The sequence below is a fragment of the Taudactylus pleione genome, unplaced genomic scaffold, assembly GCF_031769625.1.
Source record: "Taudactylus pleione unplaced genomic scaffold, aTauple2 ptg000139l, whole genome shotgun sequence".
NCBI lineage: Eukaryota > Metazoa > Chordata > Amphibia > Anura > Myobatrachidae > Taudactylus > Taudactylus pleione.
The window spans coordinates 3583299-3688816 of record NW_028284541.1 but is presented as its reverse complement, the minus strand read 5'-3'; the positions used below and the strand labels follow the sequence as shown (position 1 = coordinate 3688816).

General features: G+C 45.1%; 4 protein-coding genes across 4 annotated transcripts; 3 read left to right on the top strand and 1 right to left on the bottom strand.

Annotated features, from left to right (window-relative positions):
• Window positions 1–18972: 18972 nt before the first annotated feature.
• Window positions 18973–61756, top strand: CCDC175 (coiled-coil domain containing 175). The gene is made up of 19 exons (XM_088473762.1): window positions 18973–19062; window positions 20763–20848; window positions 25021–25132; window positions 26905–27040; window positions 30473–30701; window positions 32335–32457; window positions 33764–33873; window positions 34562–34643; window positions 37623–37759; window positions 39157–39267; window positions 39356–39427; window positions 41831–41966; window positions 45000–45131; window positions 45947–46085; window positions 49853–49932; window positions 52716–52868; window positions 55983–56085; window positions 59022–59065; window positions 60666–61756. The coding sequence occupies exons 1-19, from the start codon at window positions 18993–18995 to the stop codon at window positions 60813–60815; spliced, it is 2205 nt and encodes a 734-aa protein (XP_088329888.1). The 5' UTR covers window positions 18973–18992; the 3' UTR covers window positions 60816–61756.
• Window positions 61757–66308: 4552 nt separating this feature from the next.
• JKAMP (JNK1/MAPK8 associated membrane protein) lies at window positions 66309–90514 on the bottom strand. The gene is made up of 7 exons (XM_088473716.1): window positions 90371–90514; window positions 87065–87156; window positions 85521–85675; window positions 83316–83522; window positions 82286–82467; window positions 72561–72637; window positions 66309–68550 (listed from the first exon to the last, which is right to left on the bottom strand). Exons 1-7 carry the CDS (start codon window positions 90372–90374, stop codon window positions 68332–68334), a joined length of 936 nt encoding a protein of 311 aa, XP_088329842.1. The 5' UTR covers window positions 90375–90514; the 3' UTR covers window positions 66309–68331.
• A 96-nt stretch (window positions 90515–90610) lies between these two features.
• On the top strand, window positions 90611–99244 carry L3HYPDH (trans-L-3-hydroxyproline dehydratase). Its single transcript, XM_088473715.1, has 5 exons — window positions 90611–91213; window positions 93393–93562; window positions 93734–93856; window positions 97340–97477; window positions 97991–99244. Exons 1-5 carry the CDS (start codon window positions 90730–90732, stop codon window positions 98114–98116), a joined length of 1041 nt encoding a protein of 346 aa, XP_088329841.1. The 5' UTR covers window positions 90611–90729; the 3' UTR covers window positions 98117–99244.
• Window positions 99245–101307: 2063 nt separating this feature from the next.
• Window positions 101308–105167, top strand: GPR135 (G protein-coupled receptor 135). Its single transcript, XM_088473761.1, has one exon. It carries the CDS (start codon window positions 101437–101439, stop codon window positions 102712–102714), a length of 1278 nt encoding a protein of 425 aa, XP_088329887.1. The 5' UTR covers window positions 101308–101436; the 3' UTR covers window positions 102715–105167.
• Window positions 105168–105518: the final 351 nt, after the last annotated feature.

Genomic DNA, 105518 nt, shown 5'->3' with positions numbered 1-105518 from the left:
ATTTCTTTGGTGGAACTTAATGTATACCGTTACCTAAAGTGTCTTCCATTAGATCTAATTGAGCGTAACAGATCATGATTCATAGACTCATTATCAGCTCTTTGTGAGAAGGTTATCGTCTGATTATTCCCCGTCACTTCCCAACTCCATGGTTTATTGGGGTTGGTTATGTTTAAACACAAAAGTGATCTATCTACTTGGAATTGATAGAGTTTGAAATGAGGCGGTTTGGATGAGAGGAATTTTCCATCCAATGTTTTCCCTTTTTGCAATTCTAAAATTTCCGTAATATTCAGCGGAAATGGCACCAACCCTACATTATGCTGTCCCTGTGGCACATGTGAGCACACCCAACAATCAGTCCTTTGCCTACCATGCTATGATAATCCTCTAAAGGATACCCACCCCAGTACGGGTTATATTTAGGCTGGCACCGTTGGATACAGTTCTCATCAACTAGGTACCCACAAAGCTCACAAATACAGGAATCTTCAGACGATAAACTTCCACACCGTCCCCGAGTATCCGGAATAGCAGCTCTCTTAACAATTACAGTACTAAGATTGGTCAGACACTCCCCTGATTGGCATAGCACTCCTCCTCCTGACTCCACTCCATCAGCACTGCCATCAGCTCCCATTTCCTCTATCGGTCCCCCGTCACAGAAACCGGAAATTCCCGAACCAACCAGAATGATTGAAAACTCTGGAAGAGAATATGAAAATTAGCACAGCAGACCAGTCCATCGCCACAACAAGGACCTGCAAATTTCTTTTAGCTCAGGTATCTCACTACAACCTTTTAATCCCCCGGAACAAGCTCGCGATTGACAGGTCCAAGTTATCAGCCTTGTCTCCGCCTTGTTTCTCCACCGGTTGGTTGACCTTTTTGCAGTGAGTGGAATGGACCCAGGTCTCTCTCTCAGCCTCTTTCAAAATTGTGGTACTCGTCAGCAACACCTGGTACGGACCTTCCCACCGATCAGTCAAACAACCTGAACGCAAGAAATTTCTAATCATAACATATTCTCGAGGTTCAACATCATGAAAGTTTCCGGCATATCATGTGACAACAATTTCAGTTTCTGCTGTTGCTGTTTTAACTGTTTACTCATTGATATAAGATACCTTAGAGTTACCTCGTTGTTACCCTTCAAGTCTTCCTGTGGACTTATAATCAAATGAGGTTGTCTACCTAACAGTATTTCAAAGGGGGACAGATTTAGAGGGGGTCTAGGAGTGGTCCTTATGCTATGTAGGACCAACGGTAATGCTTCTGGCCATCCTAGTCCAGTCTCTGCCATGATTTTACTTAATTTTTTATTTTTAATAGTCCCGTTCATCCTCTCCACCTTAGCGCTGGCCTGCGGTCGGTAAGGGGTGTGAAGTCGACTATTAATACCCATCAGTTTACATATATTTTGAAAAACATCACCTGTGAAATGAGTACCCCTGTCACTCTCGATAATTTTAGGGATACCGTATCTGCATACAAACTCCTGTACAATTTTCTTGGCAGTAAATGCAGCAGTATTAGTGGCTGCTGGGTAGGCCTCAACCCAATTGGAAAACACGTCAGTGCACACCAATACATACTTGAGATTCCTGCAGGTTGGTAATTGGATGAAATCAATTTGTATTACCTGGAAAGGTCTGTCAGTTGGTGGAATGTGGGATGGTTCGGTAGGGATCGCTTTCCCTATGTTCTTCCTCAAGCAGGTCAGACAGGACATTGCTCTCTTTTCTGCTTGTGAAGAGAAACCCGGTGCACACCAGTATGCTCTCACCAATTTGCACATACCTTGCTTTCCCAGATGAGTCAGACCATGTGCTGCCTCAGCCAGGCTGGGGTAATATGCCTTGGGGGCTACTGGCTTACCTTGTCCGTCCCTCCAGAGCCCGGAGGACGCTTGCCCACATCCCTTGGACTTCCAGACTGACCTTTCCTGGATTGAACAGAAATTTTGCATCTCAATTAATTTCAGCATATCAATTGTTTGAAAAGACATAATCTGTTCCGTTGGTATATTCATTTTTAACCCTGCTGCCCATTTTGCAGCTTCATCTGCTCTGTTGTTGCCCAGTGACATCAGATCATCTTCACATGTATGGGCTTAACACTTAATTACTGCCACCATATGAATTGCTTTTAGTAATTGTTTTATATGTCTGGAATGTGTAACTGGTGTGCCTGCTGCTGTCATAAAATTTCTCAGACGCCATAGAGCTCCGAAATCGTGTACCACTCCGAACGCATACCTAGAGTCAGTGTAAATGTTAGCAGATTTGCCTGCTGCCCATTCACATGCTCTTTTTAGTGCTACTAACTCCGCCACCTGGGCTGAGTGAGGAGGACCAAGAGGTTCAGCTTCTATGATGTCTGTGTCATTTACAACAGCATAACCTGTACATAATTCACTTGTGTCTGTTTGTCTATGACAACTCCCGTCCGTGTAAAATGTCACATCCACGTTCTCTAAAGGTGTGTCACGTATGTTAGATCTTGCAGTAAAGGTCTGGTTCAGATATTCCATACAATCATGTGCATCATTATGTCCGCTCAACTCACTTCCCGCCAGCAACTTGTCTCCTTCCACCCTTTGTACATCATGTTGTACATATGGTAAATACGTTGCTGGGTTCAGCGTATTGCATCGTTTAACAGTGATGTTTGCAGGTGCTGTTAGAGCTAGTTCCCATTTGGTAAATCTAGCTGAAGAAATGTGTCTGGTTTGGGCAGATTCAGCAGAGCAGATACAGCGTGGGGTGTATAGACAATCATATCATGGCCCAATACTACGTCCTCACTTTTACTCACCAATAGAGCCGTTGCTGCTACACTTCTTAAACACGTTGGGAGTGATCTTGCCACAGTGTCCAATTGGGCACTGTAGTATGCTACGGGCCTACTGGCATCACCATGTTTTTGTGTGAGGACACCTGCAGCACAACCATCGGCTTCCGTACAATACAAATCAAAAGGTTTTTCATAATCAGGTATTCCCAATGCAGGTGCTTTTGACAGACTATCCTTAAGATTAAGGAAAGACTGCTCTGATTCCTCTGTGTGTATGACACGGTCGGGTTTTGAGGAAGAAACTAAGTCCTGTAATGGCAAGGCCAAAATAGAAAAACCTGTGATCCACATTCAGTATCCACACATTCCCAAGAAGGTACGAATTTGCTGTTGGTTCTGCAGCAGTGTCATGTTCTGTATGGCCTAGATTCTGTAATTTGTGAGATGTTGTAACCCCTGAGTTAGGCAGTGTCCCAAATATTTTACTCTGGATTGGCATGGCTGTAGTTTGTCCTTGTGTCCTGTGTGCGAGAGGTGAAGCAACAAAAGTTTAGTATCATTTAAACATGACATAAATGAATCAGAACAGAGCAATAAATCGTCTACATATTGTATTAGAACAGACCCATTTGTAGGTTGAAAAGATTGTAAACAGTCGTGCAAGGCCTGGGAGAAGATACTGGGGCTGTTTATGAAACCTTGGGGCAGTCGTGTCCATGTGTATTGTACACCCCTGTATGTGAAAGCGAATAGGTACTGACAGTCAGGATGGAGAGGCACAGAGAAGAAAGCAGAACAGAGGTCAATGACAGTGAAATATGTTGCATTTGGTGGGATCTGCATGAGAATGACAGCTGGATTTGGCACTAAGGGAAATTGGCTCTCTACCACCTTATTAACACCTCTAAGGTATTGTACCAGCCGATAACCCCTCCCACCACTCTTCTTTACCGGAAAGATGGGACTGTTGGCTATACTGGCTGTACGAACTAAAATTCCCTGTTGTAACAACCGCTCAATTATGGGATAAACCCCTAATTCTACCTCCTGTTTTAGTGGGTACTGGGTAATTTTTGGAGCTTGCTTGCCGCCTTTTAATTTTACCATTACGGGGCTTACGTTTGCCATTAATCCAGTGTCCTGTCCATCCTTGGTCCAAAGTGAATCTGGAATTTGGGATAACATTTGATCTACCTGGGATGGATTTACACTTAAACTGGTAGAGTGATACATTATCCTTTGGGGTGTGTCCAACATATCCCTCACCTCGTGCGCAACTCTCTCTGGGATATCTAAAAATACACCATCAGGGGTACAATATATGACACATCCCATCTTACTTAACAAATCCCTTCCCAGTAGGTTAGTATGAGCTGCTGCTGCCAGGAGGAAAGAATGCATGGTATGCAACGGGCCGATAGTAACCTCTGTGGATTTTGTTAAAGGATAATGTTGCACTTTACCCAGTACTGTCTCGTTGGTTACCTGTAAATTAACGGGAGATTTTATCACTGACCTGGTCGCCCCTGTGTCTACAAGAAAGGGATATTTAGTACCAGCTACATCAACCATCATTACCGGTTCTCCCCTAGTACTTCCCGTTAACCTGACTATCTGTAGACTACAGGTATGACCTGACCCCTAGCATTGACCCCCACTCTCCAATAAAGCATTAACGGTCACAATTGGAGCTGGTGCCTGTTGGACATTTGCTGGTTTCTGCGTATATCCTTTATGGGGATATCCAGGTACTCCCTGGTTAGGGGGTCCTACCCTTTTTGCCGTACAGTTCTTACTTAGATGTCCTGGCTGGTTGCAATTAAAACACTTTCGTGGGTTGGATGAATGAAAGGATTGTTGTGTAGGCTGAGCAGGAAAGAAAGGTGGTGGGTATGGGTAAGGATATTGAGGGAAAGGATATTGTGGAAGATATGGGGTTTGTGGGTAGTATGGGACCTGTGGCTGTGTGTGATAAGTGGGGTAGGGCTGTGTTTGTAGTGGTGTGGGATTAGTGAGGACGTGTAACTGTTCAGGTGTGGATGCAGGTGTAGATGTGGGTGCAGGTGTGTCTGCTGTCTGTGATGTTACCGTCATTCCTTCTAGGGCTTGAATACTGACTGCCATTCGTTTCTCGCTCTGGGTCTCTCTCTTTTTAGAGATTTTTTTGTCATGTTCAATGGCAGATTCTATGAGGGTATCTATTGTGACTCTCCTCCAGCCAGACTGTGAGGTCTGAACCCGGGTCTTTAGGTTCTCTTTAAGACCATCCATGAGGATAGTGACAATCATTCCCCTATGGTGAGTTCTATCTTTAATATCCTCTAACCCAGTGTACTGAGTGATAGCCTGCAGAGCCCGGTCGCAATAATCTTCTGCAGATTCACTCTCTTTTTGTTTTATGGTGAAGATTTTGTTCCAGTTAACTACTACTGAAAAATATACACCCAATTGAGTTACAATATGGGAAATGTTACCTTGGTTAATTTCGTCTGTTAAGGGAACATCTCCATTCAATACACAATCTGTGATAAATTTTGTCACGTCGATATTGTGTGGTAGACAGACCCTTAACACCACTCGCCAATCTTTGTTGGTTGGTTCATGAGAACTACCCAAATTTCTCAAAAATATTTGACCTTTGGCTAATTCCTTTTTGGGATCGGGGAAATCATTCATGATGGAATTTAGCTCCGCTCTTGCCAATTTAGCGTTGCGGGTATACTTTCTGGCAATGCGTTCGCAACACTAGTTTGCGTCGCTTGCACATTTTTAAGCCACGCATCCCCTTCATGCTGCCACAATTTTAAACATTTGTTGTATTTTGCCTTTTTCACTCGAGAACGCACCAGGCTGATGTGATCTCGGACATTGTTCAATACATCCTTATCAAAACTACCAATTCTGGGAAACGGCCTTACACTCTTTATCGTCATCTTAAACCATATGTCACAGTGCCTAATTGCATAAGCACCATACTTAGTATGCATAATACGATGTGCCGATCCAAGTGGCGCTTCCATTAGCAGCACATCATTGTCTAACATCTCTACTGTTTGCGTGGCTCCCATCCTGGGATAACTCCTATGTTTTTCAATAAAGATTTAAACTGGTGAAAGACAGTCAAGATACTTTCACTTACCTGCGGACGCCTTGGAAAAAGGGTGTAACCACGAACCCTATGGAAGACCTCTAGATGCTTCCACTCACCTATGGAAGAAAAGCTGCTCCCACGCAGAATCCCTTTTTGACTACGTTTCAACTGCTAGGTGGCAATAAATACCCTTTGTTTTCCAGTTGATTTCCTCCACCCTCTCACCAGTTCACAATCACAGTTTATCCCAAAACCATGCGATTCAGTTATAGTACTCAAATAAGCCTAACAGATTATCACACACTGATTACTGAATACTATAATCACACTGGGAGCCGAACCCTAACAAAAATAACAACCCATACACCTGCCTTGTGTAAACGGTAAGCTGCTACCGAGTCACTAGACCATTCGTTACGCCTAGCACTTAAGGGTCCTACGATACCCTTAACATTTAGGTCCCGTGTTACACCCTAAACAAATACAGTTACACACTTTTTTTTCCTGCACAGAAAAATACACGTTAACCCAGTTATTGGCAACAGTTGATAATGTAATCTCAACGGCTTTGTTTAAAACACATGGCAGCACAACCGGAAATACGTACACGCTATTGTGCGACTAGTCGCATACACAATAATGCGACTACTACACAACCGTATTATGACTTTTACACTTAGCTGCATACGCAACAGATGCGTCTCAGCTGCGTACGCAAAAATGCGACCCAGCCGTGTACGCAATACTGCGGCACCCCTTTTAGCATGCAATTCTATCAACAAAGGAAAACAAACTTTTTACTTTCTTGTCCCTGGATTCTAGTCAGCGTACCTTGACTCACCCGATAACAGATAGTGATCTCTCAGCATCAAGTGGTTGCAGGTAAACCCTGCGTGTGGCCACTACTCCACCCTTTGGTGAGAGATCGATAACCATATGTTTATCGTGTGAATTGGCAAGTGACCTCACTCGACGAGCCCCCAACTAAGGATACTGAGGTTAAACCTCTATACGCTCCTGCCTATACCTTCTAAAACCTGCCTATACCTTTTAAATCCTGCCTATACCTTCTAGACTTGTCGCTATTTGCGTACGCAGTCATACAGTAAATAAATGCCTTCAGACTTTGAACTGTTTTTCCAACGCACAAAGGTTATTATTCAGAAAAAAGTACAGATAGTTACACGCTGTGATCTAAATACAATTTAGCACAAAGAAATTATACAGACCCAAGGTACAGTTATACATACGCACGCACTCTGGGACCAGTTACCGGCATCAACAAGAAACCTCCATCTACAGCATCAGCAAGAAGACTCCAGATTGGGGTCAGAACACACATATATATGTACCCTTACAGACATAAACAATACAATAGGGAGGTTTGTTGTGATCCCATTGGTTCTCCATCAGAGTGTTTCTGTTACAGGACATTTAACAGGTCGATTCAAATGGACACAGACCAGCCTCCGACAGCCTTTTGTCTCCTTTTTCCCGCCGCATGCAAATCTAAACTGTTAACTTTACAAAGTACATTTTAGTGTTTTAACTCTCTACAGTCCATAAGTTGAGAATGCATGTTGCGATCTGTTGAGAAAGAGTAGATCAGCACAACACCAAACACGGTTTGCTTATCATGTACTAAACCTTAGATACCAAATAGTCTTTATTTCACAGCCTTAGTAATGAATAATGAATGAATAAACCTTGAATATTACACTTTGGAACTAGGGAACCTTTTATGTAAGTGTGCAGTGTGTAAGTATGAGGGGTTTGGGGAAAGACGCTAGTTAGATTTATGTAGTGGGACTTTTAACTTGGGGCAGATATGTACGCATGATGCTAATAAACAGCGTTCGTATCTGGGGTTTCATGCATTCGCTAATGTGCATCTTAAATGTGTTTGAGATATGCGATCGCACAATGCTAATAATAGCATCGCCGTATGTACTTAAGTGTGAGGTTAGCTAAAATGGCGCTGGGCGGCCATTCACAAAATGGCGTCTTGTTGCCATTCGCAAAATGGCGACGTGCAGATCTCATTTTCCAGATGGTGTCTTGTGGCCATCCGCAAGATGGCGTCGCTTCAATCTAATTTTAAACTGATCTTGTCTCAGCCAATTATCCAGCTTCGACACTACTCTCCTAGATTGTCCGGGAGGCCCACGAAAATCGATGGCGCTCCCAGCCGCCTGGAAGAATGGGCAAGTCTCCTGGTGCCACCCACCATCCAGCTGCCCACTTCACTTGGTACGGGCGTACGATGACATGGTTCGTGTTGAACTGTGTCATTGTACCTCTGCCCCCACTTCACAATGCTGGTAATCGTGGCATTGTATAGTGACGGGCAAGGCCATGATGATACTGGAGGAGGCAGCACAAAGGTTGGCAAGTATGGCATGTTTGCCTGTACAATACGTAAGTCAGGGCTGGACTGGCCATCTGGCAATTTTAGCAAATGTCAGAAGGGCTGATGGGCCGGTCCGGCTGCTTGAAAGTCTGGCCAAGCAGCTCCACATCCTGGCACTCTGCTTGGCCAGCATGCAGAGAGATGGGGTGTGCCACGAGGCCACGCCCCAGTGACTCCTGAAATGCCCGTGAGGCATGGCTAGTTACAATGCCGAGGTCACTTAGGGCCGTATTCAGTTTGAGCCGAGCTGCGATACTTTTTCGCGGCCCGGACTTTCCGCCTACTTCGCCTGTTCTGCAGGCAGAAAAGTATCACGGCCGTCCCTGCTTTACCCCGTATTCAATATGGAAGTACGCAAAAACGGGAACCGGCAAAACTGAAACAGGCGGAAAGTACTGTAATTTTTTGGGGAAATCAGCCTGAAACCCCTCAAATGATGCTCTGACATGGGGTTTAGCTATGATACCTTCAGCAAGCCAAATTGGGGGGTATTTGGTGATTTTAAACGGGCTCAATAGCTGTTAAATAGTGTTTTTCTATACGTGATGCAGAATAGTATTCAGAAGTATTTTTTTCAGAAAATAACTTATCCCAGCAAATTTGGGGTACTTGAAAATGGGGGTCAGCATATTTTAAAAGTTGCTAAAGTGAAGTTGAAAAATCCACCTGCAGCAAGCAGCTGCAATCCTTAAAACACTTGAGGCATACTTGGGGACCCCCCAGAGTCAAGTTCGCTAGTTTTTAAGTTTGTACCCCAACATTTTTTTTTTCGTCCCCCTTTTTCAAAGTCATTTTTTGGGGTGTCTAAGTATTTTTTTTTTTTAAATTTGACACAGATTACCTTTGGGGGACTGTCTGAAGGTTGCACAAGGGTTCCCGCAACGTTGCACCCCAAAACCCCAATTCTGCACTTTTTACCGCCTCCCATTCACAGGCGAAACTTTTTCGCCTATTACATTGCATTGACTTTCCGCCTAGGTGGAAAGTCTTTCAAATTGAATACGAGGTAAAAGTCAAACAGGCGAAAATTACGTCATCGGCGAAAAGTTTCCGCCAAAAACATGCGAAAACTGACTTTTCACCTCAAATTGAATACGGCCCTTAATCAGAGGAGAAAATCATAGAAGAACTATTAATGACAGCACCATTTTATTTGAACTCGCATGCCTCCCTGATGACAGGCTTTCCCCTCACATTCCCCCTGACCACTAGCTTTTCCCTCAAATGCCATCCTGCCCATCTGGTCTTCTTTTCACATGCTCCCATGCCCAACAGATTTCTTCTCACATTCACCTTGCCCGCCAGCTGTTCCCTCACATCCGATTTTGCCAGCAGTTTGGCTATTTTCTTCTTGGATAAATATGCCCATACATTTTTAAGTTGTATTTACTAAATTTGCCAGGTTGAACATGTTCTGTTCTGTCATCTTGAAATAAAAATAAAGTTGCAAAAAATATTGTATGAAATAAAACCAAAAATATGCATACCATTGCATGGGGATCTGCACACCGTTCTGACTCGCAGGGCCTGATTCATCGCGGATCGCAACTGCAACAGCATACGCAGATAGGTCGATGGTGCGTACTGCGATCACTCTAGCAGAAAGAAACCCATCGCAGAGTGAGTGACGGGAGGTCAGCGTTTGCGGGTGGTGACGTGGGAGTGGTGGGAGAAACGCAGGCTTGTCTGTCCGTTTGAACGCCGTTGCTTGGGCGTGCATAAATTAGCCACTCCAATGGCATACGCAGTTTGAGTACTCACTGCATGCAACGAGTTTAGCAATTTCTGCGTAAGGTCAGACCTGCTGTAACTCTGTTTGAGGGGCCGATGTTACTCGATGTTACCAATGTGTACGCAGGAGTGCAAAGTATTACGTATATGAGATATCGGTAGTGGACGTCTCTATGCTGGCTGTGCGACGGCTTTGCGATTGCACTCATTAGCATATTTTCGCAGCAGACCTCCGTGCGTAATCGCAGCTGCGATCGCCATAGCGATCTATAGTGAATCAGGCCGCCAGTTCAAAAGAGCAACGGTTTCCCTGAAGCAAGTGGAACCCCTTCATCACTGGACCCAATTCCATGTGCACGGGCTTCTCTTGCAGAAGTTATGCCACTGGTACAAAGCACTTAGGATTTAAATTTATAACATTGCTCAGCAAATGTCTGCCTGTGGTAGCTTTGCTGCCAGACTGCAATTCATTATTAATGATGCAGCTTAGGCAATATAAATGTGATTATGCAGTTTTCCTGGAATAAACACAATCATGTTTTACATTGCTTCAGGACAATTACAATATAACAGCAGGGCCGAAACTAGGATATCTGTCACCCGGTGCAAGGCAGTAATTTTGCGCCCCCCCTCCCTTCCCGTACCTGGATTTTGTCCTTGCTCCTCCATAAGGCAGTGCACTAGTCAGACTTCCCTGGTATAGTGACTTACATTATTCCACACACCATAATGCCCATTACCCATTATGCCACCCACTGTAATGCCTATTACCAAAGTGCCACTTACATATTTGCTCAACACCATTTTATGCCCCACAGTAAGGCTTCTAATTACTTTAAAATTACCTGCTAGTTGTCAGGGGTTTTATGCTCATTACCAGAGGTTCCATGCTTGTTGTTGGGGGTTTCATGCTCGGTGCCACGGGGTTTCATGCTCGTTGCCAGGGGTATTCATGCTCGTTGCCATGGGGTTTATGCTCATTGCCAAGGGGTTTCATGCTCGTTGCCAGGGGATTTCATGCTCATTGACAGGAGGTTTCATGCTCGTTTCCAGGGCGTTTCATGCTAGTTGCCAGGGGGTTTATGCTCATTGCCAGAGGTTCCATGCTTGTTGTCGGGGGTTTCATGCTCGGCCAGGGGGTTTCATGCTCGTTGCCAGTGGGTTTCATGCTCATTGCCATGGGGTTTATGCTCATTGCCAGGAGGTTTCATGCTCGTTTCCAGGGCGTTTCATGCTAGTTGCCAGGGGGTTTATGCTCATTGCCAGAAGTTCCATGCTTGTTGTCGGGGGTTTCATGCTCGGCCAGGGGGTTTCATGCTCGTTGCCAGTGGGTTTCATGCTCATTGCCATGGGGTTTATGCTCATTGCCAGGAGATTTCATGCTCGTTTCCAGGGCGTTTCATGCTAGTTGCCAGGGGGCTTATGCTCATTGCCAGGGGTTTCATGCTCGTTGCCAGGGGATTTCATGCTCATTGCCAGGGGGTTTCATGCTTGTTGTCATGGGTTTTATGCTCATTGCCATGGGGTTTATGCTCGTTGCCAGGAGGTTTCACGGGAGAAGATGCAGCTTTCTTCTCCCGGTAGCGCCAGCGTTCCCGGGAACGCTATGTGCATTGCGCTGGCCTAATAGACACTAGAGGTCCAGTAGGACCTCTAGCATCTGTCTCCTCCTTGGCGGAGGCCATTTTTGGGTGGCCATTTTCAGCAGAGCCCATGCGGACGGCTGGTCTGCATGGAATCTGCAGCCCCAAGACTACAAGACTGCGTGGGGTGTGCAGGGGCTGAGTCAGCCCTTTTTCACCCCCTGCATTCCGGCACCCGATGCATGTGCACCTCTAGCCCCCCTCCCCCCTAGTTGCGACCCTGATAACAGCATCGAGATATATATCTACATACCTCCCAACTGTCCCGCTTTTCTGGGACTGCCTCGCTGTCCCGCCCGCGGGCCACAGTGTCCCGAGGTTGGGGGGAAGTTGGGGAGAGCACAAACTCTAGGCAGAGCAGCGGGTGTGCAGGAAGAGAACAGAAGCATCTGTTCACTCGTGTAGAGAGAGCCTGGGGGCTGCCCAGCATCTCGGAGAGTGCTGGGCACGCCTCAAAGTGACGAAAACGGGGGAAGCTGCGAGGCTCCGCCCCATTTTCAGTTGACTACGCCCCTTTCCCGGAAGCCACGCCCCTTTTTCGGGCGCGCGCGCCCTGTCCCTCTTTTCATTCTTGAAATGTTGGGAGGTATATGTCTATATCTACAGTATATGTGTGTGTGTTCCTTAGAACATTGCAAATTGTGTAGATGTTCATTGAGTAAGTGTAATACCCCTCTATGCGAGGTATTACATCTGACATTGTGCATTGCTCCGGTGCAAAGTTTCTCCCGATGCGAGTTGGATACTTCATCATCGAAGGCCGTGCAGCCTTCGATGATGAATAGATCCCCTGTGTTATTAAAATGTTTTTAGTAAAGTCGGCTCAGTATGTAGTGAGAGGTACTGAGTTGACTGCTGTGAGGGGTGCTGGCACTGTGTGCTAGCTGGGTGAGGGGTGATGGATGTTGGGTGTGGCTGTGATCTGTGCTGCGGGGTGAGGGGTGCTGTGCTGGGAGAGGGCAGCGGGGTTCTGTATGAGGGGTCCTGTGCTGGATGAGGGGTGCTAGATGAGCATTGTTGTGTGGGAGAGGGGTGATGAGTGCTGTTGGCTGCCTCTTGGATCTGTGCTGCTGGGTGATGGGTGCTATGAAACAGGGAGAGGGGTTCTAGGTCACTAGTGGCAGTACAGACAGTACATTGCACCGACCTGGGCCCACCGCAAAGAAGAGGCCCGCAGCAGGTCTGACCGACTAATTTTACCTCTAATTCACCTCTGCGCTGCGGGCGACAACCAGAGCCGGATTTACCCTTCATGGGGCCCTAGGCAAGTTACTGCTCTGGGGCCCCCCTCGTCCGTCCCTACAAGAAAAAAAAAAACAATTCTACATAAACTAAAAATATTCTGCATGGAATAGAGCATTTTTTAAAGGATTTTAATCTGCTGAAAGAACAGGTACTGTGGCGATATAAGTTCCGCCATAATATCTGTGCTGTTCATATGGGGTAGCTTCACTGTCGAAAACTGCCATATTTTACTGCCGACAGGGTTTTCGACCAAAGAGACAGGAAGGAAGCCTCCAGAGAGAGAGGGAGCCCCCCCAGAGAAAGCAGATAGGGAGGGAGCCCCCCAGAGACAGGCAGCTAGGGACAATTGTTTAGTAAACACTGATGGTTTGCTGCAGATTGTCAATGTTTTGCCAATGAGTTTCAATGGTAATGCAGTAAGCTTTCCTTACCCATCTCTTAGCCCCACCCTCCTTCTCTGATTAGCCCTCCAAGGTTAAGTGCCCCCACCGTTGATAAATCACTCGAAGTCCATCCCTACCTTCGAAGGAGAGCTAAGCAGGGTGTTTTGTGGATTCAGACAGCAAGGAAGTGAGCCCCAATAGAGAAAGCTCAAAAGAAGGCAGCCCCCAACTCCCAATCATCGCTGGTAGCTCCGCCCACACCACATCCCCCCCCTGTCTGAAGGCAGCAAATACAGCTTGCTCCAGCAGGGGGTTTCCTCCCACAGAATGACGTGAGTTAGAGAGCCGGCAGCTGCCCAATCTATGTGCTGGCAGCCTGCCAGTGTTAGAAGTATGTAACAAGCCCAGCTCAAGTATTTAGCAAGCCCAGTGCTGTCTATTATATGGCCCTGTCAGTAGGCCCCCCGGGTCCCGCCTGGCCCAAGGCGACTGCTTGTGTTGGCTAGCGGTAAATCCGCCACTGGCTGTAACAAAGGAGGATGCCTGGATAGGAGTATATTTTGTGCGTGTAGCACGTGTTTCTTTAACAATAAAAAATAAGCCATAATCCAGTGTGTTATTTTTGGTGTCTATCTATAAACACTAAGGGACATATTCAATTGGGTGCGAGAATAGCAAAAAAAAACGCACCTGCAAAGTTTTTCCTGCAGGTGCGGGATTTTTGATATTCAATTAGGTGTTGACAGCATGCCAGGGCGAATTGCAGAGGACTTGAAAAAGAAGGGTCAACACTGCAAATATTGACTCTTTGCATAAAGTTAATGTAATTGTCAATAAAAGCCTTTGACACTTATGAAATGCTGTAATTTTACTTTAGTATACCATAGTAACCTCTGCCAAAAAGGTCTAAAAATACTGAAGCAGAAAACTTTGTGAAAACCAATACTTGTGTCATTCTCAAAACTTTTGGCCATGGCTGTAAATGCTCATGGTGTTAGTGGATGAAAACTGCAGTTATCACAGATGTTTCTTAATAACAAAATTATTAACTCTGCCCTAAGTGAGAACTATTGTAAATGTTGTTAGCAATTTTTACATATTGTTGTGTAACTGTTAATTCCATGTTGGCTATCCGAACTCATATGAAGAACTACTATATATTTTTTAATAAATTGTAACTTAAATTGGAATCAACTGTGATAACTTTCTGTGTCTGGACAATCCTCCTTACTGTACCTCTCTGATCTACCCAGAGGAATCCAGAGAACTTGGAACCTTATTCAGAGGCAGCCGTACGGTCTCCGACCGCATGGCCGCCTCGATGTTTGGCCAGTGCGCATGCGCACGAGGGACCTCGCTCCCTCGTGCGCATGCGTGAGACCCGCTACGACCGACAGCGCCGGTCGTAGCGGGTCTCCTTCCAAAGGGGGCGAGCTGTCGATGTTGATTGACAGCTCGCCCCGTTTGGAAGGCGGGCCGGGGGGTGGCAGCCCAAACGGAGGCGTTCCCATGGGAACGCCTACCGTTTGGGGGAGGCCCCACTGTCATCACTAGTGATGTCAGTGGAGAGCTTCCGGCTCTGACAGAGCCAGAAGCTCTCCGGGGCTTACGACAAGTGAGACCCTACCCTAGGGTCTCGTCGTAAGCCCCGATGGTCGCGATGGTCTATGACCATCGCGACCATCACCGGAGCGGTCGTTAGAGCTGTGGGTGTTAACCCACAGCCTAACGACCAAAACAGAGGCGGCCAGTCAGGATACAAGTGGCCGCCCAGTTTCTGAGCGACCGATTGCATCCTCCGACCGCCTCTGAATGAAGCCCTTAGTGCTTGATTCATCATGGAGCACAATTGCAACCTCATATGCAGATCAGCCGATGGTGCGTACTGCACATGTGTATGCACTGCAGTGCTCATGCGCAGCGACAACATTGCGATTGCACTGCGATCACGAACACACATAATAAGCCATCACAGAGTGAATGACAGGACGTCAGGGTTTGGGGGTGGTGACGGGGGAGTGGTTGGAGAAACGCAGGCGTGCCTGTCTGTTTGAACGCCGTTACATGGGCGTGCATAAATTAGCCACTGCGACGCCATACGCAGCTTGTGTACTCACTGCGTGCGACGAGACTTGCAATTTCTGAGACAGGTCAGAGCTGCTGTAATTGTGCATGACGGGCCGATGTTACTCGATGTTACTGACGTGTACGCAGGACTGCAAGGTCTTACGGATGCGCGAAAGTGGTAGTGGGCGTCTCTATGCTGGCTGAGTGGTGGCGGTCACTAGCATATTTTTGCAGCTGAATTGCATGCGATTACAAAGCTGCAATCGCAATAGCGATTCATACTGAATCAGGCCCTTGAACAAGAGTAGCAGTAATTTGTGACTCAGGCTTTTAAACATCGCAACACACTTGTACAACATCCTGCAGGGTATTACAGTACAAGCTTGTGCAAAAATAATAATAATAATCTAAGCACCTGAGTGACCTCACCAGGGAAATTCATTTTTTTCTTTCATTAATCACTGGTTAGAAATTGTATTCATAATTGTGAGGTGGACACTAGATGAACACATTACTAATGATGGCGGAGTTCAGCAAGTATTTGCTACTGCATATGTATGGAAAATATTGAAAACCCCTACGGCGGTATTGTGTACAGGATCGCTGGAATTAGGAAGACGAGGCAAAACCATAGGCATTCCTGGGTGGTGACCGGGAACTGGCCTAAAGTGTGCCCTGGCCATCTCAGTGGCCAGGGCCGGCTCCATTGTTAGCCGCGCCCTGTGCGGGACCGGGACCTGTCGCCCCCTAGCTGCCCGTGACCGAACATGGGGGGTCTGACCTAACTGCCATAGGTCATGCCCCTAAATGATGTTATTTGGGGGCGTGCCCATACGGCACGCCTCCCGTTAACGACAGGCTGAGGGCAAGCCCAGCACTACGTCAGTAGCTGGGCTGCCCCTAGCCCTCTTCCTGCAGTGAATGGATGCGCATCCATTCCTCTTTTCCGAGGCCGGCACCGCCGCACGGCTGCGGTGGTGGAGGTGCCATCCGCCCGACCACCCACGGGACACTTTGCCCCGCGGGTGGAACAGTGGGGTAGTGCCCAAAAAACGGGACTGCCCCGCTGAAATCGGGAATGGTTGAGAAGGGTGCACTCTCTATTGGGTGGCACCACTGTTCGACTGCACTGGTCGAACATGCCTCGAGCCGGCCCTGTCAGTGGCATGTTATGGGAGTGTCCCAGGCGTGTCAGTGAACACGACTGCATTCTCCGAGGCAGAGCCGCAGCCACAGAGGCCATGTTTATGGGGAGTTCAAAAGGAGACCCTGCATCTGCCATAGGCTGGTGTAAGGGTCGATGGTGCACGCAATGGTGCGCGGAATGTGGTGTGTTCAGAACCACCGGCGAAGTTGCAACGTCCATGGGCACTGAAAGTGGGTGTCTGAGTGCTTGTACTCTCCGGCGCTCACTAGTACACAAGGGGGAGGATGAAACTAGCATTTGAATATTACCATTGATGCGACTCCGCAAAAAGTCACAGCTGCGGCTGCAATAACGCGCATCTCTGAATCCGGCCCTGTGTTGTGTCCCCTTTTTGCTAAAATTAACATGAAATACAATGTGCTAACTAGTATTATTTGTAACTCATTGGGGGGAATTCAAGAGCTCGGCAATTTGATCGTATGACAAGGCATTAGCACGCCTACTATGTCTTGGCGTGCGATCACTTAGTGTGTGCAGATGCCCACCAGCCATTCATAAGACTCCCACTTGCACACGTCATCTCCTGGAAGTGCATGAAACCATTGGTACATCAAGCACCATCGGATGCGATCGCAGCGCTTGACGTTTACTATACCCTGCCACAAGCACTGCGATCACTTTGGTGTGAGATACAACCAGGTGACGTGTACTATGACGCTGCCTGTTAATTATGCACGCCTCTGAAACAGCGTTGAGACACTCAGGCACGCCTGCGTTTGCACCTCCACTCACCCGTTTCTAGTGGCCAGCCCCTTTCACCACCCACAAACGGCTTCTCCTGTCACTCACTATGCTGGGCTGTCTATGCTGGTTCGCGCACGCGCATTGCGATGCATACGCATGCGCAGATCACGACTATCGGCCAGCTACGAGCGATCACATCCTAGCGAGCGGGTCTGAATCAGCTCCTCAGTTCCTTGGCATCGACATGATGTGCCATTCCGGAACAGAACGTAGTGGTGCAAGGAAAAACATACAATGTTGTCAGTCGCATAACTGGCTGATATGTGCCCAGCGATGCCCTGTGGCACATTACACAGAATTGGGCTAGTGGCTAGTGCACTCCTAGACCACACATACAGTAGCCTTTATGGGCCTCAGATGAAAAAGCGCAATTTAGGGGTGAACACAATTCGCCCCAAATTGAATTGACCCAGAGAGTGAAGTTTAAGTTATAAACGAAGGGCCTGATTCAGCTGTGCACTGCTGATCGCAGATTCCCGATTATCAGGAATCTGCGAGTGCACAGGACCCGGGTGTGCAGAATGGGTCCTGCATAGTCGCACACAGACCTTTGAATGCCTCTGTCTGATTGACAGGCAGAGGAATTTAAGGGATGGTGTGTGTGCAGGATCGGCTGAGTAAGCTGAGGCTGGCCGGAGGCTCGGCATTGTCTACTATCGCGATCATCAACCACCGATGATCGTGATGGGGATCCCAGCCGCGACCTCCATCATACACCTCCTGCTGCATTTGCTTAATAGCAAGGATCGCAATTGCAAAGCTGCCTGTGTGCGCTACACACTACAGTATATACACTACAGTATACACACTACAGTATATGCCTGCGTGCAGCTTTGCAATTGCGATCCTTGCTGAATCAGGCCCTAGGTTATATAATGATACGTCTTTTTTATTGTTGTAGACACGTCATACAAGTGTTTTCATTTTTACTTTAGAATAATTTGTATATGTAAGGCAGGGGTGGGGATGCTTTTTTCTGCCAAGGGTCATTTTGATATATATAACATTATTTGCAGGCCTGGTGCAGGCCACGCACCCTCCATGTGATGTCACACAGGGGCAGGGCCACAATCGCCGGTGATTACAGCAATGCCCGGAGCATTGTAAGGGCAGCAGTGTGACCATCTCAAGCGTCCTAAGGATGCTCCTGGCGGCCCTGCTGCATAGATTCTGGCTGCAGGGTGCTATTCTAGGCACCCTCCTAGCCAGATGAGGCTAGTAGAGAAAAGCTCCTAGGGCCAGACCAAATGACTCCGCAGGCCTTATACGGCCCCCGGGCCTGAGGTTCCCCATCCCTGATTTAAGGGATACAGGGGGATGGGTATCAAACCTTGGGGAGAGATAGAGATATAAAGTACCAACCAATCATCTTCTTGTCATTTTACTGGCTGTGTTTGAAAAATGATAGGAACCGATTGGTTGGTACTTTATCTCTCTCTTCAAGGTTTAATACATCTCCCAGTGCGACTTCAACTTAAGATCGAATTTGTGTATGAAACGGTCTACCCTCCAAACATCGTTGGTATACGCTACTCTCATTGACATTGCCGGGCGGCGGGCTGTTCCATTATGTGCTAGCAGGGGTGTTCATTGATAGAGGCATCTGGTTACCGTAGTAACCTGCCCGTGTGTAAGCAAGGCAGGCCTGCCGGTACAAACGTCCGGAGACGGTACCATGACCTCGGCTGGCCAGGTGCTGGACTGCAAGGCAGTGTCCTTGGTCCTGGACCACGTCCTGGAAGTAGGTGAGTGTGCAGGCTGGGTGTCCATGCAAAGAGATATCACCCGCAGAGAGACAGCTGTGATTTATCAGGAGGCATTCATGGTGTAACTACTACAGCCTGTGTCACTGCAATGTGTTTGTTATACATGTGTGCTATACTTGTTACATGTATTATGTTATATTTGTGTTATATTCGTGTTATATATGTGTGTTACATTTGTATGTTATATTTGTGTTACATTTGTATGTTATATATGTGTGTTATATTCGTGTTATATATATATATATGTGTTACATTTGTGTTATAGTTGTGTGTTATGTGTTACATTTGTATGTTATATTTGTGTGTTATATTTGTGTTACAATTGTGTTACATTTGTGTTAAATTCGTGTTATAGTTGTGTGTTATGTGTTATATTTGTGTTACATTTGTATGTTATATTTGTGTTACATTTATATGTTATATTTGTGTTATGTTTGTATATGTGTGTTATATTTGTGTTATAGTTGTGTGTATGTGCTATATTTGCGCTATATTTGTGTTACATTTGCATGTTATATATTTGTGTTACGTTTGTATGTTATCTATGAGTGTTATATTTGTATTAATATGGCAGTGTTGCACGGAATTGGTATGAAATACCGCCGGCCGCATAGCCCGACATCAGCAGAGTTCCAAGCAGCGGAAGCCCGACAGCGCTGGAAATCCCGATCGTGGATAGGTGAGTATCTACTAACCTAAACCCCCTAACCCTCGTTAGAGGTGCCTAACCCTAACTTCCCCCCAAGTGCCTAACCCTAATCCCCCCTCTAAGTGCCTAACCCTAACCACCCCCTTCCCCGCTGCCTAAACCTAAGTCCCCCGGGGGGGGGGGTGCCTAACCCTAAGTCCCCCCCGGGGGTGCCTAACCCTCCCTTCCCCTAGCCTAACCCTAAGTCCCTCCCGGGGGGGTGCCTAACCCTAAGTCCCCCCAGGGAGCCCTAAACCTAACCCTTCCCCCCCCTCGGCGCTCAGCATCACTACGATTGGGATGCCGGTCTCCCGGCGTCGGGGAAATGCGGGCGTCTACATCTAGACGCCCGGCATTTCACCCTTGCCGGGATATGACAGTCGGGAAGCCGGCTGCCGGTATTTAGGCAGTCGGCTTCCCGATTGCATACCTGTTGCACATGTGGCATATATCTATAGAAATTTGATGATGATAATAATAATAACACATTTGTATTATTATTAGATATACTAACAAAGCAAAGAACTGTAATTTAACAGACTACTGTATTTAAAATAATAACATTATTATTATTATTATTACTATTATAATAATAATAATAATAATAATAATTCCTTTGATTGTACCCATGTGACTGCTGCCAATCTATCTACTTGGTTCCATGAACCTTTCCACAAATACGAAAGTGGCTGGAAATGTTTTTAATGCTTTGAAGATTATTTTTCGCAGTTATATGACTTGGTAACTTAAATTATACTTTCTGTTTAGATCCAGATAAGTATTGTTTTATTTTTTTTTCCTAAGAGGGTAACTATATCTGTCCCATAAAGTACATGTGGGATACCTGCCATGTCCATCAGATTCATAGAATTGAGGGATTAAATGATAGCCAAATTCCTAGGCACACAACTGTCAGCAGTGGAGAATGGGACACACAGTAAAACATGTTAGAGATATGTTGATTGGTTCAGTTCCTCCTCCTTTACTTTAGAGAAACAACTGAGGGAAAAAGAGCCGAAGTTCGATGAAGAGACCCTGCAGCATTTGGCGGCTCTGGCTGAGGAAGTGAGAGAGCTGGTAAGGATGTATAGAGAGTGAGAGGGCAGAAAAAGAGATGTGAAATGACATACTGTATGCCACGTCAAGACGCACTAGGACCAATTCATCTACCAGTATGTTTTCGGACTGTGGAAAGAGACTGTGAAGGAGACCTGGAGTAAAGCCACGCAAATACAGTGAGAATATACAGACTCCACACAGAGAGGGCCCTGGCCTGAATCAAATCCATAACGCCAGCACTGTGTGGTTGCAGTATTAGCCATTGTGAAAATGTTGATATATTCATAAAGCCGACATTTTACATGTCGACACCAGAATGCCGACATGCCATTAGTTGCATATTTTAGCCTAACCCTAAACCTATACCCTAACTGTAAACATAACCCTAACCCTAAAAATAACACTAAAATGTACTGTCGACATGGAAAATGTAGACACTATGGGCCTCATTCAGAGTTGTACACTAATGCCGCAGCTGCTGCGGTGCCTGTGTATGCAGCCGCTATGCAGAAATAGGCACATGTCGCAGACGCAGGGATGTGTATTGAGCTGCCCACCGGCGGCTGTACACATCCAAGCCCCTGCGTACAAAGACTCAGCATCTGTGGAAGATCATTCCATTATTGCTGTTCTGAGTGAGTCTATGGTCCTACAGAATGGGCGTGTGTACTGAGACGCTGAAGCCATATTTATTGCGTATGGGACCGCACACGCAGGGTGTCACGCGCCGTCGAGACACACCTGCATTTTTGGCCAACATTCCCTGTTACCACCCCCAAACGGTCACTGACTGTCATACACACTCCGAGTAAATTGTCACTGCGAGTGTCTACGGTAAAGTACTTTGACGCATGTGCTCTGCGACTAGGACGCAAGCGCAGTTTGCTGATTATTGCTCAACTGCGACAGAATTGGCAACATGTTCAACTCTGAGTCAGGCCCTATGAACATGCACACCATGTCGGCATTTGTGAATGTTGACAGTTTACATGTTGACTGAACGTCCGTGTCAATATTTTCACTGTTGATATTCAGAATATGTCAACATGCTGGTGTCGACATTCTGACCGGACACTTATTTCTGTACTATAGCGTTGCTGATTAGCTTAAGACGGGATCTAGTTATGAGATTGGCGGCCGCCATGCCGCTGGCCTCAATATCGACATCCAAATCCCGATAGGGGACTTAAAATAGGCGTCGAAATACTGACCCCTATCTTAATCCTGATGCTGGAATGCCGAAGGACGCCAGCCCGAACGAGGTAAGTCTGGGGTGCTCTTAGCGTTAGCTGTGGAGGAAGGGGGAGGGTTAGGTTTAGGGAGCGTAGCGGGGTTAGGGTTAGGCTTTGCCAAGTATGATAGACTTTCCTGGTGACAAAGTGTGTCTTCAGTTGACCTTGCTTATTTGACCCCATGTGTCCCTGCTGTGTGCCCTAAACTGTCAGTTGTATATGTGTGTTGCTATCGCTCCTGCCCCCCACAGAGCAACTAACTGAAGCTGGTAGCCGGTGACACCACAAGCTTATGGTACTCTCCAATAGAAGGCAGATACTTGCTCTTACATTACTTTGAGCCCAGGTATAGGTACATTTTGCTGCACGAGGAGTCAGGTGTGATAAAAATGTATTTACTGAAAGAAAAGCATATATAAACATGAGAAAACAATATTAGCAAAATATTGTGGTAATAGATACATGAATCACCGGAATGTACACATGCAGGTGATATGCAGTGTACAGCTGAATGGGGCAAGTCTCGAGGTAAGTGCCTCTCTGTAAGAGAATCAGTCTCCCACTATGAGAGAGTGGGATATAGATATATCAAAATAACACACTGTAGGAATCTGGAGATAACTTGGCTGGAAAGAGTTAATGAGTGAGGGGGGAATTAGTTGGTGCGGCGTCCCGCACAGTAAAGTCAGTGAACAGCGGCGTGTATGTAGAGTATAGATGCCCGGGGTGATTTTCTAGGGTAAGCAGTACGGGTGAAAACCTGGATGTCAGTGGGAGGCGTGAGACACTGCACCGAGTCTGGCCCGTGGACTTCGCCGGAGAGCACCGGGCAGACCCCGCGACCACCGGCGTGTCTCGTCGGGCGGGACTGTGTGGTGTAGCAGAGACGGAGAATCGGAGACGGCTCTACTGTGAACAGTCCCCGCTCTCCAGACCCGCTGGGGAACTCACCTCCTCCTGCCTCGACATCATCAACATGGGCACCCTCAACCCTAGGGGTCTTAATCTGGACAACGAAATCAGGTCAATTGTATGCGACAAATGACCTAGACTAGTATCACCATCCCCCTATGTTGTAAGGGTCAGAGATTTTCCTTAAGACTAAATATTAGTATTAGATATTTTTCATTCTATTTATGTCTATGTGTATTTTATTGTCTAGGTTATATATAAACCAATTGTTTCATACTGTGATAACCTTATATCCTATAGATTACAGTCAGATAGTGTCCTTAGTAGATTAATTTTAGATCGTTCTGCTATTCTCTATTTCAGCCTTTACCCGGCAATACACAAGCGACATAAGCCATGTGTATATTTTATATCACACATCCGTTACGTCTGCAATTTGATTATATCACACATCCGTTATGTTTTATATCACACATCCGTTATGTCTGTAATTCATGATATGCTGTTAATTGCACCAAGTGTTGCCAATACACAATTAAGAAAACAAGATTCAGTAATGCAATCTGGTCACCACGCCCCACTACACCTGCACCAATCAATGGAGCTTGCGACCAGGACTGAATGTTTAAAACACACCCTTGAGACTAGACATGACCCACATTGCCTTGAAGAAGACCCTTTGCGGGTCGAAACGCGTTGGCACCAGAACCATTATCCCATTTAAATCCACAAGCGAGGACTGGAGAGAAACAGTATATTCACAGTGTCAATTGACACGAACCGCCAGGACACGTTACAAGGGAAACCAGACCAGAGAAGAGGACCTCAGAGATCATCGAGCCGGCAGGGGTAAGAGCGGAGTCCTGTCGAGGCAGGAGGAGGTGAGTTCCCCAGCGGGTCTGGAGAGCGGGGACTGTTCACAGTAGAGCCGTCTCCGATTCTCCGTCTCTGCTACACCACACAGTCCCGCCCGACGACACACGCCGGTGGTCGCGGGGTCTACCCGGTGCTCTCCGGCGAAGTCCACGGGCCAGACTCGGTGCAGTGTCTCACGCCTCCCACTGACATCCAGGTTTTCACCCGTACTGCTTACCCCAGAAAATCACCCCGGGCATCTATACTCTACATACACGCCGCTGTTCACTGACTTTACTGTGCGGGACGCCGCACCAACTAATTCCCCCCTCACTCATTAACTCTTTCCAGCCAAGTTATCTACAGATTCCTACAGTGTGTTATTTTGATATATCTATATCCCACTCTCTCATAGTGGGAGACTGATTCTCTTACAGAGAGGCACTTACCTCGAGACTTGCCCCATACAGCTGTACACTGCATATCACCTGCATGTGTACATTCCGGTGATTAATGTATCTATTACCACAATATTTTGCTAATATTGTTTTCTCATGTTTATATATGCTTTTCTTTCAGTAAATATATTTTTAGTTATTTGGGTTATTTTTGGATGCAGTACATTCATTCCCATATACTCATACATCTGTAAGGGGTATAGAGCGCATTTCCTCAAATTTGATTCTCTGTATATTAGAAAGGACTAGACACCCTTTTTTCTAGTGCAGCCATACCTCTTATTTTTGCATTAGTCTAGTGCGCAATAGATCTCCATTTACATTGTGATAAAAATGTGTTATTGTGTTACTGTTCCTGACCGCCAGGGATAAGACAGGCTGATCATACATTGCTCCATGAAAGTACATGATGGTCACAGTTTATACCTCTTGCACTCCTGCAGCAATCCCCTAGTCTCCTAGAGCAGTGGTTCTCAAACTCGGTCCTCAGGACCCCACACAGGTCACGTTTTCCAGGTCACCCAGCTGGTGCCCAGGTGTATTCATTACTCACTGACACATTTTAAAATATCCACAGGTGGAGCTAATTATTTCACTTGCGATTCTGTGAGGAGACCTGGAAAACATGCACTGTTTGGGGTCCTGAGGACCGAGTTTGAGAACCTGTGTCCTAGAGCCACAATGCCGTGTTCTTTGCCATGTGTGGGCCAAGTTCATTTTCTCTATTAAATAGGAAGACATAAGAAGAGATACACGTGAGCTTCTGGAAGTGGAGACAATAGAAAATAGCAAATTACGATACACAATTATGCATCTGCCAGGAACCATCACAAAGGAGATAGAAGGTAACTTTTAGCAGTTATCAAAATCTGTGCAGTTATTTTATAAATTGTGCATGTAACATACTGTGATACCATGTACTGTGCATGTGTGGGTGTGACGTTTTACAGGCAAATGTCCAAAGCTTATGTATACTGTGATGATACCCAGGAATTGGGGGATATTCCAGACGCTGAGCCCTTTATTGACTATAAAGTTCCACTCCACTAGTAGACCCCGTTAACAACTGTGGTGGTAAACACCCCCGGTACCATTATTCAGCAAGGAACCAGATAATGAGACATGGGCCTGATTAATTGAGCATCGCTATTGCTAAAGCGTACGCAGACGGGCGATTGTTGCGTACTGCACATGCGTATGCATTGCAGTGCGCAAAGGCACAACTGCGAGTGCACTGCGATCATGTAGAGCCATTGCAGAGTGATTGACAGGCAGTGAGGGTTAGGGGCTGGTGACGGGTGGGCGGTGGTCTGAGAAACGCAGGCGTGTGTCTGTTTGAACGCTGTTGCATGGGCATGCTTAATTTAGCCAGTGTGATTGCATATGCAACCTGAGTACTCACTGCGTGCAACGAGGGTAGCAATTTCTAAGTAAGGTCAAAGCTGCTGTAATTTTGCGTGAGGGGCCGATGGTACTCGATGTTACCGTTGTTTATGGAGGTTTGCAAAGGTACCTACAAACACAGACATACATATACTGTAGGGATGTGGATTGAAAGATTTACAGTAAAAAGGTAGACAATGTCTAGATAGACACCAGATGTTGGACAGTAAATAGGTCGACAGGGACAAAAGTTTGACACACTAAAGGTCGACTTGTAAGAATGTCGATGGGTACAAATGGTCAATAGGGTCAAAAGGTCGACATGAAAATGGTCGACACATGTTTTGTTTTGTTTTTTCTAACCCTAATCTTCACCCTGACCCTCCCCTTGGTGCCTAACCCTAACCCTCCCTCCTGGTGCCTAACCCTCCCTCCTGGTGCCTAACCGCCGAGGTAGGTGCCTGACCCTAACCTTCCCTCCTGGTGCCTAACCCTAACTGTCGGGGTAGGTGCCTGAACCTAACCGTCCCTTCTAGTGCCTAACCCTAACCCTCCGGTAAGTGCCTAACCCTAACCTTCCCTCCTGGTGCCTAACCGTCGGGGTAGGTGCCTGACCCTAACCGTCCCTTCTAGTGCCTAACCCTCCGGTAAGTGCCTAACCCTAACCTTCCCTCCTTGTGCCTAACCCTAACCGTCGGGGTAAGTGCCTAACCCTAACCCTCCGGTAAGTGCCTAACCCTAACCTTCCTTCCTGGTGCCTAACCCTCCGGTAAGTGCTTAACCCTAACCCTAGAAAAACACACAAAAAATGTGTTGACCAGTTTTGTGTTGACCATTTTCATGTAGACCTTTTGACCCTGTCAACCATATGTACCTGTCGACCATGCGTGTGTTGTCCTTTTGTCACTATCGACCTTTTGTCCCTATCGATCTATTTACTGTCTAACATCTGGTATCTATCTAGACATTGTCTACCTTTTTAATGTAGATCTTTAGACCGGATCCCCATGCCTCACTAGTCTTACAAGTTGGCACCACTGGTACCCTGGGCATAGGGATGGTCAAAGTTGCTGCACCTTAGCTTCCTGCTGAGCCACCCCTATAATTCAGTTCAGCTGATTAATGATCTATTTTTTACAGAGATGTTGTAGAGGCATTGAGCGGTGGAGGTGAGTAAACTTCCTGTACAGGTGACAATGGTTCAGTGATGATGTTATTGTGCCCCTATTACTAGCCGCTGTCACAAGTGCAAGCGAGTCTGTGGCGACAGAGATGCTGCAGTTACAGAATGAACTGAGAGATATAACGCTGGGGTTGGAGAAAACCCAGGAGAAACAATCAGAGTTGGAGGAAATGAATTTATGTCTGAGGTAAGCCTGCTTCACTTACTCCTTATGTGGGCTATCTCAGTGTACACTCATCATTCATTTAAACATTTGTTTTTCTTCTAATGTTCTGCTTGATGGACCCTAATGTCTACTTCATATAACATCAGGGACATCAGAACTTTTATTTAAAGTAAAAAATATTATCCATTTTTTTAAACTTATACTATATATGAGGGTGCAGTCATAATATCAACATTAACAATGTCCACATTCATAATGTTGACACCACAATTTCAACAGTTAGGATGTTTACATTAAACATGTCGGCACTCTTCAGAGTGTCGACATGTTCATAATGTCAACATGTGACATCCTGTAGGTGCCTTAGGGTTAGGTGTTGCGGCAGCAGAGGGTTAGGGTTAGGCTACGGCAGCTGAGGGTAAGGCACAAGGACGAGGATTAGGGTTAGGATACAGGAGGGTTAGGGTTAGGCACTAAGTGGAGGGTTAGGCTACGGGAGGGGAGGGTTAGGGTTTGCTGTGGGAGGGCTAGGCTACAGGAGGGGAGGGTTAGGGTTTGCTATGGGAGGGCTAGGCTACAGGAGGGGACGGTTAGGGTTAGGCACTATGGGAGGGTTAGGCTATGGGAGGGGAGGGTTAGTGTTAGGCACTAGGTGAAGGGTTAGGCTACGGAATGGTTATGGTTAGGCTACGGGAGAGTTAGGGTTAGGCTATGGGATGGGAGGGTTAGGCACTAGGTGGAGGGTTGGGCTATGGGAGGGTTAGGCTAAGGGAGGGGGTAGGCACTGGGTGGAGGGTTAGGCTACAGGAGGATTAGGGTTAGGCTACTGAAGGAGGGGGATAGGCACTAGGTGGAGGGTTAGGCTACGGGATGTTTATGGTTAGGCTACGGAAGGTTTAGGGCTAGGCTATGGGAGGGGAGGGTTGGGCACTAGGTGGAGGGTGAGGCTATGGGAGGGTTAGGCTACGGGAGGGGGGGTAGGCACTACATAGAGGGTTAGTCTACAGGAGGGTTAGGGTTAGGCTATAGGAGGGGAAGGGCAGGCACTAGATGGAGGGTGAGGCTTCGGGAGGGTTAGGGATAAGCTACGGGAGGGGAGGGTTAGGGCTAGGCACTAGGTGGAGGGTTAGGGTTAGTGGTTACGGTTAGCGATACTCACCACCAGAAGAGTCACAGGATCCGCTGGTAGTCACCAAGATGTCACTGCAGGATCTGGAGACACCACTGCAGTTGTCGGACCTTTCCATACCAGGTAAGTCACCACTATACCACCAAGAACATTTTGTCGACATCCTAATCATGCCGACATTTCATTGGTGTCAACATGATGAATATCAATATGGTCGGTGTCAACGTGGTGACATTTCGGCTATTCCACACCCAGTATATGTGCACCTATTTATGCACAGTGTGCTCCAGCTGCTGTGTATCTGAGCCTAGGTACAGCAAGGGACTTTTTGGCAAAGTCTTGATTTCCGCCACCACTCTGGTCAGATTTAGGCTGAAATGTGATACAGTACCCCAACAGCCATATCTGCACATATCTCCAATCTTCACCCCTAAAAGAACAGTGTATGAGGGAGAAGGTGCACAGTGCAGAACATCATCCTGCCAGTAATCTCACAGGTAATATGTTCACCTCACTTTTACCATACATGTCCAATGAATTTATGTGCATTGTATTTTTACTGTATTGATGTTATTAATATTAGCTCCAAGTTGACTTTGTGCTGCATTTAATGAATGGTGGGCCTGATTCAGTAAGGATCGCTATTGCGATTGCAGCTCCGTAATCGCACACAGGTCTGCTGCGAAAATCTGCTAATGAATGCTATCGCAATGCCGCCGCACTGCCAGCATAGAGACGCCCCCTGCCTCCCACTACCGCTATCTCACATCCATAATACCTTGTAGTCCTGCGTATACATCGGGAACATCGAGTACCATCAGCCCCTCACGCAGAATTACAGCAGCCCTGACCTTACTCAGAGATTACTTAGAAATTACTAACCTCGTTGCACGCAGTAAGCACTCAAGCTGCGTTTGCCGTCGCAGTAGCTAATTTATGCACGGTCACGGTGTTCAAACAGACAGACACGCCTGCACTTCTCCAACCACTCCCCCGTCTCCACCCCCAAACACTACCTGTCACTTACTCTGCGATGGCTTACCATGCTCTGCGTAATCGCAGTGTGATCGCAGTGTGGCATTCGCGCAACAGTCGGCCAACTGCGTGCGCAGTTGCAGTTGCGATCGATGATGAATAAGCCACGGTGTACTTAGGTGTGTACAGAGGAATGACTCACCATACACGACTTCAGGCTTTTTTACATTCAGGTTTATGCACCATGGATGAAGAAAGTAGGACTCTGTCTCTCCTCTGATCAGCATTACAACACAATGGAACACATGCACTTATTGATACGGGATAACATCTTAGCGTAAACTGTATTAACAATACTTAGGGCCTGATTCAGAGCCGTTCGCTATTTGCGGTCGTTCGTTCAAAAACAAGGGGTGGCTATTCAAATGATCCGTTCGCAAATTGCAGTCTGTTCACACCTCTAAGTCTGAACGAGCGTGCAAAACATACGCTCGTTTATTTGTTAAAAACGCCCCCTGGCCGCTCGCACCATACGTCATGTCCGCTATTTATTAGATTAACCGAGTACATCGAACAGCGTATGAACTGCTCGCTATTCTTGTGGTTGGTTTTTTCAACCGCTATTTTGCGAGCAGTTCTGAGTTAAAAAAAACCAAGTGACGTGGTCAATGACGCTGCTGTATTAATTATGAACTCCCTTAAAACGCCCGTTTTGACCTTTAAGCACGCCTGCGAACTAATTCCACTCCCCCGTTTACAAGCATCTTCCCCTGTTACCACCCACATACGCCTCATTCTGTCACTCAAAATAGCAGGTACTCGCTATATAGCGTACAAACGATTTTCGGCCGCACTGACTGGTTCGCGCATGCGTACTAAAAACCGTATGCATGCGCAGATGTGCGAACATCGCTCGGAACGAGCGTACGGCCGCTAGCGAGCGGCTCTGAATGAGGGCCTTAGTTCAGATTAGCAACTGCAGCGAGCTCCATATTTATTATTATCCGTTATTTGTATATCATTTGCATGTCATTTGCATATTAATGCTGGACAGAAACTTTATTCAGGCGGATCAGTGTGTAATGTCACAGTCACACACGTCAGATCCAGTTGTACACAGAATCCAGTTACCCCGCTTAATGAACCCAACGCCTCAGAGCTGTAGCAATGCTAACTTCCATGTCGCCATGCTGCACACATTAAACAACAATATAAGAAAATGTGCACCCTAAGTGATTAAGTACATTTTTTTATTTTTTTCATTTACTGTGATAAACTTTGAGAAATTTTGTTGGTGTTGTTAATAAATAAGCCGAGATGTACAATGGTTTTCATTATTTCTGTTGTAGTCAGCAGGGAAGGACATTGTGGGATGAACATCATGATGCAGTTGATCTGCTAAACCAGCAGATGGCAGGAAAGGCCCAACAAAGCATCCTGGTAAACCAGACTCACCAGAGACGTAAAGATGCTCAGGATGCAGTGATGGAATACCAGAGCAGGACTGAAGACCTGGCAGAGGATATGGCCATTGAAAAACAACAATTTATTGAGGAGATAGAAAACCTAACTGCTGAGGTGCACACACTTGTCACTCTGATCATGAATGATTTAACACACTTTGAATTTTTAAAGTGCACCAGCGCCCATGCGGAATGCCTATGTTCTATGTGCTCCTGTGGTTACAGCTATATGTGAAATGCTACGTTACAGTGTCAGCGTTACAGTGTCAGTTGCTGTGACACTGTAACGTAGCATTTCGCATGCAGGTACAGTGGCAGTCGCACCCAGATTATAGGCAAGCCGCATGTCATTTTAATCAGCATAAGCTGATTGTGCGTTCTGTCACTTTGCAAATGAGATACATTTTAATGAAAAGGGTCACACAAAAAGACGCTCTGTCACTTTGCAAATGAGATACATTTTAATGAAAAGGGTCACACAAAAAGACGCTCTGTCACTTTGCAAATGAGATACATTTTAATGAAAAGGGTCGCACAAAAAGACGCTCAGCGCTACCGAGTTTTGCCATGGCATGGCGCAACTGGAAGGGTTGTTTAAAACGCAAAGAGGCTAAATCTATGTGGACATACCTGTATAACATCAAATGACAGCAATGGAAAATAGCTAAAATGATAGAATTCTGGTTTGTTATATGTAAGTAATAACAGTTCGACACATCCCTCTAATGTGGGAGCACACTGCTTTAATCTAAATGTTAATCCTAACTTCCAAAGTAGTTTTTCTATATAAAACTTCTTTAAGCAGAGTAACATAATATTAATCATTTGCACAGCACCTTTCTCCCAATAGGACTCGAAGGGTGATGCAGGCAAATTATTTCTAATCTGCTGTGTTTCTAATCAGTGCCTGCAAGTGGCACTTACCAGGTCCAGGCGCAGGTCACCAGTTATGATGGTGGAGGGATGCCACACTCATTTCCGTCCCTCAATTCCACTCTGAAATAGGGCGCCAATGCATGCCTCCACTGCACATGAGCTTCTCAGAAGAGGTATCAGCTTTGCTCTTGTTCTCAGGGAGGAGGCGCGGGGACCTTTGACCAAACCTGGCATTTTGGACATCCCAAACTCCAGCCTCTATAGCGGATGCACCCCCTGCACCCACTATAGTTCCGTAACTGGCTCTGATCATTTTTGGCAGACTATGGTGGGAGGGTTGACAATGAACATTAACTGAGTATGGGATAAGGGACATATGAAAATATGCTGCCAACAACTCTCATTGTGTAACAGGATATATATTTACTATACTGTGGCCTGCAAACCAATTGGGACAAAGCTTGCTTTTGGCTATAGAATTATTATAGAATTATTCGCATTTACAAACTCCCGGGGAGTCTGGGCTGCCCGTCAGTTGTCTCTCCGTCCCAGTAAAAGTGTACTTGCTGCTCTCTTCCTCTATACATGCACCTTGTTGCAACTGTTACTTCTAGGTAGTCAAGTTTTATTGTGTTCTCTGTGTTCCAATGGATCCATGTCTGGCCCAGACGGGGCTTATGTGAAGACATAAGACCTAACAAACCAGCCAATTGGCAGTAGCAGCAGGCAGTGTGAATACATAATTGCTGCATCATCTCCAGTACCAATTAATTTACACCACTGTATGTTTCCGTAAACTGTTGAGTAAAGTTTATCAGGCATAAAATATCTATGAATGCATAGGGCCAATTCTGAGCATTATATTTATATAGATTGCAGAAACGCTGAGAAAGACTGAAGATCAGGAAGGCAGAAATGCAGATAAGAAAGAACGCCTTAGTCAGAGGAGATCAGTGCTTTATGATGTGGAGGAGAAGAATAATATGATGAGCGAGGTAAGAACTACTTACAAGTAATGGATGATGACTGGTCTATAATAGTTCACTTTACATTTATGTCTACATTAAAATGTGTGTGTTTTTGTACAATGAATGATCACTTTCTTTCCTGTTGCAATTAAATAAGATGGCAGATAGCATAGCTCTATGGAACAGCATAAAATGGTTTTATGTTGTTTTATTTTGCTTTCTTTTAGTTTGATTTTTTTCTTGGTACTTTGTCTTTGCTATTGACTTTTTCCAGTACAATAATAATGTTTACATTCGGAGTCTGGAAAAATGGCAGACATTTTAGGTATCTATATATAATACAGGGGGCATCTAAAAGACCGATATACAATACAGTGAGCATTCCTGGGAGTGCTATATAATACAGAGCACATCCCAGAAACCTCCATACAATACAGAGAACATCCAAGTGGCCACCATACATTACAGAGAGAACCACAATGACCACCATACAATATGGAAAGCATCCCAGTGACATGCATACAAAACAGGTAGTATCCAATGACTGCCATATAATACAGAGCACATCCTAGTGACCACCATGCCATACATAGAGCATTCTAATGAACACCATACAGTACAGAGAGCATCCAAGAGACAGACTTACAATACAGAAATAATCCTAGTTAGCTATCCACCCAGTTATTTACCTGACTGAAGTTCCTGACTCCTGCCACATTTTCACACTACTTCAGAGATGCATATCATCTCCTCCTGCTTCTTCCCTTCCATACAGTAGATCAGTCTGTAGGCCCACCATTTCTCCATGCACTGTTCTCACCGAGGTCCAGTCATACAGTAGGAACCTACAGCCCGGGGATAGAGTTGCATTCTTCCTTCTCAATCCTGCTCTATCCTCCTCCTATTCCCTCATTCTCATCCTTATCTATATTCCTTCCTCCTTTGGCTTTCTTCATCCTGCTTTATCCTCCTCTTTTTCTCTACTTCATCCATCTTTCTCCTCCTCCTATTCCTTTTTCTATCCTCCTTCTGATTTATTCTCGCCCTTCAATGATGGTAGTGTTGGTTCTTCCTGCACTCTGCAGTAACAACGCAGAGAAAATATTTGGAAACCAGTCACTCTGTGATGTCATTTTTGGGGAGAGATTTTAAATCCTCCAACTAAGATCGCACCCAATATAGGATCACAGCATGAAGCGGATCTTACAAGGGTACCACCCCTTATTTCCTGAATCTCTAGGTCTTATATGGTTTGCACGCAAATCTGGGCCTGTACGTTTTCAGCTATAACAATTTGTATACCTACCGTTAATATTTTGTCTTTAATTTGCAGAATATATCTTCAGTGAAAGACAAGATTTTAGTTTTGCAAGCTTCACATAGAAGACTGACAAATAAACTAGACATTCAAAATAAGCAATCAGTGGATACCTCCAACAAAATGTAAGTTTTCTATCAGCAGACTACAAAGTGTTTCAAACAGTACTGACTGTCTGTCTGGTCTCCAAGGGGTTCTGTGATCTCCATGTGCACCATATTATCTGTAACAGGGGGAGAGTATTCCTGCAAGAGTTCCTGACACTGGGCTATTACCACATGGGCTATTATATGGTATTCTAGGGAAGAGAAAGTACATAATGAAATGGCACTAAAATGTGAGCTCTGCATGCACGGTTATAGAAATGACTGTATACACATATGTACAGTTCTATATTAATAATACTTTTATGTAGAGCCAGATTAAGACCCTTTGGGACCCTAGGTAGGGCTGAAACTAGGATTTCTGTCACTCGGGACATGGCGCGTACATTCAAGCGTCATCCATCACCGCTGTTCGGTAATATCATTCGAAGGGGTGACACCAATATAGCAGAGGAACTCTGCTGTTTTGGTGTCACCCATTCAGATGGTGTCACCCTGTGCAGCCTACACCCCACTAGTGACACCAATGGACTGGCTCACTGGGCGTGGCGGATTTTATTGTGGAGGGGCTGCTGCAGCCCCAGGGTAAATTTCGCCACTGTATTCAACAAATACATATGGGCTACACTAATTATCTGGGCTAAAGTAATTATTTAGATAGTTAAATCTATAAACTTGAATTTATACATAAATCCTTTTTCTTTTTCAGAGAGATCCTAGAACTGAATATGACTAATCAGAAAGAGAAATTTAACAAACAAAGTAATTCTTTAAAGGAGAAAACATTAATGGTAAGAAACATTGTCATATAATCAATTATAAGTATTGGAATTACTACCTGTATTACAATTTTTTAATACGTTAAATTGTAATTTATAGCTTTAAGGATGAATATAATGCCACTGGCAAGTATGTAATCTGCACTATTTATCATAGCATTTAAACATATTCTGCTACATTTCTGTGCTTTATTTTGCTATTACAATAGATGTTTATTTTACATACAGTACAGTATGTTGCTTATGCTGCTGCATCAGAAACCCTTAAATACAGTGGCCAAATACAAATGTTTAGTATTGGATCTGATTAAGGGCTTGATTAAGACCCAGTCGCAAGGCTGCGTTCGCACGCTACCTGTGGATGTTTGCATTCTGCACATGCGTATGCATTCTGCGCCAACCGGCCGCTGTGAACCTGAATCGACCGAAGTGAGCACGCAGAGGCTTCATACAGTGATTGACAGGAAGTGACCGTTTGAGGGTGGTGACGGTGGGTGGTCAGAGAAACACAGGCGTGCCTGGGCGTCTAGACACCGTTTCAGGGGCGTGCATAATTAGGCCCCAGCGACGGCATACGCATCCTAACGTCTAGTTACACACACACACACACATTAGCAATGTCTGCGGTAGGGTCAGGTAAATCACAACTTGTGCGTGTGGGTCCGATGGCTCCCGATGTTACCGATGTATTCGCTGTCTTGCGAGAACGTAAGTGAAGGGAAATAGGCAGCATTATGTAGTGTTGGGTGTCTACTTATTGCGCTGCGGTTACATTATGTATGCGGTCATTAGCATATTTTCACATCGACAGGCTGCGTGCGAACACAGCCTTGTGACCGGGTCTGAATCAGGCCCTAAATTCACACAATGAAAATAAGCAGAATGTTTCTGGCAGCAATACATGATGGTTGGTGTTTGTGAAGTGTCAGTTATTAGCTCTGCCTGGTAGAACATGTACATCACATAGGACTCCTGGCTTTGGAGCGTCCCCGCAGTGAAAATTGCAAAGACCCTTTATCAAAACAATCCCAGAAAAAGCTGACCTTTCATGGAGCCTCTATAAGTAAGCCCGGTGACCTGGTAAGATGTGGCAGGGGTTTATTTGACGTCTAGCTCTTTTAAATAAAGATAGATAAAACAACTAGCTTTACGAAATGTCACCAATCGATATTTCATCAGTCAAACGTGCATTTCTAATTGGCAGTGACATAATCATTTCTATTTTATAGACAGGTTATTACAGCGAGCTGTTATATTTTACTACAAATGCCACTATCTTCTAATACATACTTACAGTCCTAAAGCCTATAGCCGACCACACACATTTGGTTTAATATCCCTGTGCTGCCATCACAAAGTAACTGACCTCCATAATGATCCTAGCGGCTGTGTGTTTGTAAACTGTGTAGGGCAGACCGCTACTCACTCCGGTCTGCCCTACACTTGGGGCCCAGGGAACACTAGTGGGGGTGCAGCGGTGGCTATGGGCCCCTGCACCACAGCAGGCCCCGGTGCAATGCATCGGCTGCACTTCCGCAAGTTCCCCCCTGAGCCGGTACCCGCTTCTGCCTCCTCCCCATGCAGAACTATGAGCGGTGGCAGCTATGCGATGGGGGTAGTGGTGCTATCGGCCATGGGCCCTTGGAATCCTGGGGCCCTTGGAATCCTGGGGCCCTTCGGCAACTGCCCATTTAGCCTATAGGTAGAGAAAGCCCTGCCTACTAACCCAATTCACCTGAAATGATGCTGGTATAGTAACAGAGGACCCAGGCTTGCCTACCCTCCCGATTTGGCCGGGAGCCTCCGACCCTCCCGTCCTCCCCCCTGAAAAGACTAGAAACACCCGCAGCGGGGGAGCCGGTGACGCGATTCGTGCTGAATCGCGTCATCGCGGCCCCGCCCCCTGCTTCACACTGCCGAAAATAACGGCATTGTGAAGAGGAGCGGAGCCACGATGACGTGATCGTGTGGCTCCGCCCCTGGCTCCACCCCCAATGTACCACCAACTGGCTGGCCCGCCCCCGGCTTCGCCCCCAATGACCGCCCCCGCCCCCCCCCGCTGTTAGCCGACAATCAGCTCCCTTCCGGAAGGCTGGAGCTGATTGTCGGCAAGTATGAGAGGACCTCATTCAGAGGCGGTCGCTCAGGAGCGATCGGTCGCACCCAAAGTTATCGAAAATATGCAAAACGAGCACTCAATCGCAACGCACATCATAAGCGCGGAAACACCCACAACAATGAAAGCACACCTCCTATCTCTACGGCCTAATTCAGAGTCGGTCGCAGGCGGCAACCTACGTCAGCACGATTAACACCTGTTACATTGTTAATTGCCTACAGACATCGGTTGAGTTCAAAACCATCGCCTGCACTCGCAATGCTTAAGGTAGACCCTGGGCTACCTTTAGGACTGCGAGTAGTAGCGTCGTTATTGCAACAAGATGACGTGTGTGATGACTCGCTCAGTAATACATGCACTCCCTTAAAACGCCCTTTTTAAGGTCAACCACGCCTGCGTTCGCGCCACCGCACCTCCGTTCACAAGCACCTTCCCCTGTAACCACCCACAGACGGCCCGAAATCTCAATCACAGCTACGACCTCGTAGTGACTAGCGAGGATTCTGGTCAGAAAGACAGGCTTGCGCACGCACACTGCCATGTGTACGCATGCGCAGTTGAAAAAAACATCGCTCGCTACGTCCAATCGCTCCGTGCGACCGCCTCTGAATGAGGTTCAGAATCCCTAAGTAATAAAAGGACTGGTTATATAACATGGAAGTGTCAGGGCATACATTTTATTGAAACACAAAGATGTGGTTAAGAACTGCAAAATATACAGTAAGAGAGCCATCTACATGCAGCGCCTGAATACGGATTTATCTGCCTTGTGGAACACTGGAAAATAGCCTTCCTGATTGGGCTGTATGTACATTTTACTGACCCATACTAATAGCAACGCATTTGCCTTATAAGTCTTATTTTATTACTAGTTAGATGAGGAAATAAATGCTGCTGAAATGTTACATGGGCCTCTGACAAAGAAGCACAAGGATCTGAAGCAGGAATACCAGGCAGCATCGGAGGAAGAAGACCGCCAATATGCAATAAAGAGAGATATAGCAACACGGTAAGTTACATTTAACACGTGTACTCTGTCCTTGGCTGCTGGATAAATCAATCCTGTTAGAGTTCTGCATTTGCCCGTCTGGGGATAATGAAGGAATAATGGGATGGCCATCAGCATGTCTGCCATTGATGGTTATTATCGATGGTGATGGTGGCACAAACCATCAATGGTAAGTAACGATAAATGGTTTACCAGCAGTGTTTTCGAGCATACTCAGAAGAGAGGTTGGCGCTGCAGCTTCTGTGTAAGCCGGGGGGGCAGGGCTAGGGTTTGACTGACTGCTGAGCTTGATAAGGATGGGGGCCATCTCATTCCCGGGAACCAAACACTCACTGTGTGTAAGAGCCAGGTTCTGTGCAGGGTAAGGGGGTCTATTCATTATCACTTAGGCCCCCATTTACCAACGAAGGCAAATACCAGCGGAATTTTTCGCTTAGTACCACTGTTATACCAACAAAAAATTCACTGGTATTTACCAATACTTACCCCTCCGGCAAGGTCCCGTGAAGCCCTCATCCTCGGGGAGGTCCTCCGCTGGGCTGCTGGCAGCCTTACGCTGCCAGCGACGGGGCTCCGGTGTTATGCGCATACTGCACCGCTCTCGCCATCTTTTAGATGCTGTGACAATCTTAGATTACCGCTGTTTGTTAAATGCAGAAATGAAGCATAACCCCTTTAGCGAGCGCTAAAGGGGTTATGCTTTGTTGGTAAATGGGGCCTTAGTGTCTACAAAAGCAGGTGAAACTGTACATTTTCACCTGCTTTTATAGAAATTAAGTTTTGGGGCCATTCATCAAAAAGGTAATGCAGGAGATATCACTGTCGATGTGGCCCGCTGTCCCCATACACTAGTGTGGGGACCTAAATTCGTCAAGCTTCGAAAATACAATATTTTTCGGAGCTTGACTGCAGGAGCATTCGCCATCTTCAGATGACATTTGCTACCGCACATGGTGCTCACCCCACTTTTTCCCTTTGGGAAGGAGTCCCGGGTTGATGCTTTCGAATCCCTCTGCCCCTGTGGGGCTGCTTTCGCCGGACCCCGGGGGTTTTGTGCGCCTGCATAAACTTTAGTTCACACAGGAGCACTAGCAATGCAGAGTCAGACAGTGCTAAGTTTAACTGCTTCAAAAAGATCAGTGAAACCATTTGGGAAGGCAGCTCGTTCGGACCTCGATAATTAACATAATATATAGACCCTTCAATGGCAAAAAAAACCCAACAACATCAGGCCCACGGCTAACATAGATGGCGGGAAACCATCTGGTTCTCCACCATTGCTGGTAAAAGTATTCTACATCGACCATAGACAGTGGATGGCTTAGAATCATCAATGGACGATGGCCATCCCTACTCTACTACCAAGCTACTCAATATATTCATATTTTTTTCAAAAGGCTTGATAAATCTAGAGCTATCCTGGATGAGAAACAGGAACTTTTTGGAAAGATAACTATGGAGGTGAAAGAAATGAAGCTTGAGGCTGAAAACGTGCTAGAAAGTATGCGGTAAGTGACAAGAGCACAACAATAGTTTTCTGTATTCGTGACATGACCTACAATGATTTTCCATGTCTGCGTCATTGTGTGTCCCCAGAATCTCTACACAGCAGATGGCCACTCATGTGGAAGAGCACAAGGCAGATCTTGCTAATGAATCTCAAAAAAGGTTTGTTATAAATAATTGGAGGGGAATTTACTAAAGTGAGAGTTTTTAGAAGTGGAGATGTTGCCCATAACAACCAATCAGATTCTAGCTATTATCTTCTAGAAGGTGCTAGTTAAATGATAAGTAGAATCTAATTGGTTGCTAGAGGTAACATATCCACTTATAAAAGCTCACTTTAGTAAATTTACCCCTTAGTTTTGCTTTTCAATCACTAAGATGCAAAAGTTCTAGTTGCCACTTTACACAGTTCAAACGCTTTAAAGGGAAAACCTAACTAGTATATAGTCTGTAAATCAGAAGAATTGGCAATTTACATTATCTTGTTCTTAGCATTGTTATTCTTTCTAATCCATATTTTATAATATATTATCTACATTTTTATGTCACTTCCACTTTTTAAGCTAATAAGTGAAAAGTGGGTTTTATGCCACAAAAAAATGACCCCGCTATGTTAGACATTGTCCACTTATTGTTTTCTTACTGAATTAACATCCCATATGATAAAAGTAAGAAATTATCCTGACCAAGGAGAGCCAAGGACAGGAAGCCATGTTGTAGCCTGATAGTAATCAATGACATTACCGAGGAACTGGTTCTTGGTGGTATGATGTCAGTGGATCCTAAGGATTTGATAAGCTGTATTACGAAGAAATTTTCTTTGGTCCAAGTGTCGGCCTTCACTGCGCGTAGACGATGGGTGCACATTTATGGATTGACTTTGTCATGTAAACCAATACAACGCTGTCACAAGTTGCAGTCACCTCTTGGTAGATGGAGATTCTCTCAGGCCGGTTGCTGGGAGACAAAGACACCACGCTGTCATCTTATAGGTTCTCCCATCTGGCTGACATAATCTCTGCTGGGACGGGATTGATTCGTCTTCCTTCTTCTACCTTGCTGGTGTGCTGCTCAGGTGCCGGTGATAGCATTCTTCGTGTTTCCGGTTCAGCTGTGGTCTCCTGTGTCCAGTCGAGCATCCAGTGTCCTAGTCTGCTTTGTTTTGATTCTTGCCGTTTTGTATCATCCAGGCTGCACGGTCCGCATTCCAGTCTCCAGCCGCTTGTGTCATCTAGGCGGCAAAGTCTTACGTGCTGTTTGTGTCATCAAGGCGGCACGGGCCACACCTCAGCATCCTACTTTCAGTTATCCAGGGAGCTACTGCTTGTGTCAACTGGCGGCACGAACCGTACCATTGCACCTTGTGTGCACAAACTTACGACTGCTTCTTGTGTCAACCCGGCGGCACAAGCTGCACTTCTGCACCGCGTGTACACAAATGAGTGTACTACCACTGGTGTCAACCCGGCGGCAAGAGCCGCACCTTTGCACCTTGTGTGCACAAACTAGTGACTGCTACTTGTGTCAATCCGGCGGCACAAGCCGTATTCCAGCTCATCAATTACCAGCCCTCAAGACTGCCAGAGATGCATCTAATTTTACAGTCCAGAGGCTTCCTCTCGCCAAGGCTTACCATCCCTTAAGGCTCCTACACGGCCAAAGCCGTATCTGCTACACAGCCCAGAGGCTGCCTCTCGCAAATGCTTATCAGCCCTCAAGGCTGCTACACGGCCAAAGCCGCATGTAATTATACAGCCCAGAGGCTGCCTCTCGCCAAGGCTTACCAGCCCTCAAGGCTGCAACACCTCACCAGCCCTCAAGGCAAAACAGCCGCCACTAGCCAAGTGTTCCAGCCATCAAGGCTGTAGCTGGACTCTCCTATTCACAACCTCTGTTGATATTATCTCCAGTTTACAAGGGGTACCCCCAACCTATCTCCTTACCCAATCCTCCGCTCTGCACTCATTGAAGTCGATTCCCTCCAGGAATCGTTACAAACGCTTGCTTAGTAAGTAATAATTAAGCCTCTGTTTTATGCAGCAAAAAATATTAATTGGAGCTAAAGCAGAGTTGGTAGCAAAATGGGTAAATTACTCAAAAGAAAAGTGTTTGCATCGTATATCCTGCACATATTCAAAACGATACACATCTAGAGATGCATCTGCATTTGCATTGGCAGCATATGTGCCTAGTTTGCAACAAGTCATCATCAGTGTGTACTATACGCTTCCGGATATGCGCATATGTGCATGACTGCTGGTCTGGATCCGCTGCTGTTGCATGAACATGCCCTCACTTGACTTTGCCTACATGAGGATAGCCCTTCAAACTCCCCTTCTGCTCCACTGGGTGTAAGGTTTTATGTGTGCGAAATGTGTGTGGTTCTGCATGGGCGGAGCTTGTGTTTGTACTCAGGGCATGAGCCGTTCCAATTCATGCAAGGCGTAGTACTGGCTCTGCAGCAGTCCCATTGCTTCCCAGATAAGCAATACTTTCGTTTAATGTATCTCTTTCGATTTTTGATCAATTGCTTTGTGTGTTTATTTATTCTGCATTTCAATACAGAATTACTATTCAAATTCAAAAAGATGAAGTGACAAAGGAAATGGAGCTTTGGAAACTGGCTGAGGAAGACTTCATGAAAGAACAGAAGAAAAGAATGGAAAACGGACAAAAGAATCAAATTTCCTTAACAGAAAAGGTGAGACTAAGGGGAATATATCTGTTATGACTGATAACCTAATTGTTTATCAATAGTGAGACTGATAGTTGTCATTCCTGTTTAGTGCAGCCCCTTGGATATCCTAAATCATGAAAATACCTCTCTAATCCCTAGTTTAGTGATACCCCCTTTACAACAAACTCTCGGGTCTGACCCGTGATTTGGAACACGGTTTCAACACAGGTCAGACCTGAAACAGACCCCTTTCAGACCGCTGCTTCAACTGGGGTTAGCACCGGGTCGAGATGTAGTCATAATACCGACAGTCAGGATGCCGGCACTTAGAATGCAAACACCGAAATCCCAACATCTGTCACAATCCCGTCGCCGGCATTCCCATGGTAAGTACTCGGGTTAAGGGGGGGTGTTAGGGTTAGAGGCTAGGAATAGGCATTAGGGGGAGGGTTAGGTTTAGGGACTGAGGGGGGAAGGTTAGGGTTAGGCGCTAGGGGGGAGGGTTAGGCAATAGGGGAGATGTTAAGTTTAGGCACTGGGGGGAGGTTAGGTTTAGGCTCTAAGTGGGGAGGGGTAGGGTTAGGCACTAGGGGGGATGTTAAGTTTAGGCACTAGGGGGGAGGGTCAGGTTTAAGCAGCGGGAAAGGAGGGTTAGGGGTAGGGAGGGGAGGAGGGTTAGGATACTGACCGACAGCTGTCGTTATCCTAACCCTGTCAGGCTGCCAGCATAGGGATTTTGACCGCCAGGGTCCCAAGTGCCGGCATCCTGTTCCCAACTCTCCGGGTCGGCACGGGTGCAGTGGTTATCTCCTGCCGGCACTTGGAGATGTCATCATCTCCAAGCACCGGGGATCCACATCTTCCTTTGCTGTGAATGGAACCCGGGTCACCCGTTCACACTGCAGGTCTACAAGGGTCATTACCGTGGTCAACCTTCCTCGCTATCTGGGTTTGATTACTGGGTCACTCAACCCGGAAATCCAACCCTGGCCCCTTTTACACTGAGTCGCCACCCAGGTTGGCACAGCAAAATAACTCTGGTTATTTCGCCAGTGTAAAAAGGGTATAAAAGGAGTATGACAGTAGCTGAAGCCTGTGAGTGACTATAGTCAGACAGCGCTGACTATGAAGTAATGTGCTGCAGCTACTTAACGCTGTTTACTTAAAGATATGGTGAGTTAGGACCTGAGCTTACAGTGCTCCATATATGTCTGGTGTTTCTTAAACAGAGAGTCCACATTCAGAGAATTTAAGGTGTTACACAGGGACGTGCAGTCAGGGTGGGCAGGGGAGGCCTCCCCTGTCATACTCCCTCCCCTATCACACTCCCTGTCATACTCCAGAGTTTTGATATACAAAATGTGTTTTTATACATGTGTGCCTCCCCAGCCATTGACCGCACGTCACTATACAGAGTGTGACAGGGGAAGGAAGGGGGCTTTGCTGCTGCTATTAGCTTGAACCAGTCTGGTTATTCTCTTCTTCTCTCATTAACAAGGTGTTTTCACCTACAAAACTGTCACTCACTGGATTTATTTTGTGCACCATTCCTTTTAAACTGGAGAGACTCCTCTCAAATATCCCAAGAGATCAGCAGTTTATGAGATACTCAAACCACCCCTTCTAGCACCAACAATCATTCCTTGGTCAAAGCCCCTTAGATGACCTTTCTTCTCTTTTCTGGTGCTTGACCTGAACAACAACTGAACCTCTTGACCATTTATGCATGCTTTTATGCATTGAGTTGCTGCCACATCAATGGAAGCGAGCAGGCGTACTTAATAAAGTAGCCACTAAGTGTACATCCATTTCATCCTATCAATTTGCAACGAACCAGTGCCTGATTAACACCCCTTGAAGCCCTTGGCAAGATACAAGTTTACAAGATACAAGTTTGGGCCTCATTCTCCAACTTAACTTTCAGGAAAAACCCACACAAAAGCAAGTTAGAGTAATCCGGGGCCCTCGATGCCACTAATATGTAGACGGGAGTCTAGCTTGCCTAATGGATGATCTGCTTGGAACTAGTCACTCAGACACATAAGGCCCTATTCTGAGGTGCACACAATCCGCACGCAATACCGATGTTAACGTAGTTGAGTAATTTTTTGCAACAGTGCATGCACGAACATTTCTGAAAACCCCTACAGCGCATGTGTTACACAGAGTGCACGGACAAAGGTGTTGTTGCGATTGATTCCGATGGCGGAAAATTGATGGACGTTCCTGAGTGGTGACTGGGAGGTGGCTAGTAGTGCACGCAAAAATAGTACATTGATTCCGATGCCGGAAAATTGATGGACGTTCCTGAGTGGTGACTGGGAGGTGGCTAGTAGTGGACGCAAAAATAGTACATTCAGTGGGCATGGAGTTATGGGAGTGTCGCGGGCGTGTCAGTGCAAGCGGCTGCGTTCTCTTCCTTATAGCTGCAAGCGTAGGAGGCCATAGTCAGACGGAGAAACTGCACCTGCCATAGCGCTGGTGCACATTTCAATGGTGCAACCAATGGTGGCATATAAAGTGCACCAACCAGTATTACAGCGTGCAGGGGCGCTAAAAGTGGGCGTCTCAGCCCTTGCATATTCAGCCGCAAGCATGAACACAAGTGAAGGAGTTTGTAGGGCATTCGCGTAAACTCGCAGACGGGCGACCACCAATCGATGACGCTGTGTGCGCTTTTGCGTGATACTCAGAATTAGGGCCATACTCTGCTATTTCGATTAAATAACACTTTACAAGCGGCAGGAATATTACATGTATATAACATCCATAATGCTGAGTTTTTCCTGGTTGTACAGTGACCTCAGCTTCAACTCCTAAGATCCCTTATCTGATTTCTCTTTCATCAGGAGCCAAAGCCCCAGGCAGTATGTAGGTTGACTGTAAAGTCTCCATACTATATTTTGCTTGTGACTATACTGGATTTACATATAGATAGCTGGCTATGCGTAGATGGTAGTCACAGAGAAAAATAGCGTGCCATAAGTACAGAACCCTTAATGCGTATATATAATTATGTAAAACTAGTTTTACTAACTCGTTTTCCTCTCTTTCCAGGGCAGACGTCTCCAGAGAGAAACTGAGAAATGGAACAAAGAGATCTGCAGCATAAATGAAGAACAGCGAAAAGCAAGTCAAGAATATTCTAATCAAGTACAAAGTCTTAAGGAACAGATAAAAATGCTGGAGGTAAGATTAATAAACTAGACATAATGTTCTGTTCTGAGTGTCTAAATAAATGTACTTTCACAGCTGTGATAAAAATATCCTTTCTGACTTTTGGCTATCGAAACACAGAACGTTACAAACCAGAGCACTCAGCATTAATTCAGCATGGTATTGAAAAAAAATATATATTTTGACTTCTAAATATAAATAGTAATCCGCAATGGACTGTCCCTTCTCTGCCGTGCGCATAGGAGCCGACGTGGGCCCCCCTCCCACAACGACACCCAGTGTGGGGGACACAGTGAAGGGACAGCCTAACCACAGTAAGGGGCGAGATGTGGCAAGTCAGTGGTAAGTATAGGGCGGAGGTGAGAGACCCCTCAGCTTGACGGGTCCAATGTGCTAGATTATTATCAGTGATAGGACGTTTTTTCAGTCGCTACTTATTACAGTGATAGAAAACTTTCTATGGCCTTAATTTATCCGGCAACTTCAAAATCACCCAACATCATGCCAAAATCACTGCTTGATCATTTCCCACTCTTGTGGGGTTATGTATTAGGTTTTGATTTTTAATTTATAACTGATTGTCGCTTTAAATTTAGCTGAAATCCCGTTACTTCCATAAAATCGTAACCTACTACATAACCCCCTGGTCTTTTACTTTAAAATATGGGAGAAGTTTAGGTCATTATTAATCTTGGATGGGAATAGCCAAGGAAAACATGATTGTCTGTATATTTCTGGAAATTGTATCAGTTATTTAAAGTAATGTTCAAAAATTTTTCACATTTTGACCCATCCATTTACTATTATTTTTTTTATATTTATTTAAGGATAAAGTTAAAATGTCAACTGAAATTCTTAATTTTGAGCAACAAAAACTATCCACTAACATTCCCATAATGAATGAGGCGGAGGACACTTATAACAAGGAGCATTTGAAGTTTGAAGACCTGAAAGCGAAAGCTGGCGGTAAGGGAGCCTAATGGGAGGTGCGCAAATATTTGGGAAAGCAGGTGCTCAAGTATCAATGCAAAAGGAAAACAAAATTGATGATACCACTAGGAACCAATACATTTATTCCTGTTATTTTTCTGGCTCATATTACAAAATGAAAATTAATGTCTGATTGGGTTACTAGGAAGTACAGCACTTTTTTGGCACAGTTACCCATGTACCAGTCATGCATGTCCCCCTAACATATTAGAATAATGTTGAGTGTCTGTATTAGTAATATAGACATAGCGTAAACCTATGATCAATGATTGTTTAGTCTGATAACAGCCAATCATTAATAAATAAATATAAAATGTAGCCACTCTTCCCGGAAGGGCATACGTTCTGCATTATTCTACTAGGCCGGTGTATAAAGTCTTCAAACATGTGATTTGCCTTTTAATAATTGTTTCAGAAGTTGCTATATCAAAGGCTGTTTGGGGATTTTTTGCAACTTCCCTCTCCTCTCTAAGTAATAGATATTAATGCAGTGCCGTAACTAGGGTAGTGCTGCCTGTGCCGTGACACAGGGCACCGCAGGACAAGGGGCGCTGTTCAGGCCTGTCATTTCAGTTTATTATCATTCTCACTTGTAGCTTCCTCTTATTTCATCCCCAGCATCTCCTGGCCTCCCCTATCTCTTCCCTGGCCCTTCCCCATGAGGTCATTCCCTTCTTGTGTGCGGTATGTCCCTATTTGAAAAATGGGGGGGCGCCAATGCTCTTTATGGCACAGGGCACCAAAAAGTCTAGTTACGGCTCTATATCAATGTCCTGGCTCCGCCATGCTAGACTTTATGGAAGAGGACAGAGAAGATATCCTAGCGCTTATATATCACACTGGTAACTGAGTCTAAAGATACCTGCAGCGGTATGAAAATGGGGAACAATTGCAACCCCGCAAGCACTACAACAAAATAAATTAACACACACCGCGCTGGTATACAATAGAAATGGATAATAAATAAATGAATTTATTAGTTCTCAAGAATATGGTAAAAATAGGGATAATATATCTGAAGAAATCAAACAAACATATATCAACAATAAAAATACATGATCAGCAATAAATATATATAAATATGGATAAAAATAAAAAATAAAGAATCTAATATAAAGAATTATAAAGGAAAACCAAGCATAAATAATGGAATATGGTAATGACTAGCTGGTGTGGATTGATGATAATAATTGTGCTGGGTTGAAATCACAAAATGATAGTTCCTATATGGAAAGTTCCAAATGAAGAGATAAAAAGGCGTTTTGACACACTTGCTAGTTAATGAACAAATTTTGTAATGTTGTCACCGCTTAACCTGCAAACAATGTATCCGTATAAAGCCACAACGATGAACACTCTGAGGCTTGTGTAGCACAACAGTTTAGTAACTTTTTGGAATAATGGATGTTTTAATGGATGTGTTATCCCGTCGGGCACACGTTGATAGAAAGAGGTAAAGTACTGACCGGTCTCTAGGTTTTAAAACAGCAAGGTGGGGATAGCGTGATTCTCTCACCGGCTGTGCTGTAGCAGTACTGACAGGTCAGGATATACTCGAGATCACACAGCTTCAAAGATGCAGTACCATGGCTCTCTGTCCGGCTGCACGGTAAGGTATAAAGCCTAGATATTCTCCTCGCAGCTGTCTCTACCTGCCTCAAGTGTCCTGTCTTGTACCCGCTCCTGCAAGAATCACCAGCATCTGCAGTCCTCGATTCCGGTGCGAGGAGAATATCTAAGTCGCGGCCGCGCCTATTCACACATCCGGAACTCCTCTCAGCTCCCCTCTAGTCCTGGTCTCTGACAGGTAACCTTACCGTGCAGCCAGACATAGAGCCATGGTACTGCATCTTTGAAGCTGTGTGATCTCGAGTATATCCTGACCTGCCAGTACTGCTACAGCACAGCCGGTGAGAGAATCACGCTATCCCCACCTTGCTGTTTTAAAACCTAGAGACCGGTCAGTACTTTACTTCTTTCTATCAACGTGTGCCCGACGGGATAACACATCCATTATTCCAAAAAGTTACTAAACTGTTGTGCTACACAAGCCTCAGAGTGTTCATCGTTGTGGCTTTATACGGATACATTGTTTGCAGGTTAAGCGGTGACAACATTACAAGATTTATTCATTAACTAGCAAATGTGTCAAAACGCCTTTTTATCTCTTCATTTGGAACTTTCCATATAGGAACTATCATTTTGCGATTTCAACCCAGCACAATTATTATCATTATTCCACACCAGCTAGTCATTACCATATTCCATTATTTATGCTTGGTTTTCCTTTATAATTCTTTATATTACATTCTTTATTTTTTATTTTTATCCATATTTATATATATTTATTGCTGATCATGTATTTTTATTGTTGATATATGTTTGTTTGATTTCTTCAGATATATTATCCCTATTTTTACCATATTCTTGAGAACTAATAAATTTATTTATTTATTATCCATTTCTATTGTATACCAGCGCGGTGTGTGTTAATTTATTTTATGGAAGAGGACACCTCATTTTGGGCCTTATTCAGAGGTGAACGCAATGTCAATGCTGCATGCAAGCGGACGACACTGAACGAATTTGGACGCAGAGAAAGGCAATTTCAGTTGGCGTTTATGGGTGGTAACAAGGGTGTGGCTAGTTAGACGCAGGCGTGTCACGGTCAGCGGCTGCACCTTAATTCGCAATTGCGCTGATACAGACGGCCATGTTCAGATGGAGCTTCTGCGCCTCCTGCTGGTGCATTCTCTGATGGTGCGGCCAATACTACTTATTTATACGCACAGCGGTGGATTAGCGCCGCAGCCAGTGGGTGTCTCAGTACAGAAAACATTGACCGTGGCATTAGAATAAAGACGCAATAGTGTGTACCCCTGAATCAGGCCCTTTGGTTGTTTCCTGGTAATATAGAAGCCTGTCATACAACTTCTGGCAGCATTCATTGCTCCATATTGATTAAAGATAGGGGAGCAGCACCGTCCCAAATATTTTATTTATTTAAATTATTGCTTTCTCAGAAGGATCTAATACACAGGACACAAACATCGGAATGTCACCATCGAATGGTAAAAATACTACTATAAAAAAATAAAAATTAAACATCGTCCATCGATGTTCATCCCTAAGACAGGGTAGAGTACAGGAGAGGACGGGGACTTGGAGACTCAGGCAGGGAGGTGAGGGAGTACTTGGGCATCAACAGCTCTTGCGCTGGCAGCTGGTTCTTCAGCTGCCACCAATTAAACAGTTCACCAGTGGGGCCCCTGTGTTCTGACACAGCCTGACCCCCTACCCCATCGTAGCACACAAAGCCCAGCCTTACATGGAAAGGGGCAGGACCTTAAGGCTGTGGGGCCTACCAGGGAATTACCCGGCCCCCCACTAGACCAGTCCGAGTCTGCCCACAAGACTTGCAGGGCATACTTACAGATTAACAACATGACATTGCCTAGTTCCAATCAGTTTGAGAGACAGCAATAGGCCACATTTTATGGATGTTGTGTACGTAATCATAGATATGGTGGTCGAAAATAGTGCTGCCTTAATGACAAACTGTGATTAATCTATGGTACCTAAATCCACCTGCCCTGTTCTTGTCCCTCCTTTCCTGGAGTTTGCATCCTCTGATCAGCCAGTATCTGGCTAAGGATTTTGGTAACTGTTATTCAGTCATATTTGAACAGCATGCAATAGTTATTTAGTCAGTGATGCCGGAAATATCTTATTTTCCTATATAGAGCTGAAACGCAAACAGAGATCTCTGGAGGTATCCATCAATGCAATCAATAAGGACATTGAAGCCAACTCCAACATAAAGGTAATGTTTTACACGTTTCTAATCATACATAATATACATTGTATCAATATTGTGTAGTTTTCCCCATTCAGTACATCCATGATTATCCTTGCCTCTATCACCACAAAGTAGAGCCTGGTATCATGTCCGGTGCTACCCTTCTTACTTTTATACATTCAGTTATGAATACAGAGTACAAAACAAAGAAACCAAACAATCTCCTATGAATTACAATAGCTAGCAACCTACGCGTTTCGCTGGGGTTCATGCTCTCACTTCCACTCATTTATTATGTATTTATTATTTATTATTTCTAATGTCCAGATCTCCCCTGTCCTGGCATCAATAAACACGGGTGATCATGTGGTAGGCGGTCTATTTTTCAAAATGTTATGTCCTATGCATATGGATGCTTTTTTGTTCAAACACAAAAAATTAATAAAATTATAATTTTCAGAATAACTTTTATCAACTGCACATGCGTCTAATTCACTAAAAAGTCACACAGCGCATATGTCCCACGGTGTGTATGCACAGAGGAGCATTAGCGATTGAGGCGCACAATCTCAGAAATGTATTGGAAATGTTGAGTTAAAGTGTTCTGTTAGTTATTATAACTCTGTGCTATAGCTTAAGGGGATTTAAAGTCGGTTACGTGCAGTGGCGGATTTTACATAGGGGCTGCAGCCCCCCTCCAGTAAAATCAGACACTTCAGTGTTCCAGTGCAGCGTGACCGCACTGGCTACACTGTGACTGGAGGTGGCATCTCATTGGAAGTGCCACCTGCCAGTCACGCACAGGACAGGCAGCCCCAGGGAGAGGTGTCTCCTCCCACTGGGACCTGCAGTACTGGCTGCGATCAGCAGTGGAAGCCGCTGCTCTGCCTTTCGGGCAGCCCTACACAGCTTCTTGGAGCTGCAGTCAATGCAGCCCTCAGAAGCCAGTGTTATGCACATGCGCTGTGCCACTGACCTCTCATGCACCAGACACGGCGCCTGCCAGATCTATGGAACCCGGCCGGCCAGACCAGACAGCAGCAGCGGCAGCCTTCCTCAGGTAAGAGGGCAGGAGCCGTTGCTGGTTATGTGTATGTGGTGTACTCTGTGCAACTAGCAGTAGCTAGGCAATTACTGCTCCACTTAAGTCTAAAGGTAGGAGCCGCCACTGGTTTCAATTAAAAAAAGCAGTTTTGGGGCCATTTTAGCTAGATTGACGTTGATCTTGGAATGTGACCAGCCCAAAAAGTGCCAAATAGGCTCAGCGTTAAAGGCGTTAATATACCCTGCACAGGCCAGCAAAGCAGCTGTGATTAACACCACTATTAAGGCTGTGCAAATTGGCGCGCATAAAAACCACCAAGAGTCCAGAACACTTACAATTTCTTCACTTTACACCTGTTTTACTTCACTATTAGTTTTAAGTGGAATATCAGACGGTACACCTTACCCCAATAAAAGTACTGTGCACCAGGATCGTAACTAGGGTTGTGCAAGCGGTGCGGCCACACAGAGCACAGCTCCTGCATCTGGCTAGCAGGGTGCCTGTAACTTTACCCTGCTGCCAGAATCTCTGCACCAGTGCTGCCTGGAGCATCCTTAGGACACTCCAGACGGTCACAACGCTGACATCCATGCCCAGTTTTCTCCATGCCTGACTGACTGCCAGTGACTGGAAAGCGTACTGACCCTTCCCTGTACCCACTTTATAGTCCAGCTAGCCTTCCCTGAGCTTCACCCCCAGTCCAGCAAACCAGTCTTCCCTGCGCACTCTTCCCAGTCCAGCCATCCTTGCCTTTCCTTTTCCCCCTCTACTCCAGCCATTCTTCCCTGCCCTGTGCCCCCCTAGTCCAATCAGCCTTCTCAGCCCTGTGCCCCCCCTAATCCAGCCAGCCTTCTCATCCCTGTGCCCCCCATAATCCAGCCAGCCTTCCCAGCCCTGTGCCCCCCCAAGTCCAGCCAGCCTTCCCAGCCCTTTCCCCCCCCTAGTCCAGCCAGCCTTCCCAGCCCTTTGCCCCCCCTAGTCCAGCCAGCCTTCCCAGCCCTGTGCCCCCTCTAGTCCAGCCAACCTTCCCAGCCCTGTGCCCCCCCAGTCCAGCCAACCTTCCCAGCCCTGTTCCCCCCCTAGTCCAGCCAACCTTCCCAGCCCTGTGCCCCCCCTAGTCCAGCCAGCCTTCCCAGCCCTGTTCCCCCCCCTAGTCCAGCCAACCTTCCCAGCCCTGTGCCCCCCCAGTCCAGCCAGCCTTCCCAGTCCTGTGCTCCCCTATAGTCCAGATTTTCTTCCCTGCCCTGTGCTCTTCCCTAGTCCAGCCAGCCTTCCCAGCCCTGTGCCCCCCCCCAGTCCAGCCAGACTTCACAGCCATGTGCCCCCCCTAGTCCAGCCAGCCTTCCCAGCCCTGTGCCCCCCTAGTCCAGCCAGCCTTCCCAGCCCTGTGCCCCCCCTAGTCCAGCCAGCCTTCACAGCCCTGTGCCCCCCCTAGTCCAGCCAGCCTTCCTAGCCCTGTGCCCCCATAGTCCAGCCAGCCTTCCCAGCCCTGTGCCCCCATCCCCCGGAGAGGGGGGCCCTGCCTGTTTTGTCAGTACCAGGCCCCATCATTTCTGATGGCAGTCCTGATTACCATTATCTCACAGCTTCTTACTGTGCAACAGCCCCAATCACTTTTGTGTATACAAATGACATCGCTCCGTGAAGCAATTCTTTGGCTATTAATTATATGGCAAGCACAAAACAGGTTTCCTGAAAGGGCATTTCTCATTGGTCACATTTTGCAGAGCATGACTATAGTTGCCTACAATATCTTCCACAGGAGACCAAGAAGGTGTCTTTGAAAGCACTTAGGAATTCAGCATTTCAGAAACTGCAGAATGATCTTGAAACTATAAAGCTGATTGATAAAGACATTTATGAAACAAACAGAAAACTTGAGCTTGTCGTCATGGAGAACTGCAGACTAAAACTGGTAAGTAACGCATTTCTCATTAATTAGGAAATTTGTTCTCCTAATTTGCTATTTTGTGTTTACTGACAAAGACACAGGGTGGGATGTTGCTAAATCCGATTTTACAAAAGCGTGGGTTCCCAGCGAGTCGCAAATCGCTATATGTAATGGAGTGCGAATCTACAAAATCGTCCAAAAACCTGTTAAAAAATGCATTGCCGTGAATTGCCATCCCAATTTTTATTCCAGTGTTTAATGTACAAATCGCCTGATGTAATAGATGGCAGTTATTAAAGTAGCCCCAAAAAAAACTCCTAAAAAAAAAAATCACGCAACAATAAGAGGTGTCTCTAGCTGGCGAATGTGTTCAACGATAGCACTGCAAACCCAGACTGATATCAGCAAAATTCAATTGGACAAAGACTCTAGGGTCTCCCCCCATTTGCTGCTACCAGCACTAGTCTTTGGCAGCCTAGGCTGGTGGCACTGTAGTCAGGAGAATTGTAATATGGGGTCTCCCCGCCATCGTGCCAAGTCAGAGATAGGGCTGGTTATAGCTTGGGGGGTATACATGTTTTTTTGTATCTATAAAAAGTGCAGCAAACACGCTGGAATAGATCAAGCCGCCGTCAGTGTGCGGGTTTTAAACTCGGCGCCAGGGCCAGATTAACAATGGGGCGGATGGAGCTACAGCTCCAGGCCTCCACATAAAAATAGCCCCATCATCAGCATGATGACAACCAGCTGCCTAGATGGTCACATAGTCAGCCATAAATTATAAGTATCAATATAGTTTTTGTCACAAAATTATATATTTTTTGTATGTTTATGTATTTAGGGAGACAGTGGGGCTGATAGTGTATGGGGTGTACACACCCACCTGGCTCTGGTCACGCCCACACAGCACTGGTTACAACTACTCCCCTTCTCAGTATAGGCCCTTGTACACTTTCATGCCCAGGCCCGTGTGACCTTTCTACCAAAGCTGAGTGACATCACAAAAGCTGTTTATGATGTAACAAGTCACATGGTCAGTATACTGATGTGAAAAATCACCTCCTCCATGCATATTTCCATTGCTATATATCTATTTATAATCTATATATATAGTATATCTATCTTTTAGGTTAAAATAAGCTTACATTACAAGGTCAGTAGACATATTATCAGATACAGCTGATAACTGACAGTTCTATAGCAAGTCACATGATCAATCTATTAAGGTTATAAATTACATCTTGAGCCAAATGTAATAGGGTGAGAGATTAGAAAATGTGAGCGTTGAGCAATAAATTCTCACATTAGTCGAGTTTTAAGTTCAGAATGGGAAAACATCTGGATGAGAGTTTAAATTGTCAGAGGTTTTTTTGTCTAAAAACATGCGAGTTTTCATGTTCTCAGACTCTATTACGTTGGCCGAGTTTAAAAAGTGTGAGAGTTTGTTGCTAAACTTTCATATTTTCTAAACTCTCAGCCTTTTACATTTGGACCCCTACCTTCATTTCACCATTGCGATCGATCGATCTGTCTAACATTATTTCAATATATAACATTTAGGTTAAAATAAGCATACCTTATATTGTGACATGTCATACCAGCAGTTACAGTTGGTAACTGACAGGTCTCTACAAAATGGTGACCTTTCTACCAAAGCTGAGTGACATCACAAAGGCTATTTATGATGTAAACAAGTCACATGGTCAGCATGAAAAATCACATTCTCTGTGTATTTTGCCATTGCTGTATCTATGTATCTATCTATGTATCTATCTATGTATCTATCTATGTATCTATCTATCTATCTATCTATCTATCTATCTATCTATCTATCTATCTATCTATCTATCTATCTATCTATCTATCATTGTTCTCATATATAACATTTAGCTGAAAATAAGCATACCTTATATTGTGACATGTCATATCAGCAGATACAGTTGGTAACTGACAGTTCTCTACAAAATGGTGACCGTTCTACCAAAGCTGAGTGACATCACAAAGGTTGTTTATGATGTAAACAAGTCACATGGTCAGCATGAAAAATCACATTCCCCAAGCATTTTACCATGATGTAAGCTCCATTCCAGAGCATTGGAGCAGAACAGGGGGTATATTTACTAAAGTGTGAGTTTTAGAAGTGGAGATGTTGCCCATAGCAACCAATCAGATTCTACTTAACATTTAACTAGCACCTTCTTAAAGATAATAGCTTGTCTCTGATTGATTGCTATGGGCAACATCTCTACTTCTAAAAACTCTCACTTTTATAAGTATACCCCCAGGAGTCTGGGGGAGCAACGGAAGAACCCTGGACTTATATGTATATATTGATCTCCTTATGCACTGGATAGTGTATTATTATACAGTATTAATAATTAACCCTATTGCTGGTCTATAGCACTGCACCCCTAACAGTGCATGTTCTCCATATGTCCTAGTTAGTGCACAGGTGTATTTATTAATGGATGATACATGTTAAAGGCGCCACAGGTGGTACTAATTATTTTATTTGCGATACTGAGAAGAACATGCAGCACTAGTAACATTCTATTATATTATTGTGGTCATGGTGTGGGCTGGGGAGGGGGGTTCCCAGGCAACGAGAACCCCGACCCTGCGTTTGCCTATGGACTAAATGTATTTTTCTTAAATGTCTTTATAAGCTCTCTAAATAAAATGTCTTGTGCAAATGTAGATCCTTTATGTGTATGATTTGTACCGTGGTTCCTTTCCTACCCAACAATAAATTAGGGCACACCACTGATCTGCCTGAGGCTGCACCCCTTTATTTACAAACCACCCCTGTTCTGAATGTCTGATTTCAAGGGGTAAATTTACTAAAGTGAGAGTTTTTAGAAGTGGAGATGTTGCCCATAGCAGCCAATCAGATTCTAGCTATTATCTTCTAGAAGGTGCTAGTTAACTGTTAAGTAGAACCTGATTGGTTGCTATGGGCCAATTTACCCCCAAGACTATTTTGAAAATTGGCCCAGACAGGTTTGTTAAATTAAAACTTTAGTGATTTTACTAAAAAAATAAATAAATGGATTAATTGTGTTTCAAAATGTAAGATATCTTACTATTGTACATGGTTTGTATTTTCTAAATATACAGTTTTGTGTTATTCATTAACAGCGAAATGCACAATGTAAAGAAGATATTATTGATAGCAGAAGCGAAGCACAGAAGCACTTATCAGCAACCCAATGCTTGGAGGGAAACCTGCTGTCTCTCATTGGTATAATCAATAAATTATTATTTTCAATATTTTATCATTATGAAATTTAAAACAAGGGATAAAAAAAATGTTGTCAGCTGGTGTAGCCTTTCCCAGAAATGTATAACTACAGTAGCTACTATATACTGTATATATTTTTTTGTTTAAATACATAACATTCTCAACTTCAACTCCAGTCCTCAGTTACCACTAACACCTCTGTGTTGCTGGGTCAGTAATTATCCCACCTGCATCAACAGACAGACATCCTTAAAACACGACATGTTGGGAAAACGTGAGGGCTGAGGTTGAGAACCACTGCTGTATGATATTGTACAACATAATTTGTATCTATTGTCACTCAGAATGATTACCCTACCCTAAAGATGTGTCCTCATTCACTGTGGCTTTGGTCACGCCAAACAGCCACTCTTGGTACGGCAAATCCTGGGTGACTCATCAGCTCCAAGCAGGGGTGTAAGTTCATACCTGGCACCTGGGGGCGAAATAGATGGCAGTGGCTGTCCGGACCCCACAGATAGATCCAGTTATACCCACTGTCTGCTCCATTGCAGTGATCAGCTGGACACAGGCAGCGGTTATAGAAGGATTTATCTGTGCCCCTGACAGCTGGCGTCCGGAGGTAAATGCTTCCATCGCCTCTGGGAAATGTAGCAGAACTGAGGAAACGGTGCACAGCTCGGGAATAGGATAGATGTATGAGGTGTATCACGTGTGTGCTCATGTGGGTGGTGGAGAGTTTGGATTAACCCCCTGGGTAAAAAATAACAAGCAGGTGTCTCTGCAAATGCAAATTTAATAATGGTCGAAACAGTTCAAAATGATTATTACTATTGTATAGTGCAAATGTAGCAGCTGTGGCGGTGTGCTACGTTCTGATGGGCATTTTATGACATGAATGTACCCCTTCCCTGCTGAGGCTTTTATTTATTTTTTGTTGCTCACATTCCAATCAGCCCCCTGCGAGAACGGTGACCCGACTCCGGCCAGGCACCAACTTAAAACTGAGGTGCCTCTGGCATTGGGGCGGGGTTATAGGGAGAGTGGACCCAGTGCATCCTGGGAGCTAAAAGCTTTAACTGCGTGGTGCATGGATTTGGTTCCATACCTATACCCCAAGGTCGCTGGACCCTTTGGACTTCGAAGAAAGAGAGATATCAAGGGTAAGTTCTTACCATATCTCTAATTTTTTCTGTGCCGAACTCCCACAACTTATACATTGGTTTTATTGAGAAGACTTTGTACTTTTCCAAAAATCCCATTGGTTTTATTTGAAACTCAAGACAGCGACAAAATAGCAGAACAAAATAAATAAATCATGCTCTACTGAATAAAAGTTTGGAAATAGCCACTAACCATCACATTAATGTACTTTGTATGTAGTTTTACAGCCTCATACATCCCTAGGCACTTTCTTATCTTCTGATGGTTACAGAGATGGAAGATCTACAGTGTCTAAGATAGACAGTCAAAAGGTCGACCCCAGATGATTGACATGCAACAGGGTCAAATTGTCAATAGGTTGACACACGAATTGTCAATATAGAAAAGGTTGATGCATGGTTTTTCATGACTTCTAGGGTTAAGTGTATGGTTAGACACTTGGGTGAGGGTTAGGCTGCAAAAGGGAACGGTTAGGGTTAAGCACCAAGGAGGGGTTAGAGTTAGGCACTAAGGGGAAGGTTAGGGTGAGGACTAGGGTTAAAATATGTTTTAAAAGGTCAACCTTTTTGTGTCAACCATTTGTTTGCCGACCATTCGACTCTGTTGACCTTAGCACATGTCGACCATTTAACAGTTGACCTTTTGACCTTGTTGACTTATTGCCTGTCTAACTGGTGTTGATCTTTTGACTGTCTGGGGTTATATTTACTAAAGTGTGTTTTTTAGAGGTGGAAATGTTGCCCGTAGCAATCAATCACATTTTAGCTATTATCTTTTAGAAGATGCTAGATAAATGTTAAATAGAATCTTACTGGTTGCTATGGGCAACATCTCCACTTCTAAAAACCCATACTTTAGTAACTACAGTATACTCCAGACAGTCAAAAGATCAACACCACATTAGGCAGGCAATACAGCCCTCTATCTAAACAGTGTATAACTTTTTATCCACACCCCTTCAGTAGAGTAGTGGTTCTATACCTTCCAGGTGGTAGAAAGAGGGAACACCCCGTTTTTGTAGAAGGTGGGATGGAGGGGCTGAAGGCATTATTTCCTCCCTAGTCCTTCCTCTGACATGCTTGCACGTCGGTGGAGAAAATAAATACTCACTGGTTGCTAAGTGATTGGTGAGGTTTCTTCTCTCCCTGGAATAAGCGTGAGCTAGCAGTGAAGGGTTAATAAACGAGGTAGATCTATTTACAGCCTTCATCCTTCTGTTCTCCAGCACATTAGTTACATAAAGTTGAAACAGTTAAATCACTTCACATCCCAATACACACATTTGAGAGATAACGGGGCTCGTTTATTAGGCAAATATACACCCACCAAATATCATGTCTATTTAAGAAGAGCATTAGGCAGGACTCTTCATAGATATCCCTTGTGTGGGGTAAAGGACTGCTGCAGCGTGCAGTCCCTATTTTCAATGGGGACTGCAGTCAGGACCAGTATACTAAAGCCCAGTGAGCGAATACCATACAGCTTCAAACAAAAATGTTTTTCATACATACAGGGAACAATTTTGGATATCAAAGGTAATGATTACCCGTAAGAGAAGAATGATGGAAAGTATTTGGTTATTGTTATAAACTAGTGTCAAATTGTAAACTATGCATCATAAAACAATGACCCAATTGTGTTGCAGGGGGAGAGCTGTAAATGTAACCTAAACATTGTTTCCTTACTGAGTGATATATATATATATATATATGGTTATATATATATATATATATATATATATATATATATATATATGGGGTTTGTCTTTTCAGATCATTTGCGTGAGGCTTGGAAAGAAGATAACTTTGTTTGCAGTGTAAGTATTATTTTTACTACTATTTCCAAAAAGTGTCCAACCCCTGTTCCTTTCTAAGGCTGGGTACACATTACCCGACCTGCCAGTGCAACTCCCGATGGTACGATATTTTGGCCGGAGGGTATAAACTGCACAATCCGGTGTCCAACTACCCAAAACACTGTGCACCAGTCACCCTCCTGGCATCAGCAGCTGGGTCACTCCATCTGTCTTTCATGCGCGGCCGATGGAACGTCCCCGATGTCGTCATACAGGAGCATGTATAGTGCACACACACACTAGACGATCTGGATGATAAGTCAGTCCAATTCGCCATATCGGTCAATAAAAACTATGGAGCTCATTTCCAAAGTTCAAGATATGTAAGGAACACAGAAACCTGTTTGAAATTGCCATATAGTGCGCATAGATTATGGCTGGACACTCATCAGAATGGCGGCCAGTCGTGCAGACGGTCAAGGCGATTTCCCTTCGCCCCTGACCATCATAGATCGGCCGTACACACTACATGATTTAATGAACGACACCTTGTTCCGTCCTTCATTAAACTGCACAGCCCAACATACAATATCATCTGATTGGCCGTGCAGAGCGACCAAACAAAAGATCTCGTATGTGACCTGCGGGAGCGCGCAATTGTGGGTACACACTAAACGGTGTAGACGGTTTGTCGTTTCAATACTGCAAATCGTCCTGATATTGTCCTGATGTGTACCCGGCCTTACACAAACACGCATACATTTATAGAGTAAGGTGTCACGTGTTGCAAATAGTGCATTTAAATGGGGAAGCAATCGGGAAGCCGACTGCCTAAATACCCGCAGCCGGCTTCCCGACTGTCATATCCCAGCAAGGGTGAAATGCCCAGCGTCTAGATGTAGACGCCCGCTTTTCCCTGACGCCGGGAGACCGGCGCCCGGCATCACGATCGTAGTGATGCCGGGCGCCGCGAGCGGACAGCCGCCGGGGGGAGAGTTAGGTTTAGGGCTCCCGGGGGGGATTTAGGGTTAGGCACCCCCCCGGGAGGGTTAGGCTAGGGGGTGGAAGGGTTAGGCACCCCTGGGGGGGACTTAGGTTTAGGCAGCGGGGAAGGGGGTGGTTAGGGTTAGGCACTTGGGGGGGAAGTTAGGGTTAGGCACCCCTAAGGAGGGTTAGGGGGGTTAGGTTAGCGCTGTCGGGCTTCCGCTGCTTCTGACTCTGCTCTTGTCGGGCTGCCGCTGACGGGAATCAAACCGCCGGCCATGCGGCCGGTGGTATTTCATACCCATTCCTTTAAATGTACCATGCAGTTGGTACTCTGTGTAATACAGGTATGGCTAAATGCTGGCGTATCTTTTACTAATAAAATTAACTTTTTTGATATTGCATTATAAGACTATAAAGGCTCTCCGATATCCCACAATGTCTTTTGATAGCATGTATTGTTAAATAAATCTGCAGCTGACACGTAATTATTTTGAGAACTCACAAATGGGGATTTATAAATTTTATTCAATGCTTGTCTTAACTTTTCACCTATATCGCATCAACTGATTTCCCTAACAGTATCATGTGGAAATTAGATCACTAATAATATAAGAATACCTTTTGTCTATTTTAGGATTTTTTTGACCGAGACCAGGAGATTTTGGATTCCATTATCGAACTTTTAAAAAAAATTCATCAGAGAGAGGAGAAGGTTGGGCAATTGAGCAATATACTGCTGAATAAATTCATTGGATTGACTTCTCTTTTAGCAAAACAGGAATAAGTCAATCAGTGTAGCCAAGTTATTTACTATACCAACTGAAATGATCATGGTAACTAAACCTAAAGGAGGAAACTATAATAAACTGTACTTATGTTCTGTACACAGTTTGTTAGCAGAACCAGCATTCGTGAGCTTGCACCAAAAACCAGAAAACAAAGCGCTTACATTTTAAAAAAAATTTAAATAGTAAACTAGTCTACACAGCAATCAGATCATTAACAGTGCTATCTATGAGCAGCTACGCCGCATAGATTTGAATTGCTAACCCCGCCAACAATAGCAATACAGAAGTACAGATAAAATTAAGTTGCAATAGTTAGGATACATTCAAGTTAATTATAACTCAGCTATAGAAGCGAAAAAGCTTAAAAAAACCTTTTAACTTAAATGAATTACCATTAAACAATTCATAAAAAGGAAAACATACAATCAGTAAATGTAGTTGAGAATTTATGCAGAGAGCAACGCGTTTCATCAATCAGTTGTAAATATTTAGGAATGTACTCCAAATTACAAAACTCTTCCCCAATTAGGAATTGCGATATTGCACATGAGATCTTAAACAAATCTTCAATGTACATTGCAAATGCTAGTAACTCAGTCCAATTTAAAATCCTCCTCTCTCACCAGCCCCAACCAGATAAAGAGCCACGTAAAGGTTTATTCCCAGACTAGGATACAGGTTAAACCTAACAGTAACCAGCTTGTCATCTGGTCATGGCTGGTGGTCTCTAAATTATGCAAGAGAAGCAGATTTAGAGTTACATTGAGTTCCCAACGTACAGTATGCAATGTATTCTGAAGTATTAGATCTTGTGTGTAATATTACAGCTTCTAATCAGAAAGGCAAACTGTAAATTGTTCCTAAATACAGTATTTGCAACTGGCCTTTGAAGCACGTTGCACTATACAATTAGTGCAAATATTTATTTATTTATTCACCTGCTAAAGAAATTATCAAATTAATTGAGTTGATTGTATTTATTTATGTAATATCTAATGTTATTTTGTTTAATTACATTTTTGTAAGCATTATCATTTTATATTCATGTTATAATTTACTGACTATGGAGCTCATTCAGAGCCGCTCGCTAGATGCGATCACTCACACCCAGCGTATGCAAATTCGGCTAAGTGACGGCATGGCAGGCGCTCGCTCGGAAAGGCATAAGCACGTCCACTTTGTGTTGGCGAGCAATCACTTTGTGACTATAGATGCCCATTAGTGTATGTAGAGACGCCCACTAGCGCACCTCATCTCCTGGAAATGTATCAAAACACTGGTACATCGAGGACCATCGGAAGGGCTTGCGGTTGTCTTACCTTACCACAAGCACCGCGAGGACTTCAGTGTAAAAAACAGGCAGGTGACGTGTACTATGACGCTGGCTGTTAATTATGCACGCCTCTGAAACAGCGTTGAAACACTCGCACCTCAACTCCCCCGTTATTAGTGTCCTGCCCCTGTTACCACCCACAAACAGCCTCTCCTGTCACTCATTACACTGGGCTGTCTTTGCTGGGCGAGCGAGCGGATTCTGATCGTTTGGAGTAGTTTGCGCACGCGCAGAATGAATCATACACATGCGCGGTCTGACGACATCAGCCGCGTACGAGCGAGTGGCCGCTTGTGAGCAGGTCTGAATCAGGTCCTATATCCTAACTATTGCAGCACCATTATATATTTCCTTTAACCCATTAATAATTTAATAGTGAATGCCTCTTCTACCTCCACATTTTCTATAGTCCCCTTAGTTTTGTGGCTGCTGTTGTGGTTGGTAGGAGAGTAGAGGGGTTATGTAAAAGATGCCAAGATGAAGGAACCAGTGTGATTATGGCGAGTTCACCAGTAACTTTTAAGAGGCAATCTGATATAACGCAAAACCAGCCTTATGAGCTGATTGCCGCTTGAAATTTAATAGCAAACTTGCCGAAATCTCAGTGGTTCCTTCAGCTCGGAACCTATTACATAACCCTCTAGATTTACAGGACCACTATATTAATCTGCGATTAACAAGGACTTTATAATATCAGAAAGTGAACATGATGGTTGTATGTGACCTGTTTTCCAAATAAATGAAGATAGACGGTTTTGCAATAATTATTGTATTATAGTGTTGCTTCTGTGACCAAAATAAAGAATTATAGTAAAAACGAAAATGAAGATTTTGAACATGCAAGTGCAATCTCAGTGTGTACAGCTACAGTACGCTATGCAGTCACCAAGTCCACAGTGTCAATGTCGACATTAATAGCAGCAGTAATGATGTCGACAGCTGAAAATTGTTGACATTGTCAGCATTTGCATTAGGCTTAGAGTTATGTTTAACTTTATGGTTAGTATTAGGGTTAGCATTACTATTATGGTTAGCATAACTGTTAGGGTTTCTATTAGGATTAGCATTACTGCTTGGGTTACTATTAGGGTTAGCATTACTGTTAGGATTACTATTAGGGTTAGCATTACTGTTAGGATTACTATTAGGGTTAGCATTACTGTTAGGGTTACTATTAGGGTTAGCATTACTATTAGGATTAGCATTACTGCTAGGGTTACTATTAGCATTACTATTAGGATTAGCATTACTGCTAGGGTTACTATTAGCATTACTGTTAGGATTAGCATTACTGCTAGGGTTACTGTTAGCATTACTATTAGGATTAGCATTACTGCTAGGGTTACTATTAGCATTACTGTTAGGATTAGCATTACTGCTAGGGTTACTATTAGCATTACTGTTAGGATTACTATTAGGATTAGCATTACTGTTAGGGTTACTATTAGCATTACTGTTAGGATTACTATTAGGGTTAGCATTACTATTAGGATTAGCATTACTGCTAGGGTTACTATTAGCATTACTGTTAGGGTTACTATTAGGGTTAGCATTACTGCTAGGGTTACTATTAGCATTACTGTTAGGGTTAGTATTAGGGTTAATGTAAGGGTTGGGGATAGATTCATAAGAATAATACATTGCTGACATTTCAACATTGTTGACATTGCATCAGTGTTGGCATGCTAAATGTCAACATAATGACCATGTTAAAATTCTCATTGACATTTTGACCAAAGCTATAATATACTGAACCCCTACAATATATATTACCTAAAGAGTTGTTCATTGTTTTTTTTTTTTTAACATAAATTTTATTGAGAGGTCACAGTGACTTAGGGACACAGCATAATAAACAGAAATATAACACAGTCAATAGTAATCAGAGTATAGATTACAATACCATGACCAATTTTATGGATAGTAAAGAGGAGCAAAGAATGGAGGGAGCTCAAACAGTGTGGCAGATTATAAAGAAGAGAGAGAAGATACAGAAAAAGAGAGAAGAAAAAAAAAAGAGGAGGAAATCCCAGACAATGGAAACCATTTAAAGGGATGAGGCGATTTAACCTAACTCGAATGGGAAAGGAGCATTCTGCGAAGCAAGCCAAGGGCCCCAAATCTTGTCAAAGGATTTGGAAGAATTATTAAGTATACTAGTTTAATAATCCATATGATGGGTATACCAGATCCTAGAAATTATTGCGTTAATTGAATGAGGGGCCAGTTGGTTCCAATCAGCGGCTATTTGACAGGTGGTAGCAGAAACTATGTGGCGTACCAATTTGTTTTGGTGTTTAGTAGCAGTTGGAAGACCCAAAGGGAGAAGAAAATACTTAAGGGGATATTCAATAGGCTGCCAGAATAGCAAATATTACACACCTGTGAGGTTTTTCCTGCAGGTGCGGGTTTTCTGCTATTCTATTAGGTGCGTGTTTTTTTTAAAACACGCACCAGGAGGTTTTTTTCATGCATCTCCTGAGCAAGCGTGATTTTTCCTAAAATCACCGGGACTTGTTCTGACACCTCCACGGCATCCCCCCCCGAGGACTAATGAAGCAATTGGAAGTATCCAATTGGCTTAATTAGTCCTTAATTACTTACTTCCTGCAGCGCTGTCTTCGGCATCCTGCGTCGGGAGCCGGCTCTTCAGCAGCAGTGGTGAGTATGTCAGGGTGTGTGGTGTGTGTATGAGTGTGTGTGTATGTGTTTGTGTATGTCCCACTGTCAGTCTGCCCCCGCAGTGTTTGTGTGGCCCCCCAGAATGGGCGCTGGGAGAACTACATCTCCCAGCAGCCTTTGCCCCTCCCACCAGCCCCTGGAGCCTCCCAGGAGCCCCTGGGACTCCCAGCAGCCCTCTCTCCAGTAAGAAGAGAGAGGGGAGGCCACCGGGAGCCGCAGAGACCATGGGAGACCCCAGGCAAGGTCAGTGGAGGTTTTTTTTTCAAATTAAATACGCAGCATGGGGTTTTCAGAACTGAAAACCCCGCGACCAGTATTTTTGGAATTGAATTCCGCAGGTATCGGGAGAGCGCATACCCGTGGTATTTCTAAATTGGGCACAAGGTTTATCGAAGTAAAAACCTTGCGCCCAATTTAGAAATACCGCGGGTTGTATTGTAATTGTATATGCCCCTTAGGCTCTCATGCGATGGGAATCTGAAGAATATGGGATATGAGTTTGATAACTTCCTGCCAGAGATTAAAAATTTTTGGACACGACCACCATTTATGAAGGAAAGTACCTGTTGAGGCACATCTCCTCCAACAACGGTCTGACGTATCTGGAAACATTTTGCAAAGGCAGGATGGTACATAATACCATCTGTACAACAGCTTTACAATATTTTATTTTAAACACAAATTGAGCTGGAGGTGGCATTTTCCCAAATCGTCTAAGGCAGATGTCTGTGAAAGAAGGAAAGTCATCGTTCCAAACGATATTATTTAAATATCTGATACTCTCCAATAACTAAATGGCTTTCTAGACATACCTGGTGTAAAATCTGGATTATGAAAAATTGGAACAATTGGAGAAGCACATGGGGCAATTGAAAATTTCAGATTGGCACCGTCCCACATGGTCAGGGAGTGAGCTATAATGGGGTGGGAGGAGATCATTTTAGGATGTTGTGGACTGGGGAGCCAAAGGAGGGAATGATACAGTAGACAGCCCCAAACTATTTCCTTAATTTCTACCCAAATTTTTTGCGCACTAGGATTGCACCACAAAACACATTGAGCGAGTTGCGCAGCCATATAATAATTTTTTTATGTTTGGAATACCAAGCCCCCCGCTGCGAGAAGGGCGTTGGAGAATCTTTAGATGAACACGAGGACGCCTACTTGCCCAAATGAAATGGGAGGTATGAGACTGCAGAAATGTAAAGACCTATGAAGGGACAAAGATCCTGTTGTTTATTCTTATGTAAATTTAAATACTCCTTTTCCTGTGTGGGAGCATGGGGACAAAGTATTGTATAGACTTTACAAAAAAAAAAAAAGATTAAAAATGAAGGTGATATATAGAAATACTTCAGGTGGGTCAATAAATCTGGCAAATGTTTTAACTCCCCCTATTAAATTATATAAAAAATAGCCTCAGTTGAACTAATAATACAATTAAAAGACTTAATTTATGTTAATGAACCTTTAATTATAACCATGAAAAACAACCATGAAAATATGTTTAAAACCAATCTATCAACATGGATCTTAGGAATGACCATAAAATTACCATCATAGGAATACATTTAAAATATCCAAACTTAAATCACAACAAATAATAAATCTGCAGTGGTGCGCAGTTATTTATGAACCAAAGTCCTAGCTTGAGATATATAAATCCTTTCAAGCAAGTATTTAACACCGGTGTCCCAATTTTTTTAGTGGTGGAAAAGTTAAATGGAATCTGGAAGATCCAGAGAGAGAAACTTTCAGCAAATATATAATTGTAAAAGGAGTACATTGCTGTACACTCCATTCAATGTCCTCCTGGAGGCAATAAGGAATATCTTGTAGTGCCGGAAACGAAGATTTATCAGGAACCACAAAAATCTTACGTGTTTCTTTGTTCAGTAAACAACTTCTTCAGAGGAAGACATTGTCTTATGAACAATAAAAAAGGCTCTATGAAAAGCCCGAAAAGGTTAAGCTAGTTTGGACAATGTTGTACCAAAAAATATTGCATATAGCATTTTTATCTAAGTATATCACAATAGAGCGAATAGTCATAGAAATGTTATTTGTTTATGTGCTTTTGTGCAGGTTTTTGTGTTACTTTATTTCAGGGGAGACGGGGAGGCAACGATTGCATCTCACTGACTTAGAAAAACCGCACCCAACCCTTGAAGTTGGTTTTATTCATCATGGACAGATAAAACATAATGTTTATTACAGAAATCAATGTATAAAAAACAAAAACAAATCCCATTGACTTACCTTCATGTATCCACAAAACAATACAAACACAAGTTAAAAAATAAATATATTAATGGTAAAAAGGTTGAGAAGACACAGTATGGATAAAGAGCTGCTGTCCACAATTCCACAATAAACTTTCTTAATATACAGAGGAGTCCTCATGCACCTAGGGTTTGATTTACTAAAGCTTCTAAAACAGACAATTGGAGGTGTTGCCTATAGTAACCAATCAAATGATGTCTATCATTTTCTAAAATGCAAAAGAGAAATGATAACTGTAATCTGATTGGTTGATATGGGTAACTTCTCCACTTTTCATTTTTAGAATTGTTAGTAAATCTAACCCTTAGCCTCAATACGCCATCGCACACAGATATACAAGTGTCGCATAACAAATGAATCCGTGCAGTCTCCTGGTGCGTCTTAGGTCGCATCACATTTTGACTAAGATGCATTTTCAGCCTAAAAAAACGCTCGGCGCAAGCAGACTTGCACGGGACCTGGTGTGCCGCGAAGGGCCATTTGCCGCGACTTGAGCAACAGTGTATGTGGGCACAAATATGCAATACAGGTACAGCAGTCCTGAAACAATGCATGTTAATAAGGTTTTACTATAGAATGCCCTGCGATTTGCTACGTTAGAGTCAGTAGATTTAAAACCTCAACCCAAAATTATAATAGAGTTACAGTAGCCTGTTGCTCTCTGGCTGTTGATAATTCCCAGCATGCTTTGTCAGTCAGAAAGTAAGCGGTTACCTATTCGTACTTCAGATTCAAGGCGAGTGTTTTGGCGCAATGCCGTCCTTAGGACACACTTCTCCAGGTGCGGCTAACAAGGCTGGCAACATACAGGAGAAAAACTTCCAGATGGAGGGAAGAGACTTATTTAAAAAAAAGTGTTCCTGGTACCTGCACCTACTATAGGCAGCCATTTTGTGGGTATTCTTGATCATGCAGACATTCAATTCACTAGGAACTAATAATTTCACTAATGCATAAAGCACAATGTGTGAATAGGCTGCAATTTCACATATCAGTCCATCCCACAAAATGGCTGCCTTCAATCTTCGTAAGCTGCAGATAAACTCTACAGCAATGTCACTGGTTCCTAGTAAATTTGTAAGCTGTGCTCCCAAATATTGGTTGAGTGCACAAAATGGCTGGCAGGTAGGTGACTGACGACACTTTGAACATGTCCAGGAATACGGATAGGCCTCAGTCTTAACTTCATGGCTTTCTGGGTTCTGATGTTTCAGCTAATGTCCGCTGCCTTCTTCCAGGCGTATCCGCGATGGGTCTGTAAATTTGGCAGTTAGCAAGTAGAAGAGCGTAGGCCCGGGAACTAATGAGAGAAGAGGCAAGTCCCGCTCTAGTTTATCCATTCTAGAGATGGAGATAATCCCATAGGCATGAACTAGCCAGTGGCTAAACAGAACAACCAGCCGCTTCTTCCTCACCAGGAGATCCTTGAAAGACTATAAAAAGGAATAAAGAAACTTTTATCACGCTTTGAATTTAATGTATGCTGCAATGTAAAGTTCAGGTAAATGAACCAAAAAATAAAATGACAAGTTGCCTGCGCGAGGACACACTCCTATCTAGTCACCATACATGTTCTATAACCATTGTGCGTCACATCACAGAACGCTATCAAAGTGGGCGAGGCCTACTCAGCAAGTACATACAAGTGACAACACAAGAGGAAAAGGGGTATACACCTGGAAATAAGTACGTTAGGCCAGGCTGCCACCGGAACTTCCTGATTTAACTGGTATAGTGAGTACATATTCAGTGGTGCAATGCACCTAAATGAAAAAATGCATGTTATAGGAGTATGTTTGATGAAAGTTTTGCTAATAATTTCTAAATAAAAGCATATATATTGTTCATGATATATTTTCACACTAGAACAAGTGCCTCTAAAGTAATTTTACCTCAAATAACATATATGGCAATTTCCATCCTAACTACGATTTGTAAAAATACAAATACAGTTTGTTGTGCCGAATGATACAGGCCTGTAAGTTGTGCCGAATGATACAGGCCTATACGTTGTGCAGAATGATACAGGTCTATAAGTTGTGCCGAATGATACAGGCCTGTAAGTTGTGCCGAATGATACAGGCCTATACGTTGTGCCGAATGATACAGGCCTATACGTTGTGCCGAATGATACAGGCCTATACGTTGTGCAGAATGATACAGGCCTATACGTTGTGCAGAATGATACAGGCCTATACGTTGTGCAGAATGATACAGGCCTATACGTTGTGCAGAATGATACAGGTCTATAAGTTGTGCCGAATGATACAGGCCTGTAAGTTGTGCCGAATGATACAGGTCTGTAAGTTGTGCCGAATGATACAGGCCTGTAAGTTGTGCCGAATGATACAGGTCTATAAGTTGTGCCGAATGATACAGGCCTATACGTTGTGCAGAATGATACAGGCCTATACGTTGTGCAGGATGATACAGGCCTATACGTTGTGCAGAATGATACAGGCCTGTAAGTTGTGCAGAATGATACAGGCCTGTAAGTTGTGCAGAATGATACAGGCCTGTAAGTTGTGCAGAATGATACAGGCCTGTAAGTTGTGCAGAATGATACAGGCCTGTAAGTTGTGCCGAATGATACAGGTCTATAAGTTGTGCCGAATGATACAGGTCTATAAGTTGTGCCGAATGATACAGGCCTATAAGTTGTGCCGAATGATACAGGCCTGTAAGTTGTGCCGAATGATACAGGCCTATACGTTGTGCCGAATGATACAGGCCTATACGTTGTGCCGAATGATACAGGCCTATACGTTGTGCAGAATGATACAGGCCTATACGTTGTGCAGAATGATACAGGCCTATACGTTGTGCAGAATGATACAGGCCTATACGTTGTGCAGAATGATACAGGCCTATAAGTTGTGCCGAATGATACAGGCCTGTAAGTTGTGCCGAATGATACAGGCCTGTAAGTTGTGCCGAATGATACAGGCCTATACGTTGTGCCGAATGATACAGGCCTATACGTTGTGCAGAATGATACAGGCCTATACGTTGTGCAGAATGATACAGGCCTATACGTTGTGCAGAATGATACAGGCCTATACGTTGTGCAGAATGATACAGGCCTATACGTTGTGCAGAATGATACAGGCCTATACGTTGTGCAGGATGATACAGGCCTATACGTTGTGCAGGATGATACAGGCCTATAAGTTGTGCAGAATGATACAGGCCTGTAAGTTGTGCCGAATGATACAGGCTGTAAGTTGTGCCGAATGATACAGGCCTGTAAGTTGTGCCGAATGATACAGGTCTGTAAGTTGTGCCGAATGATACAGGTCTGTAAGTTGTGCCGAATGATACAGGCCTATAAGTTGTGCCGAATGATACAGGCCTATAAGTTGTGCCGAATGATACAGGCCTATAAGTTGTGCCGAATGATACAGGCCTATAAGTTGTGCCGAATGATACAGGCCTATAAGTTGTGCCGAATGATACAGGCCTATAAGTTGTGCCGAATGATACAGGCCTATAAGTTGTGCCGAATGATACAGGCCTATAAGTTGTGCCGAATGATACAGGCCTATACGTTGTGCAGAATGATACAGGTCTATACGTTGTGCAGGATGATACAGGCCTATACGTTGTGCAGGATGATACAGGCCTGTAAGTTGTGCCGAATGATACAGGCCTATACGTTGTGCAGAATGATACAGGCCTGTAAGTTGTGCAGAATGATACAGGCCTATAAGTTGTGCAGGATGATACAGGCCTATAAGTTGTGCAGAATGATACAGGCCTATACGTTGTGCAGAATGATACAGGTCTATAAGTTGTGCCGAATGATACAGGCCTATAAGTTGTGCCGAATGATACAGGCCTATAAGTTGTGCCGAATGATACAGGCCTATACGTTGTGCAGAATGATACAGGCCTATAAGTTGTGCAGAATGATACAGGCCTATAAGTTGTGCAGAATGATACAGGCCTATACGTTGTGCAGAATGATACAGGCCTATAAGTTGTGCAGAATGATACAGGCCTATACGTTGTGCAGAATGATACAGGCCTGTAAGTTGTGCAGAATGATACAGGCCTATAAGTTGTGCAGAATGATACAGGCCTATAAGTTGTGCAGAATGATACAGGTCTATAAGTTGTGCAGAATGATACAGGCCTATAAGTTGTGCAGAATGATACAGGCCTATAAGTTGTGCAGGATGATACAGGCCTACTAGGGGACCACTACTGGGGGCACTAAATAGGGAGGACCACTACAGGGGGCACTGTATAAGGGCACTGGATAGGGGGGACCACTACTGGGGGCACTGCATGTGGGGGGTGAGGGATGGGACTACTACTGGGGCACTATATAAGGGGCTTACTACTAGGGGCACAAGGGGCATTGCACTGGGGGGACCACTACTAAGGGCACTGGATAGGGGGGACCACTACTGGGGGTACTGTATAAGGGGCACTACTATGGGCCTGCAAAAGAGGGACCACAACTGGGGACATTGCATACTGGGGGTACTGTATAAGGGGTACTGTATAAGGTGCATATGAAAAGGAATGTTCAGAGACGATAAAGGAGTTTGTGTCATGTTGACACGCCCCATTTTTAAGTGACCACGCCCATTTTTCGGCGCACGCGCACATAGGTGTGGGCGGCTCCATTTTTACATTTGCCCTGGGCTCCAAATACACTAGTTACGCCTCTGCCTGGCGGCCTATTAGTGTGCTCTAAAGGTGACTGCACAACACTGGTCAATGGCGGCTATCTAGTGCCGCAAGTATAAGCGTGTTCAGTAATGACCAGATCTGGAGGATACATGCAGCAATTTCAGGCCAAGTTAATGGGATCACTGTATGTGTGTCCAGCATTCATCCATTCCTTCCTGACAGTAGGATAAGAATTGTCAGGATCTTGTGAAATAATATGAATGGAAGTTCGCATAACTGATCAGCAGGGATGCTGGCCAATCACATTCTATGGATGGCCACATAATTATCCGCCTTCATCCATGACATTTTCCCCAAAAAATCTACCTAGCGCTGTGGCCAGAGTTGGTTCTGACGCACAGAGTTGCAAGTCAGTAAAATGATGTTCAAGCATCAACAACAAAACACTTCCTGAGCAGACACATCAGGTACAGAGCCAGATAACTTGTGACATCCGATGTGACTAAAAATGGATGCTCTGGCATTGGCCGTCCCCGTGCCTTTGTGCCAACTGCACATAAAAGGTACAAGGACAAGTTAAAGGTAATTAAGGCCAAGTCATTTTGGCAACTACTTAGGCGCTACGTTATAGTTAGAGAGCTCCAGAAATAAAAAATAAAAAAGTTTGTTAGGCATCGTAGGATCTCAGCACGAGCAATCGGTAATTGTGATGTGATCTATCCCCGCGCACTGTGGTACTTCTATAATAACGGCAAAGAACGTAATAATCACACTGATAGGAAACATAACATTGCATTCTTACCTCTATCTCTGATGCAGACATATACACAGCCAGCGTTATTAATGACAACACCAATATAATGTATGGGAAGGCATAATCTGCAAAGGCGAGGAGAGAGCATTACATCAGATGTGATACAATGTGCTGGCTGCTGTAAGATCGTACATACTGTCATTACTGGTAGCTGAGGTGACAGAGGGGAGACTGCATGAACAATGCTGGAAATACTGTGTGACTCATAATGCAAGCTGACACACAGAGAACAGGCTGTACGATTCCCTGGTAATATTATAATGAAAAGCATTACAATACATCACACAGGATTATTATTTTATTTTAATACATGTAAATAAACCTAGTTCATTTGAATAATCAGTGCATTGGAAGGCATTCATTACACACTAACGATGCTTCCCTCGCCTTTCCCAATGTGTGGGATCAGTTGGAGTCGTTCCACCCGCCCCACTCTGTTCGCGGCAGCGCCAGCTCATAAACGCAAGGATGCAATCCCTGGAGCACTAAAGAGAAAGTCGCCTCACAGTGACTTCCTGATAGGCCGCAGTCTAAAGCTTGCGTTATGCCACGACCATAACAGGAGTGCAAGGGGTGGGTGTCTTTAACATGATAACTCCCAAGATCGGTAAGAGGAGAAGGTGAGGACGGCTTTTGTCAATGGGAGTAAAAGAGGAGAGTTATTGTAAAGCTTACCCTTATTAATCCTCTTTCTTCGAAGTACGTAGGGTCCACAGCGAGACAATGGTGTCTAGGTGGCACTTGGAGGACCGGACACTAACAGAAAAACTTTTTCCTGTCCCAGGATGCTCCGGTAATTCCCCCTATACCCCGCCCACAGCCTGAGGGCAACTCAGTTTTGTTAACAAGTCCAAGGCAGGAGCAGGATAGGAGAGAAGGAAGACTGGTACACATAATAATCACACTCACACAGAGAATAAACCCAAAGAAGCCAGGTGCGTCAGGGTGGGTGCCCTGTGGACCCTATGGACTTTGAAGAAAGAGCGTTAACAAGGGTATGCTTTACCATAACTCTCCTTTTCTTCTTCAGGGTCCATCCCAAAGCAGTTGTTCAAGAGCGGGGACGCTCCTGAGTTGAGAGGAGAACCTGGCACCCAAAGGAAGCATCCTAATAGGGAAATGTATCAAAGGCATAGAACCTAAGAAAGGTGTGGACAGAACACCACGTGGCCGCCTTGCATAGTTTTTTGGCAGATGCACCGAGGCGGGCTGCCCACAAGGGAACCATAGAACGAGTAGAATGAGCAGAGAATGTAGTTAGCACAGGAAGGCCAGTCTGCGTGTAAGCCTGTGAGATAGTCATGCGAAGCCATCTGGCCAGAGTCTGTTTATTGGCCATCCCTTCTTGTGGAATCCATATAGGATGAAGAGGGAATCCGAATTAATGATGGAACTAGTACGGTCCATGTAGATCTTTAGAGCACGGACCACATCCAAAGAGGCCTCACCTGCCGAGAGGTCTGGTGATTGAAAGGCCGGAACCACAATTTCCTCATTGAGGTGAAAACGAGAGACCATCTTGGGAAGGAAGCCAGGGAGCATTCGAAGAACAGCCCTGTCCAGATGAAAGATTGGAAATGGGAAGAGACAGGAAAGCACCCCTAAATCCGATACCTTACGGGCAGATGCTATAGCCAGAAGAAAGTCTTCGCAGTGAGCCATTTGACATCTACTGAATCCAGGGTTCGAATGGAGGTTCCAGAAGTGCGTGGAGAACCACTGACAAATCCCACGGAGCCACAGGAGGTACATAGGGAGGTTGTATATACGTAGAACACTTTGCAGGAAGGCGTGAACATTCGGTAGAGGAGCAATTCTGCGCTGGAACCAGATGAGCAGAGACGTGCACCTTTAGAGAGGCTAGGCAGAGTCAGAGATCCAATCCAGCTTGAAGAAAAGAAAAATCTGGAGGGTTTTAGTTTCTAGTAGCACACCACTGAAATATGCATGCCACACTCGGTGATAAATCCTGGCAGAGGCCGGTTTACACGCTCTGAGCATGGTCTGGACCACAGAGCTGGATAACACTTTAGACCTTAGGAGGGATGTCTCAAGAGCCAAGTCGTTAAAGACAGATGGGCCAGGTCCGGATGTAGACAGGGACCTGGAGACAACAGGTCTGGTCGTAGAGGAAGTTGGAGAGGAACGTCTATGGAGAAGCTTTTAAGATCGAGTACCAATGGCGTCTGGGCTAAGCAGGAGCTACCAACAGGACCGTGCCCCTTTCCTGCTTGAACATCCGAAGAACTCGAAGCAGAAGGGAGACCGGAGGAAAGAGGTATGCCAAATGGAAGGTCCACTTCACAGATAATGCGTCCATGAAGGTTGCGTCGGAATCCCTTTCCCTGGCCCCGCACACTGGAAGCCTGTGGTTGTGTCATGAGGCCATGAGATCCAAGTCTGTTAGACCCCATTTGTCCAGCAGGAGCTGAAAAACTTCTGGATTGAGACCACACTCCCCTGCATGCACATCGTGATGGCTGAGGAAATCCGCCTCCCAATTGAGAATCCCCGGGATGAACACCTCGGAGATGGCGTTCAGCCCATGTGAGAATGCGGGACACTTCTGTCATAGCTGACCGACTTTGAGTGTCTCCTTGGTGATTGAGGTAGGCCACTGCCGTGGCACTGTCAGACTGTACTTGTACAGGCTTGCCCTGAAGAATATCCTGAGCCAGAGTGAGGGCTTTGTAAATGGCTCGGAGTACCAGTACATTGATTGGTAAGACCGCCTCGGCTGGAGTCCAGCTCCCCTGGAAGGTATCCTGGCTGGTCAATGCACCCCACCCGCAGAGGCTTGCGTCCGTTGTGAGGAGTGACCAGTCCGGGATCCAAAAGGGGCGATCCTTGTTTAGGTGGGACATCTTTAGCCACCATGTGAATCTCCGGAGATTCCGGCCCATCGTCTGGTATCTGATGAGATGAGGCAGCCCGTTCCAACCGGAGAAGATCGGGTGTTGTAGTGAAATTGAGCGAACTCCACCATGTCAAAGGTGGACACCATGGATAACAAGGTCTGCATTGCAGAGTGAATTGACACTCGGCGACTGTGGAGTAATCTGCACACTCGGTGCTGTAATACAGAGATTTTGGGCCAAATGTAATAGGGTGAGAGTTTAGAAAAGTGAGAGTTTCTGACACTTTTTAAACTTTGCCAATGTAATAGAGTCCAAAAACAAAGTAACAGAGCGAACTTGCATGTTTTTTTAGACTTAAAAAACTCTCATGATTTAAAATCTCATTCAGATGTTTTCCCATTTTGAAGATAAAACTCAACCAATGTGAGAGTTTACTGCTAAACTCTCACATTTTCTAAACTCTCACCCTATTACATTTGGCTCTTTGTCTGCGGTCAGGAAGATTCTCTGAGCCTGAGAGTCCAGGAAGGCTCCCAGATGTACCATTCTTTGAGAAGGGGTCAGGGAAGACTTTTTCCAGATCAGCCAACCGTACATTGGTTACTTGTAGATGGTGGTTAAGAATTTCTGGGGAAATTGCTAAGAGCAAGAGATCATCCAAGTATGGTAGCAGTCTGATCCCCTGACGACGAAGATAGGCCACCATAACTGCCATGATCTTGGTAAAGACCAGAGGAGCCGTGGAAAGGCCAAAAGGCAGAGCTTGAAATTGGTAATGTTGCTGTAGTACAGCAAATCGGAGCTACTGCTGATGAGAAGGCACTATAGGTACATGTAGGTAAGTGTCCTGAATGTCCAGAGACACCATAAAGTCCCCAGGCTCCATAGCCAGGACAATACAGCGTAGGGTTTCCATACGAAACCTGGGCACCCTGATAAATTTGTTCAGAGACCCCTTGGGCTTTGGGCCCGATTCAGACCCGCTCGCTAGATGCGTTCACTCGCACCCAGTATGCAAGTTCAGCATAGCCAGGCACTCGCACGGCAAGACATTAGCACGCCCACTATGTCTTGGCGTGCGATCACATTGTGTATGCAGACGCCCACACGCCTGTCTTAAGACGCCCACTTGCGGACGTCATCTCCAGGAAGTGTATGCAACCATCGGTACATCGAATGCGAGCGCAGCGCTTGTGGTTCTGCCGCAAGCACTGCGAGCTTTTCAGTGTAAATCCAGCCAGGTGACGTGTACTATGACGCTGCCTCTTAATTATGCACCCTGCTGAAACGGCGTTGAGATGCTCAGGCACGCCTGCGTTCGCACCTCCACTCCCCCGTTTTTAATGGCCAGCGCCTGTTACCACCCACAAACAGCTTTTTCTGTCACTCACTCTGCTGGGCAGTCTATGCGCAGCAAGAGAACAGTTCCCGATCTCTCGCAATGGTTCACGCACGATGCGAACCAGCGGTAGCTACGAGCAAACGCATCTTAACGAGCTGGTCTGAATCAGGTCCTTTGAACCAAGAAAAGGGTACAATAATAGCCCTTCCCTCTCTGTGATGAGGGTCCGGAATTATTACCCTCGAGAGCAGTAAGGACTGAATGGCCTTCTCGAGGAGCAGGGCTTTGATCGGGTCTGATGGAGGAGCTGTGCAAAAGAAATGCTGGAAGGGCTGCCTCAGGAATGAGAGGGCGTATCCGTGGGAGACCACTTCTCTTACCCAGGTGTCTGAGATGGTCTGACGCCAGAACCGGGCGAACTGAAGAAGTCGGGAGCCCCCATGGAGAGGCCGGCCCCTTCAGGCTGAGGGCTTGTCCTCAGATTTGGTAAGTGGACGTCTAGTAGCACAGGCCTGTTTGGTCCTAGGCTTGGAGGCCTTTGTGGATGCCGACTGCCGTGGAAAGGACTGACCTTTAGCTTTCCTTGTGGACGAAAGGACCAAAAGGATGACATCTGAGGCTTCATAGTAGATGCAGAGGGCAGGAACGCCATCTTGGAAGCTGCCCAGGTAGTCACAATATTGTCCAATTCTGGGCCAAACAGGTTCTCCCCAGAATAAGGCAGAAACTCCAAAGCCTTTTTAGAGTCCAAATCGGCTTTCAATGAGCGAAGCCAAATAATATGGCAGGCTACCACGGAAGTAGCAGATGCCTTGGAAGCTAGGAGACCAGTATCCAAATCTGTCTCTCCTAAATAGGAGACTGCATCTCTAATGTGAGAGATGTAGGACAGCTGTTCCCTGGAAGCATCAGAGGGAAATGTATCTTCTAGGGCCTCTGACCAACTCTCAATGGCTTTTGCCACCCAGGCCGTAGCCCTGGCAGGACGAGTAATAGCTCCTGTAAGAGAATATATAGACTACAGGCAAGCTTCCATCCTTCTATCCGTAGTCTCCTTTAAGGAAGTTACAGTGTGGATAGGTAAGGTAGCGTTCTGTACTAGGCGTGTCACGTGGGAATCCACTGCTGGGGGAACTTCCCATTTAGTGCAATCAGTAGCTGGAAGAGGGTAAAAGGAAATCAAGCGTTTAGGCAGCTGAAACTTTTTGCTAGGCATATTCCATGTTTCACACATTTGATCAGATAGCTGATCCTGTCTCTTCTATTTGAAGAATAGATTTTACAGCTCTTACAAGTGTTGGTATATTCAATTTAGAGGGGGGCTCCTCTTCCCCCGAGGGGTAGTCAGAGTGAGAAAGGTCTGCGACTTCTGCCTCCCCAGATGATAAATCAGAATCTCATAGCTGGGTGGACTGGGAAGATAACACAGCACACTTAGTAGGTTTACTAGGTAAGGGTTTCTCCTTTTGCAGCATTTGTTGAAAGTCTGTAGGAGTTAGCTGCCACACTCTGCACTGAGGTAGAAAGTATGTCTACCCAAGGAGGAGGCAAAGGATTCGAAAGGAGTACCTGCTGTGGCCATCCAATAGGGGGTGCTACCACCGGAACCGGTAGGTGGTCCACAATTTTTGCCAACACCTGTGAAAAGGAAGCCAAGGGGGGTCTTGAGGAGAGGATGCCGAGGCTGAGGGGCCAGGTTCCGTAAAACAAGATGCACATAGACCATCTTGAATGAGATCCTTTAAAGCCAAGCCTGCTAAACAGGACTTTCAGGACACTAGAGTGGGAGCAGCAAGCTGCTTGTTATTCTTGCCTTTGCCAGACATATCTGCAATGATAATTGTAGCACACAATTTGGCAGTGCAGTGAGCAACCCAGATATACGTACAAAATGGCACAGTGTAGTGTGCAAAACACAGATATACAGTATGTGATAGCCCTCACAAATATAGGTAGATGTGAGGTACAATAATACCTCAGTATTCCAGGGTTATAATGAAAGAAAGGGAAAAGGTATAAGATGACAGTTTGAGAAAAATAAAACAGACAGCAGCGTTCGCACAAGTCACATACAATGCAGAGTATACAATATAACTGCAGTGGGCACTAAATTCAACTACACAGACCGCAGTGGCTGGCAGGAAATAGCGCCATATAACCTGGCCTTTGGGAGAAGTATACAGGGAGACTGGACCCAGCGTTCCCGGAGACCTGAATGCAGAAAATTGCTGCCGTGAGTCTCAGAGGGAAGCGGAGGGTGAGGGAGGAGCAGCTCAGGGGCGGCAAGACCCCAGTGGAATGTTGCCCTGAGCCAGGGGAGGGGCCGCAGGGAGAGTGCTTTCTCCCCTATACTGACATCAACCGCCGGGTCCCTGGCCTTAATCTGTGTCCTGCGCCAGTATTGTAATGCCCTGGTGGTCTAGTGGAGTCCCGGACGAATAGGTGTCCACATCAGTGCCTCTGGTCTGTCTCCTGAGCCCAGAGGCAAGACTGCTCATAGACGCTATTCCCCGCAAGCGGGGATCCGCCTTACCTGTGCCCTTGAGTCCCGGCTGCAGTCTGGGGTCCGTGGAGCCCTGCTAGCTAGGTCCTCCCGAAAGCCCGCTGAGGTGTCAAGGGCTGGTGTCACGGAGGGGTGATGGAGCAGCAGTGCAGACGTCCAGATGACTGTCTAGCGCTGCTGCACTTAGTAAAAATTAAAATAGAATCATAAAAATAAAGCTTGGGCTGCTTAACAGCAGACCCACTGTTCTAACGGTGATCCAGCTCCTGCCGGACACCAATGAAACAGAGTTGCTTTCAGGCTGTGGGCGGGGTATAGGGGGAAGGACTGGAGCATCCTGGTATAGAAAAAAAAAAGCTTTGCTGTTGGTGTCCGGTCCTCCAAGTACCACCTACAGTACACCCCATTGTCTCCCTGTGGAGCCCTATGGATCCTGAAGAAGTAAGTATAATTACAATGTATAATTACAAGTATAAGTACAATGGGTGTTTTATCATTCACACATGAAGAATATTAGCCTATGTCTCCAAGTCTCCCAAAGCCTGATCTGTATATGGTTAGATGGGAGAAGATTTAATGTCGGGTTAAAATCCACTGTAAGGCTGTGAGAAGGTGCTAATGCCAGTTATTAGTGCCGTTGTGCCCCTCAGCCAGGAGCGGATCCAGGGGGAGGAGGGCGTGATCAGTGCGGTCGCTTTCATTCTTCTATCAGGTGCAGACAGAGGAGATTGCTGCTGCGCTCAGCGACAGCAGCCTCCCTGTACTCACTGCAGCGCAGCACACAGCAGGGTGTGCTGGGCACTGGTGCTACTGACAGGACTAGTAGGGGGGCAGACCCGGGCCCCTCCAGTAAGCCTGGGCAATTAGTACCTGTTACCTCCCCTTATCGGCGCCCATGGGCAGCGGAGTTATTTATCTCTAAGGGTTGAAGTTTATGGGCATGAAAACTTTACCTGTTCTATCTTAAATTCTAGACAAGAATAAAGAAACAAATGCCCTCAGCACATCATAATTGACCAACAAAACTCATACATCCTACATGATAACAATAATGCAGAGATCACAGCCACATACATTTGCAAATATATGGTAAGCCACCGGCCACGGCAAGGCGCCTCTGCTCTGATGGTCCTACACTACGACACGGTAATAGCCCTTACATGCACCTGTGATGGGCCAATACATTGATTTGAGCAACTTCCTCTCTGTGCATCACGATCTTTAATTCTGCAATAACAGTCCTGCAATTACAGCGGTTATGGAGATTCCATCATTAAGTGAAGAGATCACCTTGGCCATACAGCTTGAAAGGAGGGAGAGAAAAAGTTTTCCACTATAAACACGTGTTAGGCTATTTGCCAATGTGCTGTTTAACAGAGGAGGAGGATGAGGAGGAGGATGACGTTACATGCGGGGGCCCGTTGATAGTGGAAGAATTAAGAAGAGAAGGGGCTGAGGTGTAAATCACTTTGGTGTGGGAGGGGAAAAGACAAAGCTCTTCATCAAAACCAATACTGAGAGAGCAGGATGCGGAATGGGCAGGGAGGGGGAAGATGAGTAACCATAGCTCCGAGGCCTGAATGCTATACGTTGTTAATGACTGTAAAATGTAACATCATCATAATTATCTAAAGAGAGCTGTTGGAAGGGGCTGAACTAATGTAAACTCCCTATAATTGATGTAGTAATAAAGAGAGTGCTTGGACCATGGACACATGTACAGTATAAAGATATCAGGCATCCTGTAAGAGCATATGGACTCACGTCCAATAACGTGTGACCGGTATAAAGCCAAACATTGGTAAAGGGCTACACTTCTCGACAAATAACAATAGGACAGCTGGCAATAGTATTAGCTTATACAGGATTCACATGATAATTATAGCCTGTAGCCATACCTTCCTGTCACAACTTTCTCAGCCAGTAGGCACAACACCATGACCTAGGGCAGGGGAGGGCAATAAGCGGCCCCCCAACACCTGCTGGAGGGGTCACTTACTTCCCACCCCTAACCTAGGGAATGTCCCCATCTTTCCACATAGAATGTGCGCATTCTGCGGAGGTACCCATGGTCTCTGTGGCATTTTGCGAGATTTGATAAATAGGCTTCTGGGTCGGCAAGTTATGAGCTCTGGATTGCGGGCGAGCTGCAATGTATTGGTAGGGCTCCTGGTGAAACATGGCTGCGATTAGGTAATGGTGGAGGTCCCTGTGTTTGCCATATAAAAGATGTATGTTAGGGGTAGAAGTTATCCATTGATGAAACACAGGTGGCTGAGCAGACGTCTCCATGGTTGGATGCTGGCATTTCCACATACCTGTGTCTAACGATTCTTTCAAGTACTGCAATCATATTTGTATTTAGATTTGTTTTCCCCTGAGGAGCAACCTGCTTGTAACACTTCAATCTAAGGGCTAGATTTCCGAATTTAAAACAGCACCCGCAGTCACTGTAAAGCCCGGGGTGCTGTACACAGCCTGCGGGTGCCCTTTTAAACTTTCACCTGCAACCCACAGGGAAGCAATGGCTTACAAAAGCCTCTGCTTTGTGAATAAAGCCCTAAGACAAAAGAAAAATCCAAGTATTATTACATTTATCCTGTACCAATATAGATAGAAGAGCACATAAATCTGTATTACCATCCGCTCCCTGGAGCTGCTCACATTCCCGAGTGAATACCAGCACATAAATACCAGCACCATGCCAAGCGTGTGAGCGGGTGGAACAATCACAAGTCACAATCCCGGAGATCAGGGCTCCTGATTGGTCCCCCCAATAGTATTTTTAAAGTAGCAAAATGTAAATGTTTGTCCACTTAAGTGGTCGTGTAGCTTTAAGATGCTGAAATATCTAAATGGTAAAAGTCTCTTTAAATTTGGCAATAAATCTTCCCAAAATGATTATTATTTCATGTCCTGTAGGAATACGCTTCATAGCAGTAACATATCAGTAATTAGAGTACAGCCTTTAAGGGCACACATGAACAAACTAAACAAAACTTTAACTTACATAGTAATCCGCCTCCTACCGCCTGTATCACCGTTAGGATTGGGAAAAAATAAAGCGCTGCGTAGATACTTTTAAAACGATCCGACTTCCCCAGGCCGCAGGCGATCTTCTTTATCAGGAGAGGTCTGAGCAGCATCATCAGCACCAAACAGAAGGCGTAGTAGATGAACACCATCGTGTACCTGCGGGCGACAGCGAGGCATGAACTATCACAGCCTTCACCAGCTGCGTACAGCACAAGTATTCTAGTGCAAGATAAAGACATTTATACCAATACATAAAAAAGATCAATAATTATTTACAGCCCTCGCTAGAATTCAATCTTATTAATGTGGAGGAATGATATCACTACTGATAATTTATAACATCACTATTCACAGAATATTGCATTTACTGCAATATAAAACTAAGGATAATGTGACGGATTCTGAGTTGCACGTATCTCTATTATAGTGATCATTCTAGCACGCTGCACCTGACAAAACCCGTGCAGTTCATCTTTCCTGCCTGGGGTGTCGCTCTCTGCTCTGGTGCTTCTAGCACACTCAGTTAATGTAACACACTGCATAGATACAGACCAGAGTGTCTGATTCTTGCTAAGCTGCGATCGCCCGCTATGGGTGATTGTCGCCCGCCTGCGCAAGGGTCGCAGTGCGCGAGCCAGTCTGTGCGATTGGGTAATGAACGCTCGTAGCAGGTACAGGGTGCTAGAATGAACACTAGGTTAGCGGAGGCAAATGAGAGTGTATCAAAACAGTAGTGTGTACAGGTAGTGTGTACAGGTAAGGGAAGTCTGTTTCTGACAGATCTCTCGCAACGAGCATGGGGCTGGTGCACGTGCAGATACGAATAGTGACCACTGCTCCAGTTGGCATAAAATTATTGGGCAATATGGGTCTGCACACGGACGAGCGCCCACATTAGTTGTACGGCATTAACATAAGGTAGTACATCAGGATTCCACAGCTACAGCCCCGTTGCGTGTGACACTGAATCAGCCATAAATTTTTGCAACATTAGTTATACTTACAAGGGATACACAGCTTCCTGGGTACAGTGCACAGTGTTGACATAATCTGGACTGGGATTATACAGCATCGTATACCAATCAGAAAGCTTCTCCACTCCACACGAGCGGACGTGCAGAGATCCAATGGGTTCCATAACAAGTAACGTTATCAGGGCGGCTACAGTGCATTCAAACAAGGCTGTGATGTGCTGGAAAAGTGCACTGGAACTAAAGAGAAATAACGACATCCCGCATTACCAGCTAGAGGAGATTTCAGAATATAATCTGCAAATACGGTGTACTAAATGACTGACGTACTAATAATAATAATATTTCCTTTTTTATTTAGCTATATTGTCCTTGGATTTGGATTTCCCGTGTGAACTGCACAATGGTCAGGTATTATCTGGGGATACCTATTACACCATTCCCTCAACGAGAAGAGCCTCAGAACAGAAGGCCAGCAATTCTAATTAGTGCTCACTTTGGACCGACTGTGCTACACAATTGCAATGCAACAATTATAGACTGCTGTATTTAATTACAACATTCATGGGAAATGGGCAGGTATAACGGGGGGGGGGGGGGGGGGAAGAGATTGAGTGACATTTCCTGAATGAGATCATATAAATTTGACCCTGCAACCCAGCCCATAGATGAAGATTGCTCCCCGCCACCATACACCGCTCTTCTGTTACCCCATGTCTATACCCTCCTCACCAGGCCCTCCGCCATACCATGCTCTTCTGTTACCCCATACACCCTCCTCACCAGCCCTTCCGCCATACTATGCTCGTCTGTCACCCCATGTCTATACCCTCGTCACCAGTCCCTGCCATAGAATGCTCTTCTGTTACCCCATGTCTATATCCTCCTCACCAGCCCCATCCCATACAACACTTTTCCGTTACCACACATCTACACCCTCGTCACCAGCCCCATCCCGTACAACGTCTTCCGTTACCCCATGTCTATAACCTCCTCACCAGCCCCATCCCAAACAACGCTCTTCCGTTACCCCAAATTTACACCCTCATCAGCCCCATCCCAAACAACGCTCTTCCGTTACCCCAAATCTACACCCTCCTCACCAGCCCCATCCCAAACAACACTCTTCTGTCACCCCATGTCTATACCCTCCTCACCAGCCCCATCCCATACAACACTCTTCTGTCACCCCATGTCTATACCCTCACCAGCCCCTTCGCCATAGCATGCTCTTCTGTCACCCCATGTCTATACCCTCCTCACCAGCCCCAGCCCATACAAAACTCTTCTGTCACCCCATGTCTACACCCTCACCAGCCCCTTCGCCATACCATGCTCTTCTGTCACCCCATGTCTATACCCTCCTCACCAGCCCCAGCCCATACAAAACTCTTCTGTCACCCCATGTCTACACCCTCACCAGCCCCTTCGCCATACCATGCTCTTCTGTCACACCATGTCTATACCCTCCTCACCAGACCCATCCCATATGATCTTCAGTGATTTCAAGTACAAAAAAAAACAGCGTTTCCTGCTTTTATATTTCTTTTCCCGGCAGAAACCGCGAATGACTGTAATACCTGTCAGTCAGCCCTGAGCGCTACATTACTGACATTATTATTATTATACCTTGTAATTAGGTTTTCTGCTATGTCAATGAATACCTGCAGGGTTTGATGTGCTATTCAGGACAATCTAGAATTAGAACTTGTAGTGTAATGTTTAAAACAAAATAATTATTAATGTGGGAACAGTAACAATTGCCAGCTTGCCTCCCTATGGACTGTAATGTGCTTTTTTTTTGTTTTATTTTTAATCGAGGTACTTGATGTTTTTCTATATTCTTCAGCCTCACATACAGTATACAGGAGGAAGTGTGTGTATTCCCACAGGAGGATGCTGCCTAAGCAGCGTTCTTCCAAACCTTGTAATAAATGCTATATTTTTTCACTAACACTGAAACATATAGTAAGAGAGATACAAACACCAGAAAGCCAGTGTACCACATGGAGTAAAATGTAAGATTCCAGGTATACATATTTGTGTGAGCCCCTCAACACCACGTATTCCTGCATGCAGCTCACACCTCTGTGTTGACCAGACCGTATTTAATTTATGCTTTAATACACATTTCCTCGCATCCACAGTGACTTATCATAAAAACATACTTCACCATTCCCTGTATTCTTTCCTAATAATGCATTTAAACAATACAAAAAGGATGAGCAATATACTTACCTCTTTTTACCAGAATACCATTCAACGAAGAACCAGTGTAATATGAGTGGAAGCATTGCCATGAAACCCAGATACAGCCAATCATAGAGGTCAGGAGAATCTGCGCATTGCCGGCAGATGCTGTAAATATCGGACCTTTGGCCTCGTGGACAAGCCTAAAAGATAGAATCACAGTGGAGCCTTGTATATACAGTGTTTAATGTATTAAAGAAGCTGATGAAGCATTGCATAAGCCAGGTGATACCATACATATAATGTAGCGCGAGAATTACACGATACAAAATACGATCACACATATAAACAGAATAAGCCCCCTAGGAGGTGCAAGCATGAGAAAATTGGTAGAGAAGGCCCTGCTCATAAGAGCTTAGAGTCTAGATGTAGAGGGCAAAGCAGAGACAACAGGAGCTCATCTAGGACACAAAGGGGGCTTCAAGACTGGAGCTGGTAGGGTATACAATCGGGAAGCCGGCTGCCTTAATTCCGGCAGCTGGCTTCCCGACTGTCACATCCCGGCGAGGGATGAAATGCTGGGCGTCTAGATGTAGACGCCTGACATTTCCTCGACGCCGGGCGCCGCGAGCGTACAGCTGCTGGGGGGGGGGGGGGGGAGGGGGAGGGGGAGGGTTAGGTATAGGGCACCCAGGGGGGACTTAGGGTTAGGCACTCCCCCGGGAAGGTTAGGCTAGGGGGAGGAAGGATTAGGATTAGGCACCCCCTGGGGGGACTTAGGGTTAGGCACCCCCCCCCGGGGGACTTAGGTTTAGGCTGCGGGGAAGGGGGGGTTAGGGTTAGGCACTTGGGGGGGGAGGTAAGGGTTAGGCACCCCTAAGGAGGGTCACGGTTAGGTTAGATAGTACTTACCTATCCACGATTGGGATTTCCAGCGCTGTCGGGCTTCCGCTGCCGGGAACTCTGTTGTTGTTGGCCAAGCGCTGCCGGGAATCGAACCGCTTTCATACCGATTCCGCTGGAACATGCACAGGGGGTAATATCAGGTACGGGTAGAGCGCTTGGAATATTGAAGGTTGGAGTAGAGTCTGGTCAGTCGAGCAAGTAATTTCCATAAGTGTGGAGCAGCATAGGAGAGGTCTTGTAGGTGGGAGTAATAAGTGATTACCAGAGAGGAGAGATGCATAGTTTTAAAGTTACTGCTTGGTAATGCAATGTCAGCACTGTACCATTTCCATGTTATTTGATGATCTGACCACACACACGGATGATCAAATTGGTCATCTGTGTGTGTGGATATTTGTGCCAGCTTTGGCCACCAAGTTTGTAGCCAAACCTGTCACATGTCTGTTTTCTTCGACATGATGGTCAGATGATTAAATCTGCCCACGAATGACAACCAGTTAGGTCACATATATTGTCTCCACTGCATATGGTAATTCTTTTGACAATGTGTATATTTGACCTGCATAGTGACAGGTGTAAGCTTTGAGCTTACATGTAATGGCTGAAACCAAAAGAAGTCAGCAATTTGTATATGAGTTCTGAACAAACAAGTATATTTACAATATATTACCATTAAATGAACTCACCCCACAATCTCCGAATGTTTCATTTGAGCCATTTGAGAAAAGAACAGGCTTTCCACAGTAAAGACCAATGCACATTTTCCCCACATCCACAGCTGGAAAGCACACAGAACATTGTTAAACGCAATCTACAGAAGGTCCATGTAAATAGATAATACCCTTAAGAACATTCTCATGTCTACATTATAAATCTCAACATTTATTACTGTTACATTTTTGGTGTGTATAAGGACATTTTTACTTGTGAGCTGTGGATTTCAAGTGATATTATTAATTCAGTTTGGAAATATATTAGTTGTTGCTGTCATACATTCCTTTTATATTCACTAGGCATACAGATGTAACCACTGTCTTTGCTGTAACAGTGTTGTGTTATCTACAAAACGATCAGTGCTTTGAACTATCTGACCAGATAGTACTTTTTGGAAAGTATCCACATCCTACGTCACTGAAATGGAGAAAGACCTGGAAGACATTTTGGGACTTGTAGTTCTACAATAGCTAAATACCCATGTGTGGTCTACTTCTAATATAGATATAAAATCAGCAATCCCAAGAGAAAATCAGGAATGTTTCTTTTTAAATATAAATTACCTTGTTTTTCTCCTCAGACTGCCATTAATGATTTAGGATTCTGGACTACCATGGCAACCACAGTCACATGGCACATGATGTAGTGAGCAGTCTCTTTGGAACGCCCCTCTGAGCTCTGTCTGCACTGTGCTACAAACAATGATATATGCTTCTGAAGAGGTACTTAGGGCATATTTGTGAATATTGAGAGATAGGTCCCCTTTTCATTATAATGACTTATTGCGGCTATAAGGAATGATTTTTTTTAAATCTATTTATCAAAGAACTCTTTCTGGGCGCGGTGAGGCCTCCTGAGTTGAGTAACTGGAAGGAATTACTTAATGATGCTATTAGACACGAACGCTTCATGTACACAAGTCGCAAGACGTTGCCCAGGTTTCATGAAATATTGGTGTCATAGCATAATTCTAAATATGCTCGCTTTACTACTGGGGATGATGTGACAGCTAGGTGAGAGGGACCCCACTGCCTAATCTACACTGTATTTATCTGTGCTACCCTCTTTTAAGGTCAATGAGGATTTCAATATATTCCATTCATTTGTTTTGCTTGATATTACCATTTTTGGCACGATTATAAATCTGAATGGGCCTTTTTACCTGGTTTGCCATATTTGTGGTTCAATTAGGCAATGCAAGACTTTGATTAACTTGATATTACTTGCTATATTTCCTTTTCTATTTAATACTTGATTCAAAGTAGATGGTGTTAGCTGATGGGGCAAATATCCACTTATACCCCTTTCAGATATACAAGCCGGGAAATTTCCTGTTCAGACCCGGGAATTTCTCCTGTGCAAATTCCCTGGTATTTGGTGGAGACCCCCCTTTCCCACTACAGTGTCTACCCGGGAAATTCCCAGGTAGACCCCTTTCAGACATAAGCCAGGTTTTTTTGCTTACCTGCCTCTCCTCTGCCGTCTGCTACTCCTAGCCTATCCCCTCTCCGGCTGCCACTGATGATGTCATCGATGTCATCAAAGGGCTGCCGAAAGGCGGCCAAATAAAATGCAGCTTTTTAAAAAAATTATTTTATTATTTATCAGTTTTATTTCATTTATTGCCCTGGTGGTCCAGCGTTAGTGCACGTGGCCCGCTATGGCTGAGACCAGTCGGCGGTCTCCAGCGCAGGCGGGTGTCCCCAGCGTCGGGCTGGAGTCCTGTGTCGCTGACTCTATCTACAGCCATCGGCGGGGGGTTGGTGAGCGGCAGCGCTGAGCGTCATATAGGACGCTCTGCGCTGCCAACTATGTAAAAGCTGCTTGGTGCAGCCCGGGAGTAGTAAATTCCCATGTAGCACCATTCAGGCATAAGCAGAGTAATTTCCCGGGACTTAAATCCCGGGAAATTCCCTGGTCGATTGAAGGGTCGGCTACCCAGGAACGTGTTCCCGGCTAGGTACCTTTCAGACATACGTGGCAACCCGGGAATTTGGCTGTGGCAGGCCAAATTCCCGGGATTTTCTGTATGTCTGAAAGGCGTATCAGTGCAGATTTTCTCAGATTATTAAATAGGAACCAGACTGCCATCTCTATTGAGAATAATGGGGTCTGTAGTCTCTGCAGTACTAATTAGCCTTAGGCGATACCAGAGCGTTAAGTTTAAAGCTAACAAGGGGCTTGGTAAATTGGCACCATAAAGTCCTTATTCCGTGTAATGCAGAATCAGCAGGCTAAGAATCCTCATTTAAAAATGTTCCTTGTTCAAATAAGTAAATTATCGCCCTAGCCCATACCTACCTACTCTCCCGGAAGGTGCGGAAGACTTACAATTTTTCATGTAGTCCCCCAAACCTCCTGGGAGAGTGGGTGGATATCCCGCATCCTACCCACATCCAAGTGAAATAGGCAGGATGGGGAGATAATATCAGGAATCATGGCTAGGGGCGGTCTTCATCCATCCATGATTACAACCATTGATGGTTAACCACTGATTTGGTTTTGTCATCGATGTCAGAGATCCAAAGCCCCGTGTTGAATTGCCTTGTTTTTCTGCCTGGCACAGGGACACAGAGCCTAGCGCCGCGCCTGATGTGCCCCACAAAGCCACTCCACCAACTATGATTGGCCGCTGCCCGTAGCAGGGTTGTGCAAATTCCCTGGTATTTGGTGGAGACCCCCCTTTCCCACTACAGTGTCTACCCGGGAAATTCCCAGGTAGACCCCTTTCAGACATAAGCCGGGTTTTTTTGCTTACCTGCCTCTCCTCTGCCGTCTGCTACTCCTAGCCTATCCCCTCTCCGGCTGCCACTGATGATGTCATCGGTGGTCAAAACAATCTTTGGTTTCCCCGTCAATGGTTTCATAACATCAAGGTTAACCGCCAATGGTACCATCAATGCTGACCCATCTGTGGCCACCCCTAATCGCAGCTCTGTAGGGAGGGGATGGGGCTAAAATGTCAAGAATAGCGTCATTGTAGCTTTGCCCACTCCCCACGGAGACGCAATTCATGTGGGGCCTAATGACATAAACAGCCTGACCCCACGTTTAAAGTGGTAATTTGCATCCAGCTTATCCCGGAGAAAATAATTAAAAAGTAGATAAGTATGTTCCAGCCACAACATTGCACTTGAACATCAATCATATAACCCTGCTGGTTTAGGTCCGGTCACTGCAAATACCCTTATAGTCATGGCCCAGCACAATGTTACTGTATGCATATACTCTGTATATTATGCTCTTACTAATGTGCATATAGTCCTCCAGTCACTCACCCATCAGGGACAACAGTCAGAGAGCTCCCATCGGCGAACATCACCAGTATTTCCGGGTCTAGCTCTGCGGATGTAGTGACGTTACTCGCAACAACTTTCTAGGCATGTTGGGACATAAAGACCTGAGCAGCCATTTTTACTATGGGCGCTTTTTCTGAACAAGCCTGGTGTGATCATAGCAACCGCATGAATGAGCTAATTACATAGAGTTGTGTCCAGCGGAGATGCCAGTGGATAAGGGAACCGTCTACTTCCCGTAGCAGAGTAGGGGACCTTTTGCCCAATACCAAAATGGCCGCCGCAGATTCAGCACATGGCATGCAGTGTGTATTACCCAGACACTTCTTCCAGTGACAGACATGTCGGTTCTGAAGCTGCGGCTGCCGCCTAACGACGGGCCGATACTGTCCGTGGTGGACATGCATACCGGTGGGGAGCCCCTGCGGATCGTGCTGAGCGGGGCGCCGGTACCGAGCGGTAGCACAATCCTGGAGAAGAGGCGCTGGGTGCGGGAGAACATGGACTGGGTGCGGAAGATGCTGATGCTGGAGCCCCGCGGTCACCGGGACATGTATGGGGCACTGCTGGTACCCAGCGAGGAGCCCGAGGCGCACCTTGGGGTGCTCTTCATGCACAATGCCGGCTACAGCACCATGTGCGGGCACGCTATCATCGCCCTGGGGCGCTTTGCTGTGGACTACAGGCTTGTGGATCCGCAGGGGCCGGAGACCCCGGTCACTATACACTGCCCCTGCGGTCTAGTGCGGGCCTGGGTCTCCTACACTGAGGGCTGCAGTGGCCGAGTGCGCTTCCACAGCGTCCCCGCCTTCACCCTCTGCACAGGTAATCATACTACCCACATTCACCCTCTGCACAGGTGATCCTACTGCAGTGCCCACATTCACCCACTGCACAGGTAATCATACTACAGTACCCACATTCACCCTCTGCACAGGTGATCCTACTACAGTGCCCACATTCACCCACTGCACAGGTAATCATACTACAGTACCCACATTCACCCTCTGCACAGGTGATCCTACTACAGTGACCACATTCACCCACTGCACAGGTAATCATACTAAAGTGCCCACATTCACCCACTGCACAGGTAATCATACTACAGTGCCCACATTCACCCTCTGCACAATAGTTGTACGCTATGAAATATTACTGTCTTGCTTGATGATCACTATATAAGCACTCTAACTTGCAATATTCTACACATGCAGAGCCATCTTAATGAGGGTGAGTAGACAGTATCTATACAGAGCTATCCTGCAATCGTGGAGACTTATACATGCCTGCAGTGCTCCATATCTAAAGGCCCCCATACACGGCACAATATACGTGCCGATCCGATGGATTGGCACTATATAGGTGCTATATCGTGCCGTGTATGGGCATGATATCGTACCTGATGTCGTGCTGCGCGCTCCCGCGGGGTCGTAAATCGCATCCCCAGATCTTCCTGCAGGGCCATCTGACCTGGGATGCGATGCACGATCCCATTCAAATGGAGGAGGGGGGAGCCGGCATATCGTGCGGTCAGCGGGGACCGTACGATTGCCGGCCGTGACTGCACGAACCGTCTGCCGACGGATCGGCAGTCGCCCTACACATGGGCACCTTTCGTTTCGTGGAATTCCCTGTGTAATTACAACGATCTCTACAGAGCTGTACTGTTAACTAAGGGCCTGATTCACTTTCGTATTGCGATCCCAGCTGCGATTACGCATGCAGTTCTGCATAAATATGCTAATGACTGCAATCGCAAAGCCAGCATAGAGATGCCCACTACCGCTTTCGCACATCCATATTACCTTGCAATCCTCGGGAACATCAAGTAACATCGTCCCCTCACGCACAATTACAACAGGCCTGACCTTACTCAGAAATTACTAACTTCGTCACACACAGTGAGTACACAAGCTGCATATGCCGTCGCACTGGCTAATTTATGCACGCCCAAGTAATGGCGTTCAAATGGACAGGCACGCCTGCGTTATTCCGACCACTCCCCCGTCACCACCCCCAAATGCAGATGTCCTGTCCCACCATCTGCGATGGCTTTGTGTCTGCGTAAGTGATCGCAGAGCAATCACAATGCTAACTTGCGCACTGCTGTGCATACGCATGAGCAGTACGCAACAATCGACCGTCTGAGTACACTATCGCAATAGCAATCCATGCTGAATCAGGCCCGAAGACATTACTACTCCAGTTTCTGCAGAGCTGTACAATGATTAACAGTCTTTCTAAACAGTGGGGTGTATTTACTAAAGTGAGGGTTTTTATAAGTGGATGATGTTGCCCATAGCAACCAATCAGATTCTACTTAACATTTATCTAGCAGCTTCTAGAAGATAATAGCTAGAATCTGATTGGTTGCTATGGGCAACATCTCTTCTTCTAAAAACCCACGCTTTAGTAAATATACCCCCTAGTTTCAGACGGATCTTGTGCACCAAGTACAGGGCTGGTGTAGTGCGCCCTCTGGGGTCCACTCTGCATACTGGCGGATATACATTTAGTTTTAGTGCAGGAGCGACTATCGCTGACTTGCGTCAGACTCCATCATTCCTAATTTGTGCATGCGGCAAAGTTTAATACAGATAGTAACTTGTCAGCTATCTTATAGGTCTATAGTCTAAGTGACGTTGGAATCAGAAAATGTTATTTTTGTATATAGGGACTAAATATACTTCAGATGACAAAGGAGATTGGTTTGTGGGGCCTATATATAACATTTATTGTCGTTCTGGATTGCTTGCAAAGAACACTGTTGACTGGCAGTTACTATTTCAGCACATGCTTGAATCTATTTGCTATACAGACTGTATGAGATGCTGTTTGGATCACATTCCTGAGATGAGGAGGGTCCATTACTAGTCAATGTATTGTAGACAATGGTAACTATTGAGGCATATGCCAACTGTAATTCATATATTATAGACCTCTATTGTTATCTGCATTAGTATAAATACAGTAAATGCGCTCTCCCGGTATCTTGTGCACCCAGATGTTGCGGTTGATGTTCCCGGCTATGGGGAGGTAGTTGTGGATGTTGCATACGGAGGGGCTTTCTATGCATTTGTTAGTGCAAAGAACCTTGGCCTGAACGTTTGCACTTCGAGGACAAGGGACATAGTTGTTGCTGCAACTGCTGTGACTGATGCTGTAAAGGCCCAGGTAGAGTACACTGCCTGCTCTTACCAATCACTGTGCACCTGGTCTTCCTATCAAGCCATCCGTATATTAACAGTACTAATATTTCATACCTCCAATAAATTATAAAAAATAATATTAGCTTATCATGCCATTCTAAATGTCAAACTCATTAACTTTCTGATGTGTTTGCAGGTTAAAATCATCCATCCAGACAGTGAGGACCTGTCTTTCTTATATGGTACTATAGTAACTGATGGAAAGGACTCCTACAGCGAGGAAGCCACTGCCAATGTCTGTGTGTTTGCTGACTCCCAGGTATCAGTCATCCTTCATTTACTAGTCATGTAGCTGGTTGTTACAGATCCTGCTGTCTGCTCACTGAAGGTGACCTCTTTGTGGGCTGAAGCAATGTACATTCTAATGCAAACTATCAAGTTTATTAACTTTTATTTATTTGGCTCCATTAAGTGTACACAGCGCCACAGTATACATTGAAAACCATACCGGGGTATCCGTTCATAAGTACAAAACACTTACCATAGCTGTAAGCAGCGTCGGCTCCTACCCTCTTAGATGAGGGGGGCTTACGCTGCTGAAAACTAGAAGGAGCAGGGAGGGTGCAATCACTCGCCCGCCACCGCTCCTCGCCTGCGCAATCGATCTGTCAGGCGCCAGGGAGCCGCGCATGCCACCGCCATCCAAAAGGGCTGCATCGTCTGCAGCCCCTAGGAGCCAATTAGGGCTGCCTGTTGTGTATGTGACTGACAGGTAGTGCTTCCAATAGGAAGTCACTGCCAGTCACACAGTGTAGCCAGTGCAGTCACTGACTGCACTGACTACACAGAGGTGGTGGATTTTACTGGGAGGGCTGCAGCTTCGCAGCCCCTAGGCAAAATCCGCCACTGGCTGCATGTACATAGCATGAGTACCAAACATTAATATCACACCACAGACTGGGCTGGATAGATAACAGGCATAAGGGTAGGGCTTTATCAGGTACCAGCATCACTGAGGACCTATATGATCAATATTCATGTGAAACGTAGTGATTTGGTGGGCTTCTTTTTTTATGTATATTGGCTTATTAAGTGGCTTTCTATGATATTTGAAGGTGGATGCTATTTAGGAAGAAGAATAATGTGTGTATAATGTTATGAGATTAATATATTGGTGGTTGGTATTCAATAACTAAGTCATTTATTGGGCAATATAATGATGACCTCAAGAAAGCTGTGTATTTAGTGTGGTACTCGATTGGACAGTAGCTGGCAGCCAATCAAATCCAGTAATGCATGTACTGCACAACACCGTCTTAGCAGACTGTTGATCTCAACTGCGTTATTATATCATACACCTTATTATTTTACATGTAAAATACTTAGAGCTGTATTCAATTTGAGCGGACCCGCGATACTTTTCCGCCTCCCAGACTTTTCGCCTACATCGCGTCTTTTGCAGGCGGAAAAGTTTCGCGCGCATGCCCGCGTATCCCCGTATTCAATTTGAAAGTACGCGAAAATGGGACCCGGCGAAACTTGAACAAGCGGAAAGTCCTGTCAGATTTGGGGAAAACAGCCTGACACCCCCCAATGATGCTCTGACATGGGGGTTAGCTATGGTAACCCCCGATTTGCCTTGCTGAAGGTATTTGGTGTTTTGAAACGGGCTCAATAGCTGCTAAATAGCGTTTTTGTATACGTGGTGCAGAATAGTATTTAGGAGTTGTTTTTTTTTTTTTTTGTTGAAAATAACTTATCCCAGCAAATCTGGGGTACTTGAAAATGGGGCCAGCATATTTTAAAGTTGCTAAAGTGACGTAGAAAAAATCGTGAAAAATCCACCTGCCGCAAGCACCTGCAATGAAAAAAACACATGGGGCATACTTGGGGACCTCCCCAGAGTCAAGTTCGCTAGTTTTTATCTTTGTCCCCCAACATTTTTTTTTTGCCCCCAAATTCAAATTGATTTTTTGGGGAGTCCTTAAGTGTTTTTTTTTTATACGCAGTTTACCTTTGGGGGACTGTCTGAAGGCTGCACGGGGGTTCCCGCAACGTTGCACACCAAAACCCCAATTCTGCACTTTTTTCCGCCTGCCATTCATAGGCGAAACTTTTCTGCCTATTACATTGCATTGACTTTCTGTCTAGGCGGAAAGTCAATGCTATGTAATAGGCGGAAAAGTATGAATGAATGAATACGGCGATACTTTTATGCCTGGCGAAATGACGTCATCCGCGATACTTTTCCGCAGATTCCAGCTTTTCGCCTCAAATTGAATACGGACCGTAGTCTGTTACAGAGTTAATTAATATCCCTGAAAAAACTCGGTAGCATGCATTTGGCTCTTGTAAATTTATGCTGTGTGTTCTATCTCATTGTTCTACTGCTGGGCAGCAACACCTCCCTTACATACAACTGAGACCCTTTATCAAAATACTCTACCTAATGCCCTCTTAGATCTGTGCCTCACCACTCGCAAACCTCCTGTTACTCGAGCCTACAAGGCCTATCCTGTAATGCCACCCATCTAAGTAATTACTTACCACACCTGATCACTCTCCATTAGCCCTGAGATCTTTAAACATTCTTTAAAAACCTGTCTTTTTTTTTTAGAGCTTACCGTCCTGCTACCTATACTACCCATATTAATGTCCCCTCACAATTATCAGTTATCCCAATCTCTGCTCTGACCCATACTCACAGATGTGCCCCTTTCCCACTAGATCCCTGATTTTTAACCTTTCTACTCGAGGCACACTATGCTAGATTTTAAAATTGCCAAGGCACACCATCCGGCTATATGGCGTGCACGACCTATGACAAAACATATTGGCTTCCACATAAAAAAAAAACACACTACATTGGCCTCCACAGGAATAAAACACACATACATTGCCCCCCTCAGGAACAAAAAAAATGACATTGCTGACCACACAGAAAAAATAAAAACCACATTGCTCCCCACAAAAAATAAAACCATATTTCTGGTCCCCAAAGGAAAAAAACCCACATTGCTTCCCCCCAAAAAACATTTTTCTGGCCCTATCTGTCCCTCATCGGCTGGGGGTGCACACAGTGCAGAGCTGTCATCACCTTGCAGAGCTTTTAGCAGCGTCCAGGAGGGAGGGATGGAGGTCTGGCTGACTGTCGGGGTGGGCAGGATGGCTGGCAACGTGGTGTGCGTAACCTATGATGTCCCGCCGCCACGTCTAAATAGGTCACAGCCCAGGCGCGCCTAAGAGCTCAGCGGCAGCGCTGACTGGCGGCTCTGACCCCGTGGCACACATGACAACTGGTTGAAAATGCTGCACTAGATTGTAATCACACATGAGCGCTAACATTCCCCCCACCCCTCCCCCCTTATGGTCAGCAATCGTCTTCTCCACCATGTATGTCTGTTCTGTGTGTTCTCTGACACTGTACAGCAGATACTACTTTGTACAGATTGCAATGTATATATTTTTTGGAATTGGCCTATACGCTAAAATTGTAATATATTTATGCGTCACTTTCTTTGTGGCATTTTCTAAAGAGAACTGAAATTAGTGAATTTCTTCGGATTCCCATAATAGTAAGTGAAATTGTGTTTTTGTAACATTGAAGCACTTGAAATATGTTTAAAAAAAAAGGGAATGTCCTCGAAATATACCTTTTAAGAATTAACATTCGTCTGATAGATTCTGCTCTTTTTAATTTATAAAACCAATTGAAACAAATTGTTCTGTCATCTGTTTTTTGTGGACTTTTTGCGTTTATCAGTGTAAAAGATGAAATAATATTTTTTTCCCCTGACGTTAGGTTGATCGCAGTCCTACCGGTTCTGGGGTGACTGCGCGCATAGCTCTGCAATACCACAAAGGTCTAATACAGCTGGAACAAACCCGGACCTTTAAGAGTGGTGCCACCGATTCCTTATTCACCGGGAAAGCAGTTAAGGTATTGCCAGATAAATACAAATATTTTTCTGTTAAATGTTCTTGTGTGTAGGCCCATAGGAGTTATGGAAGAGATCCCATGCTCAGTGGCCTCTTCTTTTCAGTACAGCATCATTTTACAGTATCAAAATATTACCATCTTTACAATTATTAGAATACATGGGTTATAGTATGGATTGGGTTCAGGATCCTGTCGGTCAGAATTCTAATGGTCACAATGCCAGCTCCGGAATCCCAACGCATGGTGAAAATCCTGTTGGTGAGTATTCAAACCGTCCCCCTATCCCACCCTACCTGCAGCCTAACTCTAACTGTTCCCTTACGCAGCCCAACCCTAACCCTCCCCCTAGTGCCTAACCCTAATCCTCACCGTTGGGATTTTGGAGCCAATCTTCTGATGACCGTCGGGATTCCAGAGGCGATATTCTGACCGTTGGGATCCTGACTACATCCCTATAGTATACCTCTCATGCATACTATTGTCTTTTCATGATACAACTCTATTCCTTCCCAGGAAACGGTTTGCGGTGACTATAACGCGGTGATTGTGGAAGTCGCCGGCCAGGCTTACTACACTGGTACATCAAGCTTTATTCTGGAAAGCGAAGACCTGCTGAAAGATGGATTCCTGCTGAAGTAATAACAGGGCAGATCAGAGATCACATTCTGCTGTGTTCTCGGTGGGAGCCATTCAAGCTTCATACTGAAATAGAAATGTATTGTTCAGTTAAGACCGTTGATGAAAGGCTGCAAGCTTCTTTCTTGGCGAGGGTCCAAAGAGCTAATGCCCAGGCCGCAGCAACATTGTATGTAATAAGCTTACATCGCTAGCAATTGCTTCCTCCAGAGGGTGAAGAACATATAAAGCAGTAACAAGGGAAATATAAACCTCCATTATTCGCAGTTCATATTACTGCAGCTACATCTGGAGCAGTTACTTATATACGCATGCTTATTTTTTATATATATATATATATATATTTCATATGAATATAACAGACTTAAAACTACAGGTTGACACTATTTTTATATCTGACACACAAACACAAGTACATAGGTTTAAACTGAATAGATGGATTCCAGACAGAATGTATAGAGACCATATAAATCTGTGGAGAGGAGGTGGAAGCAGAGAATTGCCTGGCAGCTGGGAGGCAGAGTGACTGGGCAGCATCCTCTACCAGCTTCTCCAATGCAGAGATGGGGAGCTCGGCTGCAGTGGCAAACGGATTGGCAGGTGTTAAGGTCATTCACGGTTACAGTTCAGTAGGGCTCAGCTAAATAACCCTCCTTGTATCCACCACTGCTACAGGATGCATTAGGCCTATATATTGTACAGTATACCCACGGCTCAGTGCCAGTTCCCCCAAGGAGCCCATATTAAGGTGTAAGATGGCTATGAATAGTGTGTTAGATGTATAATCTAGATGTAGCAGAGTATTCTTAAGACGTACCTCCAATATGTGGAACAAGAGAAAAAAAAATATACAAATGGTGTGATTACCCAAGTAAATGGGAACAAATATAAATATCCCAAAGGATGTGAACGGCTAGAAAAATGTGACTGATATTCTGGGGTAGAACCTCCTATCACAAGCTGCTTACTTGTCACTATTCTTCTCATTGTTTATTGCAGATACCATTTAAAACATAAATGTAAGAAAAAGGAAGATCTAGGGCATTTACCTTTTTGCTAAAAGGATATTATATTTGGAATGGATAAACAAGGGTGCAGATATGCATACTGGAACTCGAATCATACCAGACAACAGGCAAGTAACCAGCAGTCACTCAGTAGGTGCCCATTCCTGCTGAGTGACTGTTGGTTACTTGCCTGTTGTCTGGTTTGCTTGGAGTTCCAGTACCTGCATCAGGCCAATTCTGAATCAGGCCTGCTCTGTCACCAGGCCAATTGGATAAATTAGTGGCTTGCTAATAACTTACTATTAGATCCACATAGTATGTATAAGGGGATCCGGTCAAAATACAGACAGTCAGGATCCCGGCGCCGGCATCCCGATGGTAAGTACTGGGGTTAGACACTAAGGGGGGAGGGTTAGGCTTAGGGTGTGGGGAAATTAAGCTTAGGCACTGGAGGGAGGTTAGGCTAGGCAGCGTGGAGGGAGGGAGGGGGAGGGTTAGGCTACTGGCCGACAAGTGTCGTCATCATGAGTGTCGGCATCCCGTACCCAGTCCTGTATAAGTTCTTGCAGTAGGGGAGACAAATAGCAGTATGACAAAATAAAAATCATGTATCCTAAATAACTACAAAATATGGTATAAAAGTATACATATTTGTCATAGCTCTACTCTGAGGAATAGCTAATAAAAGTTTTGGGTAAATGAATAGCCTTGGCCTGTTTGGCATCTCAAAAAGGTTTGTTTTTGTTCCTATTTTTGCCTGTGTCCTTGTATACTGCAATTGAAATAAAAATAGATTTTTTTTTCTACCAAAAGAGAGTCCCATTTAACGTAGAACGTTTTAGAATTTGCTTTGGTTAACTAAGTATTTAACATTATGCCTGATGAACCTAATGTGAAAACCTTGTGGCGTGGAATATGTCTGAAGAGTTAAAGAATAACTGAACTCAGAGTATAAATTTCTTAGTCTGAAATAGCTAAATAATTACATTCAAAAATGTACTTGGAAATGTTCCATATCCTGACAGAACTGGACGTTTGAGTACAAGCCATCACTGGTCATTTATCGCTGTTTTCTGTAGAAGGTGTTTAAAATAAAGATGAGCGGTTCGGTTATGGCTCATATCTTTCCGCCAACTTCGGATCTCCGAACGAGGCAGACCGTCATCTTTCCCGGACATCTTTGGCTCAGATCTTCCCGCCAACTTTGGATCTCAGAAAGAGGCAAAGATATTCGTGAAAGTTGACGTTTTGCCTTGTTCGAAGACCCGAACGTGGTGGAAAGATCGTAGCCCAAACCGAACCATTCGCTAGTTTAGAACTGGCCAATTGTCTGTGTTATGGATCACAACTTTACCTGAAGTATCTTTCTAGTTTAATAGTCCCCTGCAACATTACATATACAGTATATTTTAAGCAACGTTCTTGGTAGATCTGTTTTATAAACTACTTATTTTACATTTGGTGGTCCTTTTAAGGATGAATAGTCCAAAACCACAGCAGCTCTCTAATAACACATACCTGGCATAACTGTAAAAATCAGCGTTTACAGATAGTCAGTACGGCATGCAATGTGCATTTCCCTATATGATGCCCATGTAATAAAATGATAGGACTGTTAGTGCGCCTTGAGGACCGTGGTTGGGAAACGATGCATTACACAGATAACATGGCTCTGGTGTCGCAATACACGCAGGCATTCTGTGCGACACAGACGTCAGATCATGCAACTGCATCTTTATAAGCAGTCACTTGGATTTGCAATGCTGCAAATGGGCATCTTCAATACATATCCCGGCAGCTGCTGCATTTGCACAGCAGCTGCATACAAAGATACAGCAGCAACAGTATTACCATACATTTCTAATTCAGGCCCTGTGTCTGCTGCATGAGACAGGTGCCATACATAGCCAATGGGTTACCATGTATTTGATAACTTGTATGCACTACCATGCAGTGGTCCAGCTGGACAGATTGCAAAGAAAGCAATGGCTGCACGCCTTAACAAGTCTGATGTTGGTGTAATAAGAGACTGTAAATACATGATCATCGGCAATGGGTTACTTTAATCACAAACAGCATGCCTTGGAAAACTGCGTCTATGTTTTGATGGTGCAAAAGAACTTTACCCCTTCCCATCCCTGATAACCCGGCAGATTCTGTTTCCCTGGCAACCAGCGGTGACGTCACCGGCGTTCTAGAACCCGGACCCGGAGCGTTCAGCTTGCAGTTCAGGAGCAGCAGAAGCATCATCCCCGGCGTCAGCAGCTCTCTGCAGCCCCGGCTGAGGAATGCCTCCACCCGGTCCCGACGCGACCTATGGAGCCGCTGCTGAGCAACCTGACGGCGCCGGAGGCCGGAGGAAGAGACGGCGACGGTCTGAGCAGCTCCAGCACACCGGCCACGTCCAGCGAGGAGCCGGGGGTGAATGCGCTGCTGCACGGGGTGGCCCTGGGCTGCCAGGCGCTGCTGCTCCTCGCCATCTTCCTGCTGTCCTGCCTGGGGAACTGCGCCGTCATGCTGGTGATCGCCAAGCACCGGCAGCTCCGCACCGTGACTAACGCCTTCATTCTGTCTCTGTCCCTCTCCGACTTCCTGACCGCGCTGCTCTGCCTGCCCTTCTCCTTCCTGCTGCTCTTCTCCCGCGGCGGGGCCTGGCTCTTCGGGGACCGCTTCTGCTTCGCCAACGGCTTCTTCAACTCGTGCTTTGGCATCGTCTCCACCCTGACCATGACCCTCATCTCCCTGGACCGCTACTACGCCATCGTGCGGCAGCCGCAGGAGAAGATGGGGCGCACCCGGGCTATGCAGCTGCTGGTGGCGGCCTGGCTGACAGCCCTGGGCTTCTCCTTCCCCTGGTACCTGCTGGCGAAGGAGCAGTGGGTGGTGCACAAGAGGGGGTACTACCACTGCATGTACGTGTTTCACTCCGCTGGCTCCAGGCTGGGCGCCGCCTACAGCGTCACCCTCATCGTCCTCTGCTACCTCCTGCCCTTCGGCCTGATGTGCTTCTGCCACTACCACATCTGCAAGGCAGTGAGGTTGTCGGAGATCCGCGTGCGACCAGTGACCACCTACGCCCACCTGCTCCGCTTCTACAGCGAGATGAGGACGGCGACCACCGTGCTGATCATGATTGTCTTCATCATCTGTTGCTGGGGACCGTACTGCGTCATGGGGTTGGTGGCGGCGGCTGGGGACTACCCGTTCACTCCGATCATGGACACTGTTGCCATTTGGATGGCATGGGCCAATGGGGCCATCAACCCGCTCATCTACGCCATCCGCAACCCCAATATCTCCATGCTGTTGGGGCGCAATCGAGAGGAGGGCTACAGGACTAGGAACATTGCCGCCTATCTTTGTGCGCAGGGCCAGAACAGAGAGGTCAGAGGACGGGCTGACCCGATCCGTGACCGCTACAGTAACAGGCATGGGCCGGGCAGTAGGATATCTGCCTCCAGTCCAGCGAACGGTGGGGACCTGGCAATGTGGGCATGCAAGAACCCAACTGTGTTGTTCTGCCGAGATGGGCAGCCGGACACCATGTCGGAACGAGCAGGCCTAAAATCTGAGACCGCAGATACAAGCCTTTGATGGACTGTGTGGTATTGTCCACTGGTTGGGCAATCATCTCAGTTCAAGCAACCCGAAACAATTACAATTCTCCAGAATACCAAGTATTGAATCAAAAGATTTATATTAACCCTAATATATATGTCACTAGAGGTGCCTACACACATAGCGATGTGCTCACAAGCTGACATGAGGCACGATTTCCCCTGAACTCTCCCCAGGCAGCTCCCCGGCAGTCGTGGTCACAATTTGGAGTAAAAAATGTCCAATCTGACTTAAGATCTATTGAGCATCCAGTGCATTGTGTCCCAGATTGGCAAATCTGCCCTACAGCATGGCAGATCTGAAGATGCGATGTACGACGAGCGGGGACGCGCATCGTGATCGTGAGTAGAAACTCACTATTTGGGTGTATTTTAAACGATTTGTCGCCACGATTCGTTGAAATCGGGCAAATCGTGTAAAAAATCGCCATGTGTGTAGGCACCTTTTATCCCTGACCTGTCCACTACAGAACCAAGGTAATATTAATGGCAGTGGCAGCTGTAAGGAGGCAGAATAGTCCACATTTTGGTTCTCATTAAAAATCTGGCGCAGCAATGACCTGTTTTATAGAGGCGTTTTATGAGATTTGATAAACTGGACAATGATGAAAATGGGGAACAGAGCTCTTAAACGGGCTCTATCAAAACTTTATATAACTTTAATTTCATTAATATAGCTTTAAGAAGGGTACAGTTCGTTATTTGCTTTGGGTAGATACTCTTGCAAAAGTGTTATTTTAATTTATTAAATAGAAGAGATATACTGCACTCTTAAAATGTTGCTCTTTCAGGTTTTTTTTTTGTGCGTGTTAAAGAGCCAAAATAAGAATAGCAGACACCTCAAGGCATTCTAACACAATCCATGCCACAAATTAGTCTCTGAGTAGGGGTTCTTTGACAAAAAACAAATGTAACTACCGTGTGTTGCGAATCCCATAAAGCTAGGTACACACCTGTACAATCTGATCGTCCTGCACTCTCACTGATGTGCTGGATGATCGATATCGATCATCCAACACACCACCGGGTCCCTATAGTAAGTAACCTGCTCAATATCAAGCAGGTTGGCCTGCATGCACGCCCGATGGTCAATACCGCTATCGTCTATACGTGCCCGCGCATCGCTGGTCGTTGGTAGGGACCAAAAAATTTAAATTGTTATCGTTCAAATTGTCAATTTTTATTGCTATGTGTGTACGCACCATTAGAATCGGAAGTCCACATCAATGTACAGATCTATGCGTTCACACTATTGCAATCTACCATTTGATCTGCGATCCTCATCTGGTTGGTCAGTCGGTAGCGCGTTGACATTTCCATGTTTGTCCGACCTTGTATCATCGCATCTGATGAATATTACGATGCCCATAAAACCAACTCTTCAGATGCAATATTTTTTCTTCCAATAAAATATGATCATACACACTCTTAAGATATCTCATTAAATAATTGGAAATCGTAAGATCTGTCAGTGATTGTAATAGTGTGTACCTACCTTTACTGCAAATCTTTTCTCTGAGATTTTCTTTACATTAATAGAACCCAGAAGTAGCACAAAATGGTGAATCATTGTAATTAAAAGTAACAAGACCAAGGGCGGGATGTACTAACCTTGCGAAGTACATCTTTGCTTCGCATACCGACTGATCGCATATGCAGTAACATATGAGATCAGTAGCGCAAAGGACAGTTCTTCCGATACGAGCTGTCCTTTGCGATCTGCACTGTGCCGTGGACTTCCGGGTTTATGACCCCGGATACCATCTGTGCCTGCGCAGAGTGATGCGGCGGCCGCGTGGCATGCTGGGAGGGATCCGATCGGATCCCTCATACCAGCGTGATGCGGTAGAAGCCCATAGGGTAACGTCAGCAATAGCTGGCGTTACCCTCCGCATCGGAGCCCCAGGGGCCAGATGATGATACATATGGAAAATGCGGTAAAACCCAGAAAAAGTTTTTTTTTTTTTTTTACCACATTTTCCATTTAGTACATCCCGGCCCGAGTGAGATGTAGTTGCTCTGCAAGGTCCTTGTAGAGACATCGTGATTGCAAATTAAGACATTGGGGGGAAATCAATTAGGTGCGAGTTTGGTCCCGCTAGGTGAAATCACTGCAAATTTGCCTTCCGAATTACATTTGCAATTCAATTCCAAACTCGCATTTCTTTTTCAGAGTAAATTCGCCTGTTTTTGTTCATAGCCCCCTGAGCAGGCGAAAAGGCAGGGAAAATCTTTATTTTAAGGTGAAAATGTTGGAACTTGCTTCAGAACCCCTTGTACACCCCCCACCCCAATGACTAATTAAGCATTTGGTATTTTTCAATTCGCTTAATTGGGTCAATAATTACATGTCATTTTTGGGGTGAAAAAAAAAAATGGCCTCAAATTATCCCAAAATAAGTTTGTTTTGTTTTTTAAGCTAAATAATGCACCCCAAATTTAATGAAAGTATTTATTTCAATGAAAATTAATTGCTTTCTAGAATTTTTTTTTTAAGTTTCTGCAAATTACCCCAAAAGCATCATTTTATTCAACTTTTTTTTGCATTTTCCGTTTAATTCCTTTTTAATTAAACAAAATTCTACAGCTTTTTACATTTATTTTACTTTTAAAAAATAACGCACAAATCAGTCATTTGACACCTTTTAAAAGCCTCCATTACTTTCCTTTTGGCCGCTAACAGTTTTCTACATGATTCTGCTAAGGAAGTTTCACTTTTTTGGGATCCAGGAGGGTCTCCCCACTTTTTCTTGCCATTTTCCCTGTTCACTTTTTGGACAA

Bases quoted from the DNA above. Each gene is read 5' to 3' on its own strand.
- GPR135 (XM_088473761.1), top strand. From the start codon at position 101,437: ATGGAGCCGCTGCTGAGCAACCTGACGGCGCCGGAGGCCGGAGGAAGA.
- JKAMP (XM_088473716.1), bottom strand. The intron at 72,638-82,285 runs GTAAGTTAAAGT...TCGCCTTTGCAG, and splicing joins GGTAGGAGGCGGATTACTAT to ATTATGCCTTCCCATACATT. The intron at 68,551-72,560 runs GTAAGAATGCAA...TCCTTTTTATAG, and splicing joins TGTCTGCATCAGAGATAGAG to TCTTTCAAGGATCTCCTGGT.
- L3HYPDH (XM_088473715.1), top strand. From the start codon at position 90,730: ATGTCGGTTCTGAAGCTGCGGCTGCCGCCTAACGACGGGCCGATACTG. The intron at 91,214-93,392 runs GTAATCATACTA...TTGTGCACCCAG, and splicing joins CGCCTTCACCCTCTGCACAG to ATGTTGCGGTTGATGTTCCC. The intron at 93,857-97,339 runs GTATCAGTCATC...CCCTGACGTTAG, and splicing joins GTGTGTTTGCTGACTCCCAG to GTTGATCGCAGTCCTACCGG.
- CCDC175 (XM_088473762.1), top strand. From the start codon at position 18,993: ATGACCTCGGCTGGCCAGGTGCTGGACTGCAAGGCAGTGTCCTTGGTC. The intron at 19,063-20,762 runs GTGAGTGTGCAG...CCTTTACTTTAG, and splicing joins GGACCACGTCCTGGAAGTAG to AGAAACAACTGAGGGAAAAA. The intron at 59,066-60,665 runs GTAAGTATTATT...TGTCTATTTTAG, and splicing joins AAGATAACTTTGTTTGCAGT to GATTTTTTTGACCGAGACCA.